At 40.7% G+C, this 144179-nt stretch overlaps 2 protein-coding genes across 10 annotated transcripts; one reads left to right on the top strand and one right to left on the bottom strand.

Moving 5' to 3' along the window:
- Positions 1-11811: 11811 nt before the first annotated feature.
- LOC109031417 (venom serine carboxypeptidase-like) lies at positions 11812-13203 on the top strand. Its single transcript, XM_019042910.2, has one exon. It carries the CDS (start codon positions 11812-11814, stop codon positions 13201-13203), a length of 1392 nt encoding a protein of 463 aa, XP_018898455.2.
- A 27930-nt stretch (positions 13204-41133) lies between these two features.
- On the bottom strand, positions 41134-141672 carry LOC109031418 (uncharacterized). 9 transcript variants are annotated; one of them, XR_002008799.2, is made up of 8 exons: positions 141515-141672; positions 138832-138965; positions 113984-114168; positions 98200-98291; positions 60369-60413; positions 46215-46250; positions 42709-42826; positions 41134-41489 (listed from the first exon to the last, which is right to left on the bottom strand). XR_002008799.2 is itself a non-coding variant. In XM_019042915.2 (7 exons), exons 3-6 carry the CDS (start codon positions 114165-114167, stop codon positions 46227-46229), a joined length of 345 nt encoding a protein of 114 aa, XP_018898460.2. In that variant the 5' UTR covers position 114168; positions 138832-138965; positions 141515-141672; the 3' UTR covers positions 41134-41489; positions 46215-46226. The 9 variants fall into 9 exon arrangements, 7 of the variants coding, with proteins under 7 accessions (XP_018898460.2, XP_018898461.2, XP_018898456.2 ...); XR_002008800.2 differs by having other exon boundaries at positions 60383-60413; XM_019042915.2 differs by lacking the exon at positions 42709-42826.
- Between the last annotated feature and the right edge of the window lie 2507 nt (positions 141673-144179).

The following is a 144179-nucleotide window of genomic DNA, read 5'->3' as shown; positions in this document are numbered from 1 at the left end:
AAAATGTTGAGGTTTTAAAAATGGCTCAATTGGTTTCCTCGTAAAATTTCCCTCTAAAATCATTCCTTGAAGTTTAAAATGTGACGAAATAAACATCGAAATTTGCAGTTTTAGAAAATGTCATATCCGATCTCTCTGATCGACTCGATCCACTACTGTGCGCCAGGTGGCGGGAGACGCATATTAGTGCCTACAAGACTGCCGGAATACTTCACGCATTGCGCTAAACATAGTGCTGCCGTCGGTCGGCAGGAGACGCATATCAGCGCCTACAAGACTGCCGGAATACTTCACGTATTGCGCCAAACACAGTGAGGTCGCCGGTCGATGCGGAAACCAGCCAGTTGAGGTTTTAAAAGTGGTTCCATTGGTTTTCTCATAAAATTATCTTCTCACTGAACTCATTAAAGCTTGCAATGTGACGAGATAAACATCAAAATTTGCAGTTTTGGTAAAAAATTTCATGTCCGACCTCTCCGATCGACTCGATCCACTGTGCCCCGCGCCGTCAGACTAGGTTCCGTTAGGTCGGATCTAGTTTTCGTCGTTCCTCTCACGTATCATCGTACCTCGGTTTCCTCATGAGCCCCAAAAAGCATGGATTTATATGTAAAACAGGGCTCAAAAGGGAATTGAGGTACGCTTCTACGTCTGAGGAGTTACGTTTCATCCGAGGGAAAACGAGCTTAAAAAGATTTAATTTGGCAGCGTCTGAAGGCTCATACGGTGTTCTTCCTTGGCTCGGTCGTGCTGTTCGGTTCCTCTCTTACCCTTCCGCGACGAGGCGCGAACCCCCATGAGGAGCCGCGTAAAGTGTTTGCCGGCACCTCAGTGCGTTCTTCACCCCGGCTGCCGAATCGAACCGAAAAATAACTCCAAGTTGCATGGTTACTACTTGATTCTTTAAGTTCCGGCAACATCGCCGGGAAGGTGTATCCAGTATTGCCAATTTTCACAAAGTGATCTGTTTGCTACGCCAAAATTCACGAATTATGGGTGTAATCTGGCAACGGTGTTTGGTGGATACACAGACGATTTATACCCGCACGCTGAGTGGAAGAGCGCAAACAAAGGTCGTAATTAAACGTACATCGTACACGTCTGTCGCGTCGCGTTGACGGAGCTCATCTTCACGTGATAAGGGGGTTGGAGGGGTGAAGGTTGAGGGATGATGAGGGGAGGGGTGAGAGTTATGATGAGGAGGGGCGAGAGGCTGTGTTGCCAATCGCATTTGAGAAACCAGAATGAGAGCGGTAGGGGGATTTCCTTTCCTGCTATTTTGTATTCTAAATAAAAGTAAAAGTAATTCAATAATTGAATTATGGAACGAAAACACACCAATTTGAAAAAATTAAAATAATCAAAGCACGCGCAAAACTGCACTGTAGTTGAAGAAGTTAGCACAAGAAAAATATTTTTGGTGCCGTAACACAAGTATTTAAGGATACATTAAAATTCCAAGTTGGAACAGATGCGTGAACTTCAAAGACCTTCAAGAAAACTGGCTCTCTTTAATAAAAATTGAGCATTTTTGAGTTACCGAGTTGGTGTATTTTCGTTCTCACTGATTCAATTTGGGTACTGGAAGGTATAAAAACAGAGCGAGGGAAAGGATGGGTGTTGACGACGGCGCAAAATGCGACTATTCGTGCTTGATGGATGTCCGCGTGGCATCTGCAAAATTGAAGGCGCGAAGCGTGAACTCGCGATGCTCAGCTCTATGCTGCCAATGAGGAGTGGCTCACATTCGGCAGAAAATTTACAAAATGAGGCCGGGTTACGTCTCGCCTATCTTCGGCTGTGTTACTTACATAGCCCTCGAAGCAGTACTACAAATGAGACAATCGGAACCAGCTCATATGGAAATGGAGCGAGGGTGGTGCGCATTTTTTCAATGCGCACCTACAACAGGCGCAGAGATACAACTATTCGTGCTTGATGGATGTCCGTGCTGCATCTGCAAAAATGAAGGCGCGATGGCGCGAGGCGTAAACTCCCAATGCTCCGCTGTATGCTGCGAAAGAGGTGTCGTTTAGATTCAGGAGAAAAGTTAAAAAAGAGGCCCGAATATGTCCCTCCTGTCTTTGTTGTGTTGGAACTTAATTCTCTGGATGGACCTTGGATGCGTCAAGTGGTTTTGACTTTTTACTTTCATTTCACATGTCCATCGGTTAGGTACTTCAATACGGTCAAATTTGAAATTTTTACTCGATACGATTAATCAACTTTGAACCTGAAAATAGCGTAAAATTGTGCTGATTTACCAAAATTTTCTAGACCTTTCTCCACGTAGAGGGTGGTCCCCGGAAACATCACATTATGCCCTCTTAATCGGCAAAGGGTCTCCGCCCTCAGATGTGAGCCAGCTCGACCCTGGTTTCGAGGAGATATTACTTAAAATTTTAAACCGTCCTGTTTAGTGTACGATAGAGCCGGATTATAATTCTGCATACATACTTGGTGTGTATAGGGCTGTGAAGGGTGTTCTTATGTGTGTGAAGGGTGGGCTGGGCACAAAGTGAATCCAATCGCTCGCAACTTACTCATGATGACACCGGAGAGTTTTCCTCTAAATATATCGAAATCCGATTTTCCGGCCCAACTCAACAAATCTCTATCTTTTGAAATTGTAAGTTTTGCAGACTAAGGTGCCTTTTCCCGTGACCGGTCACAAACAGTGACGTGAAATCTTCGAGAAATACAATTTTCTACAAGATATTTTCAACATCTCGATAATATTACACTGAGAAAGTTGCGTACAGCGAAATCTGGGACGGTTGGTTCTCTTCCGTGGTATGAGGCTCGGCGAAAAAAATCTGAAACACCGCCGCACACTGGATCGAGTCAATGGGAAAAGTCGGAAAAAACCTGGAAATTGAACTTAGAAAGCTTAAAATTCCAAGAACATAAAACAGAGAAGTTCAAGAGTGGTTCTATTGGGTTTCTCGTAAAATTTTCTTTCAGAAACATCCCTTGAAATTGAATTTGTGACTATGTAAACCTTAAAATATGAAATTTTTGCAAAAAAAAAAAAAAATTATGCCCGACCTCTTCTATTAGCTCGCTCCACTGTGCGCCGTACGCACCATCGCACAGCGAATCGAATCAATCAGAGGGTTCGAACATGCATTTTTTTTCTAAATCTGCAAATCAAGTTCAATTCGTCACATTTTAAACTTTAAGGGGTGCTTCGAGAGGGAAATTTTACGAGAAAATCAACGAAGCCACTTTCAGAGCTTCAAAGTTTCGTAAAAACGGAGTTTTAAGTGCTCAAAGTTTCCAGATTTTGTCCGACCTCTCCTACTGACTCGATCCACTGTGCGTCGTCCAAAAATCACTTTTCCACCAGATTTATCATCGTTACACACTTTATTATATCACCATGTCTCCGACGACAACGTCTGAGGGAAGGAAATTTCGGGAAAGCGCGAAAAGACTCGAGCGAGGACTCCCGCCGGGGATGAGAGAGAGGGGGGGGGGGGTGCGAAAAAGCTCCGTGGGAGAGGGGGAGTTGTTTGACGAGAGACACAATGACTGAGTGGAAAACAAAACTCTTGAGCGAGCGACGAGACAGGCGACGAGACTCGCTCGACAATGCACTCGAGTTAACACCCCGGCCGGGTCTTTCTTTGTCTCTGGATACGGATCCCCCAGCCCCATCAGTTTCCCCCATCACCCTGCCCCCCTCCTCCGGGGATGGGGGTCAGAGACTCGTCGGTCGCGACCTAATCGAATGCAATTACCCTGACGAACCAGCTCCTCGTATCGGCGTAATAAGGAAAAACGCCTTATGAGCCTTCCCAGATTTCCTTCGATGAAAATATACACTGAAAAAAAATTCTCGGCGTTCTTACCAAGGTCCGTTGGTACCTTTACCATCTCACTTTTTTTTACCAATTATTGGTAATTTTATCAAGACAGACTGGTAAGCTTACCTAAAAACCGGTATTTTTACTGTTTTTTCAGGTAAGAATACCACTTTTATTGGTAATCAATTCCCGGTAACTTTGCAATTTTATCTCGGTAATTCTACCACGGTCGATAAAAAGTATTGGCGTTTTTACGAAAAGAAAGACTTTTTCATTTTGAAATATAGTAGTTTTCTCCTCCACACGCAGCGGCAGGCTTCCAGGACTTTATGTCCACCTACCTTTCGTCCATTAAATAAATGTCCACCGCTATTTATGTCCACTACACAGTCCAGTCTATATTAAGTCCACATGATTTAATGTCCAACCATGAATATGTCCAAAATGGGCCTGTTGCAAACTTTTGCTAGAGCAAAACTAAGAGTTGTTTCCTGCAGATAATGCCTCAAAAATCACGATGAGCGCATCGGCAAAGTCTGAAATGCACTCATAACTTCACAATCTGCGTAAGATTTTTGCGGTTTTTTGAGCTTCCCGCTTCGAAAACGATACTACGGTACAGGTGAACATTTTGTTAGAGGAGTCGTTCCATTGGCGACAATACTCATCATGGCCGACGCCAGTCCGCCAAAACACGTGTGTTGGGACGAGATAACACCTGAACAGGATTAAACCATATAACAATCGGCGTGTTTACGTTCATATTTTCCTCGCCCGCCTTAATTGACCTTGAACTCTCCTCGAATTACGCGAGGAACTGCGCAAGCGTCGGCCATGATGAATATTGCCGACGATGGAGCGACTCCTCTAACAAAATGTTCACCTGTGCAGTAGTATCGTTTTTGAAGCGGGAAGCTCAAAATAACGCAAATTTCTTACGCAGATTGTGAATTTATGAGTGCATTTCAGACTTTGCCGATGCGCTCATCGTGATTTTTGAGGCATTATCTATAGGAAACAACTCTTCATTCTGCTCTAGCAAAAGTTTGCAACAGGCCCATTGTCCAAATTGTGGACATGTTATGTCCACATTTTTTTCTTCTCATTGAAATGACAGGAACCACCTCAAAAATAAATGCATACTACTACTACCCTCATTCTCAAAAACATTTCATTCATGAATCAAGTCATGAAAGAGAACAGACTCTAAGAGCAGATAAAAACATATGTGCATGTGTATACTGTACGGATATGATAAGATAAAAACCGAAGCGGGAGCCTAGGAAACACTCTAATGCCAAATTAAACATTTTTCAGTAACAGATGCTGTCAAAATTGAAAGTCCTCTTTAACTATAGTTATTTCGTGCGCCTTCAATGCATACTGGATACTTGAAGGATACTTGTAGGATACTGTGCAACGCCTCTGACGCGAAATAGTTGCTTAAAGCGTTGCGGCGCGGCAGGCAACCAGCGTGATACGCGTATGGGCGCCTACAAATCTAACGGGATACTTCACGCGTTTCGCAATGCGTGAAGTATCCCGTTAGGTTTGTAGGCGCCAGTGCGCTTTTTGCGCTGCTAACACGCCGCTCCGCTCCATGTTAGGCTCTAATATTTAAACTCGCGGAGTCGGCGTTTTTCAACTCATGATTTTGAAATGTTTGCACTGTCTGCATTGATTATTCCCTTTTGAATTGATGAAACAGAAATATGTACTACTAGAAAATATAATGTGTTTTTTGTAAATATTAGAGTAGTTCCGTGTCAAATGTAATGATTTCCAAAGCATTCAAAATTCTTTTATGTTTTGAGCTTTTACTGTGCTGCAGCGTGGTGTAAGCGCAACTGAACGCTCAAAATTGGACGTAGGTATTTGACTCAAGAAGGTCGATGTACAAATAAGTTAAAAACAAAAAATTGCGTGCTTCTTAGTTTTTTTCCTCTTGTATTAATTTTTGTATAGTTTCTTTCATCACAACTACGGCTCATTGAGATTCATATCGATGAAGGGCGCACGTCTAATTGTAATAAGAAATCATTCAACATATCAAAATTTTCAAAATTGTATTCAAGATACTCAAATTCATGTATTCCAAATTTTTCCCCCCTTTTTAACTCTCTCTCATTTTTTTTGTACTAAATTACCGTTTTTTTATAATCTCGTCTTTTTCCAGTTTTAATTATTTGCGTCTTTTTCTAGTTTCAATTGATGTCGATGTATTCATGTTAGGTATCTATCAATTTATGTTTTCTTTTCTTTTCTTTTTTTCTCTCTTTCGTCTATTATTATTATCAGTTGAATTGAATTTTATGTCTGATCCGGCATGATTAACTGGGCATCCTAATTTTCCGGGCAGATTGGTGTTGTCTTTGCTTTATGTTTTACTTTTTGAATAAAATATCTTATCTTATTCTGGATAATTTGAATTCATAGGTTGGCTGCGTTTCTGGGCACTGCGAATAAAAGCTCCATGAACTAACCTCAAAATTACTTACAAGTCCCACTCTTCCTACGCAGGCACTCTAGAGGATGTACCATAATCCGTGACGCCGGCGCCCGCTTACAGCTTCCCAGACATGGCAACCGCTAATTTGTCTTCCTTCCGATCATTTCCTTCCGCTCCCGCCACTTCCCACGCTCGAAACCATTCTGTCAATCCAACCCCCCGCCCCCCTCCCCGCTTCGCGATCCCGCGGCAGCGGCGGCGGCGACAAGCGACTCCGTCCGCTTATTCGAAAATTAAGATCTGCAAAAGTAGATTAGGAAATTGAAAAGTCGTTTCATAAAGTTTTCATTGAATGTTTGCGAATTCAATCATCGGTTATTCGGCTTTGAGCGCGGGCTGCGTTGTCAGTCCGCCGCGGGAGCTTCCGACAGGTCGGGTCGGCGCACAATGGATCGGGTCAATAGGAGAGGTCGGACAAAATTTCAGCAACTTTAAACGCTTATAACTCCGTTCGCACAAAACTTTTAGGTTCTGAAAGTAGCTCCACTGGTTTTCCCGTGAAATGTTCTCCAGGATACTCCCCTTAAAGTTTGAAATGCAACAAAATAAACATCAAAATTTATATTTTTAAGTAAATAATTTTTTGTCTGACCTCTGCTCGACTCGATCCACTGTGCGGCGACGTGGTGCTCGACGGGCAACTTGAAACGCTGCTTTGAGCTTTCTCGACTGAAGCTCCTTATCGAGAATCTTTTCTAAGTCGCGACTGCGCTGTTGTCACATTTACGTGTTGAGCCAATCGTACGGAACTTCTTGGGAGTCGATCATAAATCGTGTAGTGTTCTAGGGAATGGGAGCAGCATTGGAGGTGAGCCTGCGCCCCCTGCATAATTCCGCAGGGAACGCTTTGCGCCCTTAAAGGCCGTTCCCTTAAAAAAAATTTACAGAAAAATGGCTCATCTAGAGGTTAACGCTTGGATAGCATTTAGCAAAAAGGAACTAGCGCAATCACAGTGTTGTTAAAATTTTGCTTCTTCATAATTATTATCATGACAAGTCTCCCAAGATAGCAAATAGTTTTTGTATCCCATCAAAAACTTGTTAACTTTAAAGGGAAATAATTGTTTAAATTTTAATACGGTACATATATTCAGTATTTTTTCCAGTTTTCTCAGTTTTTTTTAAAAAGAATTTGCGCAATTTTGAAAACACTGTAGTCCCACTGGTTCCATTTTGCTAAATTCGATCCACTTCTCGGTGGCCGCAAAAATCAGTTGGGTCGATTCATAAATAGTCAGTTACCTTAACTATAATTCTGGTTCAGTCAGTTGGAAAAGTTGGTTTCATTTTTTGACCCGAATTTTTTTATAATAATATCTAAGACTCTTGTGATTCATCGGTGAGATGCCTGCTTCTGCTACTTTTTTTCTTGAATCTTAAACCCCTCCCTTTTCAAAAAACCGTCAGGTATAATAATTATACCAGGAGTCCGGCCTTTGGCCGTCACGCACGCGTGCACAACCTCTAGAGAACGCTTCGGGTCTTCAAAAATAACCTCTTTGCATTATATTCCAAAAAATTTTTTAAAGAAAAAAAAAAAAAAACATTCACTGGTGATTTGCGTATCAATAGCGGCAAAAAACAAGGAAGTACATCAGATCTCTACAGCGAAGTATAACTAAAACTGAGACTCTAGAGCAAAGTGAGAGCTTACCATTTTATTAAGGGCACACCTGCACACCCCCTGTTTGCTACGCGGCCCAACCCTTACACGGCGCCCTTGAGGGCGCTTTCTTTGCGTACACCCGTTAGTTGGACCGCGTTTAACAGAAAGGAACCAAGCCACATCATCTGTTGCCGAATTTAACTGGGCAATTTAATTTTTTTACGAGAGAACATTCGTGCGGATTCCGTTGAAAATTTTAAGGAATTTGCCTCGCACAATGGAGAAAATTCACAGAAATTGGTTTGAAAATTCTCACAACCGTTTTCGTGTAAAAAATTAAATTGCCCGATTAAATTTGGCAATAGCTGATGTGGCTTGGTTCCTTTCTGCTTAACGCGGTTCAGTTTGTAGAGCGGGATTATTCAGGCACCACCTCCCTTCGATGGACGCAAAAATCATGAAAATTGGCCTAGTCAATCTCTAGAATAAAATCTGACAAAAAAATGAAAATTGACGGGCTTGAAGAGTTCATAGTAAGGATTATTGTTGATTGTCATACGAATGTGTTCACCGAGCTGCATTTGAAATTCAACGAGAAAATTATTATCGTCATACATGCGTTCTGATCTTGTGCGGTTGTCGTGCGATTTCGTTGCTATACGAATACCTTTCATCCTCCGTTCCTTTGAAACATGGTTATCTCCTTCCCGAAAATAATTTAAATGAAAAAGAGAGAAAAGAAAAACGGAACAAAGGACGAGCAAAAATATTACGGGAGGCTCTCGCGGAGGGATCAAAAGTCGGAAAACCCCGAATCCGCGACGCACGCTGGAGGCGTGGCACAATGGATCGAGTTAATGGTAAAGTTCGGACAAAATTTGGAAACTTTAAACGCTTATAACTCCGTTCATACAAAATTTTGGGGTTCTGAAAGTAGTTCAATTAGTTTTCTCGTGAAATTTTTATCTGGAAGCACTCCTTAAAATTCAAAATGTGATGAAATAAACATCAAAATTTGTAGTTTTAGTCAAAAATTTCATGTACGACCTCTCCAATTGACTCGATCCACTGTGCGTGGTAGAAAAATGTAGATACACACACACCCTCACATGCTCGCGGAAATAAAAAGCGCGTAATACGTCGGCGCCGCCCCGGCCGAATTTGAAGGCGCGGCGGGCGTAACTCCGGGAGTGAACCCGTAAAAGTTTAATCAGCATAAAGTTCTACGTGTTTGCGTCCCGCCATTCGGAGCTGTCATCGGTGTATTTACTTAGGGAGCGCTCCCTATTTTATTTTGATCTGTTCCCGGGCGCCGGCGCCCACCTCTCCCCCGGAGGCAACAAAGTTTTTTGCGATGACTACCCGACGCACACACTCGAATTACTTCCGAGCCGTGTTTGCTGTTGTGGGGCGAGGGATCGGTGATTATGTTTCTATGATACCGCGCCTCGCTACAAATCCGCAGCACTTCAACACTGCCGTACTAAGGAAGAACGCCGTATGAACACTCGAGAGTTGCCAAATTTCCTTTGATAAAATGTTTATTTATAAGGAAAATTGTGAATACTTTTCCTTGAAATTTTCAGGAACTTTAGATCAAAATACAAAGAATATTCCCTGAAAAATTGGAAGAGGGATATTCATAAGTTTACCAGGGAATTCGTGTTTTATCAAAGAAAATTTGGCAACGCCTGAAGTCTCATACGACGTTTTTCCTTAGCACGGCAGAACAGTTATTCTACGGGCAAAGAGTTAAGACCGGTCGATTGATAAACTCGGAGACCACGTGCCTTGGTTTGCGACCCGACGCGACGTTGCAGAGCTCATTAGCTAATGTCACACGAGCAAATCGTGCTATCAATGTATCAGGGTCAGGCGCTGTGATTGGCTTGTTCGATAACATGGACCAATCACAGCATTTGACCTTGATAGATTTATAGCACCGTTTGATTGTGTCAAATTAGCTTTATCGTCCTGCAGAGGCCGCACAGTGGATCGAGCCAATAGGAGAGGTAGGACCAAATTTGGGAGCTTTAAACACTTATAACTCCGTTTATGCAAAACTTTGAGGTTCTAAAAGTGGGTTTACTGGTTTCCTCGTGAAATTTTCATCCAGAGACATTCTTTTCACTTTAAAATGTGACAAAATAAATATAAAAATTTGCAGTTTTAGTCAAAATTTCGTGTCCAACCTCTTTAATACACTCGATCCACCGTTGGCCGTGAAAGTAATTTATGCGAATCATTTAGGGTTGATGAGAGGGCCTAAACTTGCCTAACCAGGATTACCTCGTATGTAAGCCCTCCATTTTTTTTAAAAAAAAAAAAAAAAAAATTAAGGTGAATCCAGGGTTCGACTAGGGATAATTCAAGATTAGAGATAGCGCCACCAGTCACCACTGAGAATTTCACTTTCCTTCGACGATTACTGAAATACTATTGTTCATATTACAAAAAACAGATCCACAAGATACAGATTATTTTTTGCCCGACTTTTTAAGCCAAAAATGTTTGCAATTTGAATTAAAAGCGCAGAGAAAGTACGGTTGAAACTTTCAGCTCAGCGGCGCGGCGGTGGCCGAGCTCGCAACTGAATCCCTCCTGTTCTGTCTCTCTCTCGCCCATTGCCGCAATGAGAATTAATTTCTGCCGTAGTTACGACCTTACTTTTGAGAATTTTGAGAAGATTTTTTTACTGAAGGTTCCTCAAGTATGTTGCTATATCCCCTGGATCCTCAATCTTGCATAAATATTACGGTTCTTATTACTTTGGCAAATATATATGGCTATTCTGAGCAGCGCGACGTGGTGGCCTAATTGCGAGGTTCCAAGCCTGGATTCACCTTAATAAATTGTTTCAATAAAAAATATTTACCATCTATTTTTAGACTCTCCGTTTTTTCCTGCAAAATTATGAACGAGGAGGGATCAGGCGAACGTTGAGTTTTTTTAAAAAAAAGGAAGCGGGAGGTTGATTTACGAGTGCCTTACGAGGGGGGGGGGGGGTGGCGAAGGAGGGTCCAAAATTCTAAGAGGGAGGGTAAAATTTGCCCAAAGTACCGGACATATTTCTTGGACGGCCTCTCATTTGGTTACCATTCGGTTCTATGTGGCAACGTAAGTTCACAAAATATAAAATTACACAGGTTCGTAAATAGACCGCGTTAAGCAGAAAGGAGCCAAGCCAAATCAGCTGTTGCCAAATTTAATTAGTTTAATTTAATTTAGTTTAATTTTTTACATGAAAACGGTTGTGCGGATTTTTGTACAAATTTCAATGAATCTCAAAATTTTTAAAGGAACTCGCAAAAACGTTCTCTTGTAAAAAAATTAAATTGCCGATTTAAATTTGGCAATAGCCGATGTGGCATAATTCCCTCCTATAAAAGCGGTCCAAATATGATGTACTCGTAATAAGCACAAAATTGAGTGGCAAAGCACTTGAACTTATTTAAGGTGCTTATTGAAATTCGTGAACTTAAATCACTTATCTAATATCGCCCGCGGTTTCAAGAGGCAATCATTCGGCTTCGATGGAATCATTACAGATTAACATTTCATTCAGTCCCCGTTTTAGTTGCGCTAAAAATTAACCTACGGTGTTTTAAATTCGATGTCTCTCCTGCGGTTAAAACACGATTTACCACATCATGTGCGGTTTTGTAAAACGTTCCCAAAGGAAATCCTCAGTTTTTGCATCGTGAAAGGTTCGCCTTCAATTTCAGAGATATGCATTAAGCGTTTCCTAGTGGCTAAATTACGATCTCGCACATCCGTATCTTGAGACATATTCTTATATATTTTTCGTTGCCCATTGTATATAAAACAAGTCTAGCTTATCGCCTCAGGAGCCCGTTATTCTGTGATAAATTTACCACGTGGGAAAAATGTGGAAATTTTGTATAATCAACCAAATAATCGTCTTAGCGATCCTCCAAGACGTGACTTCCTTCGCGGCAAATCAACCTGGGCATGGCATCGGCGCCACTCCAGTCGGTGAAGATTCTGCCCTCTTCCTCACTCCGTACATCGAAAAAGGGAAAATCAAAGAAGCCCTAAAATTAGCGACAGTGCGACCCGCATTTAAAAACATCGAAAGTTTCTCCGGGTTCCTGACCATCAACAAAACGACCGACTCCAACCTCTTCTTCTGGCTCTTCAAAAGCCAGCGCGGCAACTGGCAAGAGCGCCCTCTGGTGGTCTGGCTCTCAGGCGGCCCGGGCACCAGTTCCCTAGTAGGACTCCTCTTCGAGCAGGGCCCATACAAACTCACCGAATCCAACACCCTAAAACGTCGACGTATCACCCTCAACCGCGACTACAACATGCTCTTCATCGACAACCCCATCGGCGCCGGGTTCAGCTACACGAGCATCGATTCCGGGTACGCGAGGACGGATCAGGACACAGTGCTCAGCTTGTACGAGGGCCTCTCACAACTATACCAACTTTTCCCGGCCTTGCGACGGACCAAACTCTTCTTCTACGGCAACTCCTACGCCGGGAAGTCCGCTTTCGGCATCGGCTGCAAGATCCACGAGATGAACGAAGTCTCCGTTTTGAAAATGCCGTTGGCGGGAGTCATGGTAAGTTCCGCGTTTATGTCAGCGCTTGATATGATGTACCATGCTGCGCATCTCCAAGGGCTGAGCCTGATCGATTCGAAAACGGCGGACGCTTTCAAGATGGAGGAAGATCGAATCCGGAACAGCATCAAGGCGGGGGATACTGCGCAGGCCTACGATGACTATTCTCGTTATTTGGGTGTCATCGCGAAGACAACCGGTTTGAGGTACCTTTTGGACTTTGTTAACGACGAGACTCGCGGGTCTGGTGCGGAGCGGGATTTCTTGAACGACGCCGAGACGAAGAGGATGCTCCACGTGGGCGATCGACCCTACCAGAGTAGTAAAGAGACCAAGGGACATATGAGGGCGGAACTCATGACTTCGGGGCGTTCGTGGCTCGAGAAGCTTCTTTCGACGGATGATGTTCCGATACTTATTTTCTCAGGAACCCTCGATTTATATGCTCCTTATTATCTGAGTTTGAAGCTCTACGATTCGCTGAGATGGCCCCGTGCGCGGGAGTACAGCACGGCGAAAAGGTGTCCCTTCAGAATTGGCGATCGGGTTGCCTGGTACTCGAAGACGACGGGCACCTTCACCGAAGTTCTGGTCAGGAATGCAGGGCACTTGATATCCTTCAAGCAACGTAAATGGGAGTATGTCCTAATGGATAGGTTCATGAATGGCAGTCAGTCCTTCAAGTGTGATTGAAAGGCAGGTGCCCAAAAAGACCCTCTCTTGCGATGAAATGGACTGCATTTTGCAATTTGGAAATTCAATTCTAGCTCTTCTGGAAAAACACTTATGTGCGCAGGAAACCAATGGCACATACGTTGTTTTTAAACCGGCTAGAATTTATAGTTCCAAATTGCAAAATGTAGTCCAAATGTGTAGAAAATTATAAATGGACTACATTTTGCAATTTGGAATTATAAATTCTAGCCCAGTTTAGAAACGACGTATGTGCCAGAAGTTTCTCTAAGCACATAAGTGTTTTTGTGAAGAAGTGTAAGAAGAGCCAGAATTCATAGTTCCTAATTGCAAAATGCAGTCCAAATGTGCTAAATAAGTCTCTACCTGACAAATGGATTGCGTTTTGCAAAAAAAGAAGGAACCAAGAGCATTCCAATGCCGCTAAGACTGTGCATCTTTGTTTACCTTGCAAATATAAACTGATCATCCAAAAAAGTTTCATCCTAACTCTTAATCAACTAAAAATTCATGAAAAAAATTACCTTTGTAAATTCAATTTTTTGCATTGTTTTAGTAATAGTGCTTCCAAGAATGTAAGTTGCACAAACCTAGCGACATTGGAATGTTCTTGGTTCCTTTTTGCAAAATTCAATCCGATATTCTTCAATAGCATTACTGAGATACCATGACTTACTTCTGAAGAAGTATACTCTGCAGATTCTGAAGTTCTAAAAATGTTTGCTTCTTTTCTTTCTTTCTTTCTTTCCTTTTTTCTTGTTATCACCGCAAATGGGGGTTTAAGGGTCTCTCGATTGTTATAATTTATTTTTTTAATCTCATTTTTGTCTGCTGGTCAAGGATGGGGTTACGACCACCCGAAACATCCCAGGTTTTTTTATGTCTGTTTTCAGCCTTGTTTACCCATTGTTTAGTGTTTTTTTCTACATGAATAATTCGAGCTATCTATTGTTTTTCTTCTTCTTCTTCTCTGTTTGATAATCTTCTCTGATTGACCTTACTTCAAAATCTACGGTGTACGAAAAATGAGATTTTTGATGGGTTACTCGGCGGTGGGAAACATGGTCTTTGGAATATATTCTAATTCACAAATCAATGAAAAAGAAATAAATAATTTATTAACTTCTTTTTAAATTATTTTTATTTCGGCATTATCATTTTCATCACCAGGACACTTTCTTCCTTGAACCAAGAGGCATTAGCACCTCCATTGAATATTCTCCACAAGAAAATTTTGGTTATAGAAAAAAAAGAAAATCAGATGAATCTAAAGCTTTTTAGAATACAGAATGTAAAATGGACGTATTTACGCTCAATGGGACTGTAGGAAAATGAATAAAATAAATATAGGAACTATATGCAAAGTATTTGCGAGCTTAGTAGTACGTTCCTCTTCAATACAAGTTTAGTTAAAGCAGAGTTTAGTTCTCACGGAACATGGTATTGGATTCAAAATGCAATGACAGGATGTTATTTTCTCGGAATGGAAAGCTAACCGCAGCCTAGATAATTGACCGCATTGGCTTAAAAATGGTTCTCCTGTGATGATGCTGGCTCTAACCGGTGGTCAGTGTTTTCGATTAAAGCATCAAATCCTGCCGGGTGGACTCGCTCAAAAACATGTTGGTCACACTATGTGTGCCAAAAAGCTCATTACGTTCAAAGCTTTTAAATTAATCCTTCAATGATGTAGCATTGCCGACGCACTGCGGCTGTGACGTATCTGTGATCCTTGCCCTCTCAGCGAAGTGACTAGTTTCTATCATCATGTGTCACGGATGATTCTCTCGCTGGTTTTTCGTTGCCATGCCTTCAAGGTACGTAAAGTTCATGAGGTGGCTTCTTCTGAAATCAGAAATTAAATCCTATAAGTGAAGAGAAATCGAAATACAGCTTTTTCCGCGTTTCTAATATTGCCTGATTTTCTTTGATATCTTATTTCCTAATAGAATTTTTTACTTAAAACTTTAATGGGTGTATTTTTTACGAGCCCGGGGAAATTTACAGAAATTTTCAATGCTTTATGTTGCTTGATTTTTTACCAAAATACTAAAAAATTTGAGAGGAAATTTGGCAACGTGTAATGCACTTTTTTTAGTTGAATCCGCCCGACTTGGCAAGGGTGGATCCGGAAAATCCGGAATTTCTAACTTAAAATTTTGACAGATATATTCTTTACGAGCAGAGGAAATGTGCAGAGAGTTTCAAGGCATTATGTCGCTTGATTCTTTACCAAAATTATAAAAAAGTTGAGAGGAAATTTGACAACGTGTAATACACTTTTTCGGTTAAAGCCAGCCGACTTGGCAAGAGTGGACCCGGAAAATGCACTACGAGCACGAGTGCGGAGAAAGGCTGCGAAAGACGCTCCAAACGACTTCATAAATAACATTAAAACCACCGCACTGCCGCCAGCAGACTCCCCCCCCCCCTTCTTTGGACTTCTGGGTCTGCTCCGCTATAGGTACGTTCAGTTACTTAACCCCTCCCCCTCTTTTATTCACTTATTTATTGCGTGAGAATTGCTTCCGCTGGTCTTGACCCCCTTGAATCGTGTCACACCCAGTTTCGCCTCTAATTTCGCCGCTTTGTAACACCGTGGTTAGGCTTCTGCTCCACGATCTTCCTCCATACTGTCGTGCTAAGGAAGAACGCCATATGAACCTTCAGACGTTGCCAAGTTTCCTCGGATAGAAGCCGAATTTACTGGGAAAATTGTGAATATTTTTTTTACAAACTTTTCAGAAAATTTTGCACGCAATTTAATCTAAAATATCTGAAAATATCAGGTAAAAACATTCATGTATAATGTCAAGAATACATGTTTCATCACGGAAATTTGGCAACTCTCGAATGTGTATACGGCGTTCTTCCAGCCTTAGCACGATAGAATACTGCCGTACTAAGGAAAAACGCCGTATGAACCTTTGTCGGTTGCCAAATTTCCTCTGATAAAACGTTTATTTAAGAGGAAAGTTGTGCATATTTTGCCTCGATATTGTCATATATTTTAGATCGAAGTGCGAACACTAGTGTCTAAAAAATTAGAAGATAAATACTCACGATTTTCCCAGTAAATCAGTATTTTATCAAAGGAAATTTGGTGACATCCGAAGGAGTATACGTCGTTTTTCCTTAGCAAGGCAGTACTGCCGTTGAGCAATTGAATGTTGCTAAAGTGCTTCTCAGAAAACATTCATTTTTGAAGTTACATTTCCTTGAAATTTTTAGCCTTCATTGATCAAAGGGCCGTATTCCTGCTAAACGGGACTAAGCGCCATATGGGCTAGAAGGGAGAAGGGGGCTGGATCGGCGCGCGGCGGGTGCTGTGGATCGCGGAGCTCGTTTCGTTCTATGCTCACAAATACTGCCGTGCGAAGGAAAAACACAATATGAGCCTTCAGATGTTGCCATATTTCCTTCAATAAAAGTCAAATTTACTAAAGAAAATTGTGAAATTTTTGTTTCAAACTTTGCAGACAATTTTGTTTGTAATTATATCTAAAATATCTGAATATTTGAGGGAAAACCATGCTAAACTTTCCTCATAAATGAATAATAAAAATACACTATGAAGTTCCCCGAATACTGTACGAAACAAGGAGGAGGAATAGTGCTGGGTCCACATTATTTCGCGTGAAAATCAAAGCCAAGAAGTTCCAAAAATTATAATTAGAGTCAAAAATAATTGTTTTTAACTTTAATGAGTCTTTAATGAGTCTGTAATGAGTCTTTAATGAGTCTGCAATGAGTCTGCAATGAGTCTTTAATGGGGAGGCTGTAAACTGCCACCCATTTCCTGGAAACATGGACAACTGCCCCCCGTATAAATTTGAAAACTGCCACCCGACTTGACAACTGCCCCCCGTGTAAATTTGACAACTGCCACCGGTAGTGACAACTGCCACCCGTTGAAATTTGACCAAGGAGCGCGATTGAGCGGGGTCGCACAGTTTACCAAACTTTCCTTCACACTTGGACAGGCTGAGGACTGTCTACTGAAAATCAACACATGATAAGAAATTGAGCAGTGTCTGTGATGATTTTTAATAGGCGTGTTCAAAAGTTATTTTTTAATACAATTTTTTTTAAAATTTTTTAATATGGTGAAAGGAGGTCAATGGGCTCTTAGTTGAAAGTAGTGAAAAATTGTAAAAAGTATTTTTACAGTAATTTACAGTATTTTTATAGTAAAAAATAGTTAAAAATAGTAAAATTTTAGTAAAATTACAGTCAAAGAGTACATCACTACTAGGAGCTGTTTTCATCATTTGGCATTACTCTTAGTTGAAAGTAGTGAAAAATTGTAAAAAAAGTATTTTTACAGTAATTTACAGTATGTTTATAGTAAAAAATAGTTAAAAGTACTAAAATTTTAGTAAAATTACAGTCAAAGAGTACATCACTACTAGGAGCTTTTTTCATCATTTGGCATTACTTTTGTTATTATTTTTTTTCTTTTTTACCTTTTGAACTTTCTTCTGACTTTTACCTTCTTTCTTTTTGGTGAGGTTGGTGGGATTTTTGGCGAATTTAGTGGAAATTCTTTTCATGAAGTCATAAAGGGACATGGGGGGGACATGGATGGGGGTGCATGCCACTGTTCTCACAAACATTTCCTTCAAACACTTTCAAAAACGCTTTACACATATATTTTTTCCGTCCGGCACAAGTCCATCTTGTCACACCTCCCGCTAATTTTTTTTGAAAAACAAACTTATAATCGCCCCGAAAAATCACGTCATTTCCCCTTTGGCTCCCGCCTTGAACCATAGAATCATCGCACATCATGAAAATCGGCCCGGTAGAACGCTAGAACTAAGCGTTACCAGTTTCGCAAAATTAGGAGGTCTCGGAGCTTATAGTATAGATTTCTACTTCTCCTGGCTTGAGATTCACAATCAGTCTTCCCATAATACCGCTTCGACCCTCTGTGCGCCGAAATTCATGTGGGTGGCAGTTGTCAAATTTACACGGGTGGCAGTTTTCACTACCAGTGGCAGTTTTCAAATTTATACGGGTGGCAGTTTTCATACAAATTTCTTGAAAACTGCCACCCGGGTGGCAGTTTGCCGTCGCCCCTTTAATGAGTCTGGAATGAGTCGCTAATGGTCTTTAATGAGTCTCTAATGAGTCTTTAATGAGTCTTTAATGAGTCTCTAATGAGTCCAATGAGTCACTCAACTCCAACTTAATATCCCAATGTAAACTGCCTCAGCTGAACACCACTCCCCCCTCAATTTTGTACTGGTACTCATTAGAGTTTAAAAAAATTTATTTTTGACTCTAATTATAATTCTTGGAAATTCTTGGCTTTAATTTCCCCGTGAAATGGTGTGGACCCAGCACCATGTCTCCACTTTCCTTTTCTCATACTTGTATGTTTTATTCGAGGAGATTCGGCAACTCCCGAATTTCCTTAGCACAGCAGAATACTGTTTTATGGCGTTCTAGTTCCGGTTGACAGAACGTGCTATCCGGGATTCTGAAATTCTCTGAAGGAACTGAACTTGGCCATCAGTTCCGTTCAGCAGAAATAAATCCGAATTACCAACAAAATCCTCTGAAAAATCAGATGAAAAATACTCTCAAATTTTCCTGAAAATTCTCGATTTGTCGAGGGAAATTTGGTAACGCCTGATGGCTAATTTGGCATTATTCCTAAGTTTGGTAGCATACTGAGTCGCGTTCCTCGTCTTAGCCCACCGTCGCACAGTGGATCGAGTCAATCAGAGAGGTTAGACATAAAATATTTAACTAAAATTGCAAAGTTTGATGTTGATTTCGTCATAATTTAAATTTCAAGGGGTTTTTTTGGCAGAAAATTTAACGAGGAAACGAATGCAACCACTTTTAAAACCTTAACTGACTGGTTTTCGCGTCGACCGGCGGCCGCACTGTGTTTGACGCAATGCGTGAAGTATTTCGGCGGTCCTGTAGGCGCTAATATGCGTCTCTCGCCAACCGGCGCTCAGTAGATTGAGTCAATTAGAGAGGTCGGACATAAAAATTTTAAATAAGACTGCAAATTTCAATGTTCATTTCGCATTTTAAACTTTGGCAGAAAATTTAACAAGAATACCAATGCAACAGATGCTCAGAAGTTTGTATAAAAGGAGTTATAAGTTTTTAAAGTGTCCAAATTCTGTCAGACTTTTCTCATTGACTCGTTCCATCGTGTGACGACGACAATCTTATTTCGTTGATTGTTGGGCCCATTGCATGGAGATCCACACAATTTGACAGCACCGTTTTACCTAGCGAGTTAAATAATCTTGCCGTGTCATCAAAGAGAATAATAAGGACAGAAATAAAGTTTTGAAAGAATGGACCTGATAGCGTACACGCGAGTAATTCATTTCGATGAATTCTTCACCCTTCGCAAAATTGTCAACGATTTTAAAAAAGACTCCTTGGAATCATTCGGATCCCACGCCAAATGTTTCACGCCCTCAAGAAAACGGAGCAAGCATGAAACTGTAACATGGAGGCTCAACAAATTTATTGCCAAGCAAAATTAGTAGAAATCGCGAGACAAAAATCCTCAAATAGATAAGTACTGCGGCCAGGAACGCTTTCCAGTGTGAGTGAACTCCATAAACATGCTACCGTTTCCTCAAAATTGTCAGTTAGAAAACGTGTTCGGACAAGTCTAATGATTTTCACCCTTCCGAAATGAGATTTTTGAAAAACTGTAGGTAAAGTTCTGGACAACATATCATTGGCTGCGCGGCGAGAAAGATGTTAGTAGTCCAGGTTCTTATGTACTCCCGTGGAACGGTAAGTGAAGCAAGTGTGGAAAATATCTTAATCTCTTCATTTCGATGCGTAAAAAAAGAATTTCGATGTTGTCAAGCTCAATTTTGCGTCTAACCCCCCAAAATCAAGATGGCGGCCAAAATGGGGGCTCGGGGGGTGAAAATTATGGAATTTGATTTTGACGTCATGATTGGGGTCAATTCTTATGTAATTTTGGTCGTAGAATCCGAATTTGAGGTCCAAAATACTCTCCGACCCAAAGGGATGCCCCAAATCCAAGATGGCCGCCAAAATCTCCAAGATAGGGTCAAAACTGCGATACGTATGTAAAAGTGCCAAGTAGGGTGTCCTTGGTAGGGTTCTTTGGGTCGTAGATTTCACTTATGATGTTAAAAACTTACCACGGATCCATTGAAGCCCAAAAAAATCAAAATGGCGGCCAAAAGGGCTGCCGTTGCGGGGTGAAATATTTTGTTGAGGCAAATATCGTCGAATGAGGTGTCACTGTATAGGTTTTTTGGGTCGTAGATTCCAAAAATGAGGCCCAAATAACAAAATAAGCTGATAGAAGTTCTCCAAAAGCCAAAATGGCGGCCATAATGGCTGCCGCCCAGGCATTGAACGCGTTTGAACAGTAGCGTGTCCCATTTTGGACGTTACAAAAAACAAATTGCGAAATCCAACAGAAATACCTGCCTAAAAGTTGTCTCATAGTTAGAAAAAAGCACAAAAAAATCTCAGGGTCGTAGCTAAAGTTTGAGTGGTCCCGCAAGGTACTTAAGATGTTTCACCGATTTCTCATCTTGGCAATCTTGGCGATCTTGCAGATTTTTTTTCGGTAAATGCAATCGAGGTAAAAAGTCGCAAATGCGGATAATGAGACTTCTGATACTATATTTTAAGAGAAAAATAACGGTTTGGACCCACGAGGATCAGAATCCCTCGTTCTTAGCTCTCAAAATGCAAAAATCAGCGATTTTAGCATTTTGTAGTCAAACCGCTGCTCGACCGTCGCTTGACTTAAATGTCGCGGCATTTGACGCGCTGTTTCACAATGATCCTATTGTAGGCGAGTAAAAAGTCCTTCAAGTATGTTCATTAGAGGTGTAAGAGGGTCACTTTAGCCAATTTTTGTTGCTTTTAAACATTGAGCTCATTGTTTAAAATGTTTTTTTTTTTTTTTTTTTTTTTTGTTAATATAATTTTCCTGTTTTTCATCATTTTTTAAAATGGTTTAAAAAGGGCGACTCATCTTACACCAAAATTGAACTCCTTTGGCGAACAATGTACGTAGATGGTCAAATACTTCCTCTAAAAAAGTTTTTGGATTCAAAGCCTTCCAAAAAAGCCGATGTTGCCATATTTTATCCCCGGAAAACACAAAAAACCGAGGACCTATTTCAGTATTTGGAGGCTGTTCCTCACCGAGCTCATTGAGCAAATTTCAGCAAACCTTGAATTTTCATACGTTATGACCACATTACTAGTGATTATGTACATGTGTTTATCTATACAGCCTCCCACCGCGGCGCGACGTTGCCACATACCATCGATAAAATTCGATAGAAATCCGCGTTCCCTTAGATTTGAGCCATTTTTTCGGATGTTGCACATGGAATACATATGGGTCATTCCACGTCAACGCAACCAAGCTCGGAACCCGACCCACTCCGTTTTGGCTGAAAATTGGTATACGGGATCTTTATATCATAATAAGAAACCAATTTTGAAGGGTTTTCCCATCTGACGCCCCGTCCGCGAGATATCGACCCCCAAAGATGGGGTGAATTTTAGGGGTATTCAAAACAGCCCGTTTTAGCGATTCTCATTTTCTCGACTTCCCTCTCTTTGACTCTCCATAGCGAGACTCTTTATCAATCCATCATGCTTTGAGAGAATGTTTCTAGACCACTTTTTCATGTAGATTCTGAATATGCCATCGAAATTGAGCTAAGAATTATTTAAATGGCCGTAATTTAGGCTTTTTTAAAATTTACTATTTTTTTGCCATTCAATGTTCAAACTGAATTATCCAAAATACAGTCTCTCCGATTTTTGATTTTTTTGTTTTATACTTCAAGCTTAAGATATATACTTTTGGTTGATATACTTTTTTCAATTGCTATCGGACGGTTAAGGGCCTAAAAAAATTCAAAGAGGCCAAAAAAATGTCAAAAATTGGTAAAAATAGACGAAATTACCGGTCTTGTGTGAATACTTCATAGAACAGTGCATAGAACGTGCTAAATATGCTCGTACAAGTAGAGTAACATCCTCGAATTCTTTTTCAAGGGGCCCGGCCCTACCCGCATTGCAGGGTCCAGCCCTACCTTCTTCAGGACCCAGCCCTACCTTCTCCAGGGCCCAGCCCTATGTGGTTAGTGCTCGGCTCCGCCTCAGGTAGGACTGGGCCCTGAGGCAGGTAGGGCTGAACCTTAACTTCAGCATGGGCCTGCCCCTTCGATGTTTAGGTGAAGCAATTTTACCTACCCCGGGTGTAGGGCCGGCCCTGCCCCGCAGGTCCCAACCCTAAACTCGTTTTTTCCGTGGAGATAGAAGGGGATCAGGGATCATACCTTGTGCCAATATCCATTATTTTAAGACCCTGCGCTTATTGACGACCCATTTCTTACGATTTCTAATCATGATGTTTGTGCGCGAGGATGCGACTTTCAAACATTGACCGTGATCTGAGGACCAAAAAGAAACAGTGCCACATTTCAAAATCACGGGTTCTCAATGCTGAATTTTTGCCCACCCTTAAACCTAGCCCTCCCCCCCACCCCCGTCCTTTTGGACGGGTACCGATTGCTAAGAATGCTGCCTCGTAATTTCCCCATTTTTTTCTCAAACCGCAGAGTGGAATTCCTCTACCCTCCCAAAGTCCTTCAAAGAGTTTGCACTCCCTAAGATTAGGAGACATCACAAACATCATGCTTCGAATTCGTAAGAAATGGGTCGTCAATAAGCGCAGGATCTTAAAATAATGATTATTGCCACAAGGTAAGATCCCTTTCCAGCTCTGAATACTGTATTTTAAGTTTTACATAAGTATTTCATGCTCAATATCCGAAAAAATGGCTCAAATCTAAGGGAACGCGGATTTCTATCGAATTTTATCGATGGTATGTGGCAACGTCGCGCCGCGGTGGGAGGCTGTATAGATAAACACATGTACATAATCACTAGTAATGTGGTCATAACGTATGAAAATTCAAGGTTTGCTGAAATTTGCTCAATGAGCTCGGTGAGGAACAGCCTCCAAATACTGAAATAGGTCCTCGGTTTTTTGTGTTTTCCGGGGATAAAATATGGCAACATCGGCTTTTTTGGAAGGCTTTGAATCCAAAAACTTTTTTAGAGGAAGTATTTGACCATCTACGTACATTGTTCGCCAAAGGAGTTCAATTTTGGTGTAAGATGAGTCGCCCTTTTTAAACCATTTTAAAAAATGATGAAAAACAGGAAAATTATATTAACAAAAAAAAAAAAAAAAAAAAAAAAACATTTTAAACAATGAGCTCAATGTTTAAAAGCAACAAAAATTGGCTAAAGTGACCCTCTTACACCTCTAATGAACATACTTGAAGGACTTTTTACTCGCCTACAATAGGATCATTGTGAAACAGCGCGTCAAATGCCGCGACATTTAAGTCAAGCGACGGTCGAGCAGCGGTTTGACTACAAAATGCTAAAATCGCTGATTTTTGCATTTTGAGAGCTAAGAACGAGGGATTCTGATCCTCGTGGGTCCAAACCGTTATTTTTCTCTTAAAATATAGTATCAGAAGTCTCATTATCCGCATTTGCGACTTTTTACCTCGATTGCATTTACCGAAAAAAAATCTGCAAGATCGCCAAGATTGCCAAGATGAGAAATCGGTGAAACATCTTAAGTACCTTGCGGGACCACTCAAACTTTAGCTACGACCCTGAGATTTTTTTGTGCTTTTTTCTAACTATGAGACAACTTTTAGGCAGGTATTTCTGTTGGATTTCGCAATTTGTTTTTTGTAACGTCCAAAATGGGACACCTACTGTTCAAACGCGTTCAATGCCTGGGCGGCAGCCATTATGGCCGCCATTTTGGCTTTTGGAGAACTTCTATCAGCTTATTTTGTTATTTGGGCCTCATTTTTGGAATCTACGACCCAAAAAACCTATACAGTGACACCTCATTCGACGATATTTGCCTCAACAAAATATTTCACCCCGCAACGGCAGCCCTTTTGGCCGCCATTTTGATTTTTTTGGGCTTCAATGGATCCGTGGTAAGTTTTTAACATCATAAGTGAAATCTACGACCCAAAGAACCCTACCAAGGACACCCTACTTGGCACTTTTACATACGTATCGCAGTTTTGACCCTATCTTGGAGATTTTGGCGGCCATCTTGGATTTGGGGCATCCCTTTGGGTCGGAGAGTATTTTGGACCTCAAATTCGGATTCTACGACCAAAATTACATAAGAATTGACCCCAATCATGACGTCAAAATCAAATTCCATAATTTTCACCCCCCGAGCCCCCATTTTGGCCGCCATCTTGATTTTGGGGGGTTAGACGCAAAATTGAGCTTGACAACATCGAAATTCTTTTTTTACGCATCGAAATGAAGAGATTAAGATATTTTCCACACTTGCTTCACTTACCGTTCCACGGGAGTACATAAGAACCTGGACTACTAACATCTTTCTCGCCGCGCAGCCAATGATATGTTGTCCAGAACTTTACCTACAGTTTTTCAAAAATCTCATTTCGGAAGGGTGAAAATCATTAGACTTGTCCGAACACGTTTTCCTCCTATTTTCGATACGTCCTCGTATCGAATTATTGACATTCACCTGAGGACGGACGAATGAGATGAGAAACAGATTAATTTACGACGGGACAAGCGATGATGAAGGAAAAAAATTTTGAAAGAAAAAAAAAAAAAATGACGGGAGTATAGAAGAAGGATTTGCGAAGCGGCTCAAGTTATCAAAGTTATCCAAGTTATCAAAGTTATCGCAGAAACCTAACCTAACCTAACCTAACCGAGACCGTCGATTCCATCGAATATCCGACGCAGTTCTTCGTACTTGGGTTGGAACGGTGTCTTGGAGTACAAGTACACATTGCGGAATTTCAATCCGTTCGGATGTTGTAGCAAGCAAACCATCACGTTTGTTTTACCGCAATTGGACGGTCCGCAAACAATGCAACGGATACTGTCCGGTAACAGTTCACTGTGTCGTCGTCGTTGTCGTCGGTTTTCATTTTGCTTCTTCCGTTTGTCGAGGTTTGGAACTCGCAGTGATTTTCTTTGCTTGACGAGTCGCATCGTATTTGTTCCCTATTTTAACGGACAGTCATTTTCTACTTCTCCGTATAAATAGTATGAACATTTTCGTCAGAGTATGTCACCGAGAAGATTAACAACTTGCAGCAAAACCAATCGAGGACGTGGACTGTTAAACTCGTTGATAAATTCACTACCGTTCGAACTACACTTGCCGGGCGACTACAGGTACTGCGGACCGGGCACTCGCCTAGCAGAACGATTGAAACGCGGAGATCCGGATATAAATCCGCTCGACGAAGCTTGCAAGTCCCACGACATCGCTTACAGTAAGACCAAAGACACCGGCGAGAGGAACAAAGCCGATCTCATACTTGCGGACAGAGCTTGGGAACGTGTGAAAGCGTCCGATTCATCGTTGGGTGAAAGAGCGGCAGCATACGCCGTAACGAACGCTATGAAACTCAAAGCCAAACTCGGAATGGGTCTAAACAAGTCGGTGGCAGCGAAAAAACCAAAACCCGAGAAGAAGAAGAGAGCGTTGAAGAAGACGAAACCGGTGGAACGGACGATCGAGCGAATTTTGGCTCTTCCAAAGACGGGTGCCGGAGCGTCAAAAACGAAGAAGAAGAAGAAACCGGCGGAGCGAATCTTGGCTATCCCGAAGACGGGTGCCGGAGTCAAGAATCTCCTGACGAGTATCGGTCTGGCCGCGCGAACAATCACACCGGTAGCGAAAATGATCAAGACGGTCATCGATGGATCTTTGAAGAAGAATATCCACCTCGGTGAAGGATTGTACTTGCGACCGTACCGTAAAGGTTACGGACTTTACTTGAGACCTTACCGAAAGAATTTAAACTGATCCGTGAGCTACCGCGCCGAGCGATGACGGATGTTGAGTTGAGGATCGCTGCGACAGAACAATTACGAATCCCGCATTTCCGCGGTGTGTTCATGATCGATGAATTGGCGACCAAGAAACCTAAACGTCCCGAGTGTGGTATCGTCAACCTGGACCGAAGCGATGGTTCGGGTACACATTGGATAGCGTACCGGATTTCAAAGAGCGGAAATGCATTGTACTACGACAGCTTCGGTGATCTACCACCACCCGTTGAAATTACGCGATACATTTTACGCTCACGCGGTAGCTCAACGACGACGACAATTGGATACAATTATGATAGCGAACAAAATTTCAACTCGAGCGTCTGCGGGAAACGATGTTTAGAATGGCTCGTACAAACCAGGAATATATAGTATTCGAAAAATGGAAACACAGAAAAGATGTCACACGTTCATGTTGACGGGGAGAAGCAACGTTCTCGAGTTTGCACTGCCTAGACCTCTCGAGTTGTTCGGACCTTGCGAGATCGGTCTGACGGGTTTTGTAACTTATTATTCCATCCCGAACATCGACAAAACGAATAGACTGCTTTTCTACTCCGAGAGCAGCGACGAGAATTACTCGGGAATTTCCTTCCCGATCGGTGCCTACGAGATCGAGGGTATAGAAGAATACTTGCAGGAATCACTTGGCAGAGCGGAAGCTATCAAACTCAAAGCGAACAACGGTACGCTCAAAGTAAGCATCAAATCCAAGTACTGGATCGATTTCCGCAGACCCGGCACTTTACGTAAGGTGCTCGGATTCGGAAAGCGTCTCTTGGCACCGGACGAATGGCACGAAGCTGACTATCGCGTCCACATCTCACCGGTAAACATGATATGCATCGAATGCAGCATCGCCGACGGTGGATACGTGAACGGGGTGCGCGGACATCATATTTATGCGTTTGCTCCCGATATCGAACCAGGTTTCAAAATGGTAGAGCAACCGTCGACGATTCATTACTACCCCGTCTTGGGTGATAAGATCCAACGTTTGCTCGTTAATATAGTAGACCAACAAGGAAGAGCGATCAATTTCGGTGGTGAAGAAGTGACAGTGCGACTGCACGTGAGACCGCTAACTTATGGGTAAACGAAGGATCCAGAACGACGACGACGATACGTTCCTATATTCTCTTGGATATAATAGTATTGATAATTCACGGAGTAGTTGTCAACAGCAGCAGCAGCAGCAGAAGAAGAAAACTTCAACCGATTATTCCAAGAGGGCTCTAACACAACTCGGATTCGTGGTGAAAAATCCGAAATAAGAACGAGATGGAAGCTTGGCGTCAAGAGATCATCGAATACGAATACATCCGTTTCGGTCCGGTCGACGAACGGCGTGGAAACAACGATTCGATCCGGTTCACCCCCGATACCCACGGACTGATCACCGTGCCTCAAGATTCGAGGATCTTCATACGATTTGAAGTGAAACTCGAGAAAAATCCTGGAGCCGCCGCAGATGCTACGAAACCTAAAGTCAAATGGGCTAACAATTATCCCCTGCACATGTTCGACCGTATGCAGTATAAAGTGAACGGTACGAAAGTCGATAGTATGCAATCTGTCGGAGTGACATCGACCGTGAAAAATTACCTCACATACACTAAAGGGGAAACCGTTGGACTCGCATCTGCCGGGTTTTGTGACATCACTCATTCATGGACCGAATGGGATTACACACAGGCGGATCAAACACAGGCGGATCAAACTCAGAGCGCTGTCGTTCCGTTATCTTCACTCAGCGGATTCGCAGTACATTTCAAAGACGTTCTAGTCAGATGCTCGCAAGAGTTGATCGTAGTGCGCAGTGGTACGGATAAGAACGTATATTATATCACCGACGCGACGACCGCGGACGGTTACACCATCAAATTGAAAATAATCGAAATCTATTGGGAGATTCCCATCGTCAAATTCACATTGGAATTGGAAAAACAAATCTTGCTCAAGATGAAGAAAAACGACAAAATGAGTTTCGGTTACATGAATTGGGAATCGCACGACATCCCGGGGATTTTTCCGACCAAGACGTTCAAATGGAGCGTAAGAACAACCAGCCGACACAAGCCTAAATTCGTGGTGTTGGTATTTCAAACGGATCGACGGGACAATCACCTGATGAATTCCTCTCTTTTCGACCATGTAAATGTGCGCTCGGTCAGTGTTCAAATCGGTGAGCGTCGGTTTCCTCAAGTTGATACGATCTACGATTTCACGAGTTCGGATTATATACACGCCTATCTGAACTACACCGATTTTATGAGAGACTACTGGAAAGGTGAGAAACTCTGCGAGCCAGCTATGTTGTTTGAAAATTTCAAAAATCGCGCGATTTTCGTCATCAAATGCGTCCAAGGTGAAGATTTAAAAACAGCACCGGTGGATATCACGTTGACCGTTGTGGCAAAAGAGAATTTCCCGGCCAACACTACAGCTCAGGTGATCGTGATCACACCTGTGAAGTATTCGTACGAACTACTGCACGGAACCGTGAGGCAATTGGATTGATCTTAAGCAAAAATTAAAAAAAAAATAAATATTTATTTTTTCATTCTTTTACAAACATGACATTTTTTTTTCAAACATTACATCATTTAGAAAAGAATACAATAATACGTACAATATAAATCAGGCTGCAACGTTTGGAACGAGTGCGAATTTGTGTGTTCTTCCGATCGGGCCTTCGTAGATGAGATCGAAGGATCCAGCGTTGATATCCTGAATTGCATCGTCCGTCAAACGGTCCGCAATGTGTGAAGGTAGGAAGAGGAGACGATGATGATTCTCGAAGTTGATATCAGCGGTTACGGTTATTCCGTACTTTGATGGCATTTTGATGAGTTTGTTCATGTCTGCTGTCTTTGAGTATTGTTTACTTCAATTTTTTTATGTTTGTTTGAGTGTTCCATCCATTGCATATGAATTTCGATTAGTGACACACGTTTTGAAGCACGTAGAATGTCAAAATTGTAAACCCTGTCTGTCTATATTGTACCTATTCTTTTTCAAGTTATTTAAGTATGTCACATTTTTTTCAGTGTGTAATGTACATCTTAAATTTAGAAACGAGTCTATTTGGAATGATATGGTAATAAAATATCTTTGTTGGTATACATCTGAGTTTTTTCTTTTCTTCTTGACTTTGAATGTTCTCCTTTGTTACATTGTTGCGAATAAATCTAGTCAGCCACAGGGGAAGGAATTATGAGAATTTCAGTTAACGTTCCTGCAATCACATATAAATAGTATTTCAATGTAAAAAGTTTTATTTGCGACATATCGAATTCATCCCAGAGGCAATTTGTCTCCTAGAAAAATAGATTTTCGAGGTAATATGGAAAATAACTTTGGTTAATTACTTTGACTTGGTGTTCTGTGTACCTATCGAAAACACTTTGATATAGGTAATTACTACAAGTTTTGTTGGGGTTACTTTTATGAAAATCGGATCCACAGGAAGTATATCTACATCTCTAGAGTGCCTGATTTCTGAAATTTTGAAGCTAAGAAACTGAGGAATAAAGTAAAAAATATACAAGAAAAAATTTCATGGATTGTGAAATTTTTTCAGAGGTATTTTTGACATTTTATTTTTGAGCTTTTTAGCCTCAAAATTTAATTATATTCTCTTGAGATATAGATATATTTCCTGAAGATCCGATGTTTTATAAAATAAATAAAAACCCCAAATAAATTTCATTTAGTCAGAACTGCCGCTAGGAACGCGATGCGTGACTCCGCGCGTGGGCCGCTGGCGTCAGTGCTACAAAGCCGCTCCGGATGCCGCGAGTAGCGGCGGCTGGACTCAGAGTCCGACGAGGGGTATCCACATTCAAACGGGTGAATATCTCTAGCTACACTGCCGCTCCTCTCTGTGGATAAGCGATTCCGCGCTAGCTCCGATCCACCGCTAGAACTGGCGATGGAGCTCGATCTTGCTAACTGGGTTTTCTATTATAATGGTTTCCTGGAAGGAAAAAAATTAGTTCCAGGACTGTCTCTTTTTCCATTCTTCAGTAAATGAAGAGCAGAAAATCCGACAAAAAGAAAGAAAGAAAAGAAAAGAAAAAAAAAATTAATGGATATTTAGAAAATATTGTTTTTAGCAAAAGTGGATATTTACGACAGAAAATATGGGGGAAGGAGGGAGATTTGAAGGCATAAATGAGATTTTCAATATGCTTATCATTGAGAGATCTTTAAGGTTACAAACTTATTCACCTTAGGATAGGAAAAAATAATCTCAGAACAGATGTATTGGGAAATATACAAGTAAAATATTGTTACACACACATTACTTTGCAGATGCATGAATTCAAATTTTCTGAGTGCTACATTCCTTTACAGGCAAATTGAATGAATTGACGAACACACAGCGCATAATACTTGTAACGCTGAGGGCTAAAGAAAGGCAGGATTTTGACAGAAAGTTCGAGGAATCTTTACAGGTGGAATCTCTAAAGTGTACATTACACACTGAAAAAAATGTGACATACTTAAATAACTTGAAAAAGAATAGGTACAATATAGACAGACAGGGTTTACAATTTTGACATTCTACGTGCTTCAAAACGTGTGTCACTAATCGAAATTCATATGCAATGGATGGAACACTCAAACAAACATAAAAAAATTGAAGTAAACAATACTCAAAGACAGCAGACATGAACAAACTCATCAAAATGCCATCAAAGTACGGAATAACCGTAACCGCTGATATCAACTTCGAGAATCATCATCGTCTCCTCTTCCTACCTTCACACATTGCGGACCGTTTGACGGACGATGCAATTCAGGATATCAACGCTGGATCCTTCGATCTCATCTACGAAGGCCCGATCGGAAGAACACACAAATTCGCACTCGTTCCAAACGTTGCAGCCTGATTTATATTGTACGTATTATTGTATTCTTTTCTAAATGATGTAATGTTTGAAAAAAAAATGTCATGTTTGTAAAAGAATGAAAAAATAAATATTTATTTTTTTTTTAATTTTTGCTTAAGATCAATCCAATTGCCTCACGGTTCCGTGCAGTAGTTCGTACGAATACTTCACAGGTGTGATCACGATCACCTGAGCTGTAGTGTTGGCCGGGAAATTCTCTTTTGCCACAACGGTCAACGTGATATCCACCGGTGCTGTTTTTAAATCTTCACCTTGGACGCATTTGATGACGAAAATCGCGCGATTTTTGAAATTTTCAAACAACATAGCTGGCTCGCAGAGTTTCTCACCTTTCCAGTAGTCTCTCATAAAATCGGTGTAGTTCAGATAGGCGTGTATATAATCCGAACTCGTGAAATCGTAGATCGTATCAACTTGAGGAAACCGACGCTCACCGATTTGAACACTGACCGAGCGCACATTTACATGGTCGAAAAGAGAGGAATTCATCAGGTGATTGTCCCGTCGATCCGTTTGAAATACCAACACCACGAATTTAGGCTTGTGTCGGCTGGTTGTTCTTACGCTCCATTTGAACGTCTTGGTCGGAAAAATCCCCGGGATGTCGTGCGATTCCCAATTCATGTAACCGAAACTCATTTTGTCGTTTTTCTTCATCTTGAGCAAGATTTGTTTTTCCAATTCCAATGTGAATTTGACGATGGGAATCTCCCAATAGATTTCGATTATTTTCAATTTGATGGTGTAACCGTCCGCGGTCGTCGCGTCGGTGATATAATATACGTTCTTATCCGTACCACTGCGCACTACGATCAACTCTTGCGAGCATCTGACTAGAACGTCTTTGAAATGTACTGCGAATCCGCTGAGTGAAGATAACGGAACGACAGCGCTCTGAGTTTGATCCGCCTGTGTTTGATCCGCCTGTGTGTAATCCCATTCGGTCCATGAATGAGTGATGTCACAAAACCCGGCAGATGCGAGTCCAACGGTTTCCCCTTTAGTGTATGTGAGGTAATTTTTCACGGTCGATGTCACTCCGACAGATTGCATACTATCGACTTTCGTACCGTTCACTTTATACTGCATACGGTCGAACATGTGCAGGGGATAATTGTTAGCCCATTTGACTTTAGGTTTCGTAGCATCTGCGGCGGCTCCAGGATTTTTCTCGAGTTTCACTTCAAATCGTATGAAGATCCTCGAATCTTGAGGCACGGTGATCAGTCCGTGGGTATCGGGGGTGAACCGGATCGAATCGTTGTTTCCACGCCGTTCGTCGACCGGACCGAAACGGATGTATTCGTATTCGATGATCTCTTGACGCCAAGCTTCCATCTCGTTCTTATTTCGGATTTTTCACCACGAATCCGAGTTGTGTTAGAGCCCTCTTGGAATAATCGGTTGAAGTTTTCTTCTTCTGCTGCTGCTGCTGCTGTTGACAACTACTCCGTGAATTATCAATACTATTATATCCAAGAGAATATAGGAACGTATCGTCGTCGTCGTTCTGGATCCTTCGTTTACCCATAAGTTAGCGGTCTCACGTGCAGTCGCACTGTCACTTCTTCACCACCGAAATTGATCGCTCTTCCTTGTTGGTCTACTATATTAACGAGCAAACGTTGGATCTTATCACCCAAGACGGGGTAGTAATGAATCGTCGACGGTTGCTCTACCATTTTGAAACCTGGTTCGATATCGGGAGCAAACGCATAAATATGATGTCCGCGCACCCCGTTCACGTATCCACCGTCGGCGATGCTGCATTCGATGCATATCATGTTTACCGGTGAGATGTGGACGCGATAGTCAGCTTCGTGCCATTCGTCCGGTGCCAAGAGACGCTTTCCGAATCCGAGCACCTTACGTAAAGTGCCGGGTCTGCGGAAATCGATCCAGTACTTGGATTTGATGCTTACTTTGAGCGTACCGTTGTTCGCTTTGAGTTTGATAGCTTCCGCTCTGCCAAGTGATTCCTGCAAGTATTCTTCTATACCCTCGATCTCGTAGGCACCGATCGGGAAGGAAATTCCCGAGTAATTCTCGTCGCTGCTCTCGGAGTAGAAAAGCAGTCTATTCGTTTTGTCGATGTTCGGGATGGAATAATAAGTTACAAAACCCGTCAGACCGATCTCGCAAGGTCCGAACAACTCGAGAGGTCTAGGCAGTGCAAACTCGAGAACGTTGCTTCTCCCCGTCAACATGAACGTGTGACATCTTTTCTGTGTTTCCATTTTTCGAATACTATATATTCCTGGTTTGTACGAGCCATTCTAAACATCGTTTCCCGCAGACGCTCGAGTTGAAATTTTGTTCGCTATCATAATTGTATCCAATTGTCGTCGTCGTTGAGCTACCGCGTGAGCGTAAAATGTATCGCGTAATTTCAACGGGTGGTGGTAGATCACCGAAGCTGTCGTAGTACAATGCATTTCCGCTCTTTGAAATCCGGTACGCTATCCAATGTGTACCCGAACCATCGCTTCGGTCCAGGTTGACGATACCACACTCGGGACGTTTAGGTTTCTTGGTCGCCAATTCATCGATCATGAACACACCGCGGAAATGCGGGATTCGTAATTGTTCTGTCGCAGCGATCCTCAACTCAACATCCGTCATCGCTCGGCGCGGTAGCTCACGGATCAGTTTAAATTCTTTCGGTAAGGTCTCAAGTAAAGTCCGTAACCTTTACGGTACGGTCGCAAGTACAATCCTTCACCGAGGTGGATATTCTTCTTCAAAGATCCATCGATGACCGTCTTGATCATTTTCGCTACCGGTGTGATTGTTCGCGCGGCCAGACCGATACTCGTCAGGAGATTCTTGACTCCGGCACCCGTCTTCGGGATAGCCAAGATTCGCTCCGCCGGTTTCTTCTTCTTCTTCGTTTTTGACGCTCCGGCACCCGTCTTTGGAAGAGCCAAAATTCGCTCGATCGTCCGTTCCACCGGTTTCGTCTTCTTCAACGCTCTCTTCTTCTTCTCGGGTTTTGGTTTTTTCGCTGCCACCGACTTGTTTAGACCCATTCCGAGTTTGGCTTTGAGTTTCATAGCGTTCGTTACGGCGTATGCTGCCGCTCTTTCACCCAACGATGAATCGGACGCTTTCACACGTTCCCAAGCTCTGTCCGCAAGTATGAGATCGGCTTTGTTCCTCTCGCCGGTGTCTTTGGTCTTACTGTAAGCGATGTCGTGGGACTTGCAAGCTTCGTCGAGCGGATTTATATCCGGATCTCCGCGTTTCAATCGTTCTGCTAGGCGAGTGCCCGGTCCGCAGTACCTGTAGTCGCCCGGCAAGTGTAGTTCGAACGGTAGTGAATTTATCAACGAGTTTAACAGTCCACGTCCTCGATTGGTTTTGCTGCAAGTTGTTAATCTTCTCGGTGACATACTCTGACGAAAATGTTCATACTATTTATACGGAGAAGTAGAAAATGACTGTCCGTTAAAATAGGGAACAAATACGATGCGACTCGTCAAGCAAAGAAAATCACTGCGAGTTCCAAACCTCGACAAACGGAAGAAGCAAAATGAAAACCGACGACAACGACGACGACACAGTGAACTGTTACCGGACAGTATCCGTTGCATTGTTTGCGGACCGTCCAATTGCGGTAAAACAAACGTGATGGTTTGCTTGCTACAACATCCGAACGGATTGAAATTCCGCAATGTGTACTTGTACTCCAAGACACCGTTCCAACCCAAGTACGAAGAACTGCGTCGGATATTCGATGGAATCGACGGTCTCGGTTAGGTTAGGTTAGGTTAGGTTTCTGCGATAACTTTGATAACTTGGATAACTTTGATAACTTGAGCCGCTTCGCAAATCCTTCTTCTATACTCCCGTCATTTTTTTTTTTTTTTCTTTCAAAATTTTTTTCCTTCATCATCGCTTGTCCCGTCGTAAATTAATCTGTTTCTCATCTCATTCGTCCGTCCTCAGGTGAATGTCAATAATTCGATACGAGGACGGCGCTTTTGACTCGATTCCCCATAAGAGCCCGTGTATTCGTGGCTCGTCAGGGAGTGGAGCTACGAGAAAAGTGTGTGGGATAAAAAGTGTCTATTTTGGACCGGAGAGTTCGGATCCGGAGCCGGAAGACGAACGCTGCGATAGTTAGATCGGGAAATTCGCGAATTTCGAGGAGGCCGTTTCCGGAAAAGTCGAACCCGCCGGGAAGAGCTCGCGCTTCCGGCTCCGAGTAGCTCTCGTCGGGAGTCGCCGAAAAGGTGGTATGGAGTTTCGGCGTGCGACGCGTTTTTCGGCCTCCTTCGGGGGTCGGCAGTTTCGCCGATTTTCCGAAAATCGCCGATTCACCCCCGAAAAAGTGCCCGGACGCGGAAATCGCTAAGGACCAAAAATGTCGGGCTCGGCGAGCCGCACTGGGTGCCGGGGGTCCGGAGTCGACCGGAGCCGCCGGCCGGGCGCCAGAGCCGAAAAACCGATCTCGAAAAACCGGAAGCGTGATCGGTGTTTATTAGACGCCAAGAGGGCGCTCCGACCGGGAACACGCGAAAAAACGGACGCGCAATTCCGTCGAATCCCGAGAAGAGGTCGGATCGGATTTTTTTTTTGCGGAGGTGGTAGACAGACCCCGATTTTACCTGTTAAAAAAAAAAAAAAAAAAAAAAAAAAAATTTGAGTCGCGACGGCCTACCGGTGGGGTCGCCGGACCGACCGGGGGCCCGCGGGAGGGTTTCCGACCGTTACGGAACCCGAACCGAGCGACGCGGTGCGTTCCCGGGTCGGTCCGGGCCGCTGCCCCTTCATTTCCGGTCGATACTCAACGCCCGAACCGACTCCCGGTACGTCGCCCCTTCATTTCCGGTCCAACCCGCACCCTACGTTCCACTTCCGGTAGGTTGCCCCTTCATTTCCGGTCGATACCGAACGCCTAAACCGACTTCCGGTACGTTGCCCCTTCATTTCCAGTCGATACCGCACGCTCGAATGCACTTCCGGTACGTTGCCCCATCATTTCCGGTCGATACCGCACTCTACCTTCCATATCCGGTACGTCCCCCCTTCATTTCCGGTCGATCCCGTACGCTACGGTCCACTTCCGGTACGTAGCCCCTTCATTTAAGGTCGATACCGCACGCTTGGATCCACTTCCGGTACGTTACCCCTTCATTTCCGATCGATACCGCACGTTTCCCGGGTATAAGTGGCACGCTCCAATGACGTCACGTACCCTGATGACGTCACGTACTCCTACGCCGTCACGGACTATGAAAACGTCACGCGCCCATATGACGTCGAGGACTATGATCAAGTCAGGTACCGTGATAACGACACAATTTTGATGACGTCAGGTATTTTGATGACGTTACGATCTTGGATGACGTCACGTACTCTTATGACGTCACGGACTATTGTGACGTCACGGACTATTGTGACGTCACAACGATGATGACGTCACGATTTTGGATGACGTCACGTACTCTAATGACGTCACGGACTATTGTGACGTCACAACGATGATGACGTCACGTATTTTGATGACGTCACGTATTTTGATGACGTCACGTATTTTGATGAAGTCACGATTTTGGATGCCGTCACGTACTCTTATGACGTCACGTACACTTATGACGTCACGGACTATTATGACGTCACAATGATGATGACGTCACGTATTTTGATGACGTCACGGACTATGACGACGTCACGAACTCTTATGACGTCACGTATTTTGATGACGTCACGTACTCTTATGACGTCACGTATTTTGATGACGTCATGGACTAAGATGACGTCACGTACTCTTATGACTTCACGTATTTTGATGACGTCACGTATCCTGGCGACGTCAATGACGCGGAGGCCCTTCAGGATGCCACTTAGAGGATGCCACTTAAGGGATGCCAAGGATGCCACTTTGAGGATGCCACTTAAAGGATGCCAAGGATGCCACTTTGAGGATGCCACTTATAGGATGCCAAGGGTGCCACTTAAAGGATGCCACTTGCAGGATGCCAAGGATGCCACTTAAAGGATGCCACTTTTTAGGATGCTGTCAAGTGCAGCGAGTGACTCCTGACCTCGCTTGCCTTTCCGTTGTTCAGTTGGCACGGCTGCTCTGTTGGACGGGGAAATTTCGAGTTTGCTTTGATGCATCACTCTAGGAGTTCCCCTGGCCAATCAGAGGAGTGGATTTCTCGGCTGATCACTGGAGGGGGGAAGCAACGTCAGATGGGTGAGGGAATAGGGGTTTCGTGCATAGAGAAAATACAGAAGGTGGTGGCAAGGCAGCCATCTTGAGGATTTGCTGTGACGTAGAAAAGTACGGGACTGGCGGGCGATTCAAAAAAAAGTACAATCAATGAGGAGCACTGTGCAGCGCATGTCATGTAACAACGGCAATTCGCTCACAGGCTTTCGAAATCGGTGTACTTGTCTCACTGGTATATTTAATACTTAAAACTGATGAGTTTTCTTTGCAAAATATGAAGTTTCATTCGGATTGGAGAAAAATTAAAAGAAAAGTACATTCAATGATGAGCATTGTACAGCCCATGTCGTGTGACAATGCGTGGAAATTCGATCTCTGGCTTTCCGTATTCTTGTGCTAGTCTTATTTAAAACTGATGAGTTTCTTTTGCAAATTAAGAAGGTGTAATAACCGACAAAAAAATTTAATTTCACCGGTAATTAAAGCTACAATTGCCTACTTCAACATTCCTCTCTACTTAAACAGTATAAATCTGCTGTGGAAACAGGACATTTTTGTGGATGAATGAAAGGAACTTGGATGAACTACATCAAATTCTCATCATGACAAATAAATTTTATTTATTTTATGACGGAGTGGAGGGGAAGAAAATACACATTATCAGCAGAGGTTGCATCACTATCAAGCAACATCACAGTTGGCGACACAATTTAAGGGAAAGTACTTTACCTCAAAGCCTTCCTATCCAAAAGATGGGAGGGGGGGGGGATGTTTCAAGTCGCACAAGAATTCAGACTTTCAATGTTTCATAGGGATTGCGGGGAAGGGGGGGGGGAAGTAATTTCAAATGGGTTCAGCATTTCCTGCCATATACCTACAAGGTTTTCACGTGTACATATATCGTTGTTCTTTTAAAAATTAAACGAAACTTTTTTTACAGGAAAACAGGAGGGGGGGGGGGGATGAAGGGTTGGGGAGAAAAGAGGAAAAAGATGAAATAAGAAGGTCGCAATGGCTTCAGCTCAGCCCTCGTTTTCCGGCTCTTCAAAAAAACCCGCCAACATTTAAAGAGCTTGATGCAAAAACGGCTTTTTTCGCCCCCCCTCTGGAAGTTCTTCAGACTTTGTCTATTGATTACTCTTACTTGAGCGCTTCTTTTCCCAAATTTTCAGACCCCCAAAAAATTTTGGGGGGGAGCTAGGGGGGGTGGAAGTCAAAACCTATGAACCTCGATATCTCTTGAACAAAGAAAGATATCGAAGTCCGGTTTGGACGAAAAATCGTCTAAAATTGCATACTTTAAGATTCTAAAGGTCGAAATCCCGATATCACATTTTTAAGTCAACATATGTGCTTTTTTCCAGTTTTTAGGTCTAGAAAATTTCTTTTAAACGAAAAATTTACAAAGATCTCAATTTTTTATTTGAACCAAAACCAGTTTTTTAAATTGTTCGTCTTTTTCCGCATCCAACGAGTGGTCCATTAAGCTGGGGAACCAAACGGTTCCGGAGTTATGATCGATTGAAGTTTCCGCTCAACGCGCGCCGACCGATTTTCGCGCGCAAAAAAGTCGGATTTGACTGTTATTAGATCAGATTGAATGTTCAAACTGAGCAAAATGCTTTATTAGGGACTCTTGAGGGTCGCTGAGTTCAGAAATTACCGATACTTCCAAAAAATTCACGTTTTTAAAATTGCAGCTCCGCAGCGCTATTTTAGAGGCCCACTGAGCGCCGACCGGCCGCTCAGTGGTCCTGTCCGAAGCTGCAATTTTAAAAACGTGAATTTTTTGGAAGTATCGGTAATTTCTGAACTCAGCGACCCTCAAGAGTCCCTAATAAAGCATTTTGCTCAGTTTGAACATTCAATCTGATCTAATAACAGTCAAATCCGACTTTTTTGCGCGCGAAAATCGGTCGGCGCGCGTTGAGCGGAAACTTCAATCGATCATAACTCCGGAACCGTTTGGTTCCCCAGCTTAATGGACCACTCGTTGGATGCGGAAAAAGACGAACAATTTAAAAAACTGGTTTTGGTTCAAATAAAAAATTGAGATCTTTGTAAATTTTTCGTTTAAAAGAAATTTTCTAGACCTAAAAACTGGAAAAAAGCACATATGTTGACTTAAAAATGTGATATCGGGATTTCGACCTTAAGAATCTTAAAGTATGCAATTTTAGACGATTTTTCGTCCAAACCGGACTTCGATATCTTTCTTTGTTCAAGAGATATCGAGGTTCATAGGTTTTGACTTCCACCCCCCCTAGCTCCCCCCCAAAATTTTTTGGGGGTCTGAAAATTTGGGAAAAGAAGCGCTCAAGTATGAGTAATCAATAGACAAAGTCTGAAGAACTTCCAGAGGGGGGGGCGAAAAAAGCCGTTTCTGCATCAAGCTCTTTGCGGCAAACCTTACGCGCACTTGCGCAGAATCTACCGTGATGGATGCATCAATCAAAACCGCTAATGCTGAGTTGCCCCCCCTCAAAAAAAAAAAATAAGGGGGAAAAAGGTTTCTGCTTGCTTACTTCGGTCTTCCTGACCCACGTGAAAATGTTTGAAGTGACAGTGAATGAGAAATTTTTTGAAAATGGTTAGATGTGCAGTTAAAATTTGTAGAAGTGATTCTAGGCAAAGACAAACTGGTGTAAAATTCCATGTGTTACCAGCTAAAGATAAAGCAATCAAACAGAGATGGATCAAAGCGTGTGGATTATGTGGATTAAACGAAAATCAACTCAAGAATGGTAAGAATCATCCAAATATTACATAGTAAATTTGTTATGGAACCATCAGTAACTCCTACATACCTCAGTCATGAGAATCTACTAGGCAGGATCATCATTAGGAGGTCTCTAGTAAGTAAAGGGTTCAATTTTATGCAGAAACAATTAATGAAATAATAGTGAAAATTTAAGTAGTTGATTTGTGGCTTCTCCATGCAGATGAAAACATGTTGTCAAAACTGTGCCATCCTTTGCTGCTTATTGAAATCTCAGTGCAAGTCAGAATAGAACACTCTGCTGCCAAGCTAAGAGGGCGAACTGTAATTATTCTTCACAGCTTTGCGTGACACTTTCATGTCGCTCAGACCCTTATATTGGGGAACTTTAAGCCATAATGTTAAGTGGCCTCCTTAATAACAAACGTAGAGGATGGAAGATTCTTCTTCTCAGCAATTTATTGAGTCGTTTCACTTCCAACAGCGATTGAGGGCTCCACGGACAAGGCGCATAAGTGCAATTTTTGCTTCTTCAAGAAATATGTGTTTAAAAGTTCAAAATTACATGTGCCCCTACGGCAGAAATGAAGTTGAAATCACTTTTGGATGCTTTCAACTTGGATTTTAGTCGTGAACTGTTCAAAAAATAAAAATCAAGATTAGTTTTTGTTGAAATAATTAATATCTCAATTTTTTCAAAGACATCACTTATGCACCTTGCTATCGAAGCCCCTGAATTCTAGTTCACCTGCCCAAACTACTTGCTAAATAGATTTACTGAAGGGGCGAAGTAAGTTCAGCATGCTGTTATAATTATAACTTCTGAACGTGCCCTCCATAACTAAAGTTCATAAATGCATATCTCAGATTGTGCCGCTTCCATTTTTCCCTCATGCTTTCTTTCGACAAAGGAAAACAAATGAACAATTTTTATCAAAATTTTTGGTTGATTTCATTCGCTCCTCTCACTCACATGACAGGAAATTCCAAGGGGAAAAATTATATTTACTTTTCCGTGAAGGAAAGAAATCAAACTGATGATGAACTTTGGCATTGAGTGGGAAGCATCAGGATTGTGACACTGTTGCCACCATTCTGATGCCTCCCTTTCATGCACCTCTCTTTATGTTTGGAAGAAGGGATTAACAGTGGAAGGTTTTAAGAAATATGATACCAAAGTATTGCTTTAAAAAATATGGAAATGTATTTACAAGAAGGTTTTGAATAATTGGCCACTATTTCCAAGATCAATCATGTATTCCTATGAATCTAGTTTTATACAGTGAACACTCATTCTTACATGTATGATATTTATGTCTCTAGTTTACATTTAGGGTCTCAATGAGATTTCAAACAATCTTTAACACTTTCCTCCTTTTACAGTGCAGATATGCTCCAAGCATTTTACAGAAGCTGACTTCGTGAAAAAAAAAAACTGCTTATAAAACTGGATATACGCCTGTGAAGGGGCAGAAACTCAAAAAGGGAGCAGTCCCATCAATAAATCTTCCATCCAAAGAAACCGATCCAGCTTCGTCTGTAAGGTAAGCAAATGAATATGATTAAAATTGAGGAGTTCCAAAAAATTTCCGACAAAATAAAATTGGCAACATATGCATCTCTCTGTTCAAAAACGACCCAAACCAGGTTCTTTAAGATTTCCATTTTCCTGCAAAAAAACACTCATTGGGGGGCCTGTCACACAGTTTTCATAGTTTCCTGAAAACTTTCATTGTTCCGACATGGGTCGTTTTCGAACACAGAGATTCAGCGTATTTTTAGCCAGCATTAATTTTCACTCAGTCATTATATTAAGTGTAACAAGGTACCTCCCCGAATTGTACATCAAATATATGCTATTGAAAAAGGAACAGCAAGGAGATTAACAAAATGAGCAGATTACCTGCTTCAAAAGGACAAATTATTGTTCTGTAGAAAAAACAAAGGAGTAGAGTAAACAAACATGCTTTGTGCATACAAAATGGCTCATATGTGATATAAGGGATTACATTTCATGAGAATACTAATGTGGTACTAGTAATGCGAGTAATAAGCAGGCAAGTAACGCCCAGCAGTGCTGTCTTCAAATATAATAAATTCATCCATTATCTTTTTTCACACCTATCATGCAGCACGAACTTTAATTCTTGAACTTTGATTCCAGATTGCAAAAGACAAGTAAAGAAGATGATCCTTCATTGCCCAGCATGTCAAGTGCAAATATGGAGCCTGTTGGAACACCCCGAACTAGAATTCGCCGAGTTATTCGCAGGAATAGAAAAATCCTTGATGAACTTGATCAGGATGCAGCAAAGCAAATCATAGCTGGGGAGAAGTAAGAAATTTCAACACTTTTCTTTTTCAAAGTGAATTTTTTGCTAAGGTCTTGAAGAAATTTCACATTAAATTCAAATAATGAAATTACTTTTCACCATCTTCACTATTGTAATCGGTTTGATTCGTGTGAATTTCATGCTTTTCCCCTCTTTAAAATTTGACCTAGTGTTAAATTGCCTGCAACCGAAAATTCTATTTCATTTTTGGACATAGATAACACAGGGAACCAATCAGAAGTTGTACTTCTGCAATTTCATACTGCAGCATGGATAATTTATCCGATGATTTTTATTAGAGCACTGGCGTGAGAAAAATTTTGAGGTCCATTTCCTTCAATAGGGGATTTATTGATTACAGTCATTTTTACACCAACAAATTCAATGATAAAAATGTACAAACCTATTTATTGATTTACTTACATATTCTAAATTTTATACAGAGGATCTATCAATGCCAACTCTTGATTAAAACCCTGATTTTCCTTCCTTTTCAGAGGAATACTTTTCAAAAGCTCCGAGCAATAGAGGGAGTGTATTACTAGGTTGGGCAAAAAAACAGTTCTTTTAAGAATCAAAACATAATAGTGCGGAAAAGTTTTACATTGGCCTCTTTTTGAAGCTAACGGAAGGGTCTTTTTTTTAAAAAAAAATTTGAGGTTGCATCCTTCAGCTTTGTGAAAAAAAAAACTTTCTTAAACCATGCGTTTCCTGCCAGTTACATCATATTTTTTAGAGCATGGTTAAAATTAAGTATATCACTCATTTTTGGAGCCTAAACTCATATTGGCAAGCTTGCAGAAAATCAGCTCCCACTTTTTAGGTGCCATGGTTATATTAGATCAAGAGAATAGATTGATTTCTTTATACGCCAGGTTTTCCTCTTTTGTAGGCCCATACTTTGACCAAATTGCTAAATTCAGTTACGCTCTCTGCAATTTTCTATATTTCTCTGTTCGACAGTGCTAAGTTTGGTCTCTTATTTTTTGGTTTTAGATCTGTTTCAAGTTTGAGGAAATATCCTCGGAAAAGAAAAGGAAGAAGCGCACATGATAATGATTCCATCTTCAAGAGAAGGAAAATTACAGAGGAAACCAGTATCAACGGTGATAAGAGTGTTACTGAAACGGATACTAATTATAATGATAATTTTCCCAATCCCTCTATTGTTGAGACACATATTAGTCAAAAAGAGAGGGTTGAAAAGCGATTGGCAGTAACTCCTACTTCTAACAAAAGAGGCAGAGAAAGGTAAAGAAAACCGATTCTTGTTTAGTTATTTTCTCAGATGTGTCACATTTTTTTCAAAAAATAAAGAACCATCCGTGTAGCAGCATACATTATGTATACGTTTTGAAAAAAATAAAGCAAAAATCTTGAAAAATAAAGTCAAACGAAGCTAAACGGAGTTGGGGCCTATGCTAACCCGTGGGTGCGAGTGAGACTAGCCTATCCTTGTCTAACCGTCACGTTGCCTTGTTGCCGTTGTTACTTTCGAATTCTGCTTGCATACTGGCGCGCGGCGTCGCGCCACTCAGCTGTTTTCCCCAACTAACTGTTTTCCAATTGCAACCTTTTTTTTTTTTTATTTCCGTCACCTGCGCCGCGTCAATTCGGAGCACCTCGCTGCTTTCAGATTTTCAACTGGGCCAAGATCCATCCATATAGGTCAGTCATTCCCGAAACCGAAATGAGAATCTTCTGCGCATGACGTCAGCATTACTGCCGCGAAAACCAGTAATGTCGGAAACAATGCTTTTCTTACGGGAGAAAGCAAATTTTTCTTAACGAATCATTTAAATTTCTTACTTTCAAATCGTTTGGAACTTTTGAGTGTCGGAAGGAACGTTTAGACATTTGCGTCCAAGGTTTCAATTTAGCTGAATTTGCGTTTTTATATTTTTAAATAATTTTTGAAGTCAGCGATGTAACAGGCCATCTAGTGGTATAGATTCGCGTGTAAAAATGGATGATGCAGAGTAAACTGTAAAAATGAAAGAACACTAATTCGGCAAAATCGAAACCCTGAATGCTAATGTCTAAACGTTCTTTTCGACACACAGAAAGTTTCAAAGGATTTAAAAGTAAGAAATTTAAATGATTCATTAAGAAAAATTTACTTTCTCCCATAAGAAAAGCATTGTTTCCGACTTTTCTGGTTTTCGCGGCAGTAATGTTGACGTCACGAGCCAATGGAAAGGGGCTTACCCCGAGCGGGGAAATCTGCGCAATGACTGACCTATATGGATGGATCTTGAACTGGGCTGACGCAGCACTGCGGTAGTCACTTGACGCTTATTCTCCCTCGTTATTTCCTTTCGCCGGCGCTAGGCGCCGGCGCCACGGGCGCCACGCTGACTCGGTGATGTGCATTACGAGTTTTACGTGCGAGGAACTTCTTGATTTTGAAAAGAATGGGGGTTTTTTTGCCTCAAGGAAATTTCATATAATTTTTTATTTTACCTGATTTATCATGAGGATATTTTCCCCTCTCATTGATTTTTACTTCCTCATTTCTAGGTAAAATTAAGCCTACCCCGCATTTCGTCCAAAAGTTTGCCCCCCCCCCCCCCAATAGATTCTACCTTTCTGCACCGGATTTTGATCCCACATTCTGGATCTAGGACCTTAAATTTTATATTCCCCTTCAAAGAGTTTGCCTCTCCCTTCGACTATTTCCTGAATCTCCCCCCCCCCCCCCCAATAAAATTTAAAAAAGCTTCATCCGTCCATTTATCTCATTTAGCTCGCTCCCCCCCCCCCCCCCCACGATAAAGTTATCCAGTCCTGATCAGAGATGCAAAGTATAATTTCACCCAGTTAAGTTTCCTCTTATGCCACATGAAACTTTATTCCTCTGATAAGTAAAATTTCATTTTTTGCCGGTAAATTGACTAATTTTATTTTTATGCAAAATTTTTTGTTAGCTACACGTATACATTTTTTTATTTTTTCTAAGATACAAACATCATTAGAACATATACTTCATTTTCTTTAATTTCACAAAATTCCAGCGATTTTTCACATTTCTTGGGAGAGGTCGAGTAGATTTCTGGAGAGAACAAGGCTCCCCACCTACCTCCTATCTTCGCCCATAGCAGTTCCTCTCGAGTAACAGAATAAGTTGAGCTTCAATAAGATCTCATAACATGGAAGCTTGAGGTCGATTTTGAATTATTCAAAATTTAGAAAAAATTCTCTCGCATTTGATGATCAGTTGAAATCTTGGTCTTGGGGTTTCGGCGGGCCAATGACCCCCAAAATCCTATCTCAGAGCTTTTCCAATTCAATAACTTAAATTTTAGAAGAATTATAAAAATATATATATATACAGTGATAAAAAAACAAAAAATCGCCCAGGGGTCCGTGGGGTCAAAGGCCTAGGATGCTACAGCACCCCAGCGTCCCCGACACCCTGGCTAATCCGGTGCATAAATTAATATATAAATAATACGTTTCAACAAATAATGAAAATTAATTTGCGTCGAAGAAGTTTTTTTGTGTGTAATCTGCCGGGCCGAGCCCAGGGGTGCAAAGTGTTCACTTGAGACCTAGCAGCATGTTGAGGGTTAAGCATTTCCAGACTTGATTCCTGTGCTTTTAATCTGCAGAGAAATTGGGACCACATATTTCTTAAATCTATTTCATCCTAAAAAGTAATTGTTCTAAGATTTCTTTATTTATTAGGGAAAAAATAAAAAATTTGGACAATTCTCCCCAGGCCCATTTTTGATGGATTAGGCTCGGAGGCAGATTGGATTAATTTACTCTTCATAAGCCCCCCCCCCCCCCACCACCATCCAAACAGCTAATGGGCACTTCACACTTTCAAGAGGGCTGTTTTGTGACAGTAAATTAGAACGTAACCTATTTATGTGCGTATGTGCGATTATTAACATGAAATGAATATAGTTAAAAAAAAAAGTTACCATTGTTCCTCATCAATTTCTAGGTGTTGATTTTTTCTGAAAACAGAGAAAACAGGTTTAAGACACACGGCATGGCGGTATGCACGGAACATGGGTGTTAACTTCTGAGGGCGCCGCAAGAGAGAGGGAGAGAGGGGGGGAGAGAGGGAGGGGGGGGAGAGGGAGGGGGGGGAGAGAGAGAAAGAAAGAAAAGGACGGAGCAGTAATGGAAAAGGAAAAAATAAGGAAGGAAGGGGAAGAGAAGAGAGGACAAATCAATTCAAACCAGAGCTTACAAGGAAGAAAATGAGGATACATAAATACATACCGATAAAGAAGTTTAGAAGAAAGTAAACCTGCCATCACAAGGTTAATTTTCAGGAAAAAACAGATTCAGTCTGCAGATGGTCTGGCGCCGGGCGCGTGTTACATATCTTAATGATATCTTAATTATATATATTAACTAGTTAAGTCATTCATATCTTTTCAGTACAATTAGGAATGGGGACATCAAATAAGATTAAAGGTTAATCTCCGATAACTAACGACCTCTGGCCTCGAGATAACAGTCGGACTGATAGCTAATGACCTTTAGTCTTATGATTAGTAATAACCCTGATAAAATATGGACTTAGAGTTATAAGTGATATTTAATAGATAAGATGATATATAAGAAAACGATAGACAGTAAGCCAGTAGATTTTAATTCTCGCATCGAGCGGGAGTTGTTCTCAGTTGTTAGAAACTTATATCTGTATTGTGATCAAATAAATATTTTTTTTAAAAAGCCTTTCTTGGAAAGTTAAAATTTAATTCGCGCGCCGGACGTTTTGCAGTGAGCCAGTTGGGTAACGGGCACATTAAGAAGAAGAAAAAAACGGACGCGACGGAACTAAAAAGAAGAAAAAACCTGAACCGTAGAGAAAGAAAAGAAAAGAAAGATAGAAAATATTTTTGCACTTACACCGAAATAGTACAGAGGAGAACTTGAATGTGAACAGGTACATTGTAGAGCTTCAGAAACACGACTTCGATAGAGCCCGCACTCAAGAATTGCGTTAACTCCCGTGTTTTGTGATATATATATATATATATATATATATATATATATATATATATATATACAGGGGTGTCCCAAAAGTCCGTACCCCCCTCGTAACTTTTGAACGGTTAGAGATAGAAAAACGAAACTTTGGGAATGTTTCTATCTTAAAGGGGTCCATCCTCTGGTAACGTTGCATGGTGGCAACGATCATGGTGTCAACAAACCAAAAATCTGATCATGGAGTCAACGATTGTTGACGTCGTGCTCAGGCAGTAAAACGCAAAAATGGGCCCTGAGCATGGTGTCAACGATCACGGTGTCAACGAACAGAAAAATATCTTCCTTATGAGTAAAATTAAAAAATTGAGTGTACAGGATAGGTCTGAGTCACGTATACTTGGATTAGGTTAGTTTAGGTCAGGACATGTACTATCGACGAATTTAGTTTTGCGCATAGGCCGCTCCAAATCAAATGTACACTGTGCGACGAGGCGCAGCGCGGCGTGGCGCGTTTCGGAGATATCGGGCACTGACTGGACCTATCTCATCTCATGCCAACGAGGAAAACGGAGGCACATGAACAATTGACAAATCTGCTACTTTTTCAAGAAATTTCCCTCAGACAAGCATCTATATAAGTGCAAACTATAATAGACAGCGCAACGCCGCGGTCACTCGAAAATAGAGCTAAAATTTCATGAGGTGCAACTGATTTTTTCTTCTAGACGCCGCAGGCGGCAGGTTACATGGAGTTCTTTGGGACAAAGGCGTATGCGCGCATCCGCCCTTTTTCGGGAGAACGCGTTTTCTGAAACTGGATTCTTCCTAGTTTCAGGAAATATACATAGTATACTAAAACGTCCTGCCCCCCCCCCCCCCTTTTACACAACGAGCCACGTTATCTTGTAGGGATCATCGGGGAATGTAGTCACAATGTTCCGTTTTTGCAAGTATACTCTCAAAGACTTGTTCTATCAAACTAATTAAATTTCGTGCGAAGATATTGGCTAGCACCAGCGCTATACATTTCTGAACTTTCAAATGCGATTTCTGCGGAACTATTTTTTTGAGCACACACCCTTGTTCCAAAGGACTGTTTAGTTCAGGATATACTTTTTCGCGCAGGAAGTTTGAAAATGACGCAAAACTGATCCGCTGTTGAATATGAAAGATTACACACAAGTATGCAACGAAAAAAAATTAATGATTCATTAGCGAATTCTCGTGTAATATTCAGCCCTGGGTCCAAGTATGACCTCGGTTTGTCCCCGTCTCTGCCATTTTCCAGGCGAATTGGGATTATTTAAAAATAAATTTTCATAGGAAAATTTGATTTTCTGGAAGTTTAATGCATGCTCGAGATAAACCGAAGTGATTCTTGAATTTAGAAGTCAAAGATACATAGACACTACGAGTAGCCAGACATGTATCGCATACCGCATGTCCAAAAAACATGCCTCCCTTTTTCTGATAACGAGGTTTTCCGGTCAAAATGGCATTATCCACCCACGAATTCTATATAGAACTGATCTGTTGTTTTGAGTCCGGAAGGACAGAAAATCATTTTAATCAGATAGCTATAATTCGGCTACTATATCTTATTTTTTGCTTCGGACCTCGAATTGACCTTTGTTTTTTCCACAACCCACTAATTTTCCGAAAGATCGAGTTTGCAACGAAAAAAACCCTTATTCAGATGCCAAAAATACGCATTTGTATAAACATTCGGATTTCCAAAATATTGGTCAGAGGTATATAAAAAAAAACATGGCCATTCTCTGATTTAGCAGCAAACATATAGTTAGTGGAAGGTCCTCCATTAAGGACCTAGATAAAATAATTTTTCCGTTCTTTCGGACGAAAAACAAAAGGATGCGTTCCACATGGGGCTTCACAAGCGCATAATGTCATTTGACTGGAAAAGCATTGTTATTTGACAAAGTGAGAGACATTCGTTGGACATGCAATACCTGTATCCTTTTGTATTTTTAGTTACTAGATCCAAAAATTACCTTATTCATTTCAATCGGACACCAATTCCCTCGTGAAATTAAACGTTCCTCGCATGGACGGACTGGCTCACATCTAAGAGCATGGACCCTTGGCCGGTTAAGGGGGTGTCGTATTATATTTCCCGGGGAGATACACCCCCAGAGAAAATTGTTTAAAATTGAACGTGTTAAAGTAACCGATAGACTTGTGAAACGAAAAAAAAGAGAACAAATCACAGCTACTAGACGCATCCAAGCTCCGTTATTTCTAGAGAAACCGAGGCAGATCTGGCCACCTAAAATACTGCTTTTAAACACTAAAAGTCTGAAAATGATGAACCCAAGAGACATGTCAGCTGGAAAGATCTTTTTAGCTTCCTCGATCGGAAAATGAAACATGCAATCTAGTGAGAACAAGGTGAAATTTTGAAGGAGAGAGAGAGAGGGAAAAAGAGCAAAGAGGGAAAAAGAGCAAAGAGGGAAAAAGAGTGTTGAGTCTGGCAAAGGACAAGGTGTTCAGTAAGGCAAGTAAAAAAAGAGAGATAGGAACAAATCAATTAAATGCATCAGATATCTACAGCAGGAAGACCCATTCAGCAATAATTTTGTTGGAAATTAGAATGTTTTCAGACGTGACCGAACAATTGGAGCCTAACTTTGTGAGAAAGCATAACCAAATTTTATTGAAATTCACAGACTGAATGGCCTATTTTGGATCCAATGTTGAATCCTGACTTTTTGCGAGGAAGGTGCAGTCATTTTAATGGGCCTGTTGCATGCAAGAGATACAGCCGCGCGAATAGATTTTTTAGAGGTTAAATGACACGAAAATTACGATGGTCACATTAAAAAAGTCTGAAATACACTCCTAACTGCGCAATTTGCGTTGTTAGGAACGCGCTTTTTCAAATTTCCCGCGTCTGGGGGCAGTTTTCTAATCACCGGAAACGAGCAAACGCCGGGCTCGGTGATTTCCGGAAGATGCCGAGTCGTTGTTGTTGTTGTTATTTTTTCCTTCAGTTTGTTTACAAACCCAACGTGATCTCTCATAGTGGTCCATATACGCTTTATGCGGTAACCAAATCGATCAACTTTTAAATATCCAACACAGTCCTTCTACATTTCATTTCACGATATCACGAGCTCCGATTTTTAGGTTATGTTTTCAGTTTTAGTTGACCGGAAATAGCCGCGAGTTGCCATTAATTGTTTCCGTTAGAAAACTGCCCGCAGACGCGGGAAATTTGAAAAACCGCGTTCCTAACAACGCAAATTGCGCAGTAAGGAGTGTATTTCAGACTTTTTTAATGTGACCATCGTAATTTTCGTGTCATTTAACCTCTAAAAAGTCTATTCGCACGGCTGTATCTCTTGCATGCAACAGACCCATTATATTTTTATTAACCCTTAAATGCTGTAGCCGGGTCAAATTGCGAGGCTTCCTAACAAAACCTGCCCCGCAGATCGGATGGGGCCAGTTCACGCGAGCTTTAGATGTTGGTCTGCAAATCATTCCAAAAAAGAATCAAGTATCAACACAGTCGAAGAAAGGAGGGACCTATTTGGGCCTCTTTTTTAACTTTTCTCCCGAATCTGAGCGACACCTCATTGGCAGGACATAGCGGAGCATTGCGAGCTCATGCCCCGGGCCATTGCGCCTTCAATTTTGCAAATACAACACGGACATCCATCAAGCACGAATAGTCGTATCTCTGCGCCGTCACCAACGCACATCCTTTCCCTTGCTCCATTTCCTTATTGTGTTGGTTTCGTTTGTCTCACTTGTAGTGGTGCTTCAAAGGCTACGTGAGCAACACAGCCGAAGGTAGGAAAAACGTAATCCGGCCTCGCTTTTTAAGTTCTCTCTCGGATCTGACTAACAGCCTAGAGAAGAGCATATTGCGAATTCACGCCTCACGACTCACGCCACCGCGCTTTTAATTTTTCATGTGCAATGTGGACATCCATCTAGCACGAATAGTTGTATCGCGTGTAGATGCCTCTTATTTTTGAAATTTGATATGAGTTAATGTTAAGGTTTCATCATATTTTTTTTCTCCTCTTATTTTGCTATCCGTCACAGGGGTGCATAGGGGCGCCGTGGAAGCGTATCTGCCAGTGGCAGATCGGCCTTAGGGCCTATCTGGGCCTGGTTCCTCTAAACGGCCCGTTTTTAAGGAAAACTTTGGTTTCCCTAAAAGTGATGGAGAGAAGCTATGGTCCTAATTGAACTCAGCGCTAAATTGCATATGGATTAACCATAAACTTCCTGACGTCTGTTCAGAGGAAGAAAAAGAAGAAAACTCATTTGCACACCTAAGTTATGCAAGACAGGCAGCTTTGAGTCCATCTGCGTTTCATTTTTTACGATTCGGAAACCGTCTACTTATTCTGGCAGTAGCTACAAAATATTTGGGGAAATGTATTTTTAACGCCTAATTTTGAATTTATTGTAATCCTTGAATTTGTGTCTCATTTCTGATCTGCGAGGAGTAAAACCTTCGTCATGGCATCGCATAAGTGTAAACTATTTGAACGGAGGATCTGCATGTCATTTTTTAATAATATTTTATCTGTTATAAGTTGGGAATGTTTGTTTTAGTTGTTAAATTCCATGTAGGAGACTCGTAAAAGGACTTCACTCGAAAATGAATTATTCTTCACCTTTTCTCAATGATACCAAAAGAAATGGAGGGAGGAAAGAAACAGTCCTAAAAAAGTTCTGAAAAATTCGATTAATTTTAGACTTTCCGTGTCCAAACAAGAAACTAAGCGTTTTCTTACCTTTCTGGAATCTTTGTTGATTCATTTTTTGGATTGAAGAAAAGGACTCGTTATTAAGTTAGCGACTTTACAGAATTCCTGCCATTTCTCGATTAAAACACAATTCGACGTAATTTTTATATTTGAGGAAGTATCTATGAAAAGCGCAGACGATGATAGAAACTCGTTTACCTACTTTAGAAAAAAGTCTCTTAGATCCGGAGTCCAGACTCTTAAAAAATACTCTCGAAACAATCGGATTTTTGCTTGAACAAAAAAGAAATCCGCTTGAATTAAGATGCTGAGCGCTCGTTTCAAAGAAAAATCCGATTGAATCAAGAGTATTTTTCTTGTCCAATCTTTTAAGAGTCTGGACTATGGATCCAAGATACTTTTTTTCCATCCGAGGGAAAAAATTAAATAAGACTGAACATTTTGAAACCTCGCAACCGAGAGACATCGATTCCAAGTTTCCTATACTCCGCTTTGCTGACAAGTGAGAAAAACTATGGATTAAATGGAAACATTCACCTAATAGTGCCATTTTGTGAGGATAGATGGATGAAAAGTTGATCTACTGGACTAAATGACATTATATTTCTACTCCAATTTGCTAACTGTTACTTACTCTCTTTTACTGACAATCACTAGCTATTTCTGATTATCATCAATTTTGCTGGAAATTTTTTTAATGCGGGGCAAAGGTGAAATTAAAAATCTGTTTATGATATTACGATATTAACTTCCCGCAGAATTGCAGGAATATTTCATGCAGTAGTCTTTCGATAAAATGGAGAAAAATGGTGGTAAAACAGTCATCAAAAGGCCTTATTCAAAAGCGGTCATTTCCAACCTCGCCCTGATCTTCGAAATACTTTCAGGGACGATAAAGGATCATTTTCCGAGTCAAAACACCGACGATTTTTGAAATCAAACAAGTACGGATCTCTATCCGTCTTTCTTTTCCTCTGGAAAGGGATTCAAAGATAAATATTTCAACTCGCATATCCCGTGAACGGTTTGTCGTAAAGCGATGATCTTAGTCTCAAAATATAGAGGAAACCACCAGCTTTCAGACAATGATGACCGAATTGGTCAATTGACCGAAAATGTCATCCGTTGTTGTCACGTTGCCGTAGTTCAAATTTTCTAATTTTTAGCTGGGGCGGTGCCTTTATAGGTCACTCCTAGATAAAATCATTCGTCAAAAATGACAAGATCAGGATAAATGATTAATATGCAATGGATACAGGGGAATCAAAGTTTTCGATCATAAAAAAAGTTATGTTTACCTTAAACGGTTCGCTGGGTAGAAATAAGAGGAAAACAGAGGAATTGCAAATAAAAGCGTACCATTTGAGCTTTTTAAATTTAACTCCATCCTAGAGAAACGATTTGAAAAAGAGTCATGATTTTTTGTTGATGCAGCTAGCGTCAGCTGAGGCTAGTCCTGTAACATTCATATGTCTCGATATTTTGTTCTTTTTTAATAATTTTCTTCGGGTATGAGCTGTAATGGGGTATAAAAATGCACAACCTTGCAATTCGTGATTGGTTTTGGGGTATTTGGTGATCTTGGGACTCGGAACAAACCAAGTTCAATTGTACCGTATCCACTTTGAAAAATCATATCTCTCCTCCAACTTGTTTCCCCAGAATGAACTTGTGTTTGTTTTAAAGCTTAAACGGTCTAATCTCATCAAAAAATAGTTAGATTACTTTTTGTGCGATTCCTTCAACGTCACAGCTAAAAAGGTGAAAAACTGAACATTTGAACTACGGCAACGTGGCAACAATGGATGAAATTTCCAAAATGGACTAATTTTGTAATCATTGCCTGAAAGCTGGTGGTTTCCTCTAAATTTTGAGACCAATATCATCTCTCTACGCCAAAGCGTTAGTGAGATATGCGAGTTTAATTTTTTTACTTTGACTCCCCTCCCCCTCCCTCCGTGATCGTCCGATTTCAAAAAGCGTCAGTGTTTTAGACTCGGGAGGTGATCCTCTATCAACTTTGAAAATATTTCGAAGATCAGGCCAAGGTTGAAAATGGCCAATTTGAAATGAGGTCCTTTCTTCCTTGCTCTAATCACAAGAACAAGATAGGCAAGTGAGAATTGGAATCGATGCGCGATACGTCATTACGAATCTTTGTTTACATTCCAAAGAGCCAAAAACGTGAATTCTAACGGTGAATGAGTGAAAATCTCTGTGTGTGTTTTATGTGCGTCTGTGTTAGTGACTACGCACTCACAGAGGAACGAGTGCGTCTTCATGAGAGCCTTATCAGGCAACGCGCCGCGCCGCGCCGTCGCTAAATAGTCACCAGAGACTCTGCGCAAAACTAAATTCGTCGATAGTACGGTTAGATTAAGCAGGTAAGGTTAAAGTTTTGTAGGGTAAGGTCGGGGAAAGTTATAAGCTCTGAGAAAGTGGGCCAGGTCTTGTAAGGTGAAGTTGGGTAAGGTTAGGTAAATTTGGGTTAGGTTAGGTAAGGTTAGAGTAAATAGCACAAGAAAAACAAGCAGGAAAGTCCAACACGAGGTGTTGGATAAGCGCGGCATGATTCATAATCAAGTTGATTCTTTATCTGAACTGCCACTAACACGAAATTATTCGATTAAGGGGTTTTAAATGATTAATGACACCTTTACTTCAATTAAAATTAGGCATATGACGTAAACACTCGATTTACGCCACCTTCAATTGACCATTATTTAAAAATAAGTTGTATACAAGGAAGTAAATGATACAACTTAAATTTGACTACAGTATTGATAGGGGATTGAATAATGGTCTAAAACATTCAATACAATCAATAAAAAATTTCTGGTAACCGGCGGGATTCGAACTCCCGCTTCCCGGGAGAAAAGTATCAACTGAGAGAAGCTGGTGTTCTAACCACTAGGCCATCTCATCGCTACAGGCGCAGCGCCGAAAAAATAGCATATAACAGACTCTGATCGTCAGTAACGACGGCCGGGACATCACAACGCAGTTAACCTCGATGGCCATGATTTGAGCTGTGAGCCATAAGTGGGCTATGCTTTCATGCGTCTCGAGGTTCATCCCAGCATGCATTCCGATCGCGGAATTTGAGCTGATCCAATATTTGCGTATTCATGAATTAAATCAATCAATCGAGTTCTGATGTTGGCTCCTTTGTCAATAACGAGTCGTCTAGAGCAATTTTCCACCTTGTGCGATGGTTATTATTTCTTTATATTCATTTTTAAAATTTGAGGTGGGATAATGGCGGCTGGCGGCTTCTCAAGAGCAACATTTTTAAATCAAGAACTGCCACTAACACGAAATTATTTGATTAAGGGGTTTTAAATTATTAATGACCCCTTGACTCCAATTAAAAATAGGTATATGATGTAAACACTCGATTTACGCCACCTTCAATTGACCATTATTTAAAAATAAGTTTTATACAAGGAAGTAAATGATACAACTTAAATTTGACTACAGTATTGATGGGGGATTGAATAAGCTGTCGTGGAGCAAGTCATCTTAAATGCACAGTAACATTCCGCAAACGATGGACCAATCAGAAACGCTCAAATCAAGGTATTGAGTCATATTGACCAATTAGAAGTAATCGAACCGAAGACGACGGTTTCTTCATACTTGCACGTGTAATTTTATGGAAAAATTTTAAACAGCAGTTTGGTCTGAACAAAAGAGGGAATTGCGAAATGATTCATAGATTTCAACTAATCAAGTAATGAAAAGTCTACTCAGTTCGCTACGGGATCGATTAAATCAAGTGATCCAACAGTTTAAATGATCTGATTAATTTGCTATGATGATTCATAATTTCAACTACCTTCCCGCCACAGGAACGGCTTTAAAATTACCCACGATTCAATGGGTGATGATACATGCATCAGCCGCGGGTTTACGCAACCAGGCCAATAAGCACGGCGTATGCACACCGCGCTTAACAAGACTTGAAATTTGAAAGATGTTATAGAGGCAAGTTTTAAGTTTCGTTGACGTCGTGATCGTTGACACCGTGATCATGTTTCATAAGAGTCAGAATTTTTTATTTTTGGATGATCATGGTGTCAACAAAAACTTAGAAAAACTATTTGTTGACACCATGATCGTTGACACCATGCTACGTAATCCATCCTCTAGGGGGGGTCAAAATTTTTGTCCCCCCCTCAGGGAGGGCGCGGGGGCCCCCAACTTTTTTTTTCAAACGGTAACCCCTATCTTGTGATACATCACTAGAAAGAACATAAAAAACTAAGAATTTTGACGCAAATCGCAAATCAATGTCTTAATTTTTGACCGAGTTATGATAGGTCAAAGGTCAAATTCAACTTATTTTCAAAAAATCATATCTCCGGTTCAAATTATCGTGAAGAAAAAAATAAAACGGAAAAATTCACCAAATTGTAAGCACTTTCAAGTAAAAATCACAGAAATTCCTTCAAACTAATTTAAAGGGGGGTTTCGAACCTCCAAATACGTCATTTTAAAGGTCACACGATATTCTCGCGAAATGAGCCAATTTTCCCTTACTTTTCCTCAACATCATCTTAGTAAGTTCAAAATTAGTTCAACATTGCGTTTTCAAGTCCCCAAATTTCGAGCAAAGTTCAAAAAACGAAATTTAAGGTGATTCAATTAAACTATTTAAATTTCATTTTTTTTAAAACTGTAAAACGGGTTAAGATATTGATTTGCGGTTTGCACCAAAATTCTTAGTTTTTTATGTTCTTTCTAGTGATGTATCACAAGATAGGGGTTACCATTTGAAAAAAAGTTGGGGGCCCCCGCGCCCCCCCTGAGGGGGGGACAAAAATTTTGATCCCCCTAGAAGAGGGACTCCTTTAGGATAGAAACATTCCCAAAGTTTCGTTTTTCCATCTCTAACCGTTCAAAAGTTACGAGGGGGGGTACGGACTTTTGGGACACCCTGTAAATATCCCCCGAAACATGCTATATATATATATATAACTTGCGCTATACCCCGTTTAGTAGAGTAAAAGGCCAAAGGACCCCGCACACCTCTTATGGGAAGCTTCACCATGAAGGAACGTTAATTCATTTACGCCATTCGATTCGAAGATAAATTATTCGGCGATAAAAGATCAGAAAAATTCCTCATTTCAGTATTCGATTGACAAGGGGCTGTCTGTCAACAAGGAAATCAGGGGAACTCCAACGGACACGTCGAGAGCGGGGGAAGGGGGAAAACCCTAGAATCGGCAGGTACAGATAAGGGGAATTGCCGAATTGGTTCCCAAGTGGCCGAACTGGTTCTCAAGTAGCCGAAGCCGAACTGGTTCCCAAGTGGCCGAACTGGTTCCCAAGTGGCCGAACTGGTTCCCAAGTGGCCGAACTGGTTCCCAAGTGGCCGAACTGGTTCCCAAGTGGCCGAACTGGTTCCCATTTCCGATGACGGTCATTTCCGTATTGGTTCCCACTTCCGAAGATCGTATTGGTTCCCGTGTCCGAATTAGTTCCCATCTGTGAATTCGTAATTAAAAATGTTTTATTCAGAATTGCAACACGGCACGCTTAAGTGCTAGTATTTCCCTTCCCATTTTGACAGGCTTAGGACGGTCCACCAGCAAGGTAGGCATGGTTAAAAATGTTGTGAAAATGAAAATTAGAGTAAGCAATCCAAGAGGGAATTTAAAGAAATGCTCCAGATTTCTATATACATTTCAGGAGAGGAGAGGCCCCGGCCGACTAGACAAGACTTTATAAAGGAGGGTAGGCTGTGGAATCCCTGACTAATTCCCTGGACAACTATAAGTAATATTAAGACAATGAAAATCAGAAAATAAAAATCAAAAGAGAAGAAGCAGAAAAGGAAAGATTTGTCAATAAAATTCTGAATTATACCCTGAAAAGTTAGTAAAAAGCTACTTCAAAGATTGCACGAGCAAGCATTTAAAAGCTATTTTTTTTTTGGAAAACCTTGACGATCGTGATTTTGAATATATTCTTTGACCGCAGTTTCCTCAACCACTCGCCTTGCACAGTTGCCGCTTCTTGCAAAAAACCAACTCACTCGCAGGAACCAATTCGGACATGTAAAATTTTGAATCGGGAACCAATGCGGACCAGGGTTTTGTTTCATCCGGGAACCAGTTCGGACCAAAGGTGACAGCCACGGGAACCAATTCGGGTTCACCCCAGATAAGAAGACGGACAAGCGCTACGTTTTTTCCTTATTTACATCGGGCCTGTTCTCAAATGCTTCGTTCTTTTTTATTCATCGTCGCCGAACAATTGAAACTTCTCGGCGGTTTTTTTGCGAAAACGGTACATCGTAGAAAGTTGCTGCAATTATAACTTTTAATCAGCATCTTGAGGAGAATCGAATGACATAATTAACATTTCTTCATGGTGCAGCTTCTGGCAGCTTCCCATTAAAGGTGTGCGGGGTCCTTTCCACTTTTGCCGGCTAGGACTGCAGTTGTAAGATCGCTAGTGTCGCTTCCAGATTTAGCCAAATTACAAATTAAATTACAGTGTTGTATGACGGGTATTGTACAATATGGCAACGCTGTAAAAAGTATCGTATGTTACCCCTTCATTTTCAGGGCTGCGCAATGGTGCATGTACAGGGTGTCTAGCAAATTTTTCTTTTCATTCTCCCTGACTTTCAAGGTTTTCCCTGACCTATTGAATTTTCTTTCTCCATTAGCGGACGCTAAAGGAGGCGTCGCGGACGCTTTAAAGGCGTCGTGGACGCTTCAAAAGGCGTCGCGGACACTTCAAGAGGTGTCGCGGACGCTAAAGGAGGCGTCGCGGACGCAACAAAGCGATAAAGAGGGGGAGCACCACTAGTCAGCACCATAGAATAAAGAGACTATGCTACGTAGTCTCTTCATTCTATGTCAGGACTAACGGTTCATATGGGACCTCAGACCAGGAGAGAGCACTGCACGGCTAAATGTCGAAGCGCCGTAAAGTTATGCAAAAAATCACGATCTTCGACGAAAGTTCTCTTCTCTCCCGGTTTTGCGTTTTTCTTCCCTGACTTCTCCCTGACCAATTTCATCTCCCTGACTTTCCCGGTTTTCCCGGTCGCCAGACACCCTGATTGTAGCCAATATGGAAAATGTCATTGAGAATTTTATGATGACTTTGAAAGAATCTAAGTTTATAAAAAAATCAGTAATTTAATTTGCGGGGGACTGAAACTCTAAATTTTTTGGTGTGGCTAAATGCAACAAATTTTGTTGCGTGGCACCACGCAACAGAAATTGTTGCATTTAGCCACAGTCATTTTGATTGTTTCATTTAGCCACACAGCACCTGTAAGTTGTGGCTAAACGCAATAATTTTTGTTGCGTGGCGCCACGAGCCGTGGCTAAATGAACAGATACCACTTTAATCTGCGGGTTATGCAATGCTGTATGTTGCCCCTTCAACTTGTAGGTTATGCACCAGTGTTGCCGGACTGTGCACATAATTAAATGATTTAATTATTGGTGAAACCTGGCGACATCAAGTTGTACGGTGTTGCCAGATGGTGCAAGAAATAAAAATTTTCCTTACATCGTTGCCAGATGGTGCAAGAAATAAAAATTCCTTACATCGTTGCCAGATTGTGCAAAACATTCAGAATTCCGGACTTGTAAAATCTAGGCATCAATAGACCATCTCCTTTGGATGGGTCTGGATACAGGGAGTGGGAGTGTGTCTAAATTGTTTTGAGATAAGAAAAACTCGCAAAATCCACTTTCTTTGACTAAAATTAGCAAATTAGTGTGATCCTAGTCTTCACATTTAGAGAAGGTGACAGGTTCAGTTGTCACCTCCCTCCCCCTCCCCTCACCACTTCTAAGAGACCTCGAATCAAAACATCAGAATTCAGAGGTGAGGAAATGGATGTTGATGGTGCGTAGGAACATATAAATTTCAATAGTGGTTCACAGCTGGCAACTATGTCAAAGGATGAAGTGACGTAAAGACTAAATTGGACTAAATCAAAGGGGCTTGTACAAAGAACATTTAGAAATTTCAATCGTGAGTGTTTATGGAGAGATTTCAAGTTAAAACTTGATAATCTGCCGTATAGGTAGGTCATATCTTTCAATATCTTTCATATATTTCTGAAATTTCATGAAATATTTCACGTGAAATTTCACGATTTTATTTTTCATTTTATTTTGCCGCCCTGACGCGGGGTGCTCTTCCGACGAGCTTCACTAGACTTGACTCATGACTCATGGCCGCCTTCTTCTCAGCAGCCGGCGTCACTGCTGCCTCCACCGATTGGCGGAAGTGACGTCAGATCAGCGGAGAGGAAGGGAGCGGGACTTTTTAAAATACTGTGCGAATATTCTCTTATTGTAACACTACAACATTACCCATAAAATACATATATATGATACCTACGGCTTTTTCCTTACCTTCTTCCGTGACATCCAGCGCCTCATTCCTCTAAAAAGAGAAACAAAAGTAAGAACAACTGAACCACCATAAAACCTTGTAAAATACGTAGCCAACATGAATCCATTTGGACGTATTTCTGCCAAACAGAACTATGTGCATTATGATGTGAGCCCTGATATACATATATTTATATGGGTCTCGGGGCTCATGCCCTAATGCACATAGTTCCAGAAATACGTCCATTTAGTACCGTAGAGTCCCTTTATACTGGAGCGCCGATGAGGTCACTTTTTGAGGCTGATCTGTGCAGAACTCTTGAGACTAGCGTGCGGCTACTGGCGATGCCGTATGCGCGGGGTACCAGCTCCCGGCTTTGCTTTGAAATGTATGTATGTATGTGCCGCTTTTACAGCACTTTTTGGCGCTCTGCGACCCCTAGCCGCCAAAGTCCCCTATCCTCCCAAAGCCCTTCAGGGAGTTGGCAAACCCTCATTTCTTCTAAAACCCCCTGTCGCCACCCTTTCACTGGGCGTCCCCTTCGTCTCCTCTCAGGAGGAACCCAATCAAGCAACTTCTTTGGCAGCCTTCCTTCCGTCATTCTATTCACATGACCAAACCAGACAAGCTGTCTGGTCATGACGTCGAATATGATGTCATTTTCGACTCCCATGATCTGACGCACTCTTTCATTGCGGACCCGATCTCTCCTAGAAATACCTGCAGACCTCCTCCAGAAATCCATCTCCGTTGCTCTTAGCATCCTCTGTGTCCGCTCCTTCAGCTGCCAAACTTCACATCCATAAGTAAGAATACTCTTGACTACAACGTTGTAAATTCTCCTCTTGTTCTCCTTGGAAACCCGAGGATCCCAGAGGATTCCATTCAACATCGCTGTAGCCTTCCTTGCCAGGGTGTTTCTTTCCTTAATCGCCTGATCAGTTCTTCCATCCTGGGTCAACCGCACTCCCAAGTACTTATAGTGCTCGCAGCCTTTGATCTGCTGCCCATCCTCCAACTCAATGCCTTGCTGATCACCTACCAAAGTCAGTTTCTCGGATTTAGAAATACTGACTTCCAAACCCCACTTACGATACTCTTCTACCAACTTGCGCATCATGTACTCGGCGTCATCTTGATCTTGTGCAATCACCACTTGGTCATCAGCAAAGCACAGAGTGAACAGAGTTTCAACCTCACTCAAGGGAACACCCATCCCTCCACATTTTTTCTTCCATTCTTTCAACACATACTCAAGATATATTTTAAATAAAGTTGGCGACAAACAACATCCCTGTTTAAGACCCTTCGTTACATAAAAACCCCCCGACAATTCTCCATGACACTTAATTTTCGTAAAACTTCCTTTATAAAATCGCTTGACAGCGTCAATCAACCCCCCGTTAAAATTTGATTTTTCCAAGGCTTCCCAGAGCTTCACCAAAGGCACACTGTCATACGCCTTCTGGAGATCCACAAAAATTAAATGCAGCTCCTGAGCTACGGCCATTTTCTTCTCAACGACCTGGACAATAACAAAGAGGTGATCTATCGTAGACCTGCCAGCTCTAAAACCAGCCTGCTCCTCTGCTTCGTGATCTTGCCATTCTTCCTCGATCTTCGCTTTTAGTACCTTCCCGTACACTTTGCTTATTGTCCCGGTCACTGAGAGCCCTCGGTAGTTGTTACAATCGTTCTTCCTTCCCTTCTTTTTGTAGATGGCCTTGATCCAGGACTCCTTCCACTCCCCTGGCACCTCGTCACCCCTAATGCATTGCTGCATCAGTTTTCTGAGGCACTCGAAGAGCTTAGGAGTCCCGCTCTTAACCAATTCAACAGGGATTCCACCTGGACCCGGTGCTTTGCCATTTTGCAGCTCTTTGACCGCTTTAATTACGTCCGTGATATGGATTTCCAAGTTGTTTAAAGTTCCGTCGTCCGTGGTGTCATTGTGAAACTCTGGGCGCCTCTCCGTTAAAAGGTCTTTAAAATGATCCTCCAAATTAAGTGATATCGGAGACAAGATATCCCGCTTCATGTCTCTGCGTAAACCTTTGATTAGCTTCCAACTCTCTGCACTTTTTCTTCCCCCTAGGTAGGTGTTGATTCGATTGCAGTTGCTTTCCCAAGCTTCATTTTTCTTTCTTGTTATGAGGTTCCTGACTTTTGACTGAGCTTTCCTGTACGCAACTTTATCTTCCGATTTTTTAGACGACAAGAAAATTTGATGTTTTTGCCTCTTCAGATTGATCTCGTCCTCTATTTCTCTATCCCACTAGTACGGTCGCTGGTTAGGTCGCTTTGAAATTCCAGGTATAAAATTTATATCATACACAGGGTATCCCAGACTACCCATGCCAGGCCTTTTTCTCGGTTGGTTAAGGTCGTTCGTAGTTGGGGACCTCGGGGTTGAGTAGGGAATCAACCCCAAGGAATCCGAATTTCATGGTCCCGAAATCCCCCCAGTCCCACTAAAAGGGTAAAGGGGCACCAAACCAACAGTCGGGGTTCCCGATAGAACTGCGATTCGATTGCATTAAAATTGAAAAGTACGGAAAATTTCCCGTGCAACTGACCCCTAAAAATCTAAAATCGGAACACTTTACGCCTAAAAACGATCCCTTGGAGAGGGCGACAGGGGCCTTCTTCATATTGCCCCTCCCCCCTCCCCAAGGGGTCCTTCGGGGCCATGAAAATCGGATTTCTTGGGGTCGATTATCTGGAATATCATCTTTTTCCGAAGAATCCACGTCAATTTTGGACCAAAGGAAAATTATGGAGGGGGCCGCTGTCGCCCTCTTTAAGGGCTCATTTTTGGACGTAAAGTGGTCCGATTTAGGATTTGTACGGGTTTTCCGCGATTTTCAATAATGCAATCGAATCGCAATTCTATCGGGGACCCCGACTTTTGGGATCGTAACCCTCGACTTTACCCCCCAAAGGTGGCTGAGGGGGAGGGGGTTCAGGACTATGAAATTCGCATTCCTGTGGGACAATTTCCTCTTCATTCCCACGGTCCCCGACTTCGCACGACCTAAACCAACCAAGAAAAAGGCCTGGTACGGGTCTGGGACACCCTGTGGGTAAACTGCGGGTTTCGAACATTTTTTAATTTGTAATGATTTAGGTCAACACTCAACATACATTATTACAATTTGCGACGGTGATTATCAATTTGAATCAATTAATAAAAATTATTTTTAAAAAACATTACCGTAATGGAGACAGTGCTGCCACAGAGTTAGCAATTCTACGGACTCCATCTGGTAGCCCCTATCTCAAAGGGGTTTTGGGGTTGGTCACCGGCTTCCAGGCGGATGAACCACCCAGGAAAGAGCAGTTTAGGCTTTTAGCCATCACAGTGAAGGTAACCAATCTAGGAGAGCGCACACCGAATTCAAACGCTAATCCTTCAAGTTGGGGGTTATGACATCGGGCTGAGTCCCCACTACTTGTAAAACGATTTAAATGTTAAACGACATGGCCAAAAAAGTCTCGGGACCCATGTCAAAACACGGATACTTCGGCAATCATTACAAAAAAAAGACAAGGGTATTAAGGACGAGGAATGTCCAGAAGTAATGTAAGAGATCAAGGAGCATAAAGTGAATATTGTTGTTTCGACTGTGACTAAAAGGAAAGGACATGGCTCCGAAGATAACGGCGATTACGATGTGTTCTACAGCGGCGTGACCGAAGAACAACGTACACAGGAAGGGGTAGCTACAATGATGCCGAAAAGTCTACGAAGATTTGTTGTTAATCGGGAGACTATCAACAAGCGCATCATTAAAACGAACTTGAACACATACGGTCATAAGATCACGCTGCTCTGAGTACATGGGGTGAATGATGGTGCAACTGTCGCAGTCAAGGACCAATTTTTGGAAGATCTGAATGAGGAAATCACGCAGGTGGCAGTTGGCAGGGAAATAATTGGAATGGGTGATACGAACAGGAGAACGGAACGACGATCAAACTGTTAAGTAGTTGGACCGTTAGGGTGGTGGGTGGCTGGTCACGTGAGATATTGAGGGAGCGGCGTGAATCAAAGGGGTGGGTAGAACATTTGATATGGTAAATGGTGAATGGAATTTTGGGAAGCTCAAGGGACTTTGCCTAAGATAGTGTAAGGGGTAGTGTACCTCCCAGTCATTAAGTGAGAATGAGGCCATGAAAGCTTATTTGAAATCTCTGCTAAGTCCAGTTGAAAAAGGCTTTCGAGTACTACACAAGATCATTATCCTCTTGATTACACATATTGTGAGGCAGTTCCCTTTTATAGGGGGGTGTAAAATATATAATGAAGGTTGAGAATCTCTACGAAGATCTATTCGCGTGTGGAGATTCATTGATCTATCTTGGGATGGTCTTATGAGTTTGGAAGGGGGGGGTGGATGAGTGAGGGTTAAGGGTATGTTTAAGGTGTTGAGAGTGGTAAGGAGGGGTTAATAAGGAGGTATGTATTGGGTGGTTTGGTTGGTTTGTGTATTGTTTTGAGGGATTAGTTTTTTATTTTTGGTATTTGATAGGGGGGGGGGGGGGGGGGGGGTTAGGGATAAGGGGGAAAAGAGGTGTTTATAGGGTGATTGGTTGGAATGATGGTGATTGGTGGTGGTTTTTGAAAGAGAGTTATTTGTTGAAGGTGGGGGTATGTTAAATGTTTTTTGTTAAAAAGTGGGTGTTTGTTGTGTTTCATTTATTTGTGTTAGTGATGAAAATTAGTATGGGAGGGAGAAATAGGTGGGATTTTTTTCGGTGGAAGGTAATAAGAGAGAGAATTCTACACTGATGAAGCGAGAGTTAAGTGTTATATTGAGGAGTGTTGAGTGGTTGAGAGGCGAGTCTATTGTTGTTGTGTTATAAGTAATTTTGTTCTTTGGAATGTTTGGGATTGATATTTGTTTTTTTGTTAGAAGAACATGAGAGCGAGAGGCGACTATTTTCTCTGATATCACTTAAAACGGAGGATCGTTTTTAGAATCTTTTGGTTGACGGACAGCGCGTGTAATTGTCCACGAATGAGCATGTAGATTTCATAGTAGTGGGTTTTGGGTTGTTTGGGTTATTAATTTGTTATTGGTAAACAAACACCTGAAAAGGCATTATCTCGTTAAATTAAACTGTCCAAAGAACCTGGAAAATGGCAAAGCACAGGGTCCAGGTGGAATTTCTGTCGAATTGGTCAAGAGCGGGACGGCCGAGCTCTAGGAAAGTTTCAGAGTACTGATGCATCAGGGGTGACGAGGTACCAGAAAAGTGAAAGGAGTGCTGGATCAAGGCCATCTACAAAAAGTAAGCATAAGAATTCGGCGGGCAATGCATTGATAGATCTCTGCTGCAACAGCGCACTCTAACTGTATTTCGTGATACCTCCCACATCTAAATTCAATTCCACGCCTGCTCATTAGAGCGCGATACTGCGTAATTAGTTAATTTTGTTTTGTTTTCAAATCCGATTTCATCCAAGCCTGCTACTTCGATCACAGTGCTCTCATTATGTGAAGTCATTGCTGTTAAATATGGTTAAAAATGTCGATTGTTTCCAAAATGGGTCACTAAACTATGAACAAGTTTTGACTTGCGAATACATTTTTCTGAAGGTAATCGACGCGTAGAACACGATGCGCACATTGAAAACGCGAAAAAGTAGCTCGGAAACCGAGAAATACGCGGTTCAAATCGCTCATCTTATCCGTAAATTTAAAACGCCCCGGTTTCGCGCCGAATGAATGATGTCATCCGGCACGAATCAGAAGCGAGGACAGGTTTCTACGACTTCCGTCAAATGTCTATCCACTCCTCGTCCGTGAGAACGATACTAAAGTCAAAATTGTACCTTTAAAATTGAAAAATCGAATCTCATTTATGTTATCTGTAGTAAACAAACAACAATTCCACATTGAAGTACGTTTTACTTTAACAAACATGAGTGGGAAACGAGAGAAGATTGCGATTTGACTACCGCAGTACATCACCACCGTCAGTTTCTCGCCATTCGGGTGCGTTTGAAATGTCTTACAATTTTTGGATGTTTTAAAAGCAGTTTTCTCCGCGACTTCGGCTCCAAAAAAATGCGGAAAAGTCACCACATTATCTACTCATCTAGTACTTTCAGAATATTAAATAAAATAAACAAGGTTTAGTGACCCATTGTATATTTCGTTACGTACCTATTTTAAAATGTGTTAAAATTGTTTAACTTTATGATGTGACTTATGTGCCTGAAGATGAATCTTTGCATTCGGAAGGTCCTCGCACCATGAAATAAATGTATAACAAGGTATCACGGCTATACATTCTTCTTATTCTCATTTATTCTTATGATACCAATATGAAGCTGTTCTATTATCTACAAAAAGGGTAGAAAACACGATTGTGACGACTACCACGTCACGAGCTTTCAAAGACCGGGACAATGTACTAAGTGAACGGAAATGTATTAAAATCGAGGCTCGCGGAAGAATAGTAAGACCATGAAGCAGAGAAACAGACTGGTTTTGGAGCTGTCAGGCAACCTATAGATCAACTGTTTGTCATTGTCTAAGTCTTTGAAAAGAAAATGACCGCATCCCAAGAGCTGCTTTGGATTTTTAAAGATCTCCAGAAGGCGTATGACAGTGTGTCGAGGGTGAAACTTTATGAAGCCTTTGAAAAATCAAATTTTAAAACCGGGGGGTGGGGGGTGGGGATTGGCGCTGTCAAGCGATTTTATAAAGGGAGTTTCACTAAATTTAAGTGTCACGGGGAATTGTTAGAGGGTTTTTATGTAACGAAGGGTATAAAACAGGGATGTTTTTTATCGTCAACATTATTTAAAATATGTCTTGAGTATATGTTAAGAGAATGGAAGAAAAAAATGTGGAGGGATGGGTGTCCCCTTGGGTGATGTTGAGACTCTGTTCACTCTGTGCCTTGCTGATGACCAAGTGGTAATTGCACAAGATCAAGATGACGCCGACTACATGATGTGCAAGTTGGAGTAGTGGCAGTTGTGTGTGGTGGAGTATCGGAAGTAGGGTTCAGAAAACAGTATATCCAAAGCCGAGAAACTGACTTTGGGAGGTGATCCGCAAAGCACTGGGTTGGAGGATGGACAGCAGATCACAGGGTGCGCGGATTGTAAATACATGGGGGTGCGGTTGACCCAGCATGGGAGGACGGATCAAGCGATTAAGGAAATAAACACCCTAGCAAAGAGGGCTATAACGATGTTAAATGCAGTCCTCTGGGATCAGCGAATTTCGAAAGATATCAAGAGGAAATTTGCAACACTGTATAGTCAAGAGTATTTTAATGTAGGCACGGATGTGAAGTTTGGCAGCTGAAGGAACGGCCGCCACAGGGTATGCTAAGAGCAACAGAGATGGATTTTTGAAGGAGGTCGGCAGGAATTTCTAGAAGAGATCGGGATCGGGTCCGTAATGATAGGGTGCGTCAGATCATGAGAGCCGAAAATGACATCGTATTCAACGTGATGACCAGAGAGCTTGTCTCGTATGGTCATGTCAACGGAATAAATGAAGAAAGGCTGCTGAGGAAGGTGCTTGATTGGGTTTCTCCGAGAAGGAGACGAGGGACACGCCCAGTGAAAGGGTAGCACCGGGGGGTTTTAGAACAGATGAGGGAGTGCCATCTTTCTGGAGGGCTTTCGGAGGATAGGAGACTTTAACGGCTAAGTGTTGCAGAGCGCCAGAGAGCGCTACAATAGCTGGTTTAACGTGTGTAATTAATAAATTCCAAAGATCACTCCCAGCCCGCGATTCAGCCATAAGTCGTCAAGTTGAAAAATGTAGTCAGTTCACACTCTTGGCGAACAGGAGGTTCAAAATGTACCGTTCAAGGGTTGACTTCAGCGGCGTTCCAGTACACAAGTCTATACACGAAGACACAACATAAAAACATTGACACATAAACACATTATGCAACAATGGAGAATTTGCAGGTGTCAGAAATTTCGTTAATTTCATCTTTAAAATGATACTACCACGAAAAGTGAGTACGAGGATATCCTTGGTTTTTAAATTGAACAATTATTGGAGAAAATATGACTAAATAACCTAATCTGCTAAAATACATGTGTTTAGGAAAATACCGCCAGATGACGTCACAAGGCGGCAAATTTTCTCACTTTTAAAGCTATTTTTCTCAAATTTCCCATGTCAGAAAAAAATTATGAAAAATACTGCGAACTCAGCTCTTTAAGCACTTTCAGATGAAGCAATAAAAAAATTGCATGCAAATTCTCCATGGTAGGGTGAAACTATGAATAATTTAATTTCACTGTACCAAATACCACTCTCTACGTGTATAGAAATGGCGATTTAAGGACAGATATTTTTACGAAAGTGTGTACAAAAATATGGAATTCAAAAAATGGGTTAACCGGGGTGGGCGGTATTGTAAAATCGTTCATTTTATTATGAATTGTGTAAATGAAGGGGTGAGAAATGTTGTGAAATCTTGGAGAGAAAATATGGAATAGAGCAGGAGGGTGGACAGTAACGTATGTTGCCCCTTCAATTTGTGGTTTATATTGTATAGTTTTATTTTGCCCCTTCAACTGTTGTCCCAAAATTCTCCTGGCGCACAGTGCAGTATCGAGTCAATGGGAGACCGGAGAGGTCGGACATTTGGAAACTTTGAAAACTTATAACTCCGTTCATACAAAACTTTGTGGTTTTGAAAGTGGTTCGGTTGGTTACCTCGTGAAATTTTCCTTCGGAAGCACCCCTTTGACTTTAAAATTTGACGAATTTAACATCAAAACTTACAGTTTCAGTAAACAAATTTGATACCCGACCTCTCTAATTGACTCGAACCACTGCACGGCGCTCAGACAGCAACCTCCCCCACCCCCCTCTCAACCACGCTACGGATCGACGCGAGGGATCACCCAGGTTCGAAGGGCAACATGCACACTCGCGCTTTAAGGACAATCCCGTACACCACGGAGAATATGCCAAGTCAGAAATTCCGGAATCAACACACCATCGAAAATATTCAATGTTCGAAATCCCGGAATCGATGTTCCGCTTTTAATTACTCCATAGTTTGCTTCCTGCAAACTATGGAGTACAAGGTCTGATCCCAGGGTGCCACACAGAGGAGGCATGAGGCGACCAAAAGTGAGGTTCAGGTGCGCGCGCAGTTCGCATGTTTAGAGCTTCTCCGGAGTCAGGTTAGCTACGACCCATTGGCGGATTTTTAACATTCAATTTTAAAGTAGTCAATTTTCCAATTTTTTCCTTTGCAATTCTTCAAAAATGTCCTAAAATGACTTACTACTCTTTAAATCAGTAATTCACCTCTTCAACTAAACATTAGTGGTAGTTTCGATGGTTCCACCTCTTGCAGTGGAATCGCCAAGTTTCTGAGCCTGCTCCTTGGTTGGTACAACTTCCTTAATGGATAATTTTAGTTATCAAAATATTCGTAGACTGTGAATGGAGTGTAATTTCGTTTTGATAGCATTATCATCATGTGAATTAAAATTTCAATCTTTTAACCTTCATATTTTGCTCCAGGATAGTGATCCCTTAGCTATTGCCGCTATTGAAGTGCGTACGGACGTAACAGTAAGTCAATTTTTTTTTGTATGTGAACAATAACTGAATGTCCAAAATTCTAAACATCTGACTGTATCTCAAGTATATATAGGAAATGTTTGTCAGGTCAGAGTTTGTGAATCCTTGGCAGCAGGTAATGAATTTCCCTTAAATAAAAACTTCGCTCAATAAAGTTTGGTAAGTACCGCCCAGACCTACCATGTTGTCCTTAAAATTGTTAGTCCTTAATCAGTGTGAGTAATGTTTGGAAGGTATGAGCAGGGATGCAAATTGGGCGGAGGCTGGGAGAGTAGGTAAGAAATACTACTTGTTGCATTCTCCCATGATGTCGGGCCCGAACCTGAGACCTTGTGGAGAGCACCGATCACGCGTTGTAGATCACGAAAATATATGCCATTCAAATTCATGGTGATATTATAATATATATATATATAAATATATATATAATATATAATATATATATAATATATATAATATATATATAACTAGAGGGCTCCGCCCCCTGGCCGCTCCGCGGCCCAACCCCCTCGTAGATTCTGTCAATTCATGATGAAAATATCACATAATTTTTTTTTAATTCACATTATTCTTGTAATTTTTATTTATACTCCTGAAGTTCTGTTAGATGCTTATTCATTCAAAACATCATCATCAATTTAGCTAAAAACTTACTTCAATTAAGGTTGGAATTTTAAGAAAAGGTGAATAATCAGTGTGAAACGGTTTGTATGGGATAAAACATGATGGATGGAAAGCAAATAGGATAAAATATAATATAATATAAACGAAATATAATAGGATTTTCCTTGATAAAACGTGATTTATTTATAATAACCTGGATAAAAGGCCACAAGTCGGTTTGATATTTAAATTAAAGAGTGACGGTGATGCGTAACAATTTTTGGATTTGCTGCTCTAATTGGGTGATTGAATTTTACCATGAAGAATATTGTTAGATAAAAAATTGTACCATCACGTCTCGTATCTTAATGATTTCTTAAAAGAAGTCGATCAAGATTAAAGTATTACATATACTCTGACTAATTGATCTTTTCAGTGGAAATCAGTTAAACCAGTTTATTGCATACTTTGCTATCTACCTATGTTTCCTCATTTGAATCTGTGGAAATAATCGACTAATAACGTATTTGTTGCGATAAATCAATCGATATATCGCCAATCACGCCAAGATTTTATGACAAAATCATTAGTGTCTTGAGAATCTCCAGAATTTATACATAATACATGAAATGTACAATTATTTAGAAAAATGGCTTGGGGAGCGAATCAAAATTACCGCCGGGCCAGTGGTTTCATCCCCTGCCGTTACCTCTGGGCGTGCTTCGTGCGTCCGTCACGTTTAGTGAAACTATAATTTTAAGTTATAAACATAATAAAAAATGTTTTGTTCATAGGGACAAAATTAATTGTTTTGAAGATAATAAATACATATTGCATTGTTCAATTTTAACAGTAGAAAATAAACAAAGTTATTGCAGAATTTCTTGATGTACAATGTTCATTGCTGTGTTTTTATTTTTGTTGTCATCAAAATTAATGATTTTTATTTTTAAACCTTCTTTAGTCCTACATCTAGACAATGCTACATACAGTTGCCCGTGAGCGAACATTGGTCTTTCTTTATCTATAAAAATTCCCACTCTGTCAAATGATTGCCCTTGGCTTTTACTAATAGTCATATCAAAAGCTAATCTAACGGGGAACTGTTTCCTATTCAAAACAAAAGGTTGGGTTTTTTCTTCTTTTGTGTTAAGTGTAATTTTTGGTAGTGCAACTATTTTTCCTTTATTTTCTCCTGTTAAAATTGAGCAATGCAAAATGTATTTGTTTATTTTTAAGACAATTAATCTTGTCCCATTGCACAATCCATCCACGATACAAATGTTGCGTAGCAACAAAACGACAGCTCCTTCTTTTAACTTCAAATTTTGACTTGGCATTCCTGAAGGGTTCAATGAAGCTAAGTATTCTGGTTGATATCTTAGAGTTAACTCTTCTTGGTCTGTCAGGTCTCCGCCCACTGCAGTTGCCCAACTGAATCCTTCACTCACAATTGTTTCTCCTTCCAATTTGAAAGTACTTCTTCGTTCAATCTGTCAACTTCACAATTTCTGGATGCAAGAAGTATTGATGTTTTTAATGTTTCTTCGTTATATTCTTTAAAAATGCTATCAACAATGTTTTCATTACATACCATTTCTGATGGAAATTCAACGATTTCTTTCTTCCCATTTCCGATTTCTAGCAGCCATTCACTGAATTCTTCGTTGTTTGCTCTCATATTTTTTTTCAAGTGAAAGATTTTGAAATGTTTCCATAAAGGAGAGCTTATTAAAGCATGATTTGACTATTTTATTTCTGCTTCCTTTCTTTACTACTGGCAATAATTGTCTGAAATCTCCGCCCAGGCAAACGGTTCTTCCTCCGAATGTATCATATTTCTCATTAAATCTTGCAAGGTTACGTTCACTATTTGAAAAGCTGTTGACAATATCATTGAAGCTTCATCCCATATTATAAAATCAACTTCTGTTAATATTTGCTTTAATTCTGTTGTAAGTTTTACCGGTTTAATGTCGTTTTCGGATGTCATCTGAAGGGGCAATTTAAAAACTCTGTGAGCTGTTTTTCCACCAGGAAGTAAAATTGCAGCTATTCCAGTCCATGCTATACACAATACTTTTTGATTATTGTGTTTTAAATGGTGATAGAGTGCTCTGTACAAGAATGTTTTCCAAGAATCCTTTAGGCTTTTCTCTTCACCGTTTAACTTTTGTTCTACTTCTGAAATTACATTACTTTTATTACTATCGTCGTATAGATATTTCTCGAATTTTTCCCAAAGTCTTTTTCCATTAATGTCTTCTGAAGTTAAAAGAAGGTAAACAAAGAATGATCTCAATAAGTTTTCGATACATCGCCGTATTGCGATTATCGATACATGCGGTTCTCGATACATGCGATTATCAGTTTGATGTGTTTGATTTGTTTGATTGTGTTTCATGATGTGTTTTTTGTGTTTGATGTGTTTGATTGTGTTTCAGGATGTGTTTGTTGTGTTTGATGTGTTTTATGTGTTTCATTACGCGTTTGCTGTTTTTCATGGTGTGTTTGTTGTGTTTGATTGTGTTTCATGATGTGTTTCTTGTGTTTGATATGTTTGATGTGTTTTATGTGTTTCATGATGCGTTTGATGTGTTTGCTGTGTTTCATGATGCATTTGATGTGTTTGTTGTGACACACAACACACAACAAACACAAAAAACACATCAAACACATCAAACAACACAAACACATCATTAAAAACAATCAACACAAGAACACAAAAACACATTAAACACATCAAACACAACAAACACATCACGAAACACAATCAAACACATCAAACTGATAATCACATGTATCGATAATCGCAATACGGCAATGCTGCGGAAGCGGTTGCTTCGCAACCGCGGGCCCGTTCCTCTCCCCAATTTTCCCATTTTTTGACGATAAAATCCCTAAATCACGACCGGGATAAAATCGAAGTAGCCCAACCTGTTATCCCGGTTTCTTAACATCGTTACTTAACAACTCGAGGTCAATACTGCTTTCAATGAAACGATATATCGAAGATCGATATCCTTCCTGTTTTCGCGGTTTCCTAATAAAGGTTCGATATCCTTCCTATTATCCCGGTTTCCTAATAAAGGTACATCCCGGTTTAATCATGACTATCCTGTATAGGTAAAATTCCTCCCTTTTATCCCGGTCTTTATGAAGAAATCCCGTTTTATCCCAGTCAATACTGCTTTCAATCAAACGATATATCGAAGATCGATATTCAAAGATCGATATCCTTCCTGTTATCCCGGTTTCCTAATAAAGGTTCGATATCCTTCCTGTCATCCCGGTTTCCTAATACAGGTACATCCCATTTTATCCATGACTATCCTGTATAGGTAAAATAAACGATTTATCGAAGATCGATATTCAAAGATCGATATCCTTCCTGTTATCCCGGTTTCCTAATAAAGGTACATCCCGTTTTATCCATGACTATCCTGTATAGGTAAAATTCCTCCCTTTTATCCCGGTCTTTATGAAGAAATCCCGTTTTATCCCAGTCAATACTGCTTTCAATTAAACGATATATCGAAGAACGATACACAAAGATCGATATCCTTCCTGTCATCCCGGTTTCCTAATAAAGGTACATCCCGTTTTATCCATGACTATCCTGTATAGGTAAAATTCCTCTCTTTTATCCCGGTCTTTATGAAGAAATCCCGTTTTATCCCAGTCAATACTGCTTTCAATCAAATGATATATCGAAGATCGATATTCAAAGATCGATATCCTTCCTGTTTTCGCGGTTTCCTAATAAAGGTACATCCCGTTATGTCCATGACTATCCTGTATAGATAGAATTACTCCTTTTTATCCCGGTTAATATTAATAAATCCCGTTTGATACGTAGGTATTATGTTTAATATCGAATGATTTAAGGGAGCATACATTCAAATTTCCCGGGGATTTTCAATGACGTTTTCTGATTGGTTAATGAACGACCAATGAGAATGCGAAATGACACGGACGTACACACAAAAAAGGCCTTATTTTTTTTTACTATAGTAAGATAAGATAAGAAAACAAGGTGGAGATTTGGTGCTGGGTCCACACCATTTCGCGTGGAAAACAAAGGCAAGAAAATCCAAAAAGTGTACCGTTTTCGGTGTGGACCCAGCACCACTTCTCCACCTTGTTACATACAGTTCAAGACACTTCTTAGTGTTTTGTTATATATATGTATATGTATATATATCACAAAATAGGTACAGGCTCAAGGCTTAAAAAAAGCCTTTTTAGCCTTGAGCCTGTACCTATTTTCTGTTTCTTCTATACAGGGTGATCCAAAAGTCCCTTCCACCCCCTCTAACTTTTAATCTAATTAAGGTAAAGATTTGAAACTTGGGGGATATTCCTAGGTCAAAGGGAGCTACTTTTGGCCCCATAAAATTTTCAGGGGGCCCCCCTTGGGGGGGGCAACGGCCCCCAACTTTTAATTTTCAAACGGGAAGACACCCTTTGTCATAGCTCGTTCGAAAGATCATAAAAAAAAACTTTTCGCGCAAACCCGAAGTCAATATCTCAAACCGTTTCAAAATGGCGGCCGGTTAAGGTTCAAAATGGCCGAAAATTCACACCGGTTATTTGTCGATGGATTTGCGCAGAAATCGATATGTAGGGGTATTTTGACACGAGAAAAACGAATTTGACGTTAAATTTTAAAAAAAACCGAAATTTCCAAAATGGCCGCCGGTTAAAAATCAAAATGACCAAAAACTGATTTTTTTAGAAATCTAAGTTCAAATTTGTTTATCTTATGCCAAAATACTCTCAAATTCCAAGTTTTAGGCAAATCCATCAGGAAAAAACCGAGGTGACAATTTTCGGCCATTTTAAACTTTAACCGGCGGCCATTTTGGAAATTTTGGTTACTTGAAAATCTAACGTCAAATTCGTTTTTCCCGTGTCAAAATACCCCTACATACCGATTTCCGCGCAAATCCATCGACAAATAACCTGTGTGAATTTTCGGCCATTTTGAACTTTCAGGGTTCCCAGCCAATTTTGGAAAAGAAAATCCCTGACTTTTCCAGGTTTTCCAGGGCAAAATGAAAATTTTTCTAGGTCTTTTTCTGTGGAAAAAAACTCAAATAATTTGCCCTAAAAGAGACAGCGCGCTCGCGCATTTTTCAGTTTTTGTAAAAACTCTTCTATTTTCATCAATTTTTGATCTGGTTTAGCTTTTTTTTTAATAAGAACCAGGCTAGGATAGTATCATAACACGAATGAAGTCACAAAAAAACTTAAAATGTGTTGAAAAAAAAATTGGCGAAATATAAACGCCTTCTTAAACGATACATGCATTGATGAAGGCAAATGATTTTTCAATTTGTTTCATTTACGCATAGTAGTATTGGATTTGAAAAATAAATCCCATCATGGTATTGCTGCTATGCTAAGGAAAAGAGCACTGAACAGATTCTTTTAAAAAATAATCCAACCTGCAGTCTTCGTTCTGCAGACTATTAAGAACTATTCTTAAAAAAACTGAGAAATGCAAATATATTTTTTAAATGAGCGTACTGTCCAGGGAAAAAAGGCAGAGTTATAAAAAAAATAACCTCTACCTTAGCATGCAGACATAGTTCTCAGCTAAGCGCAAGATATCCTAGTGAGTGTACTTGAAACTTTTACATTAATGATTGAAGGTTACCCGATCGAAGAGGAGTGAAGAGGAGTGGCTAGCTCCTGCGATCTCTTTTTTCACTAGACGCAACCGGTCGCACAAGATGTCCCAGGCACGTATCCAGGATTTTGTTTTGGGGAGGGGGAGGGGCTTGTGGGGTCCCTCTACTACCGGGGGGGGGGGGTCTGGGGGGTATGGAATACCCCCCAGGACGAAGGAGAGTCCGGGAATCCTCCCCCGGAAAATTTTAGAAATTTGTAATCTAATTAGACGCATTTTGAGGCTTCTGTGACGCAGATTTTCCATCAATGTCTGCAGAAAAGTTGCGTTTCCTTTTTGAACTTTCAGCAAAAAATACAAAATATGCATTCAAAAATATCCTGAAAATTTTTGAAATTTTAACTCTACTTGGACGCATTTCGAGGCTTCCGTGACGCAGATTTTCCATCAGTTTCTGCATAAAAATTACGCCTTTTTTTTTACTTTCAGCATAAAATACTTTCGAATTATATGCATTCGAAAAATCTAGAAAATTTTTGAAATTTCAACTCTATTTGGACGCATTTTGAGGCTTCTGCGACACAGATTTTCCATCAGTTTCTACATAAAATTTTCGCTTTTTTTTACACAAAATACTTTCGAAATGTTACATTCAACAAAGTTGGAAAATTTCAGAAATTTTAACTCTATTTGGACGCATTTTGAGGCTTTTCTAACGAAAATTTTAGGAATGAACATGGTGTATTTATTTGAGACTCTACATTAAAACAGATAAATATCTTCGACGATCTCAAACTTCATCTTTTCTCGCACTTTCTCATCTTCTGTCTCCTCTTTCCTTCTCTCTTTTCCCCTTTTTTGGCTTACGGGGGGGCGGGGGGCTTCAGCCCCCCAAGCCCCCCCTGGATACGTGCCTGTCAGATGCCCCCATCATTATGCCCCCTGCAGGTGAGCCACCGAACACTTCCGAGTAGTTCCGATTCGTTCCAAATGCCGATAAAGAGGATGAGTTGGCGGAAAATTCAAAATACAACGAAGGTATTGCAATTTCAATTTCAATTCTTTTATTTTTATTTGTTTACTTATTAATTTTTTTTTCTCAGTACTTGAAAAAATTCCAGACTTTTAGAGCAAATTCCCTGACTTTCCCAGGTTTTCCAGGCCATCTTTCCCCCCCTGACTTTTCCAGGTTTTCCAGATCGCTGGGAATCCTGACTTTAACCGGCCGCCATTTTGAAACGGTTTGAGATATTGACTTCGGGTTTGCGCGAAAAGTTTTCTTTTTTTATGTTCTTTTGAACGAGCTATGACAAAGGGTGTCTTCCCATTTGAAAATTAAAGTTGGGGGGCCGCACAGTGCTGCGACCCATGGACAAAAGTCAAAAATTCAACTTTTAATATGGGTTTAGATATTTGACGGAATGATAAAATGGACATTCGGATGACGTAATCTAGGTGTTTGTTTATCAAAACATGTATCGTGTGGAGCGGGGAAAGCGGGGAAGACAAGACACCTGCGCGGACGCCCTAACTGCAGGAGCGGAGCGCTACTACTACTCATCATGTTGTGATAGTTTTATGTTAATGCAAATGCAATTTCAAAGGAGAGGAAAATAAATCTTGTAAAAGGATAAGTAATCCTTCATGAATATATTTTTATTTAATTTTTTGGGTCATTTTTAAGGCATTTTACCGTCGTATTTTGGAAGGTACTTGAAAACCTTCATTTTCGTCGGTTTCAAATGTTTGAATTGGTATTACAAAAATATATATAAATATATATCGCTGGAAAACGCATGGAAGGTAGCAAATTTTATGTAGTTTCAGAATCCGTCAAGAGTTGGGCCCGAAACCCCCCGAAACTCAAAACATCAAAATTTTCTTGATGGCAGGTCGACTCATAAGTTAACCAAATATTGACTCTCCGGATCTTGATGTATCAATCAATGTTTGCTATTGATGTGTTTTAAGCACGGAATGGGACCACATAGACTACAGAGCCTTGTAGATATTATATTAAACAGCATTTTGATCCAAGCTTAGTTTTCTCGCCCCCTCTCCTCCCTTCCTCTCTTCCTCTCATACTGAGGAAGAGAGTTAGGGTCGTTGACCGTATATGTTATTATTAAAACGTCACACCGGATCAAAAATATTGGATAGGTGTCAATTTATTATCATTTGAGGTATTTAAAGACTCAAAATGTTCGTTTGGAACCAATTCGATACAATCGAACATATCGAATCGTACCCAAACTTAGCCCATTTGAATTTTCCCGCGCGCTGTTTTAAGGAGCCGGAGTATTCCAACCATCAGACTAGATTTTAAGCACATGAAACGATTGCTGGAATAACGTAACCACTAAATACATCCGATAAGACTGAATATGCTTTGTTTGGTTTTTAATGAAGAAAAAAAACACAAAGAATTGGTTTGGTTTTTAATTCTACTTGTTTTGTGAGGAATTTGTTGCACATGAACTTCAAAAGAAATTACGAATAAATCCTGATATTTTTTCCACCAATATTATTCCTACAGAGCTATAGGTTCTAAATTAATGATTTTACGGCTCATAAAATTTTATTTTTACTACCTGTATAACCACTGGTTATCATTGTGAAAGTTTTACGTTTCATTTATTTCTTCTATATTGTTCTTATAAATTTGTTTGAATTATTTGGATTTGTTTCTGTCTGAGACTGATATAGTTTCAGTTCCTGTTATGCATTACATTTATTCTTGTTTTTTGAGTAAATGTCTACTCCTCAATTTATTCTCGTTACCGAACTGTAACGTTATATCAATCATATTTAGTTATTTATTGACTACTTTTGATCCGCATTTCTTTGTGTGTTCTGATGTCATTTATTCATTGTACGGACATACTTTTAGGATTCTTTTAAGAAAATTGAACAAGTTAAAAAATAACCCTCTGAAATGATCCGTAGATGCGTCTTACACGTATAAGAAGGCTATAAATGTAGGTATCTTGGCGACTCCGGGCGCGCGCGCGGAGCTAAAGGAAATCCCCCTTCCTTTCCCCGTTGCAAGTGCTCAACCAGAATTTTTGACCTAGGCAGTCGATAGTCCATACATTGATTGTGGTGTATACCAATTTTCAGGTTTCTAGGTGCTTTCAAACTCGAGTTATGACTTTTGTCCGCACCGCCCGTAAGGTCGCTGCACTGTGGGCCGTTGCCTCCCCAAGGGGGGCCCCCTGAAAATTTTAGGGGGGCCAAAAAGTAGCTCTCTTTGACCTAGGAATATCCCCCAAGTTTCAAATCTTTACCTCAATTGGGTAAAAAGTTAGAGGGGGTGGAAGGGACTTTTGGATCACCCTGTATAATATTCGGGGTACGAAAATTTATCTCATCATATGTGTGTTTATATGTAAATGTATTATTATTTCTCTATACAGGGTGTCCCGAAAGTCCGTACCCCCTCCCCCCCCCACACTTTTGAACGGTTAGAGATAGAAAAACGAAACTTTGGGAATGTTTTTATCTTAAAGGGGACCATCTTCTAGGGGGGTCACAATTTTTGTCCCCCCTCAGGGGGGCGCGGGGCCCCCAACTTTTTTTCAGATGTAACCCCTGTCTTGCGATACATCATTAGAAAGAGCATAAAAAACTAAGAATTTTGGCGCAAATCGCAAATCAATATCTTAATTTTTGACCAAGTTATGATAGGTCAAAGGTCAAATTCAACTTATTTTCAAAAACTCATATCTCCGGTTCAAATTATCGTAAAAAAAAAAAAATTAAAACGGAAAAATTTACCAAATTGTAAACACTTTTAATTAAAAATCACAGAAATCACTTCAAACTAATTTTAAGGGAGGTTTCGGACCCCCAAATACGTCATTTTAAAGGTCACACGATATTCTCGCGAAATGAGCCTATTTTTCCTTACTTTTCCTCAACATCATCTTAGTAAGTTCAAAATTAGTTCAACATTGCGTTTTCAAGTCCCCAAATTTCGAGCAAAGTTCAAAAAACGAAATTTAAGGTGATTCAGTTCAACCATTTAAATTTCATTTTTTTTAAAAACTTTGTTCGAAATTTGGGGACTTGAAAACGCAATGTTGAACTGATTTTGAACTTACTGAGATAATGTTGAGGAAAAGTAAGGGAAAATTGGCTCATTTCGCGAGAATATCGTGTGACCTTTAAAATGACGTATTTGGGGTTCCGAAACCTCCCTTAAAATTAGTTTGAAGTGATTTCTGTGATTTTTAAATATAAGTGTTTACAATTTGGTAAATTTTCCCATTTTAATTTTTTCTATACGATAATTTGAACCGGAGTTATGATTTTTTGAAAGTAGGTCAAATTTGACCTTTGACCTATCATAACTCGGTCAAAAATTAAGATATTGATTTGCGATTTGCGTCAAAATTCTTAGTTTTTTATGCTCTTCCTAATGATGTATCGCAAGAAAGGGGTTACCATTTGAAAAAAGTTGGGGGCCCCGGCCCCCGCGCCCCCCCTGGGTGGGGGGACAAAAATTTTGACCCCCCTAGAAGATGGTCCCCTTTAAGATAGAAACATTCCTAAAGTTTCGTTTTTCTATCTCTAACCGTTCAAAAGTTACGAGGGGGGGGGGGGGGGTACGGACTTTTGAGACACCCTATATAAAGCTGCCTCACCGGCTCACTCAGCCGCCCCCCCCCCCCCCAGAGAAAAATTGGCCGAAGCGATTTCCTTTAAACTTGGTACATGTTTAGCAATTGTCGTGAGGAGTTGATAAAAATTATTCCGATTCCAATCCGCTGCCTAGGACGCCCGCAAGAGCGAAAAGTTGTTTCTCCCCATAGTATTGCATTGGAGATACGCGGTTAGATACGCCCACCGTGCCGAACAGGTTCAATCCTGTCGCGTGACGTCACAGCCTTATAGTCAAAATTTAAGGTTTTAGGAGGTATTTTTCGACGGATTTTTGTAGAAATTGATATCCAGGAGTATTTTTTTTACGAGGAAACTCGAATTTTTGGTCGAATTTTCAAAGTTTCAAAATCCAAGATGTCGGCCGTGGCCTAAAATGCTAAGTCGGCTCCTGTTCGATCGATTTTCGTAAAACTCGGTATTCGAGGTACTTTTCGATGGGAAACTCGAATTTTTGGTCAGGTTTTCAAAATTTCAAAATCGAAGATGGCGGCCGTGGCTTAAAATGCTAGGTCTGCTCCTGTTCGATCGATTTCGTAAAACTCGGTGTAAAGGAATATTTTTTAACGGGAAATTCGAATTTTTTGTCAGATATTTTGAAGATTTCAAAATCCAAGATGGCGGCCGTGGTTCATTCAGGTTCTTGAAACATTCTAAAATTAACAATAAATTCAACAAAATTTTTATCAACGCGTTGTGTTGACAGTCTTGCAAAAACCTAGCATGATGCAGACAATTTCGGAGGCATAGAGAAATTTGCACCTCTGTTGGTGAGATTTTGTAATAAACTTGGCATCCAGATATTTTTCAGACTTTTACCAAAATTATCTCTTCCGTCACCATAATAGCAATAACATTAGCAGGTGGCATAGTATTCTGGAGAACCCAGAGACGTTTGCATTAAATATTAATAATGCTCCTCTGAAAGAATTAAAAATAGACCATTATAAACTAAATCTGTACATCAATAGCTCTTGCTGACGACAACTTGCTGCATCGACTTTATCGAGAGTTCAGAAAAATAGATAAGCCAACTATAGTACTATCATTTCCATGCAAACAGTCAACCTAGCATTAATTGAGGAATGATAATTGCAAGTACACTCCTAACTATGCCGTGGAATTCCTACCATTTGGAGTCAGGAAACAAAAAAAGTAGCTTCATCGTTTGCATTTTTATTGGCCAACTAAGTTCACAGTGGAACTTTCGTCTACTTGGTGGTAATGAAGGTAAATGAAGGACCTCTTCAGGGGGTGTCAGGTAAAAATTAGCCATATTTCCATCCTTTGAGATTCTTCCATCATTCATTAATTTTAAGTAAGTAAAATAATTGAGAAAAAACTCTTAAAAATAATACACAAATTTTTTAACACTTTGCTTACGTAAATGTTACTTTGAAAATTGTGTTTGAGGAGAGAGTATTGTAGAACTAGAGGAATCTACTGCGCGCGCACCGGAGCCTCACATATGGTTGCCTCATGTCTCCCGTGTGTAGCACCCCTGATCCCGGATCTTTCTGAAAAGTGCCTCCAGGTAGGTTGGATCTATCGATACCAACAGAGTTGGCTCAGGTTAGGATACCTTATTCCACACCACAGACTTAACTTAGGTTAGGTTACTGGTCACTACCAAACCAGACTTGGATTAGGTTACAGGTCTAAGATAGATAGATAGGATACATTTCAATCGGTCGCAGAACGATATATCGATTGACAGTATCATCAATTGACATTAGAATTCAATAAAACCATGTTAAGGATTCATTCTTCTTTCATTTTACACGAAAATTTACTCTTTCCGCATGGGAAAGTGGTGCGAAAATAGCACATGATTTACTTTTAAAAAATCTACAAATCGCTCAAAATTAAATTATTTTGGTAGGCGGGTATATAGCCAACGTAGTAAAAAATGTGCAAGAATTAATTTCCGTAATAACTTTTTAATTCAATTGTAATTTTTGCTCGAAGCCTTTCAGCACACTTGCCATCCGACCATTGGACCTTCCACCCAACCATTGGTCCACTTTGGACCTATAGATCCAGAAAACTATATTACGATACATTTCTTAATTAACAATAACAACTTTGGTAGGCAATTTTGTTGAAAAGGTAAGAGTGTAGCTAAAGCTGGGGTGTAATTTGCGTTTTCCAAGTATTTACCTACGTTTCTGCTCATCAGGCCAAAATAATTGAAACTGACGAATCTTTTATCTCCGGTATTGTGATTTTTCTGTTGCTTTTTGTGAGAAGCAGTGCATTGGTTCAATGCTTCCAAAGAATTTTATTCACTAAGTATCTAAAATTTTATTCAATAAGTATCTAGGATAGTCTCTAAGTGGGACTCTACTCTCACAGGTTCAGCAATCCTGCGGACCCCACCTGGTAGCCTCTGCCTCCAAAGTACAGATTGGGCCATTGGTTACCTTCACCATAGTGAAGGTAACCAATCTAGGAGAGCGCACTCCGAATTCAAACGCCAGTCCTCCAGGTTGGGGGTTAAGACATCGGGCTGAGTCCCCGCTACTTGTGAAAAAACGCTTTCCAGCCACAGTGGAAACGAGAGGTAGATTTCGACTAATAGTTTCTATGAAAACAGTTGCGTCTAATGAGCCTGCAGGTCGGAAAATCGTCCCCCTTGAACTTGAGATTTTCTAGATAAGGGGTGGTTTTAGGGGGTAGGTGAATATAGGTTGTTTTGAAGGCCACGACGAGACGAGTTTCTTGAGGTATCACCGACTAAGATCGGACGAATTTGAAAAATCATCCCCCTTTGGACTTGAGAATTTCTAGATAAGGGGTCGTTTTAGAGGGTATGTGAATATAGGTTGTTTTGTAGGCCACGACAAGACGAGTTTTTTGAGGTATCACCGACTAAGATCGAACGAGTTTGGAAAATCATCCCCCTTTGGACTTGCGATTTTCTGAATAAGGGGTGGTTATAGAGGGTAGGTGAATATAAGTTGTTTTGAAGGCCACGACGAGACGAGTTTTTTGAGGTATCACCGACCAAGATCGGACGAGTTCTAAAAATCATCCCCTTTGGACTTGAGATTTTCTGGATAAGGGGTGGTTTTAGAATGTGGGCGAATATAGGTTGTTTGGAAGGCGACGACGAGACGAGTTTTTTGAGGTATCACCGACTAAGATCGGAAGACTTCGAAAAACCATCCCCCTTTGGACTAGAGATTTTCTGGATAAGGGGTGGTTTTAGAGGGTGAGTGAATATAGGTTGTTTTGAAGGCAACGATGAGACGAGTTTTTTGAGGCATCACCGACTAAGATTGAACGAGTTCTAAAGATCATCCCCCAGTGACCTTGACGATACTGAACTAAGGGATGGGCCGATTTTCACGAAAAATGAAACTTGATGTAGACCTCATAGCAGTGAAGAACCATGCTTAGTTTCGTTTTGATCGTATCGATAGTTCCGGAAAAAAACGATCGCAAAGTTTAAGCCGACGTTTCGGTGACAAATTCTCTCCATCCTCAGGGCAGACGAGTTATTCATAACTGAACGAGGAAAAAACACAGAAACCCAGTCCAGTCGCAGCAAGAGACCAGTTTAACGATAACAGGAGACATGAAAAACATCAACACAAGCAATAACAATAAGCCCCCGCCGCAGAGAGGCAGTACTCATACACAATGAAAGTTTTCAGAGATTAGAAAAATACCAGGGGGCTACGCCCCCTGGCCGCTCCGCGACCCAACCCGCAGGTTGTAAATTTGTTTCAAGAACTGAGAGGGTAGGACCGAAGGCATGAACCATCTGGGCCCCCGAGTGTTTTTATATTTTGGTGAAATGAGTTCCCAGCTGACTCTGGATGGGTGACTTTCGATCAGCCGCGATCGACGTAGTTAAAATTGACTGCCGTAGACTCAAACAGTAGTATGAAAATGGGGATTTGAGAACATAAAAAATCCAACAGCGTTGCATGATGGTGCAGAAAAATAAGAATAAAATTACAGTGTTGTAAAGGGATTAGGTTCAATATGGCAACGTTGTAAAATGTAAAAGTATTGTATGTTGCCCCTCAATATGCGGGTTATGCAATGGTGTAAGAATGCCCCTTCAATATGCGGGTTATGCAATGGTGTATTATTCAAGATGGCGGCTATGCAAGCAACGGCGTTGCCGGACTGGACACTTAAATAAATTAATTAATTATTGGTGGAATTTGGCAACATCGAATTTTACAGTGTTGCCAGATGGGGCAAGAAATTAGTTGATTTTTCTATACAGTGCTGCCAGATTGTGCAAAAAATTCGGGATTTCGGACTTGTAAAAATTTTCGGTTTCGATAGACCTCTTTCTCCAGTATGGGCCTGGTATCGGACACTGGAGAGTAGGGTCTGATTCGGGAAATTAAAAATTTTTCGGAGTGCTGTTGGTTCACCACTGGAAAATTTTTTCTTGAGCTTTCATTGAGCTCATAATGCTTTCAGCTATCAGGAAAACTTAAACTTATACCGCTAGTAAATTTACCCGCGAGGGATTTCAATTTTTAGTGGCGTGGCGGTGGTGTGCGCTTGGAGGTGTGTATCGGAACCTTGTGTTTTGGGACGAGCAACTGGGATTGGATATTACAATGTTGGTTAGGTTAACTCGAGGTCTTCAGGTGTCATTATTATTTTACCTTCTTTGTCATTGTAACTCCTACTAATTCTTTCTACCAGAGTGATTATGTCATCCAGAAATTTGATTTGTGCCTCCTCGCCACGGTACAGTTTTGGTTCCGACATTTTAAATTCAGGATCCTCCGTGACGAGGACGTAAGCGTAAGAATTTGAGATGTGCCGTCTATACGCAGACGCTGGATGCGTCGAGTCACCATGAATTTGTTCCAAGTAGGCTTCAAAGTCTGCATAAAGTACGTAATTATGTTTGATTTCCTTATGATGATTTTTGAACTTGAGGTATCGCTCGTCTGGAAATGAAGCTAGGAATGCGTCTTTGCTTACCAAAGAGCAAAGAATTTTATGTTGACGCAATTGCTCCATCGAGTTCTTATGTGTAAAGCATTTCTTGCAGATGTAGATACGAGTTTTATGTTTTGTCAACTGTTTACGTACAAGTTGTTCAAAGTTACTGATCCAACAATAATGGTAACTTAAAGGTACGGGGGTTGAGAGACATAGCAGGTCGGTGTGGTCTTCTTTTTCCGGGTCGGCAACTTTAATGGGATATACTGTATACTTTTTCTTGTTTGACACCAAACTCTCACGGAGCCCAAATACCGAAACCGATACGTTGTTCCTTTTTTCGAATTTTATAATATCATCTATGCTCGTGGGGAAGGGAACACAGGAAAAATCGTAATGATTAAGTATATCTACATATTTATCAGGACGATATTTATTCTGCGCCTCCTTCGGGACGAACTTTCCAAACATTGCAAACAGGAAACAATCGTTAAATTCACCATTATTTACATTGACAACATTGTTGGTGCGAAACGGAAGCTTAACGTACGTTCCACCTCGGTGTAAAGCATAGTAGCGGTTGACACGTAGCTCCATACCCTGTATCTTCTTCAGCACCCAACCGGATCCGTTCATGTGGAAATCGAATGACTCCTTATTAATCTTGACTCTTAACTTTTCATAATACTTGTCCAGATCCGTTGACGTGAAAATAGCTTCGTTTTTAGTCTTGAACTTCTTCAACTGCATTCCTTCCTTGTCCTTATCGTCAGCTTTTTCATATTCAGCATAGACTAGTATATTTACCTTCAATGCCTCGTCGGTGAGTTCTTCTTTAATTTTTCCTATCACGAGGTCTTAAACTGTGAGTAAGTAATCATCGATGATGAGAAGCTCCGGTTTGAGGTTGGTGATGAAAAATGTTTTCAACCTGCTTTGACAAGCAGTCTCGACTTGAACAATCGGAACTTTAGTCTCAAACAAATTTCTTATGTGACTTGCAGATTCTTCATGTTTTTCTCTTTTATGGTATGAGATCTTGCACGTGTCACAATATTCTTGATTCTCGTCCTTGTTGTCATCGGCAGGTGATGAGGTGTCCTTCATGGTGGACATCTTTTCAATGTGTTCGGGAGATTGCTCATGATTCTCTCCCTCCGCATAAAACTCATCACAAAGATCACAATGAACGAGCGCGTCGTGCTCCTGTTTAATATTCGTTTCATCGTTGATATATGAAGGGCCGTTTGTAACTAAAGATACGAAAGTTGGCAATATATGAGAAATGGCGTAATATAAGAAATATTCAAGATATATAGGAAATTTTGAAATATATATACGAAACTGTCCCAATATATAAGAGATGTGTCAAAATCGACTCCATAATATATCGCGAAAATCGTGCAATATATAAGAAATGTCTCAATATATAGAAAATCGACTTCACAATATATATGGCGAAATTCGTGCGATATACAGGGTGATCCATAAGTCCTTTCCATCCCCTCGAAATTTTTACCTACATTTGAGGCAAAGATTTGAAACTTGGGGGATGTTCCTAGGTCAAAAGGAGCTACTCTCTGGCCCCCTACAATTTTCCGGGGAACCCTTGGGGGGGGGGGGGGACGGAAACCAATTTGTTTTTCAATTTAGAAGACCCCCTTTGTCATACCTCGTTCGAAAGAGCATAAAAAAAGGACACTTTTCGGGTAAACCAGAAGTCAATATCTCAAGACGTTTCAAAATGGCGTTCGGTTAATATTTAAGATGGCTGAAAATTGACACCGGTTGTTTGTCTATGGATTTGCGCGAAAAACTGTACCTACGGGTATTTTGATAAGAGAAAAACGAATTTGAAGTTGGATTTTTTAAAAAACAACAAATTTCCAAAATGGCCGAAAATTCATGGAATCGACCATTTTGAAAATTCGTTTTTTTTTATTTACAAATCGAACTTCAAATTTGTTAATCGCATGCCAAAATACCCCCAAGTTCCATGAATTTTCGGCCATTTTGGAAATTTGTTGTTTTTTAAAAAATCCAACTTCAAATTCGTTTTTCTCTTATCAAAATACCCGTAGGTACAGTTTTTCGCGCAAATCCATAGACAAACATACATACATACGAGTCGCTGTTATAGCGGTCTTTGGCGCTTTGCGACACCTAATCGCCACAAAGCTCGGTCTTCCCACAGGTTATCAGGGAGTTGACACTCCCTCATCTCACTTAACACCCCCTGTCGCCAACCTCTCACTGGGCGTCCCCTACGCCTCCTCCCAGGAGGAACCCAATCAAGCATCTTTTTTGGCAGCCTCTCTTCCGTCATCCTATTGACATGACCATACCAAACAAGTTGTTTGGTCATGACGTCGAACACGATGTCATTTTCGACTTCCATTATCTGACGCACTCTATCATTACGGACCCGATCTCTCCTAGAAATTCCTGCCGACCTTCTCCAGAAATCCATCTCCGTTGCTCTTAGCATATCCTGTGTCCGTTTCTTCAGCTGCCAAACTTCACATCCGTATGTTAATATACTTTTTACTACAGCGTTGTATATCCTCCTCTTGTTATCTTTGGAAATCCGCTGATCCCAGAGGATTCCATTTAACATCGCTATAGCCTTCCTTGCTAAGGTGTTCCTTTCCCTGATAGCTTGATCCGTCCTTCCATCCTGTGTCAACCGCACTCCCAAGTACTTGAAGTGCTCGCAGCATTTGATCTGCTGCCCATCCTCCAACTCAATGCTTTGCTGATCACCACCAAAAGTCATCTTCTCAGATTTGGATATGCTGACTTCCAAACCCCACTTCCGATATTCTTCTACTAACTTGCGCATCATGTACTCCGCGTCTTCTTGATCTTGAGCAACCACCACCTGGTCATCAGCAAAGCACAGAGTGAACAGAGTTTCAAGATCACCCAAGGGGACACCCATAGACAAACAACCGGTGTCAATTTTCAGCCATCTTAAATATTAACCGAACGCCATTTTGAAACGTCTTGAGATATTGACTTCTGGTTTACCCGAAAAGTGTCCTTTTTTTATGCTCTTTCGAACGAGGTATGACAAAGGGGGTCTTCTAAATTGAAAAACAAATTGGTTTCCGTCCCCCCCCCCAAGGGTTCCCCGGAAAATTGTAGGGGGCCAGAGAGTAGCTTCTTTTGACCTAGGAACATCCCCCAAGTTTCAAATCTTTGCCTCAAATGTAGGTAAAAATTTCGAGGGGATGGAAAGGACTTATGGATCACCCTGTATATCGCACGAATTTCGCCATATATATTGTGAAGTCGATTTTCTATATATTGAGACATTTCTTATATATTGCACGATTTTCGCGATATATTATGGAGTCGATTTTGACACATCTCTTATATATTGGGACAGTTTCGTATATATATTTCAAAATTTCCTATATATCTTGAATATTTCTTATATTACGCCATTTCTTATATATTGCCAACTTTCGTATCTTTAGTTACAAACGGCCCTTCATAGTTGATACCCTCCTCCTTCTTAATTTGTTCCGTGCAGTGTTCGTGCTTTTCACCTTGTTTATAAAATTCATCACAATTGTCACATTGGATGAAAGTTTCAACATTCTGTTGTGCTTGTTCTTGAGCAGCCATGATAAAGATACTATTTTAAGCTCAAAGTCTTCCGAGTCGGTTAGAAAAGGGAATCTACACTATTTTAACGTTTGCTAGATTCTGTTCACTGAGAAGATTTCAGAGGGAACAACGGATACTATTTTAAGCTCTAAGTTTTATGAGTTTGCCACAACAGAAAATCTACACTATCTATACGATTGTTAAATTCTGTCCACTGAGAAGATTTCAGAGCGAACAACTGATACTACTTTAAGCTCTAAGTTTTCTGAGTTTGTCACAATAGAAAATCTACACTATCTTTACGTTTGTTAAATTCTGTTCACTGAGAAAATTTCATAGCGAACAGCGGATACTATTTTAAGCTCTAAGTTTTATGAGTTTGCCACAACAGAAAATCTACACTATCTATACGATTGTTAAATTCTGTCCACTGAGAAGATTTCAGAGCGAACAACTGATACTACTTCAAGCTCTAAGTTTTCTGAGTTTGTCACAACAGAAAATCTACACTATCTTTACGATTGTTAAATTCTGTTCACTGAGAAGATTTCAGAGCGAACAACTGATACTACTTTAAGCTCGAGGTTTTTCTAATGTCATCAAAACCGAGACCGACGAACTTTCGCTCGGAGACAAATCTTCAGTTTTTATACCGAGCGAAAAGAAACTGTAAAGTCATAATTTACCTCAGAGTAAATATAGTATTAGTATTCGCTCATTACCAAACTCGGTTACACTCGGACAAACTGTGTAGTCATAATTTAGATCAATGTAAATATACTAGTAGTAGTATTTCTTAATCACCAGTTTTGGTTACACTCGGACAAACTGTGTAGTCGTAATTTAGATCAAAGTAAATATAGTAGTTGTAAAATTAGTAACATACACTGACCTGTACATTACCTAAAAAAAAAATGTCTGCCCTTCCATTGTCCGAATGTGCAATTAGGTTTTTGAGTTTTGAAGATTGTTTGTTCATGAGTTTGTATGAAATACCATTGGAGATGGAAGAAAGTCTCAACAACCAACTTGTTGAGTCACGGTATTTACGAGTGGACCCGATTTATCACAGCAGGCGCAGCCACGTGTGTGACTACGAGTGCGTGCATACGTTAGAAGCGATTCTGAAAACACTCAAATATGAATTGTGCGACAAACCCGCGTTTTATCGGTGTTTTATGAGTGGTTTTTGTAAGTGGGCTCTAACATATTTATGCACCAAAAATGTCATTTCGTTGTAAATACAAGCTGAATTGCTGCTCCTCGAGTGATGAGTGCGTGTCGCGGAGAGGATTCAAAAATACTCATTTTCAACCCTTACCTACGTGAACTGTTGAGAACCTTAAACTCAGTCGCATGTGTTCAGGGCACTTTATGACTCTGTATTCACTTCATGAAGCTTCCAGATAACTTTCATATGAGAAACCAGGCCTTTTTCAAATGGTTGGGTCTGGACGCGAGTCACAACAGTTGGATCGATAGTAAGGATTTCGTATAAATAGTATGCATTCTCTTCTCAGTATCGTAAGGAAGAAATCATGATCGATAAAATTATTCTCTTCACCTTCATCATCATCATCGCTGTTGTTGGAGTGAATTCCACAGTGGCGGTGGAAAACTCATCCGAAGCAAACATCACAATGTGCCCGGTCTATCCGGAAATCAAATGCGCACCCTCTACCTTGGCGGACGTTCTTCTATTCATCTTGAGTTTACTGGCGCTCATTTGTTCCGCTCCGTACCTGTACTCCAAGTACCTATCATCCGACTGCAAGTTCCGTTTCACCAGAATGTCCCGTAAGAATAACAATCGGAAAGTCGATGACATAAGTGTCCATTTAAAGTTCGGAGAAGGAGAAGGGATCGATGTTTGTGGTTGACAACCCTAGCGTTTTTAGAACGCGTATGTTTTCTGAACGCGTACGTTTTCTGAACGCGTGGGTTTTCTAAACGCGTAGGTTTTACTAAACGCGTGGGTTTTTACTAAACGCGTGGGTTTTACTAAACGCGAACGTTTTTTTAAACTGTAACTGTAAATATCCACCAAAAAAAAAATAAATAAAAAAAATTAAAAAAAAATAAATTTTTTTTGATTAATCAAACTGAACACTGCAATATCCAATCCCAGTTGCCCGTCCCAAAACACATGGTTCCGATACACACCTCCAAGCGCACACCACCGCCACGCCACTAAAAATTGAAATCCCTCGCGGGTAAATTTACTAGCGGTATAAGTTTAAGTTTTCCTGATAGCTGAAAGCATTATGAGCTCAATGAAAGCTCAAGAAAAAATTTTCCAGTGGTGGACCAACAGCACTCCGAAAAATTTTTAATTTCCCGAATCAGACCCTACTCTCCAGTGTCCGATACCAGGCCCATACTGGAGAAAGAGGTCTATCGAAACCGAAAATTTTTACAAGTCCGAAATCCCGAATTTTTTGCACAATCTGACAACACTGTATAGAAAAATCAACTAATTTCTTGCCCCATCTGGCAACACTGTAAAATTCGATGTAGCAAAATTTCACCATTAATTAAATCACTTATTTATGTGCACAATCCGACAACGCTGTTCCGCCATTTTGAATAATACACCATTGCATATCCCGCATATTGAAGGGGCTATATTACGCCATTGCATAACCCGCATATTGAAGGGGCATCATACAATACTTTACTTTTACAGCGTTGCCATATTGAACAATAATCCCTATACAACACTGTAATTTAATTCTTATTTTTCTGCACCATCGTGCAACGCGGTACGATTTTTTATGTTCTTAAGTCGGCATTTTCATACTACTAATCTCTACACGGTATCTCATACACCACTCCTGACAGCTTTTTGTTGGGATTTTTGACTTCAAACAAGACTGGAAATTTTGTAAACTAGATTAATTAGAAAAGACTAAAGTGTAGCCATGCGGCTTTAACACGGATCTAATCTTTTCTGAGCAGGAGGAAACGTACAGACATACAACAAATTCGGTTTTTTCAAACAATTTTGGAGGGGGAAAGCCATTATAACAAAATTTCACTATATTCTCAAATATATAGTTGACAAGGTGCCTGAGATAACAATTTTCAAATAACAATTTTTTAGCTTCCCTTATTTTGTCCTTGCGGAGCATGGGATGAGAAAGTAGGCATATGCGTCTTGCCAAATTCTTAATTACATTGATTTTTTGAGAGAGAGGTTGTGGAGACAAAAAATTCAGATATCTGCCCGGGAAAGTAGGTTTTGTAAACCACGATGTGACAAATTTACTCCCTTGTTTTATAACAAGAACATCCAGGAATGCTATGGCATTATTGGCTTCATATTCAATTGAGAATTTAATGTTACTCGAAAACATGTTGAAGAAATGGTAAATACTATTGAGATCGTCCTTATGACAACATAGAATTATGTCATCCGCGAAGCGCTTATAAAATAACATTTTATACGGAAAATTTTCAAACATTTTTTCTTCAAAATATTCCATAACCAAGTTGGCAACACTGGCACTCACCGGTCCACCCATCGCTAGTCCGTTAATCTGTTTGTAGCAATCTTCTCCAAACTTAAAAATTGTTGAGTCTAAACATGCCCTAACACCTTCTAGGAATTGCTCTTAGGGTAAGGTTGTATGTGGGGCAATTAGTGGCCACTTTTCCGCGATAACGTTCAAAGCTAACTTTATGGGAATATTTGTGTACATTGATTCGACATCAAACGATGCTAAAAGAAAGTCATCAGGACGGATTTGGCATTTCAGAAATTCTATAAATTTATACAAATTTTTGATAGTACGGCCAGTTTTACCTACTACTTTTTCCAATATATGTATTGCCAAAATATTTGGACATATTATAAAAAGGGCTACCTATTGAGCTCACTATTGGTCTCAATGGCATTTCAGCTTGTGGGTCTTTACAATATTAATATATATACATATATATCTTTTATATGACCTATATTTTTCAACTCAGGGCTTCAAGATCGATGCTCTTCGAGCGAAAATTCCCGAAAATTACGAGGTCGTACCGTCTGCAATAGGTAGATATTTCTTCGAAATCTACCTAACAATTTAAATGTTAAACGACACAGCTAAAAAAGTCTCGGGACCCATGTCAAAACACGGCTACTTCAACAATCATTACAAAAAAGGACAAGTGTCTTAAGGACGAAGAATCTCAGCGGACATTGCTACTATAGCCATTGAGTTTCGAAGCAAATAGCAGATGGGGCAATGTATTTGCAATGAACGGAAGGAATTTAAGTGATACTCTATACTATACACTGCTAAAGTCTCTATTCTTACTCACATTGATTTAATATGCTGCTGAGTAAGTAATTGAATTGTAAACAGATCAGAGCTCAGCGCGCCAATGGTATATATATATATTACGGGCAACGTAGGGATGTCGCGCATTGTCGACGGTGCCCGAACATCCTCGATGGTGCCCATACCTACTTAGACTATGGTAACACATACCTATCTCCAGATTTTCTCTTAGTAGCTACATTCTCTAGGTGGGAACCAAGGAGGCTATTAGCATAAAGTTTATTTTGAACTGCCCAAGACGGTATTACTTAAGGATTGCACTTCAAATTTAAGAGTTCAGCGAATGAAATTGCTCGCTTCTTTTTCTTTAGTTATCTTTATGGATTGGAGGGGGAATTTACCGACGGGTCTTTTAGCTTGGTTGCTCTTAAGAGTATTTTGGTAGTTTTTACTTCACTTGCTTACCTTTACTTTCAAAGATTTTTGTGCTTACAATACTCTGGGTAATCTGATATTCACAAGATGTGTTAACTTACTCATCACACAATACCTACTCTCCAAATTTGTAACAATACAATTTTTGTGGCCAGATTCTTCAGGAATTTTTCCAATTTCAAAATACCTAAGGGCCTTCTGTTTCTCATTAGAAAAGTAGATCGGTCAGTAAAAGTAGTACATAAGGATCATCATAGCAATGTATCTTTTCCGAAATTTTAAGTACATTGTTTAAGTAAACTATTTCACTTTGAATGAACAAGGACTCTGACATTAGAATTTTCTTATGCTCATCTTTGAAGTATTTTTTAGCCTTACGAAGCTTACTGAAATCATGGACTTTCAATAACTTCATTTGTCAATGTGTACATATAAGAATTCATAGGACTGCTAGCCTTTGACATTCATATTTTTTTTTTTTTTTTTTTCAACATAGTTCTCCAAGTCATGTCCTTAGTTTCAGCATCACCACATAACTCGGTTGAAAGAGGATAAATGCGGGCAGCAGTAATTACTAGCAGTATTTTCTTTTGAGTGCCGGTATTCAATTTTGATCTCCCTGTCTTTAAAATTTGGATAGAAATATTTTTCATCTCCAAGGGAAGAATAACATCAAGAAAGAACATTGTTTGTAATGAATCCTTATGCACCAATATTCACAGCTTAACATTTTCCTTCCTTTTGACAAGAGTCTAATGGTCTTTGCATGTGCAGAAAAACATAAAATAACTGATATAACCACAAAAAACCCTCAAAAAGGGTAAAAATTCCGCCAAGCCTATGAGATCTTATCACAAAATTAGTAGGTCTGTATCCAAAAAAAAATTAAAAACGGAGCGGTGGGGGGGGGGGGGGAATCTCTTGAAAATTACAAAAGGAGAAAAGAAAAGTAGCTCAAACTTTGTTTTCCATTTCAAACCTCAAAATTTCTGATATCATTTGAGGTCAAGTTTTTTTAAGTATAGGTACGCCCCAGAACTACAACGAGCAAATTGTCAGTTAATTCTGCTGAGAGTCCCCTTTAGTTAGTCTTTGACACAACCAGCTTACCTTTGAAGCTAGTTTAATTACCTGGGTCACTAATACAAGGAAGGATAATTGGATTTGTTTCCTACGAGGAGATGGCGAGGGATAAAACAAGCAGTTCTTTTTTCAGTCTCCAACCTTAAAATATTTGATATCTTTTGAAGTCAAGATTTTTTACAATCTCCTCATCTCACTTTCATTTTCGTTTTGCATTTTAGGAAACAAATTCCACTCTCATACATCAATGAACTTTATTTAATTTTTCGCTAATTATTCCCCTTCATTTCAGGTAGCCGCAACTCTTCTTACCTACAATAGCCATGTAAGGAACCATTGTATAATACTTACAAGACCTCCCTCGTTTAGATCAAGAATAGATTGAATATTTTCAATTCAGATTCTGCCACATTCTTTGAAAATAAAAAAAAAAGTCAAGTAGATGAATGTAGAATTTTTAAAAAGAGCAACAAAAAAAATAGCTAAAATATCAACAATGGACCACTACACAAGGTACGAATTTCAGCATTCTGATACCTGTTTCTTAATAAAAATTTCACGTAGAACACGATGCGCACAACAAAAATTAGCGAAGTCAACTCCTTACAAAGATATTCAATGATTCCTGATGCGTGAATTCAAATCACCCGCTCATTAAAACTCAATGCTCTACGTGATTCACATCGCACGCTAAACATTATCATGATAGTCTCTGCAATATAAAAATCTGGCAACCTCAATCTTGACGCTTTGGCTCAGCTATAGCAAATTGCTAATAGTTTGAACAACACATGATGGAAAATGAACATTGCTTGATTGAGAAGCTTGCTGAAACCATTGCAGTGCGCAATTTGACTCACGTACAGCTTTGAGTTTCTTGTGAGCAGGCAGTTCAAATTCCTCGTAACCAATGTGAAATAAAAACGTTAAAATCTTAGTTAGGAGTTGGTTTCAGTAATTTTCGTTGTGCGAATCGTGTTTTAAGTGAAATTTTGGTTAAGAGACTTGTATTAGATTGCTTAAATTCGTACCTTGTCTAGTGGTCCATTCTGGCGAGACGGTCCCGATATGTATCATTTGAGTGTCAGCTGCAGCCCATCTTCTTTTAGGCACCAAGGTATAGCCTCAAGCATTGCAAGTAAAACGACAAAGGAAGAATTACATGAATGCTCGAAAAAACTCCTCTTAAATTCCAGCTAGAACTATGAAAATTCGCCTATGCCATTTGCCTATGAAATTCGTTTCGCAGCAGATCCCAAGGACTAACTTAGTTTATTCGTTTACTTACAATGAAGGAGTTGACTGTCGAATTCATGATATTTCCGCCTGGCGCTCACAGTTATTAGCCGTTCTGAATTTTGAAGGACCTAGGTGACATGGAAATGGCAAGTGGTGAAAGGGAAGAAAGAAAAATCGACTCGAACTGATAAAACACAGTTTGAGCTACTTATCTTTTCTCCTTTTGTAATTTTGGAGAGATCCCCCCCCCCACCACTCCTTTTTTAAATTTTTTTTGGATACAGACCTACTAATTTTGTGATAAGGTCTCATAGGCTTGGCGGAATTTTTACCCTTGTTGAGGGTTTTTTGTGGTTATTACCATTACAGATCAACATATCACAAAGAAATTTAGTTCATTGTAATATACTTTTTTAGCAGAATGTAATTTACTAAGAAAGTTGAAATCGAACGTGAACTGAGAAATTTCATCGATTTTTGGAGCTCCATTTGGCCGAGCAGGAAGGGAGAAAAGGGTGACGAATTGAGAATGAGATCTTTTGGGACCGCCAGCTGCACGGCCCATGACGGCCCACGCTTTGACAAGATTTTCTCGAGTCGTCATTTATCGCATAGAAACAAGTCAAAACATGATTCTCCGACCAGATAGTGGCATCCAAATGCGTGGAGTTAATGCTCTTATTGTATCTAAACGTAGCCCGGCGGCTTCCTTTTGTTCTCCGCAGTTATTACTGACACAATCACACACGATTTCTCGAATGGTCAGGAATGCAAAGTAGGAAATGGTCCGACACAGGACGATACTATTGTGCATCTGTATTCGTGAGATACGTTCTTTTGCGGCCGCGCCAGTCGATCAATGGATATTTAGCGATTTCTGTTCATACCTTCTTTCCTTTTTTCATGGAACATTCGGGTTTTTAGTGTCCAACCCAGTGCAAGACTACTATACACCTGTTTCCGCCAGATACGTTCTTTTACCATCGTGTCAGTTGATTAATAGATAATTAGCAAAATTTGTTCAATTTTTCTTCCCATTTTACGGAACATTTGCGATTTTTGAGTGTCTGACATACGGCGATACTATTGGGCATCTGTATTCACAGGATTTTATGGAGGAATGCCTTTCGAATTCATGCATTCAGAATAGAGTTTTTATTGGATTACATTATTTTATAATTTTTTTGCACTTACGGCACGGAATACTGCTCGCTTGTCACCCGGGGGTCCAGGAGGTGGAGCCCCCGACTAGACGCAAGACGAGCAAAGCGAGCCACAGCGGCTAGTTAAACTATAAGGTTAATCCGTGAGCCATCTAAGCAATTTTTACAATCCTGCCTAGTCAACAAAGTGCCTACCAAAGTTGTTATTGATAATTGAAAATGTATTTAAATATAGTTCTCTGACATTCAAGGTACTGACAATGGAAAATGTGCCGAAAAGTTTTGGCCAAAAATTATAATTAAATGAAACTGTTTTGATATAACTTAATTCTTGCACATTTTTTAGCATTTTGGCTGCATACCCGACTATGAAAAAATTAAGAGCTACAACCAGTGTGTTACAAATTAATAAATAAATTATTTGATAAACTTCTGAATGACTACTCTTCAAGTAGGTAAGGTTCAAAGCGTTAAACCAGTAAAAAAAAATTCCTTGTTTCTCAAAAACGCGATGTCATATTCACAAAGTAAAACTTCGAACGCAATTTTCTCACAACAAAGTTTTCCCACATAGGTCATTACTGTAGCTATCGCCTACATTCTGTAACATAGAAAACAACTCACCGCCTCTCTGGCCACGGTCGCAGCTGCCGCTGTGGCGATCACCGCGATGTCTTCCATCGATTTGCCGGCACACGCAGCCTCAAACGCATATACTAGAAAGAAAAACAATCTACACTTAGAAGGATATTAATAGGAAACTATGAATAGGTTCACCCAAATGGACCACCAGACAAAGTGCGAATTTACAGCAGTATGAAAATGGAGCTTTCGAGTCCAACAGTTGCCAGACTGTGCAAAAAATAATTTAATTAATGGTGCAACTAGGCGCATTTACATGGATGCCTGGTGGCGCAATAAAATATTAAATTATTGGTTTGACTTTGCAACAATGCAGTCCTTGCGGAACATAACCAGATGTAACCTAAGAAGATCGTATTTTCCAAATCGGCACTCCATCCTTACCGGATATTGACGTATAATACAATCTAGACCGCAACTTCCGGGCGGTCTGGCAACCCTTTCCCATCGGAGTTCGACAGTCTGGCAAGGTGATATCTAATCAGGGAAGTCACCCTTACAAAATGAGACTGAAATCAACTATAATACTTTCCGGTTAAAATTTGCGAAATTTTTCGGAACTTTCGGGCGGTCTGGCAAACCCTTTTCCATCGGAGTTGGACAGTCTGGCGAAGTGATATCTAATCAGAGAAGTCACCCCTACAATATGAAGCTAAAATCAACTATAATACTTTCCGGTTAAATTTTACGCAATTTTTTGGAAAGGACTACGTGCAAAACGGGCCATTTGGGGCTCGGGCGGATACCTTTGAGACTTGCCCTCTTCATTCACCTAACAATGCCCCATCTGTTCCCAAAGTTTCTAGCCCACCAAAAATTTTGGGGAGACGCAGCGGGGGGTCAAAGTTAAAAACCGACAAAATTTTCGCGAATTTATTTCTCGAAAACCAAGAAGGTTTGGAAAACGCGGTTTAAACGAGCGCATTCAGCGTGACGAGATCTTTCAGAAAATGTATAACATCATAAGGTTTTGTCAACTTCAGCTCGAGTTATCGCCTCCGAAGCGCCGGAACACTCAAAAAAGACCCCTTATTTTTTCACGTTTGGGCCGATTTAAAAAAAAGCCATTCTTTTATTTTGATGAAAAACTGATATGTTGTTCCTGACTCTCTGAAGCCCCTCTAGCTCTTTACCGCTTGCTGGGGAAATGTATTGGTCGCGAGTTATAAGAGCGGAAAGGAGCGAAGGTCGGGAAAATCGGCTTTTTTAAACTGCGCGCGGCAACGGATCAGGAGACATGTGGCAACAATGCGAGGTCGGCAGAGGAGTCTGATTCGCCCAAAGACATTGAATCACGTAGACCGTGCATCCTGTGTTACGGAAGGCGAGACAACTTTGAAAAATTCGCATGCGATGAGTGGTGGGCACCAACCCGCATCGATGTGTTCGTGTGTCCCAGTTGCGCACATCTGCGCATGCGCAGTAGCGGCTCCAGTGAATTTTCGTCGGATTTTGAGGCTTTTTTCCTCAGTTAATAATAAGTTCGGAAAAATGAAACAATGCTAATCGGGTGTAAAATTATGTGTTCTATAATTCTTCTTAGGAATTTTGTCTAAAAATGGACTCTAAACGAGATATTCGTGAAAAACCGAGCGCGGGCATGAATTCTCCATTGCTTCTTCGAGAGCTTGGGACATACGCTCTGCGCTCTCTCCCCTTCCCCGCCCGTCCATCATGGGGCTCCTAGAGACTTGCCTCGCTCCGCCAGTACTAAACCGAGCCGATCGCACGGTCTACGTGATTCAGTGTCTTTGGATTCGCCGAACTGAGTGGGAAGTAGTATGAAAATGAGGACTTGAGCCCAAAAGTTTTTAGCCAAATTGTGCAGGAAAATACGAATTTTACAGTGTTGTATAGGGATTATTGTTCAATATGGCAACGCTGTAAAATAAAAGTATTACATGTTAGCCCCTTCAATATGCGGGTTATGCAATGGTGTAATAATGCCCCTTCAAAATGCGGGTTATGCAATGGTGTATTATTCAAGATGGCGGAACGGTGTTGCCGGACTGAGCACTTAAATAAATTAATTAATTATTTGTGAAATTTTGCAACATCGAATTTTACAGTGTTGCCAGATGGGGCAAAAAATTTGTTGATTTTTCCGTACAGTGTTGTCAGATTGTGCAAAAAATTCGGAATTTTGGACTTGTAAAAATTTGAGGTTTCGAAAGACCGTATCCTCCAGTATGGTTCTGGTATCGGAAACTGTAGAGTAGGGTCTGACTGGGGAAATTAAAAAATTTTCTAAGTCCCGTGCTGGAAAATATTTCCGGAAAATTCCCATCCTCCGATCCGCCTCGGACCTATGTGATTCTTGTACACTATCGGAAATCGGAAAACTGTACAGACCGAATTTTGATACGTCTTTTAGATTTCGAGATAATTCGACTTTAACCTAAGTCGCATGCGTATCTTATGTGTACATACGAGTTTTTATGCTTGCTTGAATAAATAGGTTGGTAGTTCACTCTTGACTTTAGCTATTGACAGGTTGTATATCTGATGGTAAAAAACACATCTATGTCACATACCTATCTTATGTGTATACGCGGTTTTGTTCCTTACATTGTTTTCAGATTGTGCAAAATATTCGGATTTTTGGACTTGTAAAATTTTTCGGGATCGATAGATCATATCCTATAGGATGGGTTGGTATTGGAGACTGGAGAATAGGGTCTGAATAGAAAAATTAAAATATTTTCGGAAAATTCCCAACCTCCGATCCACCCCGGACCGATGTGATTCTTTTACACTATCGAAGATCGGAAAACTGTACAGACCGAATTTTGATACGTCTTTTCGTTTTCGAGAAAATTTGACTTTTACCTAAGTCGCATGGGTATCCTATGTGTGTATAAGAGTTTTATGCTTGCTTGAATACTGTTGACAGGTTGTATGTCTGATGGTAAAGACACATCTATGAAACACACCTATCTTATGTGTATACGCGGTTTTCCTTCGTATCCCCCATAGATTGTGGTCCTCGCTCCGTCCAAAGTTCAAAATTCATCGTGAAATAGCTGTCTGTTTGTGGATCGCACAACGGTGTGACGCCTGGTTTTAGTTTCTACAGATCATGGGGTATCAGGAAAGCGTAAACGTGCATTGCGGGTAGCCCGCGCTCGCGAAAGGGCATGCGGTGAAACTTCAGCACATTCCTATGGGTCCTCACTCGATGCGTCCTGAAATCAATGTTCAACGCCGAATATCTGTTGGTCCACAAGTCCTAAAAATCTTTGTAGGGCTTTCATTGAGTTCGTAGTACTAACAGCTATCAGGAAAACTTAAACTTATACCGCTAGTAAATTTCCCCGCGATAGGGCGCTGTCTCGAATTTCAGAGGGGGAAAATTCGACAAATTTGTAAGATTATCAATCTTTAACACCGATTGCTGTTGATCCATAAGTCCTAAAAACCTTTTAGAGCTTTCATTAAGTTCGTATAGTACTAACAGCTATCAGAAACACTTAAATTTTTAGCGCTACTAAATTCGCCCGCGGTAGGGTATGTGGTGAAACTTCAGTTTATGGGGTCCTCGCTCGATGCGTCTCAAAATCAATGTTCAACGTGGAATATCTGTTGATTCGTGGGTGTCAGAATAGTCTTAGGACCCTTATTCACTTGTGTGGATTGAAGAGTATCAGAGATACCTAAAATTTGATTGCGCGCTCTCACCCATTAGTCGTACAGACCCAAGGAAAGTCTTAAGCTTCGCTACCACCCTTGGTGGATCTATCGCGACATGACCAATGTTTATGCTTGCTTGAAAAAAAAGTGGGGATTGCTAGTTTACTCTTGACATTTACTTTGTCAGGTTGTATGTTTTTCAAGAAATTCGACTTGTACCTAAGTCGCATGCGTATCCTATGTGTATTTGCGAGTTTTTTAAATTTCGGTACCTATTAAAAGACCATCTCCTCCGGGATGGGTCTGGTATCGGAGACTGGAGAGTAAGGTTTGATTCGGGAAATTAAATAATATATCTAAGTCCTGCGCTTGAAAATATCTTCGGAAAATTCCACTCCTCCGATCCGCCCCAGACCTGTACGATTCTTTTACACTATCGAAGATCGGAAAACTGTACAGACCGAATTTTGATACGACTTTTCGTTTTCGAGAAAATTCAACTTTTACCTAAGCCGCATGGGTATCCTATGTGTATTTATACGAGTTTTTATGCTTGGTTGAATAAATGGGGATTGCTAGTTTACTCTTAATATTTATTTTTGTCAGGTTGTATCCCATCAAGAACACTTCCGCGTAAAAATAAACCGCCAAGCTAAAAATATAAATATTCATCGCCTTAAATGTAATGATATCACATAAAGTATAGACACCAAGTAAATTTCATGAATATAAACTTTATGTTTCTCCTCCTTTCAACATTATTACCGGAATAATGCAAATTATAGACAAAATTTAAAAAGGGTACAAATTTATCATTATTTTTTTGTAGTGATTATGCAATGGTGTATGCTACCCCTTCAACTTGCAGGTGATGCAATGGTGTATGTTGCCCCTTCAATTTGTAGGTTATGCAATGGTGTAAGTTGCCCTTCAATTTATAGGTTATGCAACAACCTTGCTAAGGGTTGAATTACCGGTGAAACCTGAAAACATGAGATTGACGTGTGTAACGAAAGTCGATGATTTAGACAAATTTAGCGGCACCAAATCCGCTACTCATCAATTATGACTGTAATGAGACCACCGGGAAGTCTCCAAATTAATTATCAAACCAAAAATAATTAATGGTCTTATAGGATCCACCGTATTATTTACAGGGACGTGTCGTAACCCGCGATGGACCGTTCGATCTAACATTTAAGGTATGGTAAAAGATCGGTATTCAGGACTGAATTACTTCACAATCAATTATTGACCATAGATTTAATTAGAAATACAACAATATTCAATTATGTCGATTCATTACCATAATTTTTTAATAGGAATACATCGATAGTCAATTATTTCGACTCTTCACCGTAACATCAAATGGAAAAATCTCAACAGTTGATGATGGCGAATACTTACCGTAATGGACCACTAGACAAGTTTCTTATCCAAAATTTCACATAAAGCACGATGCGCACACGAGCCCAATTTGGAAACCTGCAATCATCTTCATACTTTCATGACATGACCTCTCGGGTGCTGTGAGGATAGGTGACCAAGAATTTTCAAAAAAAAATTCACTCGTGCAAATTATACCGGGGTCGTCTCATCATCTATGCTGTGTTGGATGTCGCTGGTCCTCGACTCAAACTCATAAAAATTAGTACATACCCAATTTAGAAACCTGTAATCATCTTCATACTTGCATGACATGAGCTCTCTGGTGCTGTGAGGATAGTAAACCAAGAATTTTCAGAAAAATCCACTTGTTCAAATTATGCCAGGCTTGTCTCATGGACCATGCTCCGTCAGATGTCTACAGCATTCTACCCAAGCTCATATAAACGGGTACGAGCCCAATTTAGAAACTTGCAATCATCTTCAAACTTTCATGACATGACCTCCCGGGCTCTGTGAGGATAGATATTCAAGAATTTTCAAAATAATCGACTCGTGGAAATTATATCAGGCTTGTCTCATTGACCATAGTCGGTCAGATGTCTATATCACTCGACCCAAGCCCATAGAAACGGGTACGTACCCAATTTAGGACCTAAAATAATCTTCATACTTGCATCACATGACCTCTCTGGTGCTGTGGGGATAGTTAACTAAGAATTTTCAATCGATGGTTTTTTGCTCAATATCTCGAAAACGGTGCGTCCTAGACGATTTTTGACGACTTCACACCCACTGCTTTTCAAATATGAATGCAATAAGACCACCGGAAGCCTACGAAAAATTTATCAAGCCTAAAAGACTCAAAATTTCATTGCGGGGAGCCCCCAGTTGCGAAGAACGGTATTGGAAGCTCCAGTGCATTGCTTTACGGTCGATGAATCGTTCGATCTAACATTTAAGGCAGGCTTAAGAAACGAAAGTCAGCTACGGTTAAATTAACGATCGAATCTTTACCATAATTTTAATTAGATATACATCGAAAGTCAAATATTTCAATTCTTTACCATATTTTAAAAATAGAAATAAATCGATGGTCGAATAGTTCCCATAAATTTAACGGAAAAATGTCACCAATCGATGATTCCGTGTATTTACAATAGCTTTAAAGGAATTATACCGACAGTTGATTATTTCGTTTCTTTACTATATAGCTTTAAAGGGAAATATACCTATATTCAGCTGTAAAGGGGAAAATTGATGCCTAATCGATGATCTTGATTCTTTACTATGACCCAAAATCTAAAAAATTGAGATGGTAAAGCTTGAACTTGCAACATTATCGTATAATTAACCTTTAATAATATCAAAAACAAAGAAAACCTTTCAAAGAAAAATAATTGATATACGGAAAGGAGAAAAAGAGTGAAAAAAAAATACTTACTTTTCTTTCACTTTATTTAAGTGGGTGCAATGTTGTATGCGAGCATTTCTTACGAAGGGTCAATTATTCGGGCAGCTTTGGGCGAGAGTTTATTGTTCCGGAAAGTTCACCTACGTTCGAATCGAAAAATGAACGTCTTTGAATTATTCTCTTAGAGGTGATAACTACTGATTGAAGCAAACTCGTGGCTTCTCGTATGAAAATTAAGTTTCCTGGAAGCTTGACGAAATGAATAATGAGTCATAAAAACCCCCAATTATTCGGACAGTTTTGGGCGAGAGTTTATTGTTCCGGAAAGTTCACCTAGGTCTGAATCTAAAAATGAACAATAAATTTGAGGAATGATTGTTTTACAACCGAACACAAAATGTCCAGATTGTTTTAAAAATTAATGAAAATGAGCCCGTCGGTAAGGAGTGTTTCTTTGTCCTCGTAAATCCTGATCAAAACATTTTTCAAAGGACCTTTTATATAGCAGACATTCTTGTTTCCATTGTCTACTGCAAGAATTCCAAATACAGGATATTTTCCACTGGAGTTAACGATGAATGCAGAAACCGAGTAAGAACTGTTCGTTTTGAGATTGTACCAAGGATTTTGATTGAACTACTCATGGTATTTTTCCTCAATTTCCATTCAAAATATTCTCCTTAGGATACAATACACTTGTTTTAGCAATAGGTACTGAAGTTTTTCTTTTTAAGTACTCCAATAAGTCTCCTTTGACTGAGGGTGAAGATTCATTAAATTTTACTTCAAATGAGGAAAAATGAGTCTTGGATCTACGGATACGACCCTGAGATAAAATCACAGTCCTCAAAATGGATTGCACCCTGGACATCATGAATATATTCCTCGGGGTACAATGATCATATAGAAGAAATTGACCAGGGAACTTTACAACGCTTGTGGGATGCTATCATGTGAATACGTCCTGAATGAACACTTCGAGAGCGCTTAAGGGTATATTCAAAGGAGACTTATTGGAGTACTAAAAGAAAAACTTCAGTACCTATTGCTAAAACAAGTGTATTGTATCCTAAGGAGAATATTTTGAATGGAAATTGAGGAAAAATACCATGAGTAGTTCAATCAAAATCCTTGGTACAATCTCAAAACGAACAGTTCTTACTCGGTTTCTGCATTCATCGTTAACTCCAGTGGAAAATATCCTGTATTTGGAATTCTTGCAGTAGACAATGGAAACAAGAATGTCTGCTATATAAAAGGTCCTTTGAAAAATGTTTTGATCAGGATTTACGAGGACAAAGAAACACTCCTTACCGACGGGCTCATTTTCATTAATTTTTAAAACAATCTGGACATTTTGTGTTCGGTTGTAAAACAATCATTCCTCAAATTTATTGTTCATTTTTAGATTCAGACCTAGGTGAACTTTCCGGAACAATAAACTCTCGCCCAAAACTGTCCGAATAATTGGGGGTTTTTATGACTCATTATTCATTTCGTCAAGCTTCCAGGAAACTTAATTTTCATACGAGAAGCCACGAGTTTGCTTCAATCAGTAGTTATCACCTCTAAGAGAATAATTCAAAGACGTTCATTTTTCGATTCGAACGTAGGTGAACTTTCCGGAACAATAAACTCTCGCCCAAAGCTGCCCGAATAATTGACCCTTCGTAAGAAATGCTCGCATACAACATTGCACCCACTTAAATAAAGTGAAAGAAAAGTAAGTATTTTTTTTCACTCTTTTTCTCCTTTCCGTATATCAATTATTTTTCTTTGAAAGGTTTTCTTTGTTTTTGATATTATTAAAGGTTAATTATACGATAATGTTGCAAGTTCAAGCTTTACCATCTCAATTTTTTAGATTTTGGGTCATAGTAAAGAATCAAGATCATCGATTAGGCATCAATTTTCCCCTTTACAGCTGAATATAGGTATATTTCCCTTTAAAGCTATATAGTAAAGAAACGAAATAATCAACTGTCGGTATAATTCCTTTAAAGCTATTGTAAATACACGGAATCATCGATTGGTGACATTTTTCCGTTAAATTTATGGGAACTATTCGACCATCGATTTATTTCTATTTTTAAAATATGGTAAAGAATTGAAATATTTGACTTTCGATGTATATCTAATTAAAATTATGGTAAAGATTCGATCGTTAATTTAACCGTAGCTGACTTTCGTTTCTTAAGCCTGCCTTAAATGTTAGATCGAACGATTCATCGACCGTAAAGCAATGCACTGGAGCTTCCAATACCGTTCTTCGCAACTGGGGGCTCCCCGCAATGAAATTTTGAGTCTTTTAGGCTTGATAAATTTTTCGTAGGCTTCCGGTGGTCTTATTGCATTCATATTTGAAAAGCAGTGGGTGTGAAGTCGTCAAAAATCGTCTAGGACGCACCGTTTTCGAGATATTGAGCAAAAAACCATCGATTGAAAATTCTTAGTTAACTATCCCCACAGCACCAGAGAGGTCATGTGATGCAAGTATGAAGATTATTTTAGGTCCTAAATTGGGTACGTACCCGTTTCTATGGGCTTGGGTCGAGTGATATAGACATCTGACCGACTATGGTCAATGAGACAAGCCTGATATAATTTCCACGAGTCGATTATTTTGAAAATTCTTGAATATCTATCCTCACAGAGCCCGGGAGGTCATGTCATGAAAGTTTGAAGATGATTGCAAGTTTCTAAATTGGGCTCGTACCCGTTTATATGAGCTTGGGTAGAATGCTGTAGACATCTGACGGAGCATGGTCCATGAGACAAGCCTGGCATAATTTGAACAAGTGGATTTTTCTGAAAATTCTTGGTTTACTATCCTCACAGCACCAGAGAGCTCATGTCATGCAAGTATGAAGATGATTACAGGTTTCTAAATTGGGTATGTACTAATTTTTATGAGTTTGAGTCGAGGACCAGCGACATCCAACACAGCATAGATGATGAGACGACCCCGGTATAATTTGCACGAGTGAATTTTTTTTTGAAAATTCTTGGTCACCTATCCTCACAGCACCCGAGAGGTCATGTCATGAAAGTATGAAGATGATTGCAGGTTTCCAAATTGGGCTCGTGTGCGCATCGTGCTTTATGTGAAATTTTGGATAAGAAACTTGTCTAGTGGTCCATTACGGTAAGTATTCGCCATCATCAACTGTTGAGATTTTTCCATTTGATGTTACGGTGAAGAGTCGAAATAATTGACTATCGATGTATTCCTATTAAAAAATTATGGTAATGAATCGACATAATTGAATATTGTTGTATTTCTAATTAAATCTATGGTCAATAATTGATTGTGAAGTAATTCAGTCCTGAATACCGATCTTTTACCATACCTTAAATGTTAGATCGAACGGTCCATCGCGGGTTACGACACGTCCCTGTAAATAATACGGTGGATCCTATAAGACCATTAATTATTTTTGGTTTGATAATTAATTTGGAGACTTCCCGGTGGTCTCATTACAGTCATAATTGATGAGTAGCGGATTTGGTGCCGCTAAATTTGTCTAAATCATCGACTTTCGTTACACACGTCAATCTCATGTTTTCAGGTTTCACCGGTAATTCAACCCTTAGCAAGGTTGTTGCATAACCTATAAATTGAAGGGCAACTTACACCATTGCATAACCTACAAATTGAAGGGGCAACATACACCATTGCATCACCTGCAAGTTGAAGGGGTAGCATACACCATTGCATAATCACTACAAAAAAATAATGATAAATTTGTACCCTTTTTAAATTTTGTCTATAATTTGCATTATTCCGGTAATAATGTTGAAAGGAGGAGAAACATAAAGTTTATATTCATGAAATTTACTTGGTGTCTATACTTTATGTGATATCATTACATTTAAGGCGATGAATATTTATATTTTTAGCTTGGCGGTTTATTTTTACGCGGAAGTGTTCTTGATGGGATACAACCTGACAAAAATAAATATTAAGAGTAAACTAGCAATCCCCATTTATTCAACCAAGCATAAAAACTCGTATAAATACACATAGGATACCCATGCGGCTTAGGTAAAAGTTGAATTTTCTCGAAAACGAAAAGTCGTATCAAAATTCGGTCTGTACAGTTTTCCGATCTTCGATAGTGTAAAAGAATCGTACAGGTCTGGGGCGGATCGGAGGAGTGGAATTTTCCGAAGATATTTTCAAGCGCAGGACTTAGATATATTATTTAATTTCCCGAATCAAACCTTACTCTCCAGTCTCCGATACCAGACCCATCCCGGAGGAGATGGTCTTTTAATAGGTACCGAAATTTAAAAAACTCGCAAATACACATAGGATACGCATGCGACTTAGGTACAAGTCGAATTTCTTGAAAAACATACAACCTGACAAAGTAAATGTCAAGAGTAAACTAGCAATCCCCACTTTTTTTTCAAGCAAGCATAAACATTGGTCATGTCGCGATAGATCCACCAAGGGTGGTAGCGAAGCTTAAGACTTTCCTTGGGTCTGTACGACTAATGGGTGAGAGCGCGCAATCAAATTTTAGGTATCTCTGATACTCTTCAATCCACACAAGTGAATAAGGGTCCTAAGACTATTCTGACACCCACGAATCAACAGATATTCCACGTTGAACATTGATTTTGAGACGCATCGAGCGAGGACCCCATAAACTGAAGTTTCACCACATACCCTACCGCGGGCGAATTTAGTAGCGCTAAAAATTTAAGTGTTTCTGATAGCTGTTAGTACTATACGAACTTAATGAAAGCTCTAAAAGGTTTTTAGGACTTATGGATCAACAGCAATCGGTGTTAAAGATTGATAATCTTACAAATTTGTCGAATTTTCCCCCTCTGAAATTCGAGACAGCGCCCTATCGCGGGGAAATTTACTAGCGGTATAAGTTTAAGTTTTCCTGATAGCTGTTAGTACTACGAACTCAATGAAAGCCCTACAAAGATTTTTAGGACTTGTGGACCAACAGATATTCGGCGTTGAACATTGATTTCAGGACGCATCGAGTGAGGACCCATAGGAATGTGCTGAAGTTTCACCGCATGCCCTTTCGCGAGCGCGGGCTACCCGCAATGCACGTTTACGCTTTCCTGATACCCCATGATCTGTAGAAACTAAAACCAGGCGTCACACCGTTGTGCGATCCACAAACAGACAGCTATTTCACGATGAATTTTGAACTTTGGACGGAGCGAGGACCACAATCTATGGGGGATACGAAGGAAAACCGCGTATACACATAAGATAGGTGTGTTTCATAGATGTGTCTTTACCATCAGACATACAACCTGTCAACAGTATTCAAGCAAGCATAAAACTCTTATACACACATAGGATACCCATGCGACTTAGGTAAAAGTCAAATTTTCTCGAAAACGAAAAGACGTATCAAAATTCGGTCTGTACAGTTTTCCGATCTTCGATAGTGTAAAAGAATCACATCGGTCCGGGGTGGATCGGAGGTTGGGAATTTTCCGAAAATATTTTAATTTTTCTATTCAGACCCTATTCTCCAGTCTCCAATACCAACCCATCCTATAGGATATGATCTATCGATCCCGAAAAATTTTACAAGTCCAAAAATCCGAATATTTTGCACAATCTGAAAACAATGTAAGGAACAAAACCGCGTATACACATAAGATAGGTATGTGACATAGATGTGTTTTTTACCATCAGATATACAACCTGTCAATAGCTAAAGTCAAGAGTGAACTACCAACCTATTTATTCAAGCAAGCATAAAAACTCGTATGTACACATAAGATACGCATGCGACTTAGGTTAAAGTCGAATTATCTCGAAATCTAAAAGACGTATCAAAATTCGGTCTGTACAGTTTTCCGATTTCCGATAGTGTACAAGAATCACATAGGTCCGAGGCGGATCGGAGGATGGGAATTTTCCGAAAATATTTTCCAGCACGGGACTTAGAAAATTTTTTAATTTCCCCAATCAGACCCTACTCTACAGTTTCCGATACCAGAACCATACTGGAGAATATAGTCTATCGAAGCCGAAAATTTTTACAAGTCCGAAATTCCGAATTTTTTACACAATCTGAAACAATGTAAGGAACAAAACCGCGCATACACATAAGATAGGTATGTGTCATGGATGTGTTTTTTACCATCAGATATACAACCTGTCAATAGTAAAAGTTAAGACTCCCATGTTTTCAAGCAAGCACGAAAACTCGTATGTACACATTAGATACGTATGCGACTTAGGTTAAATTCGAACTTTCTCGAAAACTAAAAGACGTATCAAAATTCGGTCTGTACAGTTTTCCGATTTCCTATAGTGTAAAAGAATCGCATAGATCCGAGGCGGATCGGAGAATGGGAATTTTCCGAAAATATTTACCAGCACGGGACTTAGAAAAATTTTTAATTTACCCAATCAGACCCTACTCTACAGTTTCCGATACCTGAACCATACTGGAGGAGACGGTCTTTCGAAACCTAAAATTTTTACAAGTCCAAAATTCCGAATTTTTTGCACAATCTGACAACACTGTACGGAAAAATCAACTAATTTTTGCCCCATCTGGCAACACTGTAAAATTCGATGTTGCAAAATTTCACCAATAATTAATTAATTTATTTAAGTGCCCAGTCCGGCAACACCGTTCCGCCATCTTGAATAATACACCATTGCATAACCCGCATTTTGAAGGGGCATTATTACACCATTGCATAACCCGCATATTGAAGGGGCTAACATGCAATACTTTTATTTTACAGCGTTGCCATCTTGAACAATAATCCCTATACAACACTGTAATTTAATTCGTATTTTTCTGCACAATTTGGCTAAAAACTTTTGGGCTCAAGTCCTCATTTTCATACTACTGTGGGAGGGGACGTTTTCCTTCCGATCAACGCCGCGCGCGCAGTTTAAAATAGCCGATTTTCCCGACCTTCGCTCCTTTCCGCTCTTATAACTCGCGACCAATACATTTCCCCAGCATGCGGTAAAGAGCTAGAGGGGCTACAGAGAGTCAGGAACAACATATCAGTTTTTCATCAAAATAAAAGAATGGCTTTTTTTTAAATCGGCCCAAACGTGAAAAAATAAGGGGTCTTTTTTGAGTGTTCCGGCGCTTCGGAGGCGATAACTCGAGCTGAAGTTGACAAAACCCTATGATGTTATACATTTTCTGAAAGATCTCGTCACGCTGAATGCGCTCGTTTAAACCGCGTTTTCCAAACCTTCTTGGTTTTCGAGAAATAAATTCGCGAAAATTTTGCCGGTTTTTAACTTTGACCCCCCGCTGCGTCTCCCCAAAATTTTTGGGGGGCTTGAAACTTTGGGAAAAGATGGGGCATTGTTAGGTGAATGAAGAGGGCAAGTCTCAAAGGTATCCTCCCCGAGCCCCAAATGGCCCGTTTTACACGTAGTCCTTTGATGGGTCTCAAATTTTGAACCCATCGGCTATGACCAGCCAGACTGCCCGATCCTTGCTGCTACACTCGAGTGTCCCGATCTAATAATGTATGTGAAAATTCTTATACTCTCCGGTTCACAGAGTACAATAGAGTCGCAATGTACTTGGAGCGCCGATGAAGCCAATCCAAGAACAGGCGTTTCCGAGCCGCGTGTGCTCCGAAAAGTGTGAACCAAGTGTGAACCCAACGGCATTTTGTAACACGGCGGCTCATGGAGAGATCAAGAACTGCTTGTGTTTTTTCGACATTTTATAATTCAATCAGCATTAATTTTTGCAAATTTTGCTATTAAAAGGTAGTCAAAGCCGTAATGAATCCATTGATGTAATATTACTCCTGGATAATATTCATATAGGGATTTAATTTCTGACTTATACCAAGTGTGAACCAACCGGCATTTCTTATCACGGCGGCTTACGGGAAAAGCAACGACTGCTTGTGTTTTTTCGACTTTTTTTAATTCCATCTATATTAATTTGTGCAAATTTTGCTTTAAATAGATATTTAAAGCCATAACGAATCCATTAATGTATGTTACTCTTGGATGATATTCATCTATGGACTCAATTTCAGACTTATTACCGGCCTACTTAGCTGGTTCAATGTGTATGGACCTCACTGTAGCGGAGCCGAGTCGGGGAGTGGGGAGCGCTGAGCGCCAGTCTCTGCGCGTGCGTCATCGCTAGTCGCCGCACGCTAGTCTCTCGTGTACTGGACAAAACAGCCTCCAAAAGTGGCTTCATCGGCGATCCAGTACATTGCGACTCTATTGTACTCTATGCTCCGTTTAGATAATTCGGTGCTATAGCTCTCGATCTATTGCCCTGCCTTGCTCGCCCGGTGGCGTGGCTCGGCGCACGCTAGTGAGACCTCTTTTGCTTGAACGGCAGAAAATGCAACGGGAGCCGTCACGTCCCTTCGGGGAGTATTCGAGCCGTCCCTTTAGGTCCTTGCAGCCTGGCCGTCGGCATCGGAGGCAAAGTGTTCTCGCCGGGGTAGCGTCATTCCGGGGGAGTTTGACATGGCTGGAGGTGGGACTGGTAGGGTTTTTCGAAAAAATCGAAGATAGGTAAATTTTTCCACTGCTATTATACACTGCAACAATTTATACTGAAAGTTTTAACATAATTTGGCAACCCAACAATGTTGAATCCGAGCTTTCTTTTTGACGGAAAACTTTAGTTTCTCAGAAACTCCCAATTGAATGAAGGGGAAAACATTTGGAAAAAAAGTTAGCCCCCGTCCTTCTTAGGGGGGGGGGGGGGCCAAAATTTTGAGGGCACCAAGAAGTTGCTACTTTAGACTGAGGAACATTGCCAAAGTTTCAAACTTCTATCTCAATTTGGAAAAACGTCAGGCCTTGTCTCCACGGGACGTTTTAATGGGATTTTTCCCAAGTTCGAATCGCAGGAATGAAACTTCTGGGATTTTTCCCAATTACCGTCTCCACGGGACGGGGCTCATACAGTCCTGCGACTAGTTTGCGCGGGAAGATAAATTAGTCAAAGTCGAGTATTTAACCGGGATTAAAATAATAAATGCAATCAATTGACAATTAGAACACATTATTTTAACTGAACAAACATGAACAATGTAGTAATGAATAAAATATCGCACATTTAGTTTTCACTTCTTCTTCTTCTCTCAGTGGGTCCGAGGGGTACAAGTACCATACTTGGTACTGGGAAAAATATTGGTTAACTCAATATTTTTCCCAACTTCGTAAGTGGGATTTTTCCCTGGGACAAATCTCGCGAAACGGCTCGTGGAGACAAGGCCTTCCAGGGGTGGTCAGTGACTTTTAGATAACCCTGTATAAGAGCATAGACCTGTATAACACGACACGGGTTCATATCAAGGTTAAAAATTGTAACCATTACTTACGCAAGTGATTCTTCCAAAAATCCATTCCTTCCAGGCGCAACGTCTGGCGGACGGGCGGCAGCTGGCTGGGGCCCGGGCTTGTCTGATTGAAGATGGGCGTCAGCGGATAGTTAATTACGTGGAGAGGCGAGGTCCCATGGCCGGGAGCTAGCTGCTGGTTGTTAGCTGCTGGTGGATTGCTCATTCTGTAAAGTATGTAAATAAAAAATTATACTTGAGATGTTCAAAGGTACCTGGGTGAGTTCAAATAAGCGTCTAATTTGGTGTCCCGAGCTGTTTTAATCGTCATAAACTGAGAAAAATAGGCAGATCAAATTTTTTTCTCATTTTTCCCACTATTGTTGACTATTACATGCTATTTCCCACTTTATTTGGACTGGAATAAAAATTTAGGAGAACTTTGAATGTGCAAATTGCCTACATTTGTCCCAAATTTGCGTGTCCCCCGTGTCTGGTTCTTGACTTTAAAACGATGTTGCAGCATAACTAGAGTGAATATATAAGAAGACTTTATCGGAGATGATAGGTAATGCTTTTGAATTTGAGAAAAAAAATATGTCAATTTCATTTTTGCTCCATCAACAACTTTTTCACGCGCTAGAATCATTGTCCCGAGCAACAGTCAGCAACAGTCAGGAGAGACATGGCAACGATGTAATAAGCTCTAAATGATTACCGTAACGTTGAGGTTTTTCCAAAAACGACTTTTTTTGTTTCGATTGAATAGTTCACACGTCGCAGATAGTAGGGTAAAAATGGGGATTAGACCACGAAAAAATTCCAATAAAAATCGTACAGCGTTGCATAATGGTGCAGAAAAATAAGAATTAAATAACAGTGTTGTATAGGGATTATTATTCAATATGGCAACGCTGTAAAAAGTAAAAATATTGTATGTTGACCCTTCAATATGCGGGTTATGCAATGGTGTAATAATGCCCTTCAAAATGCGGGTTATGCAATGGTGTATTATTCGAGATGGCGGAACGGCGTTGCCGGATTGGGCACTTAAACAAATTAATTAATTATTGGTGAAATTTGGCAACATCGAATTTTACAGTGTTGCCAGATGGGGCAAAAATTAGTTGATTTTTCGATACAATGTTGCCAGATTGTTCAAAAGATTCGGAATTTCGGACTTGTAAAAATTTTCGGTTTCGATAGACCTCTTTCTCCAGTATGAACCTGGTATCGGACACTGGAGAGTAGGGTCTGATTCGGGAAATTAAAAATTTTTCGGATTGCTGTTGGTCCACCCCTGGAAAATTTTTTCTTGAGCTTTCATTGAGCTCATAATGCTTTCAGCTATCAGGAAAACTTAAACTTATACCGCTAGTAAAGTTACCCGCGAGGGATTTCAATTTTTAGTGGCGTGGCGGTGGTGTGCGCTTGGAGGTGTGTATTGGAACCTTGTGTTTTGGGACGAGCAGCTGGGATTGGATATTACAATGTTCAGTTTGATGAATCAAAAATTTTTTATTTTTTTTTTCGGTAGATATTTACAGTTACAGTTTAAAACCCGTTCGCGTTTAGTAAAACCCACGCGTTTAGTAAAACCCGCGCGTTTAGTAAAACTCGCGCGTTTAGTAAAACCCGCGCGTTTAGTGAAACCCGCGCGTTTAGTGAAACCCGCGCGTTTAGTAAAACCCGCGCGTTTAGTAAAACCCACGCGTTTAGTAAAACCTACGCGTTTAGAAAACCCACGCGTTCAGAAAACGTACGCGTTCAGAAAACATACGCGTTCTAAAAACGCTAGGGTTGTCAACCACAAACATCGATCCCTTCTCCTTCTCCGAACTTTAAATCGACACTTATGTCATCGACTTTCCGATTGTTATTCTTACGGGACATTCTGGTGAAACGGAACTTGCAGTCGGATGATAGGTACTTGGAGTACAGGTACGGAGCGGAACAAATGAGCGCCAGTAAACTCAAGATGAATAGAAGAACGTCCGCCAAGGTAGAGGGTGCGCATTTGATTTCCGGATAGACCGGGCACATTGTGAAGTTTGCTTCGGATGAGTTTTCCACCGCCACTGTGGAATTCGCTCCAACAACATCGATGATGATGATGAAAGTGAAGAGAATAATTTTATCGATCAAGATTTCTTCCTTAGGATACTGAGAAGAGAATGCATACTATTTATACGAAATCCTTACTATCGATCCAACTGTTGTGACTCGCGTCCAGACCCAACCATTTGAAAAAGGCCTGGTTTCTCATATGAAAGTTATCTGGAAGCTTCATGAAGTGAATACAGAGTCATAAAGTGCCCTGAACACATGCGACTGAGTTTAAGGTTCTCAACAGTTCACGTAGGTAAGGGTTGAAAATGAGTATTTTTGAATCCTCTCCGCGACACGCACTCATCACTCGAGGAGCAGCAATTCAGCTTGTATTTACAACGAAATGACATTTTTGGTGCATAAATATGTTAGAGCCCACTTACAAAAACCACTCATAAAACACCGATAAAACGCGGGTTTGTCGCACAATTCATATTTGAGAGTTTTCAGAATCGCTTCTAACGTACGCACGCACTCGTAGTCACACACGTGGCTGCGCCTGCTGTGATAAATCGGGTCCACTCGTAAATACAGTGACTCAACAATTTGGTTGTTGAGACTTTCTTCCATCTCCAATGGTATTTCATACAAACTCATGAACAAACAATCTTCAAAACTCAAAAACCTAATTGCACATTCGGACAATGGAAGGGCAGACATTTTATTTTTAGGTAATGTACAGGTCAGTGTATGTTACTAATTTTACAACTACTATATTTACTTTGATCTAAATTACGACTACACAGTTTGTCCGAGTGTAACCAAAACTGGTGATTAAGAAATACTACTACTAGTATATTTACATTGATCTAAATTATGACTACACAGTTTGTCCGAGTGTAACCGAGTTTGGTAATGAGCGAATACTAATACTATATTTACTCTGAGGTAAATTATGACTTTACAGTTTCTTTTCGCTCGGTATGAAAACTGAGGATTTGTCTCCGAGCGAAAGTTCGTCGGTCTCGGTTTTGATGACATTAGAAAAACCTCGAGCTTAAAGTAGTATCAGTTGTTCGCTCTGAAATCTTCTCAGTGAACAGAATTTAACAATCGTAAAGATAGTGTAGATTTTCTCTTGTGACAAACTCAGAAAACTTGGAGCTTAAAGTTGTATCAGTTGTTCGCTCTGAAATCTTCTCAGTGGAAAGAATTTAACAATCGTATAGATAGTGTAGATTTTCTGTTGTGGCAAACGCATAAAACTTAGAGCTTAAAATAGTATCAGTTGTTCCCTCTGAAATCTTCTCAGTGAACAGAATCTAGCAAACGTTAAAATAGTGTAGATTCCCTTTTCTAACCGACTCGGAAGACTTTGAGCTTAAAATAGTATCTTTATCATGGCTGCTCAAGAACAAGCACAACAGAATGTTGAGACTTTCATCCAATGTGACAATTGTGATGAATTTTATAAACAAGGTGAAAAGCACGAACACTGCACGGAACAAATTAAGAGGGAGGAGGGTATCAACGATGAAACGAATATTAAACAGGAGCACGACGCGCTCGTCCATTGTGATCTTTGTGATGAGTTTTATGCGGAAGGAGAGAATCATGAGCAATCTCCCGAACACATTGAAAAGATGTCCACCATGAAGGACACCTCATCACCTGCCGATGACAACAAGGACGAGAATCAAGAATATTGTGACACGTGCAAGATCTCATACCATAAAAGAGAAAAACATGAAGAATCTGCAAGTCACATAAGAAATTTGTTTGAGACTAAAGTTCCGATTGTTCAAGTCGAGACTGCTTGTCAAAGCAGGTTGAAAACATTTTTCATCACCAACCTCCAACCGGAGCTTCTCATCATCGATGATTACTTACTCACAGTTAAAGACCTCGTGATAGGAAAAATTAAAGAAGAACTCACCGACGAGGCATTGAAGGTAAATATACTAGTCTATGCTGAATATGAAAAAGCTGACGATAAGGACAAGGAAGGAATGCAGTTGAAGAAGTTTAAGACTAAAAACGAAGCTATTTTCACGTCAACGGATCTGGACGAGTATTATGAAAAGTTAAGAGTCAAGATTAATAAGGAGTCATTCGATTTCCACATGAACGGATCCGGTTGGGTGCTGAAGAAGATACAGGGTATGGAGCTACGTGTCAACCGCTACTATGCTTTACACCGAGGTGGAACGTACGTTAAGCTTCCGTTTCGCACCAACAATGTTGTCAATGTAAATAATGGTGAATTTAACGATTGTTTCCTGTTTGCAATGTTGGGAAAGTTCGTCCCGAAGGAGGCGCAGAATAAATATCGTCCTGATAAATATGTAGATATACTTAACCATTACGATTTTTCCTGTGTTCCCTTCCCCACGAGCATAATTGATATTATAAAATTCGAAAAAAGGAACAACGTATCCGTTTCGGTATTTGGGCTCCGTGAGAGTTTGGTGTCAAACAAGAAAAAGTATACAGTATATCCCATCAAAGTTGCCGACCCGGAAAAAGAAGACCACACCGACCTGCTATATCTCTCAACCCCCGTACCTTTAAGTTACCATTATTGTTGGATCAGTAACTTTGAACAACTTGTACGTAAACAGTTGACAAAACATAAAACTCGTATCTACATCTGCAAGAAATGCTTTACACATAAGAACTCGATGGAGCAATTGCGTCAACATAAAATTCTTTGCTCTTTGGTAAGCAAAGACGCATTCCTAGCTTCATTTCCAGACGAGCGATACCTCAAGTTCAAAAATCATCATAAGGAAATCAAACATAATTACGTACTTTATGCAGACTTTGAGGCCTACTTGGAACAAATTCATGGTGACTCGACGCATCCAGCGTCTGCGTATATACGGCACATCTCAAATTCTTACGCTTACGTCCTCGTCACGGAGGATCCTGAATTTAAAATGTCGGAACCAAAACTGTACCGTGGCGAGGAGGCACAAATCAAATTTCTGGATGACATAATCACTCTGGTAGAAAGAATTAGTAAGAGGTACAATGACAAAGAAGGTAAAATAATAATGACACCTGAAGACCGGGCCCTATTTGAAGCGGAAAATAAAGGGGACATTGCGAGGTGGATTTCGCACAACGAGGTATTGTAAAAGTGCGGGATCATGATCAGCAAAAGAGAGCGGGAGGGAAAACAAGGTCCAATTATCGAAAGGCGCTATGTTCAAATTGCAACCTAATTTTCCGACATGAAAAATGTGCAAGAGTCGTCCTGCACAATGGAAGTAGGTACGATTTCCACGAGGTAACGCTGGCTCTGAACAAGTATCCTCATAACGTTGAAATAATACCACACACGGAGGAAAATTACATCAGCATGACTATACATCTGGGTAACAGGTTTTCGATCAAGTTTATCGACTCGTTCCGTTTCCTCCCCGCATCGTTGGATAAACTGGCTCAGACGATCCCGCGCGAATCTTTCGTTCGCACGAGGAAGCTCACTCGCACAGATAATGAGTTCGACATGGTTTGTCGTAAAGCTCCGTTCCCGTACGATTACGTTAACAATCCGGCCAAACTGAACGAGGCGCGTCCACCACCGCGAGAGGCTTTCTTCAACACCCTGACTCAAACGGACATCTCCGAAGAGGAATACGAACGGTTTTTCCAAGTTTGGCAAACTTTCAATTTCCGTAATCTCGGCGAGTATTCAGATTTCTACTTGCGACTGGACGTGTGCCTCCTCAGTGACGTGTTCGAGGAGTTCCGACTCTTAGGAATGAAAAACTATGGTTTGGACTGTGCCAACTACTTAACGCTACCCGGTTTCGCTTTCGACGCCTTCTCAAAAATAACTAAAGCGAAAATCCAACCCTTCGATGATATGGATATGGTATTCATGATTATGAGCTCGATCCGAGGTGGGATAACACAGGTGGTGAAACGGCACGCTCTCGCAAACAATCCTTTGATACCGGATCAATTTGATCCTAAAATACCACTGAGCTATATACAGTACTTGGATGTGACGGCACTGTACGCCCATACCATGTGCAAGCATCTACCCTACGATAACTACACTTGGGTCCCGGAAGGAGAAGAGTTGTTAACTCTGGCGAAAACCATTATCAACCATCCCGACGACGCTCCTTTCGGGTTCATACTCGGTGTAGATATTGAATATCCAAAACACCTCCACGACCTGCACAATGACCTTCCGTTCTTGTGCCGGAACGAAATACCACCATCAGGAGCGGGGAAATCAACTAAACTATTAACAACCCTTACAGACAAAACTAATTATGTTATCCACTATGTAATGTTGAAAGAAGCGCTCGCTCAAGGATTAAAACTCCTGCGCGTCAACCGGGCCATCATATTCCGTCAGGCTCCTTTCTTGGCACCCTTCATCGAGCTGAACGCCCGGTTGAGACGGGACGCTACGAATCCGTTCCACCAAACGCTCCTGAAACTGTGCAGCAACGCTTGCTAAGGAAAATTTATCGAGAACCCGTTGAAGCGAAAGAACATTAAATTGGGTACAAACAGCAGACAGATACTGAAAGCAATCTCACGCGTCGATTTTATCGACCGCACCATCTTCGCAGAAAAATTGGTAGCTATACACTTGAGAAGAACAGAGGTTGTCATAGACAGACCAATGATAGTTGGTTTTTCAATCTTAGATCTAAGTAAAGTGCACATGTATCAATTCCACTATAATCACATGCTGAAGAAGTAGAATGCCGACCAAGTTCAACTTCTCTACATGGATACGGACTCATTCATTTACGAGCTGATTACACCGAACGTCTACGATGATATGATGTCAGACCTACACATGTACGATACCTCCAACTTCCCAGAAGGTCATCAATGTCGCAGCGCGACGAACTGCAAAGTAATGGGAACTTTTAAAGATGAAACAGCAGGAAGACCCGTTGCAGAGTTCGTCGCGCTGCGACCCAAAATGTATGCATATCGATTCAGCGACGGTGAAACGGAGAAAAGAGTAAAGGGAGTATCATCCGCCATGCAAAGAACTTTAAACTTCAACAATTTTATTACCATATTAAAGGAACCCGAATCGAAGATGAGCGCTCCGATGCACATGATCGGGGCGCGGAAACATAAACTATACTCATTCGAAAATACAAAAACAACTCCATCCGGACTCGACGATAAACGCTGTATACTAGAGGACGGGGTGAACTCTCGTCCTTGGGGTCATCGTGACATCATCGATCTTTGCATGGTGGATGAAAGTTGCGGAGCCGAGACCGAGTTGAGAAAAATCCTCGCGGTTAAACGATGTCGTATAAATAGTATCAATAATTCTGCTGGAGGACCGTCGGTTAAGAAACCTCGAATTTGAAAATAGTAAAAAGTGTAACTAACGGAAGGAGAAAAAGAAGACGATGGCTTGTCTCGATGTACAAGGTTTTAGGAGCCAAAGAAAATTCATCGTCAAAGAGTTTGGTCTTGTGGTAATCGAGTGTACTCAAACTGAACTCTTTTTTATTCAAACCTCCGTTCCCGAGCAGCAAATTGAACGCCAAAGACGTTGTGACAAACAACTGGTTAACACGCAATCATCATCACTTGGAATGGGAAAGCGGGTTTCTCGAGTACGATGAATTCACTTCAAAAATGAATCGCATCGGCAACCACTACGATGTACTTTATGTTAAAGAAGAACAAAAACGAGATTTCATCAGTCGTTTCGTGCCGGAAAAATGTATGGTTGTAAATTTGGACACTAAAGATTGCCCGTCCTTGCGACTATTGGCTCGATGGTCGACAGCAGATACGTGTCCTATAGTACATCCATTCTGCGCTATGTCGAACGCATTCCGATTATGTATGTGGTTGTCGGAGTCCTTTTATCGGGAATATTTCAAAGATGAAATTATGCAGGAGCAGGAGAGAATTATAGTGGTAGACGAACAAAGGAATCACCCCGATAATAATATAAGAGTGGTAGATGAAGAATCAAATTGACCGATGTTAATATATGGCAGACGAAAAGTGAAATCATCCGTGCTTAATATAGCAGACGAAAAGTGGAATCATCCCGACTTAATGTAGCACACAAATTTGTTTCACTCGAAATATAGCAGACGAAAAGTGAAATCATCCGTGCTTAATATAGCAAACAAATTGTCGAATCATCCCGACTTAATATAGCACACGAAAAGTGGAATCATCCGCAGACGAGACAAATTGTTTCACTTGAAATATAGCACACGAAAAGTGGAATTATCCGTACCTTGAAAGAATTGACGACAGCCACCATCATGGACGTTTTCAACAATTCAGTCTTGATTGTCAACGCTAAAGAGCTGACTGTAAACGCTCGCTACAAGATGAACAAACTCATCAAAATGCCATCCAAGTACGGGATAACCGTTGCCGCTGATATCGTCTTCGAGAATCATCATCGTCTTCTCTTCCTACCTTCACACATTGCGGACCGTTTGACGGACGATGCAATTCAGGATATCAACGCTGGATCCTTCGATCTCATCTACGAAGGCCCGATCGGAAGAACACACAAATTCGCACTCGTTCCAAACGTTGCCGCTTGATTTATATTGTATTCTTTTCTAAATGATGTAATGTTTGAAAAAAAAATGTCATGTTTGTAAACGAATGAAAAAATAAATAAATATATTTTTTTTAATTTTTGCTCAAGATCAATCCAATTGCCTCACGGTTCCGTGCAGTAGTTCGTATGAATACTTCACAGGTGTGATCAAGATCACCTGGGCTGTAGTGTTGGCCGGGAAATTCTCTTTTGCCACAACGGTCAACGTGATATCCACCGGAGCTGTTTTTAAATCTTCACCTTGGACGCATTTGATGACAAAAATCGGACGATCTTTGAAATTTTCCATCAACATAGCTGGCTCGCTGAGTTTCTCACCTTTCCAGTAGTCTCTCATAAAATCGGTGTAGTTCAGATAGGCGTGTTTATAATCCAAATTCGAGAAATCGTAGATCGTATCAACCTGAGGAAACCGACGCTCACCGATTTGAACGCTGACCGAGCGCACATTTACATGGTCGAAAAGAGAGGAATCCTTCAGGTGATTGTCCCGTCGATCCGTTTGAAATACCAACACCACGAATTTGGGCTTGTGCCTGCCGGTTGTTCTTACGCTTCATTTGAACGTCTTGGTCGGAAAAATCCCCGGGATATCGTGCGATTCCCAATTCATGTAACCGAAACTCATCTTGTCGTTCTTCTTCATCTTGAGCAAGATTTGTTTTTCCAGTTCCAATGTGAATTTGACGATGGGAATCTCCCAATTTTTTTCGATTATATTAAATTCGATGGTATAACCGTCCGCGGTCGCCGCGTCGGTGATATAATATGCGTTCTTATCCGTACCACTGCGCACTAGGATCAACTATTGCGAGCATCTGACTAGAACGTCTTTGAAATGTACTGCGAATCCGCTGAGTGAAGCCAACGGTACGATAGCGCTGAAAGTTTGATCCGCCGTTGTGTAATCCCATTCGGTCCATGAATGAGTGATGTCAACAAACCCGGCAGATGCGAGCCCCGCGGTTTCCGCTCTAGTGTATGTGAGATAATTTTTCACGGTCGATGTTACTCCGATAGACTGCATGCTATCGACTTCCGTCCCGTTCACTTTATACTGCATACGGTCGAATATGTGCTGGACATAATTGTTAGCCAACTTGAATGGAGGTTTCGTAGCATCTGCGGCGGCTCCAGGATTTTTCTCGAGTTTCACTTCAAATCGTATGAAGATCCTCGAATCTTGAGGCACGGTAATCAGACCGTGGGTATCGGGGGTGAACCGGATCGAATCGTTGTTTCCACGCCGTTCGTCGACCGGACCGAAACGGATGTATTCGTATTCGATGATCTCTTGACGCCAAGCTTCCATCTCGTTCTTATTTCGGATTTTTCACCACGAATCCGAGTTGTGTTAGAGCCCTCTTGGAATATTCGGTCAAAGTTTTCTTCTGCTGCTGTTGTTGATGTTGATAACTAGTCTGTGAATTATCAATACTATTATATGCGAGAGAATATAGGAACGGATCGTTGTCCTCGTTCTGGATCCTTCGTTTACCCAAAAGTTTGCGATCTCACGTGCAGTCGCACTGTCACTTCTTCACCACCGAAATTGATCGCTCTTCCTTGTTGGTCTACTATATTAACGAGCAAACGTTGGATCTTATCACCCAAGACGGGGTAGTAATGAATCGTCGACGGTTGCTCTACCATTTTGAATCCTGGTTCGATATCGGGAGCAAACGCATAAATGTGATGTCCGCGCACCCCGTTCACGTATCCACCGTCGGCGATGCTGCATTCGATGCATATCATGTTTACAGGTGAGATGTTGACCCGATAGTCAGCTTCGTGCCATTCGTCCGGTGCCAAGAGACGCTTTCCGAATCCGAGCACCTTACGTAAAGTGCCGGGTCTGCGGAAATCGATCCAGTACTTGGATTTGATGCTGACTTTGAGCGTACCGTTGTTTGCTTTGAGTTTGATTGCTTCCGCTCCGCCAAGTGATTCCTGCAAGTATTCTTCTATACCCTCGATCTCGTAGGCACCGATCGGGAAGGAAATTCCCGAGTAATTCTCGTCGCTGCTCTCGGAGTAGAAAAGCAGTCTATTCGTTTTGTCGATGTTCGGGATGGAATAATAAGTTACAAAACCCGTCAGACCGATCTCGCAAGGTCCGAACAACTCGAGAGGTCTAGGCAGTGCAAACTCGAGAACGTTGCTTCTCCCAGTCAACATGAACGTGTGACATCTTTTCTGTGTTTCCATATTTCGAATACTATATATTCCTGGTTGGTGCGAGCCATTCTAAACATCGTTTCCCGCAGACGCTCGAGTTGAAATTTTGTTCGCTATCATAATTGTATCCTATCGTCGTCGTTGAGCTACCGCGTGAGCGTAAAATGTATCGCGTAATTTCAACGGGTGGTGGTAGATCACCGAAGCTGTCGTAGTACAATGCATTTCCGTTCTTTAAAATCCGGTACGCTGTCCAATGTGTACCCGATCCATCGCTTTGGTCCAGATTGACGATACCGCACTCGGGACGTTTAGGTTTCTTGCTCGCCAATTCATCGATCATGAACACACCGCGGAAATGCGGGATTCGTAATTGTTCTGTCGCAGCGATCCTCAACTCAACATCCGTCATCGCTCGGCGCGGTAGCTCACGGATTAGTTTAAATTCTTTCGGTAAGGTCTCAAGTAAAGTCCGTAACCTTTACGGTACGGTCGCAAGTACAATCCTTCACCGAGGTGGATATTCTTCTTCAAAGATCCGTCGATGACCGTCTTGATCATTTTCGCTACCGGTGTGATTGTTCGCGCGGCCAGACCGATACTCGTCAGGAGATTCTGGACTCCGGCACCCGTCTTCGGGATAGCCAAGATTCGCTCCGCCGATTTCTTCTTCTTCTTCTTCGTTTTCGACGCTCCGGCACCCGTCTTTGGAAGAGCCAAAATTCGCTCGATCGTCCGCTCCACCGGTTTCGTCTTCTTCGACGCTCTCTTTTTCTTCTTCTTGGGTTTCGGTTTTTTCGCTGCCACCGACTTGTTTAGACCCATTCCGAGTTTGGCTTTGAGTTTCATAGCGTTCGTTACGGCGTATGCTGCCGCTCTTTCACCCAACGATGAATCGGACGCTTTCACACGTTCCCAAGCTCTGTCCGCAAGTATGAGATCAGCTTTGTTCCTCTCGCCGGTGTCTTTAGTCTTACTGTAAGCGATGTCGTGGGACTTGCAAGCTTCGTCAAGCGGATTTATACCCGGATCTCCGCGTTTCAATCGTTCTGCGAGGCGAGTGCCCGGTCCGCAGTACCTGTAGTCGCCCGGCAAGTGTAGTTCGAACGGTAGTGAATTTATCAACGAGTTTAACAGTCCACTTCCGCGATTGGTTTTGCTGCAAGTTGATAATCTTCTCGGTGACATACTCTGACGAAAATGTCCATACTATTTATACGGAAAAGTAGAAAATGACTGTCCGTTAAAATAGGGAACAAATACGATGCGACTTGTCAAACAAAGAAAATCACTGCGAATTCCAAACCTCGACAAACGGAAGAAGCAAAATGAAAACCGACGACAACGACGACGACACAGTGAACTGTTACCGGACAGTATCCGTTGCATTGTTTGCGGACCGTCCAATTGCGGTAAAACAAACGTGATGGTTTGCTTGCTACAACATCCGAACGGATTGAAATTCCGCAACGTGTACTTGTACTCCAAGACACCGTTCCAACCCAAGTACGAAGAACTGCGTCGGATATTCGACGGAATCGACGGTCTCGGATACAACGTCTATTCGGACACGGCCGAGATTGTTCCACCAAACGACGCAGCATCGGACTCGATCTTTATTTTCGATGATGTCGCTTGTGACAAACAAAATGCGATGCGAGATTATTTCAGTATGGGAAGGCACAGCTCGGTCGATAGTTTCTACTTGTGTCAAACTTATTCTCGCATACCGAAACAATTGATTCGCGATAACGCTAACCTACTCGTAGTTTTCAAACAGGACAATACAAACTTGCGACACATCTACGACGATCACGTCAACACGGATTTCACGTTCGAAGATTTCAGAGATATCTGCTCGGTGTGCTGGCACGATAAGTACGGGTTTTTAGTCATCGATAAAGATAGTAATAAGAACGAGGGAAGGTACCGGAAAGGTTTCGATACTTATATTGAACAAGATGGATAACTTATCGTCGACGATCGCTCAGAAATACGGTAGTATCGATAAAATCCGTCAAGATATCAAACGGAAGTTAAATGCCATTCGCACCGGAGAGGCGGACGCTCAGGTGACGTTAAAGAAAGTTTTCAAACTGTTGACAGATCCGCTCGTAGAATTGCAGAAAACTGTGTCGACAACACCCGCACTTGTCGCTGCTCCTGAGGAAAGGAAAACCAAGATCGAACCTTCAAAATCGGAGACGAAAGATGAAACAATGTTTGTTGACAGTTTATTTACTTCGTTCGGATCACCGAAAAATATGAACAACGATGATGATAACGTCTCAAAGGAGGAGGATGAGGAAGACGATGAAACGTTCCAAGATGCAACGGATAAAGAACAAATGACAGGTCGCACCGAAGACGACATCGTTTCTCGAGACATGAACACTGCCCCGCACGTACAGTTCTATTTGAACGATTTGGAAGAACATCCGAAAGAGTCCGATACCATGTATGGTGTGCGGAAAGCAATCAACGGAAACTATCTTATCGGAAACCGAACCATTAGTTTCGATTCGGACGGACGACTAATCTTGATGAGACGGACGTGATGATAAAGAGGTGTTCGAACCGACACCCGGGTTCTTGGAGCTCATTTTTAAGAAACATCCGCGTAAGTACACAGCAGACGATCGCGCCAAATTCCAACGACTAGTTACGCTCACCAATGCGCATCGGAAGGAACATCATCCACATGGTAGACCCACCTCGAACCGCAGTCGTAAATACCGCGATCTCATCAAACCTCTGTTTGCTTCATCGACTCCGAAATCAACGAGGAAGTCACCGCGTAAAAAGTTGAAGAAAGGCTCCGGTATCAAAATTCATCGTGCGAAACGGGAACTCGTTTATTGGGACGATCCGAACGAGTTAGTCCAACGTCTCGTTTTACTTGTAGCTTCAAAACAAGCTGGTCACACCGATCACGATCGAGAAATTCTGAGTATCGTCGAGGAGCTTCGCGAAGCGGATTACATCCACTAAATATAGGTTCCGCACAAAAATGAGTCACACCGACCGGTTTGGAAGATCGAAAGGGATTTACGTTCGCAACACGAAGCAAGGTCCCAAAGGTGACGGTTTCTTGCTGGATCCCGACGGGAATTATCTCGTATCCAACAAACGGATCCGTCAACTGCAAGATCCCGAAGAGGATACCGATGCCGTGAACAAACAATGGACAGACTCGAAGTGGACGGAAGCTATGAATTCGGCACAGCTTTGTTTGGAGAAAATGAAGGAATACAAAAGTATCATGCAACGACTCGAGACGAAATTATCACGAGTGGAAAATAGGATCAGTCAATTAGAGGTTGTGAATCGAACGAAAGGAAAATAGTGTTGCGATGAGTCACACCGACGGTTTCGGTCGATCGAAATTCCGCCGCGGTCCAAAAGGTGACGGATTCTCACTGGATTCCGACGGAAATTATATCGTATCGAACAAACGGATTCGTCAAGTGCAAGATCCCGAAAGCGATGAGGATGCGGTGAACAAACAATGGTCCGACACTAAATGGAAGGAAGCCATGAAATTAGCTCAACACTGTCTGGACCGTATCCACCAACTTCAACAATCTTACAATCGGTTGGTTAAAATAGTAGCATCGAAACAGAATTTGAATCGAGAGAGCGGACGACGATGACGTCGACGGTAATTATCATGTCGGCAGAGAAACGTGGGATTGTTGAGGAGCTACATAAACCTGCACGACGAAACTATCCGCGTCGTAAAGTACGCATTCTAGGATTGTTCGATTTATGGCAAGCCGATCTCGTCGAGATGCAACCGTACGCCTCGGTCAACAAAGGATACAGATATCTCCTCACCGTCATCGACGCGTGCTCGAAAAAGGCGTGGGCCGAACCGCTCAAATCGAAAAAGGCCACGGATGTCACTTTTGCTCTGCAACGCGTTCTCAAAGCAGTCGGAAAGTCACCAAAACATTTACAAGTTGATATGGGCTCGGAATTCTACAACTCCAAATGTCAAGCATTGATGAAGCGTCACAAGATCAATATGTACAGCTCGTACTCGACAACCAAAGCCTCTATTGTCGAGCGATTCAACCGAACGTTAAAAACAAAGATGTGGAAAGAATTCAGCGCGCAAGGATCGTACAAGTGGGTAGATCTATTACCGAAACTCATTCGTGAATATAACGGGAGCGTTCATCGCACCATCGGGATGAAACCAATTGATGTCACCGAAAAGGATGTACCGATGATCCTGCAAAAGCTTCGTGGGCCGCCGCCGACTAAAACCGAGAAGAGACGTCTGGCCAGCCGAAAACTGAAAGTCGGTGATCACGTACGGATCTCGAGACTCAAAGCCATGTTCGAGAAAGGATACACACCGAACTGGAGCACGGAAATTTTCAAGATTGTCAGCGTCAATCCGACCGTTCCGATCACGTACGATCTGAAAGACGCGCACGATACGATCATCAAAGGAAAATTCTACCGCGAAGAACTCCAACCCACCAACTATAAGGATACGTTCCTGGTGGAGAAAATTCTACGTCGCAAGAAAAACCAGGCCTTTGTCAAATGGTTGGGTCTGGACGCGAGTCACAATAGTTGGATCGACAGTAAGGATTTCGTATAAAAAAATGTGGACGATTTTTTAAACTGTAACAGTATAATTCCATAAATAAAAATTTTTGATTCATCAAACTGAACATTGTAATATCCAATCCCAGTTGCCCGACCCGAAACATAAGGTTCCGATACACATGACGTTTTACTAAACGCGTGTGTTTTACTAAACGCGTGGGTTTTACTAAACGCGTGGGTTTTACTAAACGCGTGGGTTTTACGAAACGTCTAAAAATTGAAATTCCCCATGAGACCCTACTCTCCAGTCTCCGATACCAGGCCCATACTGGAGAATAAGGTCTATCGGAACCGAAAATTTTTACAAGTGCGAAATTCCGATTTTTTGCACAATCCGGCAACACTGTTTCGGAAAAATCAACTAATTTCTTGTCCCATCTAGCAACACTGTAAAATTCGATGTTGCCAAATTTCACCAATAATTAAATCATTTATTTAAGTGCCCAGTCCGGCAACGCTGTTCCGCCATCTTGAATAATACACCATTGCATAACCCGCATATTGAAGGGGCATTATTACACCATTGCATAACCCGCATATTGAAGGGGCAACATACAATATTTTTATTTTACAGCGTTGCCGTATTGAAAAATAATCCCTATACAACACTGTATTTTAATTCTTATTTTTCTGCACAATTTGGCTAAAAACTTTTGCGCTCAAGTCCCCATTTTCATACTACTTACAGTATCTTGAATCAAGAAACAACTTCTTAGAATTAGCAGCCATGCTGGCTTGATGTAAGACTCAGCAGGTTTGACTCAAGATTTTTGTGCTGCTTAAATCAAGCTAGCAGGTGATCCAAGCTGTAAGGTAGCTGAAAATAAGAATCTCGAATCTTGAATTTAGCAATAAACTGCTTGTTTTAAGATAAAAATTCTTGAATCAAGCTGATTTTTTCTCAAGATTCCGAGACGGCTTGACCGTAGCAGACTTTTTTTCCATTGTACCCCCCAGGTGCATTAAACTAAAAACTAAAAACTAAGGGGGGTTGAATTGGGTAGTGATAAGCAACCTATGTCGGAACATCTTGGATTGCTTCGTTGAAAATTTCGACCTGAAATGGATAAGACCAATACAAAAAACAAAACAGGAAAAAATAAAGATCGGAAGAGCATAGACTTGCAACGGGCCTTTCGCCTGCATTGCTGGTAAGTAAAGGAATGAGAACAAGAGACGATTGGTCAATATTGATGGGGGGTTTGATTGTGGGAACTTGGTTGCTCGAGAGGAAAAAATTGAGAGAAAAAATGCGTGGAAGCAAAAGGGCAAGAAGGAAACTCCGCCGGTGACGGATCCGCACGTCACCGGCCCACTCAATAGAACCCGACGGCCATAAAAGCTCCTCGGAAAAGACAGGAAAATTAGGAAATTTATCCGGAAAACTCCACCAATGACGGATCCGCACGCCATCGGCCCACACAACAGACTTAAAAGCGCTAGTGGACGCTTAAAAAAAACAGTAAGGAAAAAGGAAGAAGTTAGGGGGAAAAAACTCCGCCGATGACGGACCTGCACGTCATCGGCCCACTCAACAGATTAGGAAAGAACTGACTGTCTCAGAAAGCGTTATGTTATTCAGAGAAATAAGCTTGAGGGAAAATGAAGGGAAAGAAAACTCCGCCGGTGAAGGATCCGCACGCCACCGGCCCACACAACAGAATAGAGGAGAAAAAGGATGCTTCACTCGCTTCTCAGAGCAATAGTTGGTACGGCAAAAGAAAGGGACAGCCTTTGTTTTTTTTTTTTTTTTTTTGCATAAGGGTAGCTAGGGGTCTGGTAGGGTAAAGGAAAGGGATGAGCTTGTTAACCTGTTTTAAATTCTTGCATTTTCAGAAACTACATTGTCTCCTGACCACGCAGTAATTTTTTCAGATTTTTTTCGAGCCGTTTTTCCCTCCGAAAACGACTTTTGAAGTTCGAAATTTTAAAATGCCGCGTTTGCCCGCGCTTTAGCGGCAATTCAATATGGCGCCGGAATTACCCCCTGGCTTCTTGCTGCGGTATATCGATATCTCGATTCGAGAGATGGACTCCATCTTGGAATGACCAGTCAAGTCGGTCGATCTGATATTATATTTCGTGTTGGATAGATGTACTTTATTCTTTTGTCACTGTCTTTGTGCTCAATATAGTTTATCCCTCTCTCAACCGAGACTCATCGTGTTCTTGTATTCTTCCGTCAATTCACCCGATTTCCTATATACTGCAGAATGGCGACGAGGATTTTTCGCACCAACTCCACTACGTGCCCAACACATCACCTGTAACCGGTAAAGTTCCACCATATTCACTCGTCATCGTCATGGCCCAACCACCAGCACAAGTTCTATTATCCCCAGTCTACTCGAACATTAAACCTTAGGACCCTAACGAAATCACGTTGTCCGCATGGGTTATGCTGTTCGACGAATTCTGCATGGCTTACGCCATGGCGATAGATGGCAAGAAGCCATTGCCACTACCAGGTGTCACGCTTCCCAACATCAGATTCATATTCTCCAAGGCATGATAGACAGTAGTTGAAGACGTCACTGGACGCGGCTAACAGGATATATCGCAATACCTTGCAATATTCACTAGGACAGAAAAGTTGGCTGGGAGGAAATAAAGGAGATACAGGGTAGTTCTTCAAAACCATGGAGATGTAAAACACCATGTGTACACCGCAGTTGTAATTGTCGGTTTGTTGAGGAAACGTCCAAGCTGGGTAAGACCAGTCGAGGGAGCTTAAACGATTATTTCCTGTTAATTCTAAAGACTTTTGAGACATTACGAGTTGCAGATACGAGTAACCTTAGCACCTATTAGAGGTTCCAAATGATAAAATTCTGCCGTTTTGAAATTGACGACCACCATGCACCAATGATCACCTTTCGTCTGGTCTTGTTCTGGCACATGAATTTTCTGTCCTTCGCAATAAGGCATTATCATGACCTCTGTGGTTGGTGGAACATCAGCTATTAATTCAGGAGGAAGGTCATCATTGAAAATGAAGCTTCCAGTTTCCGTTCGAAGAAACAAGACTTTAGTTTCATCAATATCATATTTACTGATGAAGAGTTGAGTAGCTGCGTGTATTATTTCGCTTGTCAAGTACAAATCGGTTGGTCGCCCTTTATCCGCAAGAACACTGAAAGACTCATGACCCAAGAGTAGTGGAGCTTCAAAATCTGGAACGCAATAATTTCGAGTGACTAAATAGTTCAAATTGCGAGGACGCTCTTTCGAACGGTTGGGTACAGAGATGACAGAAGAATAGTAATCGATGTCTAAGATGGTTCCGTGTTTACACAGAACAGATTTTAAGTACCCTTGGTTTCTTTCAGCAATGAAATAACAGTTGCAAAATTGAAGCCCTGTAGGTTTCTAAGCGTATTTCGAAACGTTAGGTTCCTCTCAACAATTTTCCTTCTTCTACTTGGAGCCAATTTCACCATTTCAGTTTGCGGTAATGGACTTAGTACTTCCACACCAGTATCATCATCATTATCGATTTCAGCAGCCTTACCTTCACCACATGATAAGTCAAGATTAACAGTGTTTGATTTATCAGACCCTTCTTGCATTTCAAGAGAGTGGGCAGGTAGAGACACACCAGAGGGTTCAGGCTGATCAGTAAGAACGGTGCCTCCTTGTCCAGATACTTCCACATTGACCTGCTGGACTGGTGTAGACTCTCCATTTGAAGTGGACTCTTCCGGCTCGGATTTTACAGAGAAACATTTCCGAATGTGCGGATATTTTTGTGTGGCACTTCCCACCGGAGTGACAGGCATTTTCCCCTTGCGACTCCACTTCTCAACAGTTTGTAGACTGTAAGCAGAAGATGGTGCCTCTCCGTCAGCTTCATTTTCAAGCGGCATCCACTCACATTCAGCAGGTTCATCCGCATCTTCTTCGAGAAAGGCATGATCTGCATCACGCTTCTTTTTGAGGGGTGCTTCAATCCATGATGTTCATTATCATCACCTTTGGACTGTCGCTTTCTATTCTTGCTTTGTTGTCGAGGCCTTCGATCTGGTACATGGTTGTCAACCTGCTTTTTAACAGCAACAACATGATCATTGTCTTTCCTAAGAAATCTGTCAATGCGGATATTTCTTCTTTCAGCCAAAAAAATGTTCTTAACTATGTTGAAGAAAGTTTCGATAAGGCCATTATTAAGTTTAACACCTTCCGGCAGCAGGAGGGCAATCCACAAGGGAACAATGTGGGTGTAATAAGTGAGAATGTAAATTGCAAATGACGGATTGAAAAAAAGTATTTTTTTCAATCCGTTATTTGCAAGTTGGATTTACTCTTCTTGGAGAGGAAGTCATCGTGAGATTTGAGAATGTCACTAAAAATTTTCTCAAAGTCTAGGTAAAACAGATTTTTCTTATATTTGATTTTATCTTCCTCGACGTTGAAGAAAAGCGGTTGATCATCGCTCTTCTCGGTTTCTTTTGCCTGGGAAGTTTTACTCTTCTCAACCTCTGGAGATTTTGAACAATATCCATAGAGCTTTTTCTTAGACTCATTGACAAGAGGACATACAACACTAAAGAGGAGTAGAGTGAATAAGTGTTGGAAAATGTTCTTCATGTCACTATAAGAAGAAGTATGCACAATTAGTGTGAAAATATCCATGATTATTGATTTCACCAATTTGTAGTCATCCTTTGATAAATTGTCTTTCTTCTTTAAACGAGACACCTCTTTCTTGAAAGCATCGACAGGGTTCGTTGGGGTTTCCTGTTTATTAGAGTTACATTGCGACTTACCATCTTCTTTGTTATCTGGTGCATCGCTTGGAGGTGGTGGATCATTAGTCCAGACTTTGGGCGACGGATAATAATGGTTCTTGGTGGATTGCCCGATTGCCTTCTTGAAATGGGCATAGTCCAGGTGGGGAATCACAAATTTAGAAAGACATCCCATCACCCTCTCATCAGAGATGCCTTTGATAACAAAACTGTGAATCATCTGCAAAAAAAACCACAACCTCATTCCATTAAAGGCTTTTAAAACAACAGCATTCAGTTCGGCATACGAGATATCCAGCACAATGAAATGATCGCCTAGGGAGACATGGTTACTTTCAGCAAAATACCTGAAAGAACTCAGCCAGTTGGAAAGGCTGACAGCGTTATGGTTAGAACTCACTAATTCTGCCAGCGGGATTATGTGATATTCGTTGGGCGCTGTGAATTTGAAAACTATGGAGTAATAATAGACAACATGATCCGAAAGGCAAACTTTCCGCACCACACTCTCTGTTGCATCCAAGTGCAAAGTTACTCCAACACTTTCAGATTTCTTGGAGAGGAGGGCCTTGGCACGTTTGAACAAATGCAACCTGTTCAAACAGTAGATATAAACCGCTAACGGATCCTGAACAACCCGGATATACTGGATACCCTGGTAAGTTTTCTTCACTTGCTCCCTCCTCATGGAAATTGCAGACAAAAATGGGTCTGAGTGAAGATCATCCTGTCCTCTGGCTTCATGAGCTAACTTGGCATATGTTCCAAGGGAACGGATTTCTTGGGCATTCCCCTGAGACAATGCAGTTTCGTCGGCTTTATGGATCATCTTCTCTCTCAAATCAAGAGGTTTGGCATGGGCTATCTCATACAATTCTTTACGATGAGGACCGTTCAGGGGTCGCCACTCAGGTGTCACTCCATGTCGTTTTTCCACCTGATCACAATAGACGTCCAGGGTAGGTTTCGAGTCACTGCCATCATTAACAGTTATTACAAGCCTGAAGCGCCTACAACCTTTGTGATTACAGTGGGTCAAAACGTTTATTTTAGTATTGGAGTCACTATTCCACATGTAGTGTCGGTCACAAATTATGACACATGCAGCCTCAACAACTTTGACCGACTCGCGGAGACCATATCCGTATTTCCTCGGCAATAACTTACTGCCACCCCAAATCATGGACCAATTTTTTCATTGATGATGCAGCTCCCTAAAAAATTGTCACAAACGGTCCTTGTGGACGGACGAGCACTGTTGTGGGGTTTATGATGATTGGCTGCGTGAGGTAAGTCTTCCAACAATGCTTCAAAAGGCTAACTCGATACATCCCCGCTAACATCTGCAGGCTTTGTAATCGGGTCAGGAACATTATCTCCTAGGATCTTTTCAACGGTTGGAGAGGGGACCGAATCATTGGACACATCTGGTAGGAGGACACTATTTAGTGCGGTGTTTGTCTTCACCCAAGTTGCAGAACTTGAATGACTATTTTTTGCGGTGTTTGGCTTCACCGGAGTTGAAGAACTGGAATCAATGTTTTTTACGGTGTTTGGCTTCACCGGAGTTGGAGAACTGGAATCAATGTTTTTTACGGTGTTTGGCTTCACCGGAGTTGGAGAATCTGAATGACTATTTTTTACGGTGTTTGGCTTCACCGGAGTTGGAGAACTTGAATCAATGTTTTTTACGGTGTTTGGCTTCACCGGAATTGGAGAACTGGAATCAATGTTTTTTACGGTGTTCGGCTTCACCGGAATTGGAGAACTGGAATCAATGTTTTTTAAGGTGTTTGGTTTCACAGGAGTTGAAGAACTGGAATCAATGTTTTTTACGGTGTTTGGCTTCACCGGAATTGGAGAACTGGAATCAATGTTTTTTAAGGTGTTTGGCTTCACCGGAGTTGGAGAATCTGAATGACTATTTTTTACGGTGTTTGGCTTCACCGGAGGCGTGGAAGTTGAAGAACGTTGCAGCACCTTATGGATTCGATTCTTGGCTTCATTTGTAGGCTTGAGACCCAGTTTCAGGCAAATCTTCGCATATTTGTATGAAGAGTATGGACTCTTCGCCAGGATTGCTGCCTCAGAGAATTTTAATGCCTGTAGGTGTTGTTTCAGTATGGAGTAAGAAATGGGCCTACAGAACTGGACGGCATTTTTTTTCTTACCCATGATGGTGATTTCTACATGTGAAGTACTAGATTGATACAAAAAGAAATGGTTCAACTTTAAGAGATAATGTAAAAATGGAAAAGATAGCTGCTTAAGAAGATAACTAAGTAAGTTTTTTTTTCTCATTGAAAGTTGTGGAACATAGGTAGGAGCACTTCATAATGATTAAGATTTCAGGGTAGGCCGACAAATAAAATATCGATGGCTAAAGTGCAAAACGTGGTAACTCCAATGCAAAGTTTGAAAATTAGATACATTCTACATAAGGGTTCATATTTTACCTTTTCGAATGGTAGCAAGCGAAGTTTGCAGGTTGAAATTAATTACACTCTGCTATCAGAGAAAATAAATCAAGGATAATTTCAAGAAATTAGGTCAAACAGTTTTCAGAGGAAAAAATTAAAAGCCACAGACAGTCAGCAAACAAGGAAACAAAGATGGGTGGTTTCCCACTTTGGCCATTGATATAAACGTGCATCACTCAAGAGAAATTTTCACTGTGCAAGGGTTTTAGTAGATTCTTTGGGCATGGTTGGGGACTGAAAGGCTATGTATGTATTAGAGGCGGAAGTTTGTCGGCAGTCAACCACAAGTTGAGGCATAAAGGTAAACGTGGTTATTTGATACGAAATAATAATGGTTTGCAGCATTGAGCAACCTAAGATGAATAAGGCTGGTGAAAAACAGGTCAAATTCCCTACTTCAGTTAAGGGGATGATTTTCTTGACATGATGTGGAATCATAACGTTAGATTTCACAATTATCGGTCAATAGATGTTAACAATATGAAGATCCTGCTTAAGATGAAACAATCAAACAGAATTGCAAGATAGGGTGATTCATGAAAGTTCTTGACTTGATGAAAGCACCTATTAAGTAAAAAATTTCAGCAGGCTTTGCAATTTCGAAGAAAACCATAAGGATAACCTCTGGACCTGAAGCAGCGGAATCATTCTAAACAAAAGATGTGTCCAAAATCTAGAGGAATGAAAGTAGAATCCTGTTCGGAAAAAAACAAAGCGTTGAATACAAAAATTGATAAAAACATGGAATGGGACTTTTTACGAAACAGGATTGTTCCTTGATTTCTCTCTTTTGTGCAAATTTCATGGTTTAGAATGATTCGTAAGGCTCAAGCAAAGCGGCTAACATCGTTCATAGGTGTTGAAATCAGCTAATTAGCAATTCTAACATATAGTAATTCCATACAGTTGGTAACCTATGTGCATATTGTATTCTTAGGTTGGCAGTTCCAACTTTTTCCCTAGTGTGTGCGGCCCCCCTGCGTGGGATCCTGGTCAGGTTTTGTTCGCGTCTGTTCCTCGTTGAATAAATGATTCGTGCACTCGTGCGATGTTAAAGCTATAAACTCAGAAGCTTTTTCTTCGCCCTTTTCTACAATAGGGGTGGGAGAGCTGAATCTTCAGAGTTGATTCTATAATCAATTAAATAATTAGAACTGGGGAAAGAAAAGAATAGACAAATGTCACAACCAAAGATTGCACCATTCAACAGATACCTACATGCCAACCAATGGGCCAACTGATGATTGATGCATTCAGACTGATGTGACTTTTGTCTATTCTATTCTTTACCCAGTTCTAGTAAGACAGACAGGAGCTTTTCAGTATCGCGGAAAGAGGTGGATCACAATGTAACGCATTGCATCAAGATCCACTGTGATCTAAACAGTTACACAGGGAAAACACTTCAAAGGGTCGTAATCACAGTGGTGAATACATTTGTTAACGTTTCATAGCATAGACTGTAGCTAGCTGTGGTAGGTTCAGATCACACTGGAAGGCGATCTACACCATCCTCGGGAGAGGGATTCATCCAATGTCCTGATCCACTGGAATGCAGCCGAGGATCAGTATATAAAATACACATGTTCATTCACATCCACAATGTTCAGGATAAGAAAATGACCTATGGACAACGCCAGGCACAGTGAGGAATCATATTGATCTGCTTATTCTCTTTTGGAACAGTCTACATGATTGAACAGGGCCGATAATTTCAATAATACTTAGTTACAGTAATGACTCCTTTGCGTATGTAATATTGACGAGCAGACAGTAAAGCTCATGCCAAATATGTTTACCCACTTAGACGCATTTAGTGTGACGTCACATCTCGATTTAATTTCAATATCTCGAAAGTCGAAATGTGCCCCAACAAAGGAACACATCGTTCGTCCAAAGACTAAGTACTATGTCACGAGCTTAATATATTGTCAATTCATGTGAATGTGGTCTCAAACGTTTTGGAAAACAACTAGCTTTCATAATTTTACGGTCTCATGAATTAATGTTTCAGTTTTGGGCTAGTTTTAGCATTCTTTCATCAATTGTTCATTTGATATAAAATAAATTTGATATAAAATTTGACAATTTATTTAAATTCTCAGTAAAAGAAGAATTATGAAAGTATATTGATGCAGTTGATTCTGATAAGACATAAATATACACCCATGTTCCCATTTAAGTAAAAATACAAAAGTGAATCGGACAACATACCTTGATGACAAAAATTTTATTTTTCTTGGCTTGGTCTGCTTGTGTCCCTGCTACAACGTAAGCAGTTCTAGGTAATGCGTCTCGATTTTCACCTAACGAATCCCTCAGGATATCAAAACTTAGACAAAGTGAGCCTGGAAAAGGAACAAAGTTTCATTAAAATTGTTTTAGTTGCTTTTCTCAACATAGATCAAGGAAATATGATGACTGAAGAGGAGACCTAGGATCTCCGTAGTGGTGTCTCGAACGCTCTCCTCCTATATCCTGGTTTTTCAAAGAGGCAAGTCAACTACACTTACAGCACTAAAATTTCCACAGCATACTCTGCTAATTAAGAAGGAGAATGAAGGTGCTTAGTTTTCAAGAAATTAAGCCGACTGGTTTTCGAGAGGAAAAGTAAAGTATGACAGGGATTCCGCAATGTCGCAAACAGGGATACGTATTTTCGCACTTTTGTCATCGATGGTACTTAGGGAGCTGAGGAGTTTTAGAGCTACATTTGGATACTGATGACTACCCAACTACACTAACTCCTTGTTTATTCCTTTAAAATTTATCCCAACGGGTTATGGCCCCAGTGTAGGTATTCTTACTAGTGTAAAGCATTTCGTCCGTTCTCTTAAAATGGACCTAAAATCCGTAAAATATTATACAGGCCTTTGACAGGGAAAAACGCAGTGTCTGTAAGGTTAGAATTCAGAAATTCTGTTAATCAAGAAAATGTGATGGATGTGAATGTTTAGATGATTGAAAGGTAAATCATCGCCACATGAATTCTTGCAATAAGCGATTGAGAAAACAGTCGATGCTTGGCGATACAGAAAGTGAAACGTTCAACTTGTGCTGGGATTGAAGAGCATTCCAGTGATATTAGTAACAGAAAATTAGATGTACGACGTTTTTTTGAGTTTGCTGATCCCAGATAGTGAATGCAAAAATATAAGATGGAGAATGACGACAACAACTGAGAAGACATAAATGGCTGGATAAACATGCGTCATGGAGTCTGGTCTCAAAACTAGTTTGGAAGACGTTTGGTTCTGCCCTGAATTACCATAAAGTTGGTTATCAATACCAAAATTTGGAAAGCTGATAATGAAAGATATTCTCGTCAAACTAGAAGACAACATTTTTAAGGGAAGTATCGTTGTCTTTTGTGGTAAGCCTTTTCTGAATTATAATATTGATGAGAAATTACTGGTCATTATTCCGACAAGGAAAAGGTTTGAGAGTGAGAGCCATACACAGAGTGAGATAATAAAATTTACTATCGAGTTGAAAGATCGTCAAATATGTGCGCATACTGGCCTCATTTAAAACGTATCCCACGAAATGATAATGTATGTGAGTTGTAAAAATAGTAAAATTTGTCTATCCTTGACGATTTAAAGATGGATATCATGACAAATTAGACCTCCTTTTAAAATGCACTTTAGTTTGCAAATTTTTGTTGAATTTCTAGGAAGTATACACTTCCACGTAAATTAGATTTTGTAGAACTTAATTCAGTTGAAGGGAACGATGCACCCTCTCAGAGCCTCATTGGGTGTTTGATGTGCATAATGATATGCACAAGACCTGATTTGTGCGCTGCAATAAGTATTTTAGGCAGATATACAAGCAAGAACAATAAGATCTTGTGGCAATACTTAAATAAGGGTGTTAAGATACCTAAAAGGCTCAAGGAATTTGAAATTGACCTAATTGAACTGTTGGTCACTGTGATTCTGATTTGGCAACAGATGAAAACGATAAAAAGAGCACGACGTGTGACGTCCAAATCTCGTTGCGAAAATTACATTGCGAGACTCTCAGCATTTTTTTTGGTTTGAATTGGGCATGTTTTCTTCTATACTGTGTTTATGATAGAAATTAAATTTGAAACGAAACTGTTAGAAATTAAATTTGAAACGAAACTAAACAGTTTGTGTCCAGAAAGGTATCACGCTTTGTTTGAGTCACCAAAAATCCACGAACCCAGCAGTAAAATGGCATCACTAAGCGAATGGTGAAAGCCGTATTAGATAAAGCTTATGTAATGTTCATTGCAGTAAAATTATATGAGGCATTTCACAAATGGATATAAAGTGTGGGATGTGGAGAAGAAAATGTTTGTCTCGGAGTATAGTAATTGTCGATGAGACAAAGAACCTAGACCTGTGTTGAAGTGCTCTGTGGATGTAGAAAATGAGATGAAAAACTGACGCATCTGACTGTGAGTCAAAATCAGAGCTTCATGAGGAACCACGAGCGTCAACCGAGATAAGTAAAAGCTCAGAGAATGGATGTCTAGCTCTCTAGTGAAGAAAACAGGGTGTTGTCGAGACCCATGTGGAGATGGATGAATAGAGGATGGAATCTCTATGGGTGTGTTTAGCTCACCGATTATAATCCAAGATGCTTTTTGATCAGACATAAAGCGTGGAAAGTGAAAAATGAAATTTTGTGTGACATAATAACGAGATTCATAGTAAAATTTCGAGTGACCGAAAGTTAGTCAATAGGAAACTAATTGATCTGAAAATTATAGTGAATAGGAAACCGATAAATCTAGTAATAAAATCAGAATTGTTCTTAAACTTGATACTTTAGTTAACTCTGGAAAAGGAACCGAGTTAAGGAAATTAAAAGTCGTGTGAGCGATTCAAAAGCAAATGATTGGTGTGGAGTCCACAAAACTTACTCAAATTCTAGATGTGATGCGTGCACGACTGCTTTTTTTTTTTTTTTTTTTTTTTTTTAGGAGCTTATCGCACCCTATTTAAAGTCTTTGGCCTTAGTTTTCCAACAAACAGCCACTGCACTGAAATTAACACTTTCTAGGCAATTTGCGGGGCGCCCGCAAATTTCACGATCATCGATGAGTGATGGACAGAGTTTAAGAAATTTATGAACGCTTATAAAACGCAATTTCATACTGAAATTTCAAGAATTCATGAAATTTTCGTGAAATTTCATTTCACACGCAGAATTCAGGATCAAAACCTTTGAACATATGAATCTCCTTAAGTTTCATTTATAGGCACGAGGTACAAATGTGCCGGGAAATTCGAAAGCAGAAAGTTGAGTACAACAGCCAACAAATAATTTTGGAATTTTTTAACTTTAAAAATTGGCTTGATGAAACACACAGCGTACAGGTTTTAGAACACCAAATAAAATTAACGGCTAAAGTAAGGACGTAAGCTTTCCATATTTGGAGCAAAAACAATTTCATGACTATAAAGAACCTCTACCAATAGAATCTCGTGACTTAATTAGGAACAACAGGGAGGATCTTGACTATCTTTGAAACAATTACACTGATTTTTCATTTGTCTTGATTTTTTTCAACAATTACAGTTTGAAATTTGGGTTAGGGTCCCCGGTCCCCCTCATGATGAGCCAGAACTGCAGCAGCGAAAGAGTAGTAAGAGAAGACAGAAGTGAGAGGTTGAGAGAAGACCGCGCTCAACTGGTCTAATTGAGAATCTTATTCTCTTGAAAATCAAAAACAAATTCTGTTAGAAAAACATAAGCATTTGTTTGAACATTTTGTCGGTCGAAAGAAAATTTCATTGGGAAAAAACGAAATTACATGAAATGTTCTTGTGAAATTTCATGCAAATTTCATTCGAAGAAATTTCTTATAGGCACTCCTGGTGATGACTCCCACTTTCGGCTCACTTGCAGCAAAGAGTCCCTCTGCTACCCAGGAGTAACGGACAACTCGATTATTCAGCTGACTGGCAGCCGACCTTGGGCTGGGCCATGGAGGCCGAAACTTATTTTTAGGGTGCCACTCAAACGAACCGATATTGGGGGGATAAGAAGAATCAGGAATCTCTGCGATGGTCTGTCACACAGAAACAACAACCCACCAACTAATTGATCAATTAAACGAAAATGAGATTGGTTTTGTGAAGAATTTCTTAATCTATTTTTCATTTTGGACCGATGGCAATAACAATTTTACTCATGATAAAACACTAATTTAGGTTTAGGTAATATTTTCAATTATTCTTTTTTCACATACGAAGGGTACGCACCCTATTAAAGTCTTTGGCCTTAGTTTTCCAACAAACAGCCACTGCACTGAAATTAACACTTTCTAGGCAATTTGCGGGGCGCCCGCAAATTTCACGATCATCGATGAGTGATGACTCCCACTTTCGGCTCACTTGCAGCAACAGCAAAACAGAGACAAGAGACCCTCCACTGGCCTAGGCGACAGGTGGAAGCTTTTACTTTCGGGGTTTCAACAATTTTATGGACAATTATAGTTATGGGAGCAACAGTCATCACCCTAATTTCGGCTGTTGACTTACCTACATGGTCGATGATGAGCTTCGGGTGACGTCATGAGCCAAACAAGTTTCCCAAACGGCGGCCATTTTCGGCTTGTTTGCAAAACGAAACTGCCAACAAGTTGTTCAACATCAACCATGTAGGTAAGTCAACAGTAGAATGCTGAAGTCCCGAGAGGGCCTCGATAGACGATCAAATTCCGAACCAAGTCCGATCAAAGTAGACATGCTGATGACTGGTGGTCACCATCTACCATCAAATTTTGACGGGCCGCACTTTTTTGATCAAAGTAAGATCAGACCGGAGTGCCATCATTCATCATTTCCTGCCACAGGAAACATTTCTGTCAAGTTTTCATTTTAAAATGAAGCAAATTAATGAATTTCAGACTGATGACTCCCGACACTTTGATGCTACTTTGATCGGAATTGGTTCGGGAATTTGATCGTCTATAGAGGCCTGCCCGCAAATTTCACGATCATCGATGAGTGATGACTCCCACTTTCGGCTCACTTGCAGCAAAACTTGCAACGTGTGGGAAAGGGCTTAAAGGTTAATCTTCAGCTGTAGTTCCGAAAAAATCCACCACGTCGCGCTGCTAAAATCCGACTCCGAAATCAGTGATTATTTAAATATAAAGACACAGATTCTAAATTCTGAAGCTCCTAAGTTCTAGCAGCATGTCTGAAGGATGTGTAAAGTCAAAGATGAGCTTTCAAAGTTGCATATTAAAGGCTGGAATTTGATCCCCGTTTTCCTTATGGGACTCCAATGAGTGCGAGAGAGATAGCTCATGGTGGGAGAGAGATATCTACAACTGCTGAGAGCGATCAATCGCGATTGACTGCATCAAGGTCATCATGCTTAACCCTACTTTTTTCTGGGATGAAATTCCAGGGCTTCAGAAATTACTTTTCTCATTTTTCTTAGTGCCTATAGAAAGAAGAATGTTATAGCTAGAACTTATAATACTTCGATTCGAATAGAAATTCCTTTAACTTTCATAAAAGCTCAAGGACTCACGTGCAGCGGTACGGACTCTAATAGCGTGGACCAAAAAA

The sequence above is a fragment of the Bemisia tabaci genome, chromosome 7, assembly GCF_918797505.1.
Source record: "Bemisia tabaci chromosome 7, PGI_BMITA_v3".
Taxonomy (NCBI): Eukaryota; Metazoa; Arthropoda; class Insecta; order Hemiptera; family Aleyrodidae; genus Bemisia; species Bemisia tabaci.
Note: the sequence above shows the minus strand (reverse complement) of the source record. Positions and strands in the feature narration are given on the sequence as shown.

Excerpts from the sequence above, each read along its gene's own strand:
- LOC109031418 (XM_019042911.2), bottom strand. The coding sequence starts at position 114,167 with ATGAGCAATCCACCAGCAGCTAACAACCAGCAGCTAGCTCCCGGCCAT. Across the intron at positions 98,292-113,983 it reads TTTTTGGAAGAATCACTTGC|TATATGCGTTTGAGGCTGCG; the intron begins GTAAGTAATGGT and ends TTTTCTTTCTAG. Across the intron at positions 60,414-98,199 it reads CGACCGTGGCCAGAGAGGCG|AGGAATGAGGCGCTGGATGT; the intron begins GTGAGTTGTTTT and ends TTCTCTTTTTAG.
- LOC109031417 (XM_019042910.2), top strand. The coding sequence starts at position 11,812 with ATGTGGAAATTTTGTATAATCAACCAAATAATCGTCTTAGCGATCCTC.